Genomic DNA, 131,112 nt, shown 5'->3' with positions numbered 1-131,112 from the left:
AGAGGGAGCGAGGGCGAGAGAGGGTGACTCGGTTTCTTCACTACTACCGGAAGCAAAAAAAGACCTTTTAAACAAGTCGGCCTGCGGCCCCAGAAACCCGTCTTTCAAAAGTGAACCCTCACAAGAAGAAAAAGTGGAAAGGGAGGAACGAAGACCCTCGGTTTCTCGTCGTTATTCGGTGTGGTTTGCTTCACTTTCCGCACAAACCTGCATCCATTCCCAGCATGCGTTGGCCTAAGAAGTTCGGGAGACGATTGCGTAAATGTCCCGGTGCGTCCTTTAGCGCACTGTTAGCGAAGTTCTCACAACAAAAGACTGAGAGCCGAGCAGTCAAAGTGTCAATGAAATACCATGGACGGAGGTAAGCTTGAAAGTAAGTTGTTTATATTTCTGTTCCGTTTTATAACAGCTCCCGTTCTCCGACTGTGATAGTCCAAACGAATATCAGTCCTCTCTCTCCTTCTCCGTGCTCGTTCTGTTTTACCCTGTCACTCTCTCTCCCTCTTGATCCACATGCAATCGGGGACACCCCTGGTCCCTCGCCGCCTCCTCTCAAAGCAGATGAGATGAAAGACAAGCTTGCCTTCGTCTTCAAATCATAATTGCTTTACCGATATACCAGAATGCCTACACAGTCACCGACAAGTAGCACGTTATCGATATACGCTCACCAGAGTGCTGTCGAAGCCTGCATGTGCTCGCGTACAATGAAGGCTCTCCTGACGATTGGTTTTCAATACTGACACGATGACGTGCTATTCCCCAATATCAGCAACAAAAGAAGGTTAATGCCCTTTTTTTAAATGGAATAAGAATGAGCACAGTTGTTTACTGCATAGCGTCGAGGCCGGAGATTCAGCCGGTTGCGATCGGGGAAGCGTCGCGTTGGTGAATTATTAATAATGCGAGCGGTTCGCAGTCTGTCGCGCTCAGAGCGAGTGGCCAGGGTAGCAGCTGGGGGTTTAGGGAGCATTAGTCGGGCTCGGGCTAAATCACGGGCGGCGGGGATTATTGCTGCACTGGCTTGTATACCGGCTGGGGACGGGAGGAAGGAGAGAGAGTAGTCAGGGATAGAGGGCATGTGTATAGGCCTATAGGCCTGATTGGTCAAGTCAGGAGTTTAACTTGATCTTGAATTAGCTTTAGAGAAACACTATTTGTTACATACCCCATTTTCAATGGAAAGAGTCGGCCGATAACGTTCTAATAATGACAGAGCATGCACTTTTATCCAAAATGTAGCTTATTTTAACAGCCTAAAGGCTACAGTCCACTTGGAAGGGTGGCATTTGGCAGTGTCAGGTGTAGGCCGGCAGGCCTGCGATCGGGAGACCTTCCACTCCCTCAAATCATTACATGCGAGAAAAATAGCCCAAACAATCTGTCATTTAGACACAGTAAATACCTTTTGGACCACTGCGATTACCAATATGGAGGCCGTTTGGGGAAAATAAAATGCTTAACAAAATTATTATACGCACCCACATTTGGGTTTGACTCTATAGGCCTATGTTTGAAAGTCAGGGTTTGGGTTAAAGTTATCCATGTCACTAAACATACACATAAAGCAACAAAAAGTAAAAACTAATCATTTCACACTGAACCACCTTGTCAAGTAAACACACACACATCCACCGGATCTCAACAACACTGCTTGGACTCAAGTTTTATGTTTGTTTGTTGTTGTGCATGTTTTCTCTCCTTTCTGATGTCAATTCAGTCAAAAACCTAAATGACATTCCTCAAGCATCAGGAGTAACATAACGGCCTATGAATTATTTAATATTGACTCCTCATCGCATTTGGCATCGTCTATTATTGATGCATAATGAAATTATGAATTAGGTTATTATTTCAACCTAATTTAGATAATTCAATGTAACACGATAGATAAGTGAAAGGGGAGTGGGGGGGGGGGGGGGGGGCAGCTAGGCAAGTCTGTCACGCAGTTGTCCAGTCTAGGGCAGGCGTTGCAAAGTGCAAAGTTCTGATTAGCTGAGATCCATTTCTTTAAAAACAGGCCACACGTTACGAGGTCAAGCCCATTTCACAGAACTGTGGCCACGGAACATTTAGCAAAAAGCCTCGGGATAAATAATTTTCAAGTAGCTTTTTTTGTGTCCCTTATGATGTACCGTTAATACAATACTTTCAACATAATCAATTAGAACCGTTTAAACCAACTATTAGATCTAGGCCAAGCTATAAAGGCATGTCAATGCCACGAGGATTTCATGATTCAAGATAAAGCCATAATGAGACTATTGAAGGAAAATCCAAATCCTGACTCCAGCAAGTTGCTAATATGAACAATAAAATAACACAAATGCAACCTTAATGGCCAATAGACTATTTAAAACTTTACAAAACTGGCAACCTTTCCCATTCGCATCAAATAATTGACCTTTTTTGTGTGTCTCGGTAAAAAATATTTAATTGTCGGAATGTCTGGTGGACAATAATTTATTTTGAATACAATCTAATAAATCACAACTGTTTTCAACCTAGTCACGTTTGGGCATGTTATTCGTTGTTTATATTGGTTGATAAAAAATCTTCAACTTGATCATATTTGATCTAGGCCTATAATTCTGACAACTTCCTTTTTTTCAGGAGCGGATTTTGCAGTCTCTTCGTTGGACTAATATTTCACATTTGAAAACCCAGAGCAAACATTTTACTATTCTGTACCACCCCCCCCCCCCCCCCCCCTGTTGAATAGTATTCCACCTATCACCAACCTTTTGTCGTGAACCACAATAACCTGTGATCAAGAACCAGCCTACCTCATGTTTTCATGGATATAGCCACATTCCAGATTTTTTGCATTTGGTCTTTGAGAGTCACAATTAAATATCCATTAATCATAGTTGTATTTTAGGAAATATTACATTAACTCAGAGTTAAAAAAAAATTCAAAGTGAAAATAGTTGCTCTATTTTAATCATGTCGTTTTAGTGACCTTTACAAAAGTTTACATGTGATTGAAATTGGTATCTGGTCTTAACAATTTTCCAGTATGCCTAATACTAAATAGGCCTACAATTAAACGGAGGCTTTACTCAATGTGGTGAGAAAACTTTTTTATATCTTTCAAAATACTAAGCAACACAATTGCGCTTTAATGCCTACCAAAATTAAGTTTCATACTTCAAAACACCATTTCACGATGACATTTACTTTTCATAATGCTCTCATGCATGAAATATTGTTTGAAACAAACGAAATAATGATGGAATTAACGAATTGATCAATTATACATATCCTATGGTGATTCCACCAATGGAGGCCTTCCTGTGCATGACCATGCAAACTAAGAAAATACCACCAAAATATTGTCTATATTTGGTTTAAAAAACTAAGTATGATTAAATAAATGCAGTTCATATTTGCGTCTGACATTAAGCATACGAACTGGAGCTACAATCTAATATACAGTGTCCAGTGTACAGCGGCAGAGACTGAGACACAGGGACATTTAGATTTGGACGAGAGAGACGGTGAACGTCACCTAATCGAATAAAATATTACTCAGAAAGGGATTATGTTAGCCAAATTCGTACTTGACCCGTTTTGATTAATTGATGTATTGGTGGAAATATCTAAAGAATCATTAACTTTGTCAAAGCAATTAAAGCACAAACGTGGCAAACTATTGCTACAATTTCAATATTTGGGTAGACTAGTGGTAACAGAATATTTTATCCCAGTGACCAATTTTAGGTCACACAGTGCAATACAAAGCTAGGTAATGACTAAGAAGGCTTGTCAATGTTTGGGTGCGGTAGAGAAAAGGCATGTTAAATATCCGCACGTTTTAGAAGTGCAATTGAAGTCTAATGTGGTTTTTCTTTTGATGTGGTGTTGCATGCCATTGAACCACATTTTAGTGCTCTTAAATATAGAGAATAATAGGTTATAGTGTGTAGTCCCTCAAACCATCAATATTACCTTGAATGACTTAGGTAAGTAACTTGGAAGCCATTGACCCATATAATAGTTTGTTTACAATTTCAAATCAAAACATGTTTTTATGTTGCGTGCAGTATAGGCCAACGAGCAATTTTTTTTTTTGAGATAGCCTATTTGCTTAATTGTAGGTGTCCTGCTTTAACTATCAGAAAGTACAATCGTCAGCACCCCCACACGCCTGAGAAAATATTGTCGAGAGGTTCGTTTTCACTTGGAAAAGAACGTGGGACGAAACCTTTCTCTTAAAAATCGAAATAATACGTTCCAGAGAGTCAAAAAAACTAACAGTTGAACTTTTGTTGGCGCGCGTAATACGGCCTAATTGTGTTCACACGGCGCGGACTGAGAAGAGACCTTCCACGCATCAATTAGGAGAAGCTTTGGGCTAATGAACGCTTAGCACTGCAAGGTCTTACAGACCACAGCCCCGCTTAACGACCCCTTTAAACGGGACCGCAACGGCTCTGATACCACGCTGTTTAAAGACCAACCATTATGTGGGCAATGAGTTCTTAAAACCTCACTGTGAGCGGGTCTTAACGTGCAGGGATCAGGGAGGAGAGCTCAGGCCTGTATAAAGGGTTGGGGTTTAAAATGTGCTCTCTTTCTCTCTCTCCGCAATATGTTATGGAAAAATGATGCTGGAAAATGAGTTAGAGAAAATAATAAGGGCTATATGAGGTCAGAATGCAAGTCAATGTCCCTTAAGATTTTGGCATATAGGGCAGTTATTCATTATAAGAAAGCATAGCCCCTTTTTGAGGAATTGACTTGACAATGAGATTTGACAGGGAGGGAAACTGAGAACTGCTTCAAGACCTTCATTTCCAAACCATGACTGGATTCTTCTGTGTAAATATCATGGAGGAGGGCAAGCCGTTGGTGGCATGAATCAATTTGGGCCAGCACTGGGTTTCCAAAGTGAGGTAAATGTAAAGTGAATGACAGAAAATGACAACAAATAGACGTCCTGGGAAACAACAACTACCCAAAAAAACGTTTCACTCTGTGAACAGAAAGCCTGTCAACAAGCTTGCCTGATTTTAACGGACAAGCAGTCAAAACCTCGGCCTACAGCAGGGCACGGTTTACATTCAGAAATGGTGAAAAAACACCTCATGGCCAAAAAAAAGAAAGAAAAAAGAACTAAATCTTTTTCAAATTCAGACCGTGGCCTAGTGTTGGGCTCTGTGTTTTCTCCCCGTCTAATTGAAATGGCCCAGGCACAGCTCTCTGTGAGAGAAGTGCAATATCCCGGAGCCTGAAGAAAAACAAGGCTCTTTTTGTCTGTGGCTAGTGGTTTATCCTAGCATTGCCGAGTGTTGTCTAGCATTACAAATCTCAGCACTCTGCTGGCCTGGCTCCTACCCTCTCACTCGGTCTGTCTCTTGCGCTCTCTCTCTCTCTCTCTCTCTCTCTCTCTCTCTCTCTCTCTCTCTGTCTCTCTCTCTCTCTCTCTCTCTCTCGCTCGCTCTCTCGCTTTTTCTCTCTCTCTCTCAGAGACTACTGGGCGCAAGTAAACGAGATACAGAGATAGACAAGGAGAATTGCACAGAAGGAGGGGAGATATATAGTCAGAGAGATGGAGAGAGAATGACAATGCAGGAGGGAGAGAAAAGAGAGAGTTTGGGAGGGAAAAGAGATCGTTTGGGAGAGAAAGTAAGAGAAAGAGACAGAGAGAGAGAGAGAGAAGAGAGAGAGAAAACAAAGCGACCCAGGAGCACACTGGCCAACGGAGGGGTGAGGAATGCTCGGCCCTGGCACAGGCGCTGGGTACGTCGGGTGAAGTATGTTCACATCGCCGTGAGAGACCCCTTCCTCAATGCGTGGAGGCGGACTGGAACTCCACTCCCCCCCCCCCCCCCCCCCCCCCCCCCCCCCCCCCCCCACCCCCACCCCCACCACACCACCACACCCCTCCGACCCACCCACACCCCCACCCAACCAGCTCAGACTTGCTCTCCAGACTCCCCCTATCATGAATCGGCCCAACGTTCTGCCTGTTCAGCTTAAAAGGTAAGGGTCAACTCCGGGCCCCCGTGACAGAACAGCAGTTTGACCGACAGTGCTGGCGACGGTTGCAGGTCTATTTTACACGTCAACACAGTCCTAAGCTATTATTTTCCATTGAGTTGACTGGTTTTAGTGCACATAGATCATTGGTGCCCCTTCAAACAAGTACTTTAAACGACTTTAATGGAGCTGAGTTGAGTTTACTGATACACGTGTGTGGTGTCTCATCCTTCTGGGCTGAGGCGTGTCCTGTGGGCTGTAGTGCGGTATGGGTAGGGTGTGTGTGCGGTGAGTCCAGTTCTTATCAGCCCCTGGCATGAGGGGCCCTGAGGGCCTGATAATAGACTAGGCGCATCACGCTGGCACACGCGCACACCGCGCACACACGCACGCACACACACACGCACCAACCCACACACAAACACGAACAACCAAAAGGTTGACAATGGACGTTTCCGACCTTAACACACCCGGGCATAATAAACAAGCGTTCGGCGTCCGAGTAATTGACGACGGCCAGTGTGTACCACTCAAGCACGTGTGTGTGTGTGTGTGTGTCCACATCCCCACGGCTCCCTCCAATACGAACTCCTACTCCTCTGCTTTGTGTCCCAAACAGCTTGCAAACGTGACACGGGGCACTAAAGCAAAGTCTACGGCTGTAATTACACATCTTAAGTCCACAAGCAGAGTTACTGGCTAGGGGACAAAGACCGCTAGCGGTTTGTTCAGGGCGGGCAGGGTCCGAGTCAGCACACCAACCACTTCTAATCTTCTCCACCCTTGTTATTTGAGAAGTGGACAAGTGTCCACACAGCGCCGTGGGCGCGAGAATTCGTGTTTATTAGTGCACGCGTGCCCCGTGTTTGCCCATGCAAGTGAGTGTGCGTGTGTGTGTGTGCGTGTGCGTGCACTACCCCAACCCCCCCCCCTCCACACCCCGGCCCCCCAGGAGAAAAGAGGACCCCTAATCTGTTTTCCTGGCTCTTCTTAAAGAGAGAGCAAGACACACTGGAGGCTCCCTCTGATCTGCTGCCCATCCATCGCTTACTCTCCCTCTCCCTCCTCCATCGCTCCGTTTCTCGCTCCCCATCATCTGTCTCTCGCTCCCTCTGCTTTGACTCCATCTTTTCTACCAGTCTGCTGTGCCCCCCCTCTTCCCCCCCCCCTCCTCCCCCTCCTCGTCCCTGCGCTCTCTCTCTCATCTGGTGTTCTGGCCCTGGACTGCCTTTTGTATATCGCGACAGCCTATCTCCCGAATCGGTCGCCTACGTTTATGGATTCGACAAGCGAGCCCCTTTCTCAGTCACCCTCAACGCGACTTTTGGTTTTGTGCGCAGGTTACCTCGCCCTAACCTCTCTCCGTCTCCGCCGAACGACTCTGCGTGGTTTCCTGCTGAGGGTGTCACTGAGCGCGTCGGGTCAGAACAGGAAGTGAAGTGACGTGGTCAGCAGCCAGCGCTGCACGGGATCCTTTCTTTTGTTTTGCGAATGACTTTCATCATCTGTTCGTGTATTCTTTCACAAAGTGTCCAACTGCTTTATGTTGAATGGGAGGCTTATAATTCTGTATATACGAGCAGTTGGCATCTTTAAAGCCATGGTTGCTCTCTGAATAAAATATACAGGATATGTATATTGCATCACTACACCGGGAAACACAAAATCAGACGCCACGAGTGCAGAGCCAACATTTGGTCCCAAAATGGCCGCTCTCCCCTAAGTTCTGCACCTCCATTTTGTCTCGTCTGGATTCGGCACCAGGCAGCACCTCCAGCTTTTTTGGATGGATGCTCTCCCGCTACCCCTCTCTGTGTTCCTGTGCCCAAAATGCCTGGTGCCGTTGTCACTGGTTGCCACGCGTGTCTGTTAACCTGCTCGTCCAATAGGAACCTGCCTCTTGACTGATGCTCCCTCTGTTTCCAGGGCGTCCTGCGGCTGAGGGCGACACGGGGAAACCGGCCTTCACCTCCCTGGACCATGGAGAGAGAGAGAGAGAGAGACCAAAAGAAGAAGGGGAAAAAACGAGAGTTGAGGTGTGGTGCAGAAAGGCCGGACCCCTTCCATATTTTTCCTCTGTAGTCAGTGTTTAAAAATATGAATATTCACGACTCCGTGCCCCTCCTAGAGACCCCCCACCTCCCCACCCCTCCAACCTCCCTCTCCCTAACATTTGGGTGGCAACACTTGGTAGTGGCACATGGTGAGACAGCTGTTGCAGGCCAACATGGGCATCTGTGGCACCACGGAGCAGAGGGGGGAGTGGGGGGGGGGGAGGTGGCCACGGCTGGGGCAGGGGCAAGGAGAGAGGGGGGCGACCCTGTGACCCCCCCGGCTGGAGCAGAAGCGAGAGTGAGGGAGGGAGGGAGAAAGAAAGAGAGAGAGAGAAAGAGAGCGTGAGGGACAGACAGAGAGAGCAAGAACAGGAGAGGCAGCAAGAGAGATGGAGAGAGAGAAAGGGAGAGAGAGAGAGCGAGGGAGAGCGAGAGAGAGCGAGAGAGAGCGAGAGAGAGAGCGAGCGAGCATCAGGAGCCTCCTCTGCCAGTGTGTGGGTGAAGCTGCAGCACCTGCCCCGTGCGGTGAGGAGCCAGCGAGCGTCCGCACCCCCAAACACCCAGCAGCAGCACGGCTCCTACTGAGGTGTTGGCCGTCCTGAACCCCACCGTGTTACACACCCACCTATCCCCCTCTCCTCTCCCCCACCTCCTCTTCAGAGGGGTACGGGGGACCATTCCCAGGGTGATTACCCCATGCCAGGTGCCCCCCCCCCTCCCCCACATCTCTGCTCCGGCACACCGCACACTCACACACACCACACATACGCACCACACACACACACACACCCTTGCCATTTCTCCCTCCCCAAAGCAGCCAGCGCTCTCCCTAGTCGCGATGCCAACGTGGGCAGCCTCTGCTTTGGCGCTGCCCGGGCCTTCTGGTGCCCTAGATAGCTGCCTGGGTGTGTGTGTGTGTGTGTGCTCAGCCCAACTCTGTGTGACCACAGCCAGCCTTTTAAACTGTGTCAACACTCCAGATGCTGAGAGAGACCGGGATTAAAACAGGCGTCTGTGTGCGAACGCACCCCCGTGCTTTTATCCACGCGACGTCACACACACACACACACCAAACACACGCACGCTATCATACAGACATCGTTCTTTATCTGCCGGTGTCCCTGTGAAACATCTCAATATAGTACGTCGGCGCTTGGTGGAGCCACATCCGGTTCGGCAGGCTCAGCGAGCGGATGAGACGTATCGCGACACTGAAAGGACCGGAAAAAACCCACAGCATGGATGGAGGACTACAGCCGTGGCAAATTCATCGCAAGTCCAAAATGACTTTGGCAGTCTCACCTGACGGCTTGTGGGTGCCAATGAGGCACCTTTGAAAGTGGATTTGGAGCGAGCAGAGAGAGAGAGAGAGAGACGGAGAGGCGACGAGACCTTAGGGACCTGACATACACACCCCCCCCCGTGTCCGCGCTCCGGGCCTTGAGCTGCGTGCCACTACCCTGGGGCCATGCACGTAACCTGCGCACACACACGCACACACACCTAGTGTCCACCTACGGTTTCTTTAGTGGACTGCCACCACCCTGAGGGTATGGGGGTCCACACACACACATACATATACACACACATACACACATTCCATTGGTCATTCTGATGTCATTGTCCTATAGGTGAGAGAACATGGCTTGGGAAGTTGCTGTAGAACTAATGTAGAAGAAAGGGAACTTGAAAGCGAGGTAAATACTGTAACCAATATATTAGCTTAGGGATAAGTTCTAGTTCAATTCCAGTTTCATGTATGTGTGTGTGTGTGTGTGTATGTGTGTGTGTACGTTTGTGTGCGCTTGTTTCTTTTAATATGGCCATAATAGCAGAAGGATAAATTCCCGTTTCCAACGTACGTGTGTGTGTGTATGCCTGCTTACTCTTGTTAACAAGGGCCGGTAGGTAAAGCAGACCGGTCATTGTGTGTGTATGAATGTGAAAGTGTGTGCTCATACACTAGTGTGTGTGTGTGTGTGTCTGTGTGCATAAATGCTCATACATTACTGTGTGTGTGTGTGTGTGTGTAAGCGTGTGTGTGTGTCCCAACCTCTCTCTCCCTCTTGCTGAACAGTGGTTGTCGTGCCAGTTCTGGAGTGTTTGCCATAGCAGGAGCCTACCTTGGCACGGTGCCCTAATTTAGGGGAATTAAAAAGCACTAGACAGGCCCCTTTGTGCCACCGCGCGCCCGCTTTAATCTACCCACGCCTCAGCGGGCACCCACAGTGCCAGGAGTGGGCACCGTGCCCACACGACCCCGGGCAATATGGAAATCGCCACCAAAACCCCTAACTAAGCGCCCAGCCTGCCCCCTTGTACACAGGCAGCGCACACACAACGGTACACACACACACACACACACACCAGCACCACACCATCCCTCGTTCTCACAAGGTTCATGAAAATGTGATTCCCATACTTACACATATGATTAACAGCCCGGTTGCGTTCACACGCTAACACCATGGGCAGGTGTGTGTTCACACACACACACACACTAGGACTAACGTAGATTGGCACAAAAACAAGTAGATGCCACGAGAGCACTGCAGATGTCACCCATGATGCTGCCCCCTGTTGAAGCTCCCACCCTCACCCTCGACACACACACACACACTCTCTCTCACACACACACACTCTCTCTCTCACACACACACACACTCTCTCTCACACACACACTCTCTCTCACACACACACACTCTCTCTCTCACACACACACACACTCTCTCACACACACACACACACACTCTCTCTCACACACACACACACTCTCTCTCTCACACACACACACACTCTCTCTCACACACACACACACACACTCTCTCTCTCACACACACACACTCTCTCTCTCACACACACACTCTCTCTCACACACACACACACACAGGTCTTGATATGTCTTCTTACTAGGATGGAAACGCCTCAGATGTACCCTGCCTGCTTTTACGTGAAGAGATACGAAACCGCACGCACGCACACACACAGACACACACACACATACAAACACAGACTTTGGTGGATATTGGGGTTCTTCTCTTTTGAAGTGGAGGTAAGTGTCGAGCAGAGCGTTCACAAAACCCATTTCTCATGAGGTCATCCATTAGGGCTGATAGAACTGGCACAGTCTGACCCTGTCTCACTGGCACCTCCCTCAGCTCCTCGCAAACGCAACGAGAAATTGACTGATTTAATTACGCCCAGGGAAGAGAGGGATATGCACGCACACACACATAGTGTTCACACACTGTAGGGCCTCTTACTTTTAAATAGTGCTTATAGAGACACACCACTTGTGTGTTTGAGCTTGTTAGCTTGTTGTGAGGCTACCATGGGAAGCTAACTAAGTGGAGCAACTGACAATCAGAATGAGGGTGAAGGTAGCTAATCGATGTTAGCGTGAGTACGCTAGCGGCCCCACCCTCTTCCTTCCCCTAAAACAAAGACCCCCTTTGGCCCAGGGACAGGATACCCCATCTCTCCTCTCCTCTCCCTCCCTCTCTCCCTACCTCCCTCCTTCTATTTCTCTCAATCCGACTCGTTCTCCAGAACGTTCTCTCTCACCGTCCCACTTTCTTCCTCTCTGTGTCTCTCACTGTCCTCCTCCTCTCTCTCTTTCTCTGTTTCTCCCTCACTCTTTCATTCTTCTTTCTCTCTTCTCTCCTTTTTTCCCTCCATTTTTCTCTCCCCACTGGTTTCACTTAATAAGCTTCAAAGGTTTCTGGGCAACGTGGTGTAAAAAAAAAAAAAAGTAACCATGGCATTTTTTTGGCACACTGCGTCTTCCCTCTTGCTGAGGATATGGGGGTTGCCATGACATCGGTGGGCACCTTATAAAGCACACCATTGTTGCTGCCATGGGTTTGTCGGTGTTAATGTGTGTGTGTGTGTGTGTGTGTATGTCGGACATCTTGTGCCAGCTTCGTCTAAATGCTCAGACACTCATAGTAAACCCAGAACATTGCCTATGCCAGGGACAGAATACAATTATACCAGCCAACTCATGCTTACCAGACTAAACTCCCCCCTGCCACACACACACACACTCACTCACTCACACACACACACTCTCACTGCCTTTTGTCCCTTAAACACACTCGCATATTCAGCTTACCTGTAAATAAAGGAGCATTGTACAATGTGCACTGTGGTCAGAACATACAGAAAAGGCTAGAGGTCTGTATGTTGACAAGTTTAAAGGTTTTCGTCTTAGTGCCAGCTTACCCTTCTCTAACAATGGGCGCCTCCCACACCACCCACTCTCACAGTCCATGCCCAGAATTCCTTACTCAGCCACATTAGACCACAACCGAACAGACGCGGCGCGCACACACACACACACACACGCACACACACACACGCACTTATTAGATGCACGAACAAAGGAATACAGTTTCACAAGACTTTCTGTCGCATGCATTGCATAATGTTGACGGCGTTTGGCTCGACTAATCTCGCTGATCTGCTCGAAAGTAATCGGCGTCCATTAGTGTTTCGAAGATCCATGAAACCAAGATCTCCGAGTCATGAGCGGGGGTGAGCTCCTACTTCACCGCCATTTGCTCTGGGCCTCTGGCAGCCTCTTGTGGTCAAGACCCGTCATTGCACGCAATAAAAAAACAATAGAGCACTTGTTCCATACCACACCAAAACAATTGTCCTTATGAGATGAAAGCTGAATATGAACTCGGTGTGATTGTCAAAATTAAGCTGAGCCACGTTTGAACACTGGTTGCTGAGACTGATGCTAAGAGGGCAATCAGCTGACCATGGAGGAAGAATAGTCTGACTGGATATCCTCCTATGAAGGGCCGAGTCTACTCAGTCAAATTATACCCTCACACAAACCCATTCACATAAAATACCTCACTGACTCCTCCACTCTGAAACAGTTGAATTAGCTACTGCAGCTGCCGGTAGCTAGAATATAATTCAGCCACTTTTTGTTGACCTGTTTACGCTTTCCAGGGGCAAACTTTTACCGGCGACGGAGCCAAGAATCGAGAGCAACAGGGGAAAAAAACAACTTTTTTCCCTTTAAGCCAAAGTGGACTTATTATGTTACTGGTGGCAGGATTCCCAGTGTGGAATTAGGACTTTGAGATCCGATAACGTTCGTGAATACGACTCAGACAGTGCAGCATCGCTTTCACTGGTGGTCACACACACTGCTCTCTCTCTCTCTCTCTTTCTCTCTCTCCCTGTCTCTATCAGCATCTTGTTCTCCGTCTCTCTGTCTCTCTCCCTCCCTCCCTCCCTCCCTCTTTCGGACTCTCCCTCCCTCTTTCTGTTTCTCCCTTTCTCTTTCCGCTTCTCTCTCTTTCTCGGCCTCTAAGCCAGTCTAGCCAGGGATTTGGTCATTAATAGGGGGGTATGTTAAATTGAGCTACTGTGTCTTGCACTGAATGGCATGTGTCCGTTATCAACCCTTCTACACACTCAACACCGAGGGGAGGTGGAACTGAAGTAAAGGAACAGTGAGGGGGGGGGGGGGGGGGGTAGAGAGAGGAAGAGAGAGAGAGAAGGAGAAGAGTATGCATGTTTGATTGTGTGTGTGTGTCGCTCTATGAAGCCACCATAAACCCTCCCCTCCAGCTATCACGCCGACCGTCACAGACCCCAACCGCCAACTCGACCGGGACTTTCTCTCTCTCTCTCTCTCTCTCTCTCTCTATCTCTCTCTCTCTCTCTCTCTCCCTCTCTCTCTCTATCGAACTCAAACCCCTCTAACTACTTCCCTACCTGCTTGTCATTTCCACCCCACCCCCCTCCTGCTGCCATAAGAAAACAACAGAGCGTAAATCTCCCAATCTCCTTAATGTTCTATAATCTAATGGAGCGCGGTGGGGATATTAAGGAGATTGTTCGGCATTAAGTTCCTCCGGTCGGAGAACGGGCAGGGGGCACGGCGGCCATTTTCAGCACTGGAGGCCATATTTTCCCCTTTTCTCTCTCCTCAAAGACCCCAAATCTGATTTCTCCACTCTCTGGTCCAATCGCAGGGGCCCTGTCCGAGGGGCGGATTATAAACTGGCACGATATCGTCGAGTCGCTAAATCCCGGCTCAAGCTACCGCTGCGATGTGAAGAGGAGGGCGACGGGTTGGAGGAAATGACATGGTTCCCGTCATCGCCGTCGATGACGGACGCCATCGAGGAGACGGAGGAGAGGAACGCGGGCGGGAGGGAGGGATGGATGGATGTTTGCGACGTGGCGTTTTCGAGTGCCTCGGCGTCGCGGATGAGCGTGATACACCCTAAACGGCCTGCCGGTTTCCCACACGCACCGCACGCACCACACAGCGCGCACACTCATTCAAGTGGTGTCATTGCTAGCCCCTCGGGCACAGCCGTGACAGGTGTGGCTCCCACACAGCGCAGACACACACACACACACACACACACACACACACACACACAGGGCCTTGTAGGCTGCATGTCCCGTTCACAAAGGAGACTTTGTGTGCCTCTGCTAACCCCCGTCTCCCCTCTCTTGCTAACCACCCGCCGCCCTCCAGAACATCCCTTTTTAACAGGAGATTATGCTAATGAGCTCACACCACCTCGACACCCCATATATAGGAGGCGTGCATTCAGGGAGTCTATAGACTGTCTATGACTGGCTGTCTATGGGCGCCAGTGTGCGTGTGAGAGAGAATGTCTCCACGGCGACTGGGGTGAGGAGGAGGGGATTCACGAGAGATCCGACCCAGGTGCTAAAAGTCTGTGTGTGTGTGTGTGTGTGTGTGTGAACTTTACCCAAGGCTTAGTATTTATCTGTAGATGCAGTGTCTGGGGAAGACTAGGCCTATCTGTCACCTCTCTCTCACACACACACACAGTGTCTATATGGTGTACATCTATAAAGTATACTTCATGAGATGAGGCTCTTTAAATACATGGAAACTGTGTGTGTGTGTGTGTGTGTGTGTGTGTGTGTGTGTGTGTGTGTGTGTGTGTGTGTGTGTGTGTGTGTGTGTGTGTGTGTGTGTGGTGGAGCCGAGCACACAGTTCACAGAGGGCCCAGGCCCCAGGGTCAGCCAGGGTCAGCCTGGGATGCAGGTTACAACGGGGTTAAACCCCTCTACACATGACAGAAAAAAACAGCAGAAACAGATTTAAGAGAGAGACGGATGCCAACAGTGCCATCTGTTTTAGTTCCCCCCCTCCCCACTTCGTCTTTCTTTTCCATTTTGTTTCCCAGTCCCTACTCCTCCTTCTTATCCTTGCTCCCTTTCTCCCTCTGCCCATCTCCCATCACCTCCTAGTTTGATATCTATTTGCGTGTCAGTTAAAAAAGATACCATCATATATTGTTTGTTTTCCTGAGACTGTGTCGGTAATAATACCAGACAAAGATAGGCTTTTCGCTACAGAAGACAAGAGGGATAAGATAATCCAAACCTGGCAACCGCCTTAAGTGTAATGACACCTTCGTCTCTGCGGAAAACGACCATCCTTTGTCTTCGGCTGCATTGGAGCTTCTTTTTTCAAATTTTTTTGTTCCCAGAAAAAAATCCAAGGAACATTTGCCAATATTTTTTAAGAGCTGCGAAAAATTGGATTCTTTGTATGTGCGTGTGTGCGTGTGCGTCTGTTTCAAGTCGTCCACCTCGCAGGTGTTTCTTTTTAAGGCGTGCTCGACAATGCCAAGCTCATCTTGGCTCGTCTTGAATGCCGGAGGCCTCGAGGGGGAAAAAAACGTGGTTGGAGGAATCTTATTGATTAGCCGTCGTCGCTTCCCTTCACTTTATCTTTCTCTCTCTTTCTACTGCTCCCCCCTCTCTTCACTCGGTTTAAAAGTGTCGATGGGGGGATGAGGAGTCTTTGTGTGGCGGGCCAAAAAAAACAGGGGAGCAAGAAAAAGAGAAACCTTAACTAAAACTTAAACCTTTATGCTCTCCATAGAAAGTGGGTGTGCTTGAAGTGAAGGAGAACAAAGTGATGGCTTAAAATAAGACTTTTTTAATGATTGTGTCTCTGTATGATTGCATTTGGGTGTGTGTGTTTGTTGGAGTGTGTGTGTGTGTTTGATTCACATTTACATTTAGTCATTTAGCAGACGCTCTTATCCAGAGCAACTTTTTTTTTTTAAGTACAGGGACATTCCCCAGAGGCAAGTAGGGTGAAGTGCCTTGCCCAAGGACACAACGTCACCTGGCACGGCCGGGAATCGAACTGGCAACCTTCTGATTACAAGCCCACGTCCCTAACCGCTCTGCCACCTGATTCCACGTTAGTGAGCGTGTGTGTGTTTTATTTCATGTTTGTGTGTGTGTGTGTGTGTGTACATGCCTGTGTGTGAGAAGTTGACGTGGCAGGTACAACTTCTTTGCAGGGCCAGTTTGCTGGAGGGTGCTTATATTAAAACAGATCTCATTTCACTCAAACAGGCCTTGAGCAAAACACCTTTCAATTAAAGCGCTTTATGACACATACTTTCATGGTGCTCTCATGCTTCGACTGAATAGGGAGAATAATCAGTGATATCTCACTCAGACATTTGACCTGGGGTCTGTTTGGTACAAACCGAGTCAATGCACAAACTCCCAGCTGAATGTTGAATTACCGAAGTGCCCCGACGGCAAAGGCTTCTCCGCGGCCCCACCATGTGGTGGCCCTGGGGAACTACAGGCGAGGACTCGGTGCAGCAAGTGGGCTGGTGTTGGGTTTTTGAGTCACTGGGATGGTTGCGAATATTGGTGATGCGGCTCCTCCTCGAGTGAAGCTCAAAGCCTGATGGTTGACGCGCTGAGACAGATGGACTAAGCTCACACATGTAAATATAGATCTGCGTAGATACATCCGCCAACATAAGGCATCTGCAGGAAGATAAGATGTCGGAGAAATGGTGCAAGAGGGGAAAAATAACAGAAACAGTATGTATTTGTAAAGAAAAAGGGGGGGGGGGCATATGGGACAGAGAGGGAGAGAGAGAAGCAGACAGAGAAAGATAGAGAGAGAGAAACAGGTGGGCAGTCATTTAGGATCAGTCATACACCTGCTAGATGGAGAGAAAGACAGGATGTGAGGGAGAGAGAGGAGGGGGAGATAGAGAGGGGGATGAAAAGAGAGAGCGGGAGGGGGAAGAGGTGCCATCTGTTTTTTGGGAGGGGGGAGAGGGAGATACAATTGGAGAGAGAAGCCAGCGAGTGGCAGAGTGGTAGCTGGGACACAGGGGGTAGGGGGGTGGTGAGGGGGGGGGGGCACAGAGAGAATTCAGGATAGAGTGGGGAATGGAAGAGGGAATGGGCAGGGGAGAAGAGCACGTTCTTGAGGGAAAAGGCAAAGGGCAGAGAGAGAGAGAGAGAGAGAGAGAGAGAGGGAGGGAGTGAGAGAGGGTGAGAGAGAGAGGGAGAGAAAGAGACGCGGGGATGAGAGCGCGGAGGAGGAGAGGGGCAGCCTGGCAGCGGTGGGACCGCACTGGACACGCTCACATCAGGAGGGGACATGACTCGACATGCAGGCGCAGTCCAGCTGGGTCAACGCTTTGCACTGCCGTGTTGTTTTGGCTTCGGTTCGGTCACACACACACGCGCGCACGCGCACACACACGCGCAGTCCCTTGTCCCATGTGTTGTCCAGCTCTCTGAAGCCCCTTCCCCCCCCTCCACCTCCCATATCTACATACACTCTCTCCATCTCGCACCCCAAAATGCCATGGTTTTGGCTGCGCCGGGCTCTCGTCTAATGGAAACGCCAAACTCGTTACTCTAACGCTGGGTGACAAGGGCACCTTGGGCTGCAGATGTTCCCGCCTATGACAGATGGAGCTGGCACTGCCAGGGGACGCCAGGCCAGGCCCGCGCCAGCTCCGTGCCACCTGCACCCCCCTCTACACCCTCTCTGTAGCACACACACACAGACCCTTCCCAAAAAAAAACTCCCCTCTGCCCAAACCAAAGACGGTATGGTGCTGTTGTTGACAGATACTGAACATCGCATTCGGGTGACTGCGATGGGATTTGCGTTGGTTGTGGGAGGTGTGTTAGTATTTAGTAGATGTGGTGCTGTTATAACACTGGAGTTAGCCACACTGCTTAGTGCGAAACACAGTTTTTAAATGTTCAAAATATGGAACAGATGACAAAACTGGCACCCATATTGGCCGGTTTATGCCATCGGAAAGTCATATGACAACTACACATGAATCGCATCAAAATGTCCATACTGCTCACAGAATATGGATTCCAGGACGTTTAATCGATGACAGAGACTCTCTAATGATACCATTTATCTTCATGGACCTGCTGGTGACAGGATTCTGGAGTCGACTGCCCCCCCCCCAGCCTGGCGAGGATCAACGTCCACCAGGATAAATCACTCAGCGCTGCCGTTTGCCAGATTACCAAATCAGCTCCTCTCTGTTCAATCTCAATGATGCCTTTTACAGCGTAGCTGTCGTAAAAAAAAAAGGCCCTTCGCCAAAAAAAAAAAAAAAAAACTTCTAACTGTCATCGCTTCCCCGGTCACACGGGGAACGCCGAACTCATCCTGGAAGCCTCATGCCCTCGATCAGGTTCTCACCTCAGGCTGCAGGGCCTGGGGAACGTTCCGGAGGCACGGGCAGAGACAACGAGAGCCAGAGCCCAGGATGGATGGATGAGAAAAGCAGACAGACTTTACCGCGAGGCTCGTCAAAAAAAAGAAGCCGTTTCACAGACGTTGCGATTGGTTGCGATTGGAGACTTGGTGGCCATGCCAAAAGCATATCCAGCACTGTCTGCTGGATACCTGCTTGGTGAGAGAAACCAGGAAACAAGATATACATTTTTTTCTCCTTCTCACAGGCTTCTATAAATCACTTGTTCTCTTTTACCGGCCAATGTAATGTCCGTTCTCTTGGCGTGGTGGGGGCGTTTGTGACCACTATCGTGTTCTACACTCCTGTAGCCTACCACTCCGTGGGAAAGTAAGGCGTTTGTACATGTTAAATCCTTTTGATGGATCGTGAGAAAGGGACTAATGTGTGCGTGGCTGTGGTCAGGCTCGGATGGTCCGTGAGAAGTTGTGGGATAGTTAGATGGTTTGCCAGTTTTGGGGGGGGGAGTTTTGCAACCCCGAGAACATCTCAAATGAGGCGTGGGTCAATGGAAAAGAGATGTTCTTGGTTTGCTAGACCGTGACACAACCTCAACTATTGGTGTATTCCGGGAAATTGTATTCTGAGGTTGAAGTTGAATCAATGAATATTTGATCGATTTGATCCTCTAACTGGCTCCATTCCTTGCTTCCGTACCTTATTCCCCCCCCCCCCCCCCCCCCCCCCATCTTACACGTATTCACCCCCTCTTCCCCCTTCTCTCCCATTTCTCCTTCCCCCCATCGCCCACCCGCCTCCTCAGTCCAAAACCCATGAGTGGCATGTCACTCCCCAACTCCCTCAGCGGCTGGAAAGGGCCCCTAACAAAACAAAACAATTATCTCTGTCATCGTTAGGACCTGGCTGGCAACTCTCCCTCTTTCACTCTCTCCTTCCCTCCCTGGCTCCCTCGCCCTCCGTTTCTGAACGGCTCCTTCCTGTCGTTCTTCAACAACACGTGGAGTTGAGGGTCTCTTAAGTGCTTCTGAAGTGGACCGTTTAGACGCTTTCAAGCGGCATGTGTTTTTTTTTTTGGGGGGGGGGGGGGGGGGGGGGGCTTTGGGCGCTCGCGTTTTCTTTGACGGCGTTGCGAAGGCAGCGGTTGTTTTTTCTGAGCGTGGTGCCGGTCTTCCTGCCCCAGGAGCGGGAAGAGAGGAAGCAAGGGAGAGAGAGACATAGAGAGAGAGAGAGAGAGAGAGAGAGAGAGAGAAAGAGAGAGAAGAAACGGCGGCAGGGCGAGGAGGATGGCGCAGGAACGGCTGCCGCCGCCGCCGCCACGTGGCGATGAAAGCCTGCTGTGGAACAGAGGTGGAGGGGGGGGGGGGGGTTGGAGGTGCGGGCGGGCGGGCGGGAAACCAGGGCCGCGGCATGCCAGGTCTTAATTACCTTAATTGGAAGCATTAACGGGAGGGGAACGCTGGAGACGTCACCCGCTCCGCACGCAGGACTGCACCTGCCACGGCGACATCATTATCATCATCACGCACACCGGGAGGGGAGGGGCCCGGGGGAAGATGTCTGACAGCTCCTTCCACCCCCGCCTCCAAACACACACACTCACACACACTCACACTCCTGTCCAAGACGTCTTCTCCAAAGAGACGGCGGCGATGCCAGGTCAGCCGGACCGGTCGACACGCCACATACGATTCCTTTATTCGATCTGAGGAGGAGACGATATCGTAGCCGGGTGATTATCCGGCAAAGACGCGGCAGAAGCAGCCGGCAAACACAGAACAACATTCCAACGCTTAAAGCTGGATACCAAACACAGCCATTAAAGCTAGAAGGTTTTAGCGGTAAACTGCCCAGGAAGCACTATCCCAAAGCCCTCATAGAGACGTATCTTCCCCCGACAGACAGGGATAGTCATACGCCCCTTGTCAATGAGCCTCTGGATTATGTCCACCCCCCCCCCCCCCCCCCCAGCTATACCTATTACTGACACCCCCCTCTCACAGAACCATGCAGACTGGCACTTCCCCCGGGCACTCTCTCCAGGGGGGGGGTGGGTGCCAGCTGTGCCCATCTGGTCCTGAGTACCACCACACTGGGTTTGTCTGGACGGGACTGCTGTAGAGGAGCAGAGGCCAGGGGTTGGGCTGGTCTTCCAGAACCCCCCCCCCCACACACACACACACACACACACACACACCACCTTGGTGTGACCCTTATTGTTTTCCAAAGCCTCTACAAAAAGAGACACCGTGTGAGGAATCCATACACACAGAGCTGACATACAGGGAGAGAGATCACACAGGACAGATACACAACATCTATATTCGGACCTTCCTAGTTATATAAAGTGAACTGGGTTGGATCCTATAAACACTACACCATACATGATGTGGTTTTCCCAACAGCCATTTCCTGGATATACGATTGTTTGCTTTCCACTCTACCTAAGAGCCCCCTTACCACTCACTCTGTGCCTTTAAGCACTAACTAGGCCACTTAGCGACCCGCAACGCGATCTGCCCCCCCCCCCCCCCCCCCCGCCCGGCCCCCCGCCCCCCCTGCAATGAACTTGGCAGCGTTTTGCACCAATGTCCAAAAAGCCCTCCCGTCGCTCCTTCTAGCTCGCCAACCCCCCCACCCCCCCACCCCCCTTTACCATGGGAACCGTGGCATCCTTAACAACGCGGGAGTCCTCTGCTGTGCTCCCTCAATGCAAGAGGCCTGGCATCTGGCTGGCTAAGTGGTGCACTCTAGTGCACCTTGTTTGTTCAATCAAACCCTCCTCACACCTCCCCTGACTGAATCTCTCGCTCTCTTTCTCCATCGCTCTCTCTCTCTCTCTCTTTCTCTCTCTCGCTCTATCTCTCTCTCTCTCTCTCTCTCTCTCTCGCTCTAATGAGAACCGAGAGAGAATGGGAGAGGGCTTGTGGATTTTTTCTTCAAGATAGAATGACGCAGATATATAGCCTTGAGGCCTCACAGCAAGGATGAACACATATTAAGGTCACAGCAAGGGCCTGGATACCATCAGGTGTGGCAGCATTGTGACCGCATCAGCCCAGTCTCCCTAGATCCAAGGCATGATAAATAAAAGGCAAATATTGGAGAGAAAAAACTGTGATGACAGAGTGAAGCAGAATGAAGAGAAATTGAACCAAAGTAGCAAAAAGTGGGTACGACAAGCACTGCAAAAATGTGATAGGGATGAGAAACTATCTGCAGGAAAGCATGTAGCCTCTACAGTTCATGCATATGGAAAACAACCAACGGCCCTGGGCCCTCACCTCATTATAGCTCCTGATTATACCAAGCCCCTAATTCTATTTATCTAAGACCTGTGCAAATATTTTTCCATCAATCTCACTAAGATATAGCCATCAACACAAGATGCAAATGACATGCAAATGAACCCAGAGGGGGCTCAATGCGCCCCCATAGCGTCATGGCCCGAAACACTGAATGCAAATGGGCCGCATAAGCGGCCATTTTGTCAGCCTGCCAACAAGCCGACGTAAAGAGCCCTTCTTTATGCTCCTCTGGGAATGTATGGGGATGTATGGGATGCGTTCAGTTTACCAGCTCCAGGTGCCAAGAAATAAATGAATAATGCGTTTATGTGGCCCGGGCTGAAAAACACACTCAAGTGCATCTGTGGACAAGGATGTAAGAATTCCCACCACTCTGAATGGAGATTGGAGGAGAATGGGAGGCTAATACATAATTCAGTATTCATGCTGAAACAATTATGTCTGCTTACTCTTAAGCGCCCCTTGTTCAATAGCTCTCGTATACGCACAAGTTATTGGTGCTTTTAGCTGTAAGTGCAGTGTGTGTTGCACAAGTTCAGTCAAACAAAGGATTTTAATAAAATATGGGATCAGATAATGTACCAGAAGTGGAGAATTAGTGGATGAAAAACAAAATGTTTTTCATGCTCACAATAGGTCTTGCATGTCAACATAAATGTTTCAAATTGTGAAATCACAGAAAGGAGGGGAAAACAAGTGTAGAGCCAAGCCTTTAAAATAAAGTTTTAATAGTATACAAAAACAACACTATAATTGTGTTTAAATTATGCATTATGTTACATTACACCATCCAGAGTGGATTACTCAAACGTTAACAGAAAACTGCATGACTCCAGGTCACATGTCAATAATCGTTGGTGGCATTTGCCTCCAAATCGTTTCTCTCTGAACAAAACTATTCAGACTCATTAAGTAGACATACAAAACATACAAATGTTGAACTTGATATAGTATTTCAAGACCAGGCCTACTGGGCTTGCTCATCAGAAGGGAACAAGTGAGCATCAGTTACATATGCGAGGCCTCTACTTTCCCCTCTTCCCGGCCTGTCTCGCATTTGCACTCCTCCACCACCATCACACGCTTTTCCCGCACTTCTGTTCCACAGCGCAGTGGCACCACGACAGTGCGTGCCTTGGACGGAGCGCACCGGGAACAGGGCGCACGACGGCGTCCTGGTCCAGACAGGCCTACGAATTCCCCTTCTGACGGGACGAAGAGTGAACTGCACTGACCGAAGCACAGATTGTTGTGAACTGTCACAGAGTCGCATCCATCGTCTGTCACCCGCTGTTTAGGAAATATATTTTCGAGGTTAGGTGATTTCAATGCAAATTACCTTTCGCTTAATTACCATAATAAATATGTATAAGCACTTCGCATTTTCTGTTTTATACACCCACATCAAGGTAAGCTTTAAAATGATTATAGGTCTTACATGCGTAAAAGGCACCGCGGTGCAGGTCTGTTTGCCAGCGTCCTTCAGGGTGACGGGGAGAGGCATGGACATGGACATTTTACCATGGTCGCCTTTGTTCATAGCTTTCTGCCACATCGCCAAGCCTTGTTTCTTCTTCATATCCAACCCGGATTGGCTCTCACGACGCAGGTTTGGCAGCGGAGGGACAGCAAATTTAGCGGGAAGTGCAGGTCCCGGACGGCCCATGGCCAAGAAGGCCGGGAAGGGCACCCTCGAACTCGGTACGGTTCTTGGGACTAGTCCACGCCTAAAAACACCAGAGTGGGCTGAATTATGCGGGTCAAGTTTGACCACTTTTACAATTCCTCGACTAGGTTCGTCTGGGCCGTAACCGGATGATTCAAAGTCATGTGTCCTCTTGCCAAAAGGACGAAAGCCGTGGCGAGGAAATGGAAAAGCCAAAGCAGCCACAGCCGGTAAAAACACAAAAGTCATAAGTGCATTCATTTCCTCAAACGAAAATATTACGGATAAACTTTTAAAAAGTTAGAATATACGAAAATAATTTCTTGTCTATAGCTTGTTTTGTGGTTCAAGGTCCAAAATGGTAACCTTGCTGTCAGTTCTGTGAAACACTGAAGTAGATGCAAGCCTTTTTAAAGGCCACAGCTTCCAGACCCCTCAAAGACCATGAAAGGTGTCAGAATTCCCATCCTAAATCTTGCATCACACCTAGGTATCAGGACGAGAGGGACATTTGAAACATGAAAGGAAACGTTTTAGTGTTTAGTACAAACATTTTGTGTAAGTCTGTAGGATATCATCTGGTAGAATTCAAATTATGAAATTATTTTGTGTATGTAACCCTATAAAGCATGCAGAAAACTTGAGTGTTTCTATGCCAGACTGTGTCTCAATTGAGTGTTGACGTGTTGAAAATTTGACCTTTGAACAACCACATGGGTAACATTGTGCTTCATTGCAACATGTGTAACCAAGCCAATAATAAAAGGTTTGATAACCAATGAGAATCAGTTTCACCTCTCATCAAGGCACTAACCCCCTAATCATGGTTTTACGTTCAGTGGGTAAACAGCCATTTCACTCTGGATTCATCTCGACGAGCAGCCTGTGGTCTTCTGTGATTACCCTATCGTAATGCCATTAGGCTCTCCTGTGCTCGCTCACCCGTGGCCTGATCACTCACTGGCTGCCTGCCACGGCGGTAGTTCTCATGGGGAGGCTGGGTGTTAATTGGTCCGCTGACTTTCCCATTGCCACCCCTTCATCTCATTCCCAGGGGTCATTTTATTATTCTGCTTACAGATACTGATCTCAGTGAGGCCCTGACCAGCAATAATGTTCTGTTTCTCAGGCCTGAGGCTTCCATTGAGAGCACTGTCTGGGTGGCGATTCAGAACCATACCACATTTGGCCACAAGAGGGCACTCTTGTCTGATAAGATTACATTTTGTCTGCAGGCTTTTGATGATCTACAGTAGCCTAGGTCCTCCTATCAATGTTTGTAGTATGAAAGCAGGCCACATAGCATTCACTCCTCCAAACACAATATTCATTGAGGTTGTCACTTTGGCAGACATATATATTTTGGGGTTGTTTCTGCAATATTTTGTTTTCATTTTCTTAAGCAAAACCCCTCTCGTTTTAAACACACATCTCCCGCTTTGCCCTGTAGATATTCCATCTGGACATGACTGACGTATAAAAGTATTCCTAATGACCACATATGTTTGAGAGAGACTTTTCTGTGCAAGGTGCGTTTATTGGGATGACGGCTCGAGGACGTCCGAAGATGGTTGGAGTGCTGCTCTAGTAGTAGTCGTTGCCCAGCCTTACGAACAACACCACTGACACGATCATGGAAACTAACTGGAAAACGACATAACAGAGGCACATTTGACACACTACACCGACATAGGACCATATTGGTAATTCTGTACTTGATGGTGTACTGATGGTTCTTTTGCAAGTACAAGTGAAGTAAATTAGGTTGTCGAACTGGTTTCAAACAAAATGAAGTATTGATCAATTCCTGCTTTTAAACAAATCAACTGAACCACAAACGTAGATCAGGTGAAAGGAACAGAGAGCACTGGCACCAGTTCAGCAGCCATGACGGCTGTAATATAGATACTGTAGTCTATACCACTCATCTCAATGATACAGTGAGAGTCTATACCACTCATCTCAAAGTTACAGTGAGTCTATACCACTCACCTCCATGATACAAGGAGAGTCTAGACCACTCACCTCCGTGACACAGGGAGAGTCTATACCACTCACCTCCATGACACAGGTAGGGTCTATACCACTCACCTCCATGACACAGGGAGGGTCTATACCACTCACCTCCATGACACAGGGAGGGTCTATACCACTCACCTCCATGATACAGGGAGAGTCTATACCACTCACCTCCATGATACAGGGAGAGTCTATACCACTCACCTCCATGATACAGGGAGAGTCTGTACCACTCACCTCCATGATACAGGGAGAGTCTATACCACTCACCTCCATGATACAGGGAGAGTCTGTACCACTCACCTCCATGATACAGGGAGAGTCTGTACCACTCACCTCCATGATACAGTGAGAATCTATACCACCCATCTCAAAGGCACAGTCAGAGTATATACCACTCACCTCCATGATGCAGATGACAGCAGCTGTGGAGCCGATGATGACGCTCTGGTCCTTGATCACGGTGACAAGCTTGGAAAGGCAGCTCTGGGAAAGCGAGAGACAGGAAGAAGTCACGAGTGCTTACAGCTCAGTGAAATGTTATCAGTGATGCATTGTGGAACCTTCCAGATGTAGTACACAGGGCTTAGAGTTTAAAGCAGACCTTCTTTTTTTTTCTTCGACTCTGACTCGCCTGCTAAATACCAGGTTAATAAAGAAGAACTTTAAAACCCTGAAATGCTTCCCTGCTCTTTTGGTTGGGGTGTGTTTGGGTTGGTACCGCTTTGTGCAGTAGTCCCTCTTCTATGGTGAGGCCGTCGCAGATGGGATCCTTCATGTTCACACAGCAGGCTTTGGGGTACAGCAGGCCAGTGTTGGTGCTGAACACAGAGTTCTTGAAATCCTCCGTGGAGTTATCGAAGCCACAGCACTTGTTCTGCGCACACGACATTTCACACTCAGAAAGAGTTCAAGAGTTCATTGCCGTTCAATGGTACTTGCTTTTGTAAACGCTCACGGTTTGAGTATACAGCTGTTGTAGTCGAAAAGGCACAGTTGTTGCATGGTGTCGACTGGGGGTTGAGGTGATGTGACCATGCTTGTCTTTGGCTGCTTACCTTGATCATCACTGAGTTCCAGGCGCTTGATATGGGGTCAGTGGAGGCGGGGCCAATGTAGGCTGTCATGAGAGTCTTCTTACTGGCCTCACGAATTGTAAACTCCACCTGAAATACAGACATGATGTCGACCAATCCTAGTCCGCAAGGCTATACTGCCTAGAAATGGATTAGGTTACTTATAATAATTTAGGCCGTGGGTCATAATAATGTAGATGAGAAATAGATAAACTGCTTACTAGGTCTTTGTAAAACAAGACAGTGATGGTTCCCATGAGCTCAGCTATAAACAATGTTGTCACAACGGAGAAATACTGAAAAACAAACAGGGGCAAGTCATTATCCATCTCAGTTTGAAAGCTGTGGTCGGATCTTCGTTCCATGGATTTTCTATTGCCTATCTTTCAAAACCTTGTTTAGCACAAGTTCACGAGCTCAACTGTCTGATGATCTCACTTACCAGCAAGATGAGACAACGGTTCTCCTTCTTGGCCCCGAGGTAGCCCACGATGCCCAGGAGAGCCAGCACCCCTCCAACCCCTACGCAGATGTAGCTAAGGGTCACCAGATGGACGGAAAAGGAGCCCATGACCTGCACGAAGGTGGCCGCGCCATACATGATCCACACGCCCATGCCCAACAGCACCAACCCACTCAGCTGAGGGGAAGAGGGAAGAGGAGGGCACATAGTAAGATAGAAGCTACCGGAAAACATCCTATTATACTACTAACCCATTAGGTTAGTGTAAGTTATTTGCTCTAACACCCACACCGATTACTTTTATTAGCTATCACTAAGTTTGTTATGTAATTGGTGTGGTGTCTTGTCAATAAGCAGAATCGTAGGAAAGTGTAGGCCTACTTGAACTCACGATTAGGATGCTGCTAAGCAGTAACAGTAGGTTCCTCATTATGGCATACGTGTGGTGTAGTCTGGCCATGGTGGCAAAGTAATGGCATAAACCTCCTGGTTCACTCCAACTTGCTACAATATAAGGGGCCACACATATTTCTGTTGTTTTTCTTTACAGCTTCTCAAACGAGGCACTCAGTATTTGATGTCAAAAGTTCAAGTAGTTAATAACGTTTTTGCTGTCAGTTGGTATACCAAACCTCACTGAAGCTAACAATATTCACTTTTTGCGGGTAACTTGCTAGCTAGGTCGGCTAAGTTCGTAGACCGTTAGCTACAGTACAGTAGCACTAGCTCTGACAGTATTAGTATGTTACTGACCAGAGACAAAAATAATTTTATGGGTAAATACAAAATATCTCCCATTCAAATCACCTTGTTAACAACCGGCAGTAAATGTTACCGAGGCTAACTAAATGTATAGTACACTTTGCTAGCCAGTTACCGGTAAACAAATCCTGTTTGAGGAATTTAATTGCTTGATGGTGCAATTTAATGTCTCGTTTCCCAGGGCAACGCAGGTTTCGGGTCATCAAAGCATCATAAACATTTTGTAACGTTAGCTGATGATGACCTATCATGTCCTGTCTGTGTGTAGACATGTTGCATTAAAAATCTACAAATATAAACCGCTCGAATATATATTGTTTAACGAGCAGTATTTGAGATATATTAGATTAATAAAGAACAATTTTACTTTTGAGTTTATACATTTTGAATGCCAATTCAAAATGTCAAAAATAATTATTCTCGTGTATAGTAAATAGTTTCCTGTTGGGTGAAATCAAGTCAAAGGTTGTGAAATTTTTATTAGTTAAGCATACATTTTTATTTAAAAAAAATACATTCATTGAATAACATTGAAGTGATAAGAACATTTCACAAGAGTGTAGAATGATGCAATTTTTTATATTTTTTTAAACACAAAACATCATCACCCTTAAGTTAATAAAGTTTTCAGCTTGTGCAAAGAAAAGAAGTAGTCTAAATAAAAGACTTGTAGTCTTAGAATAAATAAAAACCAAACTGTGCTCAACTGCAATGTGCTCTGGTAGTGGTAGAAAACAATTACATAGATTTATCTTGTAATTTCCAGTATATAACATGTAATTTATATATCCTGAAAATATAATTTATGAATGAGTTATGAATGAGAAAATAGGTGCAGGGCCAGAACCAGGAAATTAATTTTATTTATTTCCAATGTCCTTATACAAGACCATCGATACCACCATGGCAGCAATCTGAAACAACAAAAGGCAAAGTCACTTACTCACACCAATAACTCAATGAAGAATTATTGTCCTGTGAGATTTAAAATTACGTTATCATCTACTATATTTAGCAAGAGGTTATATGAGGTGTGAATGTGTTTTGTTTAGTCCTTGTGAAGAACTCCAGTGAAGAAACATGTTTTCTACCTCCAGAGCAGCGATGCCCAGTGCCACGGCTCCGAGGACCACGGCGTTCTTCTCTATCAGATCCACCAGCTTCTCAAAGCAGCCGTCAATGTTCTGAAAGACAAGAGCCTTGTAAGACACCGAAAGACACACATTACGCAACCAGCCACACACACATACACTTACACAGACGTAGTATCCGTACTCCCGTACACCCGTTAACCCCCCCCCCCACACACACACACACACACATCTTTACCGACAAGGCTGCATTTCCTGGATTGCATGTTCTTGTTGAATTGCAACATGTGACTGGATAGATGTTTACGGAACTGATGAGGAAAGGAGATCCATCAAAATCTGTGTAATTGTGGTATCCACAACACTTCAGCTGCAAGGGAAGCACACATTAGTATTACACACTCAAAACGTTACATTTAAAGTTACATCAGACTCTACTGAGTGATTAACTTCAATGTACGAACTACCAAAAAAGTAAATAGGGATACAATGTTAGGATATTGGAGGTTAGTGTACCAGCTTAAAAGTGTGGGTATGTACCTCTGTCATTGTGCTGTTCCACAGGACAGTCAGGCTTTCCTCCTTTCCATAGTCATCTCTAATGCTGCTAATAACTTTGGTGCTCAGTTCATCTAGAATTTTCTGGAACTGGAGCACAGAGAGCAGAAGAAGATAAGCAAATACTCTTCAGCAGAAATAAACGAGTGTGCTTGCAGGTTCAAGACCATTTCAACTTGGGGTGGGGGTGGGGTGGGATAGTTGTACTGTTAGAGGGGCCAGTCACATAAAACATTATTGTTGCTAATCCTAACCCCCACTGTCCCCCTTTCTTTACATACCTGAGGCTGGAAAACCAGGATGATCACAGCTCCAGCCACCTCCGCAATGAAAATGATCAGCACGATGATGAAGAACTGGGAAAAGTAAGCAAAGGGCAATTGTCAAAAGGCCTCAAAAGCTAGTACACGGATTGGCCCTCTGCATTAAACCTACCAAAGTTCAAAAGCCAACTCACCATGAGCAGCATACACCTGCTCTCTCTGATGGCGCCGCAGCAACCCAGGAATCCCATGACCACTAACACGGCACCGATAGCGATAAGCAGGTAGCCCACGTTAGCCAGTTGCTGTAGCTCGGATGGAGCGTCCTTGATGTCGTTCAGGACACCCAGTAAGGAGCCGCTGTCCACTTTCACCCACACCCCCACGCCCAAAATGACAGCACCCGCGGCCTAAGTCAGACAGAGGAGACATCAGGGCAGGGAAAGAGTGGAGGAGGGGGGACAGAGTTTTAGATACGGGGGAGTGCGTAAAGGTACCTTTGTACGAAAATGTACCTTTGTTGATCTCCCATTGATTTGCAGATCATTAATCAACTATTTTGGCTAATGTAGGTATAGTAGAGTAATATTGTACTGTACTTGTATAGCTAAAATCGTTAAAAGAATGCATCACAGGCTATCAAACATTTGGTGTAGAATGTGGATGTAAAATGCATATAAAGACAGGTAAAATAAACCGCTTAAGAATTATCAATTGGTAACCATGAAGGTTTGTAGGGTGTGTGACGCAAAATTCCTTATAAAATGTATTTTACTGGTAGTCTCTTATCTTGCAGTTGTTAACCAACTAAACACTCTCATGTATAACTGAATGACATATGTATGAGGTCATTAGCACTAACTTTGGAGTTCAAGTTGTGAGTTGTGTGGATTACACTAAATGACTTCAACCAAGCAATGACTATATTAGTCCAAACTGATCTGTCCTTCCAATGTCACAGATAATCTTCTTTCAGTGAGCACTTCAAACTTCTTACAAATGTTTTCAGAACAAAAGCCTTTTACCTTTTCTTTGATTATTAGGTTCAGTGCACGGAAGGAAGAAATGGATAGGAAAAAAGGAACAAAGAAGATTTTTTTACTTACGAAGATGCAGAAATTGAAGATGAACATCATCACTTTGAGAAAGCCTTTGCAACACATCTTGGCTGCTGTGTGGTTTCACTGCTGAAAATAGCAAATGGACAATTGGTAGAGATGTGTCAGAACCTGGAAGTAATGTAATTGATTCCAGATGTAATTGATTCAAGATGTTGTTGATTGATTTCAATCGATTTCAGTTCTTCATACTCTAATTTTGAGAGACACAGATGACTAGTACCAGGTGTGTTCCCACACACAGGCATGTAAGGTCTTCGTTTGAGTTAAATATTAACCAGAGCGAACAAAATGTTAACGAGAAAAGTTTGGAACTGTCCAAACATAGTTGTATTGATTCTTAGTTTCTGTTGAAACGGCCTGTGAAGATGCGAGACTCCATTTTGAACAGCTTGTTTCTACCACAAGGGAACATCAACAGAAAACAGTTGCTGTGCTTCCCCCATTTTATCTAGCTTTTTTAGTGGAGTTGGTTAATTTGTGTGTACATTGATGATCAGTTTTAAGTTCAGAGGAGTTTTGTCTCAATGCTTTTAAATTGTCATGTAATAGACTGAGGGATGTATGTCTTCTTCAGGTTCAGTCAGGGTCTCTTATCTTAGCCTAGCAGTAATTAGGGTAACATTATAGCAAAGACTCCATGAAACACACTCTCTCTCTCACACTCTCTCATTCTCTCTCTCTCTCTCTCTCTCTCTCTCTCTCGCTCGTCTCTCTCTCTCTCTCTCTCTCTCTCTCTCTCTCTCTCTCTCTCTCTCTCTCTCTCTCTCTCTCTCTCTCTCTCTCTCTCTCTCTCCCTCTCCACACAGACACAGAGAGACACACAAACACATACACACACAATGGAATTGACTTTGCACCAGTAGCTCAGTTTCAAAGTAAGAGTTTGAGTCAGTGGGCCAAGCCTATGTTTTATGATTCTGTGGAAGTCACAATCTTTAGGGTGCTCTGTCACCTGGTTCACAAAGGACCATGAAAATGTTTCAATAAAAAACAGATGACAGGAAGACAATACATAGTCATATCACCTGACTGGATTTTGTTTATCAGGTCAGGTTTAGCTTTCAGGCATAAGCATCTGTAATTATATTATTCATAATTATTCATTTACGTGTGTGAAAAATATTAAAGTAATCAACCAACCAAAGATACTCTAATTTCAACAATAAACCGAATTTTCTTTTGTTTACTGTTCTCTAATGAGAAAAATTGTATGTTTTTAGGTGAATGTTTGACACCTATCAATTCAAAAATGTATATCCGAATGATGTCAGTATCCCTGAATAACCTATTTGTAACATTTAAAATATGACTGTATCTATGTTCAGTGTTACCAAAACTGTGCTTCAAAACTATCTATAGCTGTCAACACAAAAAACATGCAAATTCCATGTCCAAACACGATATGTAATGTAGCAGGTGCATTCAACCACAGTGACATGGGGGAAATTTGAACCAGCAACCTGTTATTTTGTAGTCAAATGTTTCAGCCACTGAACTGCACCCTCACTACTCACAATCAAGTTTTGGAGGAAATGATTAATTTACAGAGGAATTATGAATCCTTTCGGCCATATACTGTACATGTTATGAATGTGTATTTCTTTGATTTGTATCATTTGTAATATTCAAATATTGCTTTGCATTGTTCTTAAACTTGACATTAAACCATGGTAACCAGGCGACCGACGTAAACGGCTGGAGGTTCTTACCTGTGTTGAGGTGGTGGTGTCTGTTGAGGTCTGCTCAATGGAGTGTCTGCTCACAGAGGCATCACTCATGTCCCCTTTATCCTCAGCGTCACACCACACACACACACACACACACACACACACACACACAAGGGAGGAGCAGGAGGATTTAAAAGTACTTCCTGAAGTGCATAGTCCATGCTGGCTAATGTTCCAGTCATACAGGCAGCTCAAAACCAAGCTGCTGAAACAATGAACAAGTCCTTCATTTGACTTTTATCATTTTGATGACCAATGATTCAAATAGTAACAACTCTACAGTAGCTGTCATACATGTATTTGATAGTGTAGAGTAACCTAGTTTGATCCAGTCACACCAGAAAAAATACTACTTTGTAGTTGGATCAATCTGAAAAAAAAACTATATCGTAACATTAAAACAACCTCTTACAGTAAATCATTTGTGTGAAGTCCAGGAAAAAAAGTGAGACAGGAACCTTAGGAGTAACCTTGGCATCATTGAGGAAGTAGGCCATCGTACCGCGTTTATGATCTATAAATTATACTGATAAGTTGTAAAACGACATGTCTACTGTTTCATAACGGAAAAACTTTAGGAGACAAGGGCATTTTTTTGAGACACTTGGCTTTCAGTACAATAAAGATTACCAGCATCAACATTGTCAATGTCACTCAAAAGTACTTCTGGAGAAATACATTATTATGCCAGTAAACCAATTTGTGTTGCCATGATGAAATCGCAACAAAACCAGACATTTATGTGTTGAGATGTTAGTATTCTCCTTTTGCTACCAGAGGACAAACTCTGACTTGGCCTTGTAGTGTGCACGTGCAGTGCTGGGAGCAAGTTATTAAGGGAAGCAAAAGAAAATTAGGAAACCAAAACAGGTAGGGGCATACTTTTTGAAGATTGGACAAATCAACAGAAGACTGGCTTTCAGATTTCGAATAACAACTGCAAATCAGAGAATTGATAAAAAATACTTGCGTATGCATTCAGTTTACGTCACGTTTTATTTAATTTGTTTAAGGAAGTCAGAGAAAACATTCATAGATGACAAAGAAAAGCTTATTGAGACCAGAACTCTCAGACTGATGAGTCAGACTGGCTTTACTCATTATGCCAGATCCTGATACAAAGACATTACAGTTGCTCAAACAGACCCAGTGTAGCCAAACAGTGATTAGGAAAATATAGATGTTTTGGAAGGCTCATCATTACAGCTGGGCATTACACTGCAGGCCTGAGTAATAGTGGCACATTTAGTCAGTCAGGCGCAACTTTAACTGAAATCCTCCATGATTCAAAAAATGTCAGCCTGACTACACTGACTCGGTGTAGCCTGGCCAGACAAGTCTCAAAACTTGTTGAACAGGTTATAATTTATATAGACTGTGGACCAATAATTGCTGAAGTGCCATCTTTCCACATGGGGGCGTCAAAGTATCTCTTATCATTCCAGAATTAGCCTGCAAACATTCAAAAGGCTGAACAGCTAAAGCAGTGATATACAGCAGAAAGGTCATGTTTGGGTTATGGATAGCCTAGACTAAAGCCTCCCTTTATGCTACCAGTGTGTATTTGTACGTTAAACTTCCAAGCAGAGAGGACTAGAGGAGTGCAAAAGAGTCAAAGGGCCAACGGGACAGAGGTGTACAAGTATGTGTTTGTTCTATGTATGTGTATCTACGCACTGAGCCAGCTCGTTCCAGTCGCCAAGATCTACTCATTATCGCTGTACTTATAGGGCAGATTGGCACCGGGAGCTGGTTCAGTGTACAGTATTCCTAGAACAACACACAACATGTGTGAGAAGGTCCAGGGAACCTTCTTTACAACTGGTATTGAAACAGTTGACTGTTTGGGTGTGTAGTGGTGACTGTTGGTACCAGGGAAGGGAGAACAGAAGTTAGGGAGGCAGGCTGTGGGCACGAATGGTAGCAGCAATCATTTAACATACTTTCACAATGCAAATATTTTGGGCAATTGCTGTGTGTGCCTGTGGGAGTGCATACAGTACGTTTAAAAGAATAGGTGTGTATTTGTGTGTGTATGTGTGTGTGTGTGTGTGTGAATGTGTTCCGTGAGTTTAAGGCGTTATCAGCAGGAGCAGCCGCCCTGGCTTTCCGGGGGCGTGTCCTGTAGGCTAGGGGTCTTGTGATTGGCCACAGGGCTGGCGTCTCCGTTCACGCTCTCGTTCATCTTGTCACAGATGACGTCTACCAGGCGGTCAAACACCTGCTTCACATTGATGTTGTCTTTGGCACTGGTCTCGAAGAACTGGAAACCTGGATGGGGGGAGAGAGTGAGTGAGAGAGAGACAAAGAAAGATTGAGAGACAGAGAGAGAAAGAGAGAGAGTAATTAGTCTCTTAAAACAAGTGGTTTACAGTATACATGTGCATATGTTCTGGGTGTCTGTGAGGTTGTTTTTAAAGAGCATGAGCAGTTCTGTGTCATTGTGTGTGTTGCACCTACCCAAACATGAATGTGTGCTTACTTAGAGTACATGCCTTCTTAAAAAGTGTAATTGCATGTGTGCTCTTGGGTACGTGTGTGTGTGTTTGTGTGGGTGTGTTTGTGTGTGTGTGAGTAACCTAGATCCCCTGCCAGCCTCTGCCCGTCTTCCGTGGGGACCAGTCGGTCGTCTTCCAGGTCACATTTGTTCCCCACCAGGACCACCTGGGCATTGTCCCACGAGTACGTCTTGATCTGGGTCGCCCTGGGAAACGCACACCACAACTCAGCTTGATCGTTAGCGTAAACGTTGCTATCTCTTCCTCACTCAGCTATGGAGCTTTTTAGCCTTTCATTGCTAAACTCTAAGTCTTAGTACAACAGGCATGTAAATAGGGAATGTATATGTCTATAACATATATTCAGAACGAAGAATAAATGAATGAGGAATCTCATTTCAGCATCTGTTCAGACACTCCAGTGTGCCTACGAGGTCAAACTTAGCGAGGAACAGTGTGGTGCTACCTACCAGTCCTGCACGGCGTAGAAGGACTCCTGGCTGGTGATGTCATACATGAGCAGGAAGCCCATGGCGCCTCGGTAGTACGCCGTGGTGATGGTCCGATACCTCTCCTGACCCGCCGTGTCCTGTCGCCATGGAGACGGTAGGGGGAGAGTGTTAGCGATAGCTGTGGCACCTGTCTCCGAGTCCCATTCCCCCACTTAGGACGGCACACAAGTGAACGAGGGGAAAAATACTAAGTAGCCCAACTCCCCGGGAAGGACGAGTGACTGGCCACGAGAACAGCTCATTAGCGTGCCTCACAATGAACTAGCCAAAAAGCACATGAAAAAACACACACTGTAAAGACCGGGCCTTTATATTGAGGATAGTCATTTCACGATACAGCGAGGTCAGCCACAATGGCCGGTCTTGAAATTCTTCACACGCAGGGTCAGACGGGTGTGGACCGTTAAGCCTGCTCTCTCAAGCAAGAGTAGCAGTGAATCATTAACTGTGTCCGTCTCGCCAGACACAGGGATATCCCTGTCTCTCTCTTCCCTTCTGCCTCTCACGCCCTCCTACTGTGATTGATGTCCCCACACCCGGTAAGTACACCAGGATGTAGGACGATGGCTGCCAGGAAGACACACAGAAGGCCCGCTGCTGGCAATGACTCAGCTCAGCCTAAAACTACAGCCAAGGCTTGCTACCTGGCGTCCACCCTGACAACGTGGTCTTCGTTTATCCCGACCGTGTGACCAACTATGTATCCTGACCATGTGACCTGTTCGATGATGTTCTAAGGGCAGCATCTCCAATGAAACCTGTGTAATAGTCACACCATCTCAAGCAAAAGCGGCGTGTGCTCTAGTACTACTACAGAGGGACAAGCCGGTAGTTAACTTCATTTATTTCAAATGACTTGGACTAAATTAATGGAATATGCTGAAAAACGAAAGGGACGTTTATTTGATTGATGTGAGGCGACAGCTTCTGCTGTCGATGTTAATAAATATCGTATCGCCTGTCATAAAGATAGGAGAGAGAGAGGCAGCGTTCCAGGGCGTGTGTGAGGCTAACGCTACTGTAATTGAATCCTATCTGACAGACAGTAATAAATCCGTCTGCTGTGTGAGACTGCACGGTAAGCACATTACGACAGAAAAGCACGACTCATGCATCTTTCAGAAGTTTCATAAGGCCCGGCTACAGAGCGACAACATCCAATGCTGAGTTTCATTCGGCGCGAGGCGAATTTCAGCCACAGTTACCGCGCGGGCAGGTGGTGCTTTTCTAAGGGGCTTAGGACAGGTTCAGGCCCCGGAACTCTGTGTCGAAGTTTCCATTCGCTGTTGAACAAAGTGGGCTTGAAGAGTGCCATTGAAACTAACTGGAAAGGCACTTTGAAGCACGATTATTTTCAGTTCGTCGACATCCGTTTTACTCAAAGCACTGTTGAGTGAGTCTGAGATTTCTTTGGAAGGTTCTTGTTATCTACTCAGTTTCCTCTCCTTCCTCTCTCTTTCGAGCTGACGTCACATATCCGGTGTGATATGTTGCACTCACACGGGGTGGGAAAACATAGAGAAACACTCTCATAGGAACAACATTTAGCATGTTCTTCATGCACACACATGCGCTGCCTTTTGCCAGAGGTCTCCAAGTGGGGGTCTGAGTTTGGAGCAAAAATCTATGAGAAGGTGTCTCTCCAGACACAGGGTTGCAGACCCCTGCAGTAGGCCCGAACACACACACACCCACACCTTCCCCTCACCCAAATCTGCAGCTTGACCCTCTTGTTGTTGCGGTACACGGTCTTGACCTTGAAGTCGATGCCCACGGTGCTGACGAAGGCGGAGGTGAACGAGTCGTCCGCGTAGCGGAACAGGAAACTGGTCTTGCCCACGCTGCTGTTCCCAATGATCAGCAGTTTGAACATGTAGTCAAAGTTCTGGTCGGCCGCATCCTTCTGGGCCTGGTTCTGCTGAACTGGTTCGCTTGCTAGCGCCATCTAGAGGAAACATGACAGAGAGGGTAATGCAGGCAATTGAACAGGAACCAACAAGCATGGGTTTGTATGCTGCTATGTCACGTTTATAGAACATTAGGTATGAGCATCAAGAAACATCATATAATAGGTTGTAACAATGATAATACATACTAATGTGTCATCTCTATTCAGGAACTTATACATAAGCCTCTCATGTTGCCCACTGAATTTTTGAACGATGTAAATATTCACCCTACTCTCCATACCTCCCACTGTCCCTCTCCCTCCCCATCCATCTCTCTACTGGATCCTGCACCACAAATTAAAGCCAGTCCATTTTCTCCTTCTTTTATCCCTACATCTCTTCTGTGTCCCCCTCTCTCTCCATCTATCTCTCCACTGGCGGTTAGCTGCACCATGAATCAAAGCATGTACTGTACATTCTCCCTCTCCTCTTTCCATTTATCGTCCACCCCCCCCCCCCCCCCCTCCATCCCTTTCTCTTGCCGCTGGCCCAGACGAACCACATCAGGGACGCTGAACAGAGCTCTTCCCCTGATTACAGCGGTTTCCCTGGAGACCAGCTCAGCACAAACCCGCCAAGGCCATAAAGAGGCACTGGGCTGCCAGCACTACCTCAGCAAAACATACACATGAGAGAGACAGAGAGAGGAGAAAGATGGAGAGAGAGAGCAAGAGAGAGAGGAGAAAGATGGAGAGAGAGAGCAAGAGAGAGAGGAGAAAGATGGAGAGAGAGAGAGAACGAGAGAGAGGGGAAAGATGGAGGGAGAGAGAGAGAGAGGGGAAAGATGGAGGGAGAGAACAAGAGAGGAGAAAGATGGAGGGAGAGAACGAGAGAGAAAGAGGAGACAGATGGAGAGAGAGAAAGAGAGATGTAAAACTAATGTGGCTGCCAAAATCACCATTATGTCAACTCTAGTCTGTCCTGCACCAACAATAGCCTAGCAAGAAAAGTCTATCCTGCAGCAGAACAATAATTTTCAGGTGCCAAATTTCATTATGTTAGACCTAAAACCCAGGACGTTTGTAAACCATTAAAGAGTTTACCTGACATGAGCTCATAGAATTAACTTACTGTTCCTAAATGGAAGTTTTCACCTCTAGAAGATATTGGGAAGTATCTGAAATGCAGTTTTAAGCCAGTCGTCTAAGCATATCTTAAACGTAATTTGTGCAACTAACTCTTTGAGCTTGATCAAGAGAAACTGAAGCTGACAGTGGTGATGTTTAAGGTGTGTCAGTTGTAGGTGACTTAAGAACATTGTCATGAAGGAAACCACATTTAAGACATGTAGGCCTATTACCATAATACTGTATTAGAAGCAAATACTGCTAGGTCTACTTTTGACAGTGAGAATTAAAACTTCCACAAAAACCTCGTCAAAGGTTAAATAAAATGGTGTAGCATGGCTGTTTGCACGCAAACACCACACTGTCTCACATCCAAATAAATGTCTGTCTTTAATAGGCTCAAGAATATTTGCATTTGTGAAAAAAATATCCTGCTGATTTACATCTTTAGTATCATAGTAGACTAACGTCTGTTCATTAGTTCACGGTTGCCATATGGCCAGTCGATACATTATTTTCTCCACCTGTCGATCTAACGACTTTTGCTATAGTAAAGCATATTCATTTTTCGTTTCTTGATGACGCTGAAGTGTATAATTGGCAAGCTTTACCTCGTGTATTGCTGTATCCTTCAGTCGTTCTCTTATTTCCTGATTATCCTCGGGCTCTCAAGGCTTTTTACAGCGCAACTCACGGATCTCCCACTCGCCTCTCCGTTGGAACAGCTGGCAGCGGAAGTTTTCCTAGTGATGTGTAGCCTATCTAGCACGGGCAGCAACGACTAGGTTCACAGTCGGTTGATAGTGAAAAAAAAGAAAAAGAGGTAAACTTTCAAAATTGTGTAATGCACTCCGAATGAATCCCAACACTGACTTGCCTACGCACTGTTTAGTTTTTTTTTGTTGTTTCGGAGGGGGGGGGGGGGGGGAAGGGGGGGGTCCGCTCAGTCAACAAGTCTATTCCTAATTTGGCATACAACTGCATATAGCTCCCATGCATACAGAAGATTACCTTCTAATCTCATTAATTTATTTGCCAAAATGTTTAAAACTTACAAATAACATCTTTCCTAAATACATTTCAAAATGTGCACAATAAAAGGAACAACTCTGAGACAGATATTTAAAACATTCTTGATTAAATACCACTTCTGATTGTCCATTTAGAAAGTCCCCCATTCCGCGTTTTCATATTCTCCCAAACGAGATAGGCTTAGCAAAAAAAAGAACAAGGCAACCTTTCCCAATACTGAGCAATAAGGACTGGCAGGCCACCTGTGTAAATCATGTTCTAGCAAGGGGTTGTATTGCCCTTGGGCATCGAATTGCAGAAGGCCTGCCAAATTGCAGCTGAGTGGATGAAAGTGGGGAGTTTATTGGAGAATTGCGTGGCGTAAACTACTACAAATCATCTAAATCCCTGCTAACACATATTGCAGTCGTCTGAGGTTTTCATTTTTTTAAACATTGACTGATTTAAAATTAATTTCACTCTGAAAAACACAATTCTGAGACTTAGAAGACTTACTTAGTTCTTAGCGCCACAACAGAACAATAACTAACACAATCTAAAACGTTTTCATATGATAAACCTAGCAAATAAAATGAACAAAGTATCCTACGTCTACATCATTACCCCTTGGAAACATTTGAACAAAATCCATTACTAAATTACTATAGAACCAGAGTACAAAAACGACAATCAATTTCCTACTGTATGACTAGCCGGAATATGAAGGCTACAGATGAGTCAGCCATTTTAACCTAGACAAACAAGCTAGACGGTTTTTGTGAGATGGAGGCCGGGTGGCGGTGGGCCGGATCGTTGGTGTCCCACAGCCTCTCAAACTCTCTGAGATAGGGTCGGACCAGGTCGGGTTCTTCTGTTACCAGAATGTTCTCCTTGTTGCTCTGGATGGCGGTGAGGGTCCAGTTGAGGGAGCCCGTGATCAGACGCAGGCCGTTCACCACTGCAAACTTGTGGTGCATGTGCACAGAACCAGAGTCACACCGCACACAGATGCCTGAAAGGAAGTTTGAGAGACAGAGGAACGTGTTTATGATTGTGACCGTGTCTCGTTTACCAATGTGGTAGAGCTAGTGTGGATTTATTAAAATAGTTAATTAAAAGTGGCAAGAATTTGAGAGACTGTTACTGATGAGAGAGAGGGAGAGAGGGAGAGGGAAAGAGAGAGAGAGACAGAGAACCCTCCCGAGTATGCCAGTCGAAAGTTCTAACGGCGGCAGAGCGTTTCTCTGACTCATCCGCGGTGTCAGCTGGTGAGCCGAGCGGCTCTAATCATCCGCCTATTCTCTGACTCATCCTCGGAGCGTGTGGAATTCCAGGCAGTTCTAATCAACTACCTATTTATCACCAGGGCCACAGGTGAGGCTAAGTGAGTCCCTGTGCTTGCTACTGACAGGATAAACAGATCTGGAGGATGAGTAAGACGAGTGTCATCGTTTCCTGTATTGGGAGAAGGGATGCCATGTCATCCCCTTTGCAGTGGTTGGAAACAGATGTTTCACAGAATTTTGAAGAAACAATCATGTTTGTGGTGAGATCATGTCGGTGTAAAAGAAAGGAAGAAAAAAATAATACATATATATTAAATACATTTAAAAAATATCTGTAAAAAAAATGATTATCCACTTAAAAACGGCACCTTTCCCAGGCTTGAGCGCTTGTTTGATAGAGAGACGTCTACATGGCATGTCCCTGTACCTGCTCTGCGGAGGACACCTATCTGGGAGCCAGTGATGAGTGTGTAGTCCTTGTCGGTGAGGACGCGGATGGCCAAGCCTCTGCTGTGCAGGGTAAGGACCGCACGGCTGAGCTCCTGGTTAGAGAAGGCAAACACACACAGGTCCAGGGTTGTGGTGGCAGACAGGATGTGGCGGAGGAGGCGAGAGAGGGAGGTCTCCACGCCGTGGGCAAGGGGACAGGTGCAGGGGCTGGGGGGAAAGAGTTGAGACAAAACGAGAGAAGCATAGGAGAGACGAAAGAAAGGCATGAAATCGGAAGGTCTGTGAAATCTGTGTCATTCTCACAGAAAGTAAATAGCCATCAATTCAGGCAAATTTGGATTTGTGATAGAATTCTTACAACATGGAGGGTGTGAAGAGATGCTCCACGCAGGCCAATTCTGAAGGAAAGAAGATCACCTCTTTCAGGGGCCCCTGGGAGCCACGCCAGTGCCTGAGCCAACGGAGGCACCAGCCTAGCCACTCCACAGTCAGGGTGAAGACCATAGCCCCAAGTCCCACCATCTTGACCGCCCGTGCCACTGACTGGAGAGGTGGAAGAGACCAGAGTGAGTTAACGTAATAATTTGGCAGTGGGTAGTTTGAGGTTCGATTGACATGGTTTATTTTTTTTTAGACTTCATCTTTTTTTTTTTTTTACTAAGGGTTGGAATAAGCTCCAGGGCTATATTGGTAGTGAACAACTGCTAGGTTGCTGTCTGGACTAGCCTTCTAGCTGTTAATTAGCTACTACTAGCTAGTTTATGTAAACTAATGTGGACTTATCGGAGGGTCGCTGACTTCGAAAATGCAGCAACCAGTTTTTTTGTCATCGACTTCGCTCACTGATTTTATGGAAACTTTGTCGAGCAACATTTACAAGCACATACCTATTAGTAAAAGTAGCTTGCCAGCTAATGAATACCTACCATTCTTTCCAAATGTTCTTGCAGGCTGCGCAAGGTGCACGTATACAATCAACTCATGCTTATTCATCATTATCGGCCATTCATCCCAGACAGGAGGCAGTCGCACGTGCGTCTACATCAGTCGAAATATAAAATTTGTATTCAGTATGTTTCTTTTTTTATGGGAACACACTAGTGTTTTATATGAAACATCGCTTTTGTTCATAGCATGTCTATGGAAACATTTAAAAACAAGTCATAAATCGTCTATCTGGAGACCACCTCGTGGACAAGCACTCTGTGGGTGGTATTTGAGAACTGTCAATCACAATGACAGAGCTTTTTAAACCAATTGAACGCAGGGATCCGTCAACTTCCGGATCTTGTTGCAAAGTGAGTGAGACTTCCTCCTTTACTAAAGCCGAAACGTGTATCTTCTACTGAAAGGTAAACAAATATCAACGATATAGGCACTCTAAAATGTTTATATGCAGTTGATGGTGGTTCGTAACCCATCCATAAATATAATGTTTTTTAGCCTCATTCTGTTGACTTGATAATGCTTCTTCGGAAAAGTAACCTGTGGACACCCGGCTGGCTGGATTGACTTAAACTACGTTAGCCTGTGTAGCTAACGTTAGCTAGTTTAGCACGTTTTTAGCCAACTTGCTAGCTAGCGAATAAACACCTACCATTCAATCAACAATGTTCTTGCAGACTGCACTGCTAATTCCAGCCAGTTTACATTGTAGCTATACAGTATGCTAGTTTGCAGTATGTTGTTTATTATTCAGGTTATGTCATGCATACTTTTTCCTTTGCTGTATCCTGTAAGTCCCAGAATTTGCTTCACGTGACTGAAATGGGTCGCCGCAAGTCCAAGAGAAAGCCCCCTCCCAAGAAGAAGTTGACAGGAGATCTGGACTCCCAGTTCACGTGCCCATTCTGCAATCACGAAAAGTCATGTGATGTAAAAATGTATGTAGCAACAGCACAGAAACATTTATTGAAAAGTAATTTTTGGAATCAATATTTGAAGGCAGTTTACACTTAAATTGTATCCATTGCAGGGAACGAAGCAGAAACACAGGGATAATATCATGCACAGTTTGCTTGGAGGAATTCCAGACACCAATCACTTGTATCCTTTGCATAACAGTGGTTTCATTTACAAAAACAGTCCCATTCCATCATGTTCTGCTGTGTGGGTTGGGTGCCCTTAACTGTTTCTCCAAAGATCTGTCAGAGCCTGTGGACGTCTACAGTGATTGGATAGACGCTTGTGAAGCAGCCAACCAGTAGCCTTGATCAGGGCTGAAGTCCAATCAGAAAGGGAAGCGACCGAGTGGATACGCCATGGTCCGACTCCACTCATCGGTGTGTCTTCAGCCCTCGCTCTGAACTCTCACCCCCATAATCCTTCACTCTAGAGGCAGAGGCTGGTGTAGACCTGTACTCCGTAGTCCTAATCAGACCGCTACGTCTACCTTAGCGTAGGTTTAATTTATTCCAAACTGCTGCTGGGAATGCTAGTCCTGTGGTAGTTTACTCAATGCAAACACGCTGTTCACTTGTGTTAGAGTGTCACAGTTTTAGGTCATTCCAAGGGTTTGTGGGCTATGGCGTCTGCATAGGCCGATGTTTGGCTGCTAAAATGAACTGGAGCCTGGTCCTAACAGTATACGCCTATAGGCTTCCATCCTTTATATCTTCATCAGCGTGGTCTTTGTCAAATTACTTCTAAAGTGTGCTCAGGACTGTGGGTCTTAGGGGTCAAGGACAAGGGTTGATAAACATTTTATATACTTGATTTATTGACTGTTTGGGGTTAACATGAAATTTCAACAAACTAAGCATGGGGGTATTTTCATGCTGTTAACCATCAGTATTGAAATATTTCACTCATTCAAATTCAAAGTTTATCAGTATATTTTTTGTGAATAAATGATCTTGAATTTACCAGTATCATTTTTTGAATAAAGAGCAGTTGTTATATTGGATATAACAAAAAGCTGTTAGATTCTTCTAGTAATAATAGCCAATAATTTGGAATTGGTTGCCCTTTGTAAATTTGTTTTTCTTCCAAATGACAAATAAAGTGATGTATTTAGTTTACCTACAATGAGTATGTCTGTGTTTAGAATATCATTATTGTACACTATATCAATTTAGTTGGAAGCTCATGAACAGTTAAGCTGTGCCCAGACAACATAACAAACACTAACACAGTCACATACATTAAAGGTCCACTGAAAAGCTGAAGGCAACTTTAGTCATCTAATTTCCAAATATGATGGGGTGGTAAAATTACTTGGAAGGCCATGGTTACATTGACTGTTGAAAATTTAGCATGTTTATGCATCGTGTGACATTGCAATGTCGTAACCGGTGGGATTTTAGAAATACCTGAGGGGACATGGCACATTGTGTTACATTTAAAAAATTGAACGGCTACATTCATTTGCATTTGAATCATCTAACATAGAATCGGTTCTGAAGTAACATAGTGTATACAGGTTTTTCGAAAGTCGATGAAGGCTTCAATACCATGCAACTGGACCTAGACAACAAGCCTTAAGTGCCCCCATGTGGCTGGAGATGAAATGTATCAAATTATTGGATTACCCAAAAGTGATAGTGATTGCATTGGTAAATGATATGAATGGAGTTAACCCAGCAAAGATAAAAATATGTTTAAAATATAGATTTACATTGATTAGGGATATACCGTTAAACAGGTTTTTGGCATGGGAATGACCTATGGATAGGCTAGTTATGACACAGGTACACGCACACATTAGCACCATAAATGAAGTGTGGATTGCCTTAGGAGAAGTGGTGGATAAAGAGCTGGTGGAACAAAACAGGTTTTACACTGCACTTCTTAAAGGGAGAAATTCGACATGGTGTCTAATTATATCAAAACCGGTGAACGAAATGCAATAATGAAACCGAATCACATTCAAAGTTGGCATTAACCTCTAATACACTTCAACAGGTGCGGCCATAAGAACAGGTTTGAGTTATATTGGATCATTCCCTAGCCTGTTTCCCCCTCCTGCTCCATTCTCTCCCGGCCGACGGGAGTTATCCTCCGATCCAAAACACAGTGCTGCCGCCAAGGTAAGCGGCACAGAGAGCTCATAGATTCGATGTGGAGTGGCACAGCTTGCTTCTCTGCGAGTGCGTGTCCATGCATGTGTGTTACTGTGTAGAGTGCCTGGGCCTCAGCTGGAGGTATTGATGATGTCTTGCGAGAAGAGGGGTGGGGGGGGGGGGGCGATTATACAATGAAGAATTATTATCAGTTTCCCTTCATGTCTCCTTCTCGCTCGGTCTCTCCATGTCTCTCTCTGTCCATTCAGCACGTGAGGTCAAGTGTCATTCCATCTCTCCGTTGTCAAGGTTGCCAATCACCCACACGGCGAGTGCTCGGCAACCGTTTCCTAGGAAACAGAGGGATACGGTTGCTAGGCACCTGGAGCTGTGCTCACAAAAGTCATTTTGTTGCTTGTGTGCACGCGTACACACAAATCCGTACACACACAAACACAAGGGGGGGGGGGGGGGGGGGGAACGAAACCTTGCAATATCAACAGGTTTGCATTGCACATCAACATTTGTGTAATATATGCAGCGCTAATGAATAAAGGATTTGCTTACCCAATATCAAGACATTATAGAGTGGTTGGCTAGTGATACTGTGAGGAACTACTCCAGAAACAGTAAACCAATGCCAGGAAATTGCTAAATGTGCAAGAGGAGCTTATTACTTTGATTCATGGGACTTGTAGTAATAATGCTAATGTGGGCTACTAAAACCTAATTCAACACATTTTTTCCCGATACCTTTGCTGCCTCATTCATCAGAGAGCTTTGACATCAAAGTATTCCCCAGGCTCCTTCCTGAGGTTGATCAATCAAAGACATAAGCATTCATCATTTGGACTAAAAATAGCTCCCCATAAGATCAATCGATCGGGTCTGTCCCCTGCTAGTATATGGACCTGCTGAACCCAATCCTGTGTATGGGTGTGCGACAGAGAGAATTAGAGAGAGAGAGTGTGTGTGTATGTGTGTGTGTGTAAGATAGAGAGCATGGGAGAATGAGAGAGAAAATGTGTGTTACGAAGAGAGAGAAAGAGATTTGTGCTCGCGTGTCTGTCCACACTGTCAGCTGAGCCAAGTGCTGAAATGTCAGCCATTGGTGCAAGCCTCAACATGTCCTGTTAAGTTACTGTCTCAAGCTGGCGCTACAGGCGTCAAACCCACATTTTTGGCATGTGGAGTTATTAATAGTAGTCGGAGGGAAGGGGAAGGGGGTGGTGTGTTTGTGTGTGGGTGGGTGGGGGATGGGAGGGGCAAGCTGTGTTATCATCATAGGCCTCAGGACATCTTTGGCTTTTGTTCATAAAACATGGTTTGGTCACAGCTCACTTGTCATTGAACTGCCTTGAGACCAGAAACATATGTAAATCCTTCAACTTCAATCCTTCCAAAACTGTATCCGTGCTTGATTGAGTTTGCCTTGCACATGTACACCCGTCAAGTTCTCCCAAAAGTGTAAATTCTGCCCACATGGCACTCCAGGCTGGAGCTAATCAAACGCGCAAAGTACTCCAAAGGATTTTGTAGTATTTCCCCCGAGCATAATGGCAAACGTACACTTACAACCCGTGAAAAGAAAGTGTTGATTGGCTACGTGGATTTCCCCTAACTCCATTGTTGAACAGAGATGAAAGCGACCACACACGACTGTTTGGATCGATGATGGAGCGTCCACTCAACTACGCGTATTCTCAAGCAATAACATCGACATCCGTATTATCAACCCAAGAATACCCGTGGTCGAGATGGGAGCACGGTGCAGCCTCTTCCCCTGATCGTTCATCCCTCTCTCGCTCCATTCTCACTCTCCGTTCATCCCGCTCGTGTGATGGAGACAGGGGAAGAGGAGTGTGGTGGGAAGTATAGGAGACATACTGTAAGAGAAATCCCATTGGAGAACACACATACACCCCCTGGTTTTAGCTAGGCAGTCCTGTACTGCTGTTGGAGTGCACCCACATTTGAGGCCAGTTCAGTTTTGACTTCTGGTTTTCCGAGATGAAAAGAACGTGACAGAACATTCTAGAACATTCTGCAATTTGAAAAGCATAAGAAGAGGAGTATCTCTGAATCATTTAAAGAGCTCGTCAAGTGTTCAGCATTCACTGGAGCGGCCTGAGTGCGTGAGGACTAAGCGAGACAATATCAGCTTGCTTCATTTCATAAACATCTATTTACATATACAGTTCGTGCCTCCACATGTACACACACAAACTAGGCGCGAATCGATAGAATCGAGAAGTATTCCGCCCCCATTCCTCTCAGCTCCCCTGCCCCTGCATCAAACAAACATTTAACTAACCACTAAGGGAGAGGAGAAGGCCTGGTGCACCAATTACCAAATGGATGTCAGTGTGTATTACACAATACTGAGGGGAGCCCAATTATCAAACAGATGTTTTGTTTCCCTCCTCCTGCCTCCCTCTCTCCTTTATTTATATCTCTTTGTCTCTTACCCTCTCTCTCTCTACCTCCATTTAGGTTCTCTCTTAGGTATCTCTTTCTTGCCTGGTCTGTTTGTATATCAACCACTGTCTTTCTCTCTCTCTTTCTCTCTCTCGCTGCCTGTTCCATTGAGAATAAAACAGTCAGCCTGACTCACCCCATACTCACTTGCCAATTAGGGAGGCAGTGGATGTCAATCAACAGCTGAGAGGGGGAGGGAGGGAGTCGGCGGCACCATGCATCAGCACCACGGACAGCTCCTTATGGAGGACACATGGGCCGGTTTCCAAACATTACACTCAGGTTTCTCTCTCAGTCTCGGTGTGTGTGTGTGTCTCTCTCTCTCTCTCCTTCGTTTGGTCTATAAATCATTTGTTCTGTCCTCTAGCCTTGATCTGTGGCGTGGTATTACGTAACCAAATGTAACCCAAATGACGAGGGGTGCAGAAGCCAGTGAAGCACCCTACGCTAAGTGCTCCGAGACAGAGTAAGCCGTGCCCTGTGAAACCTGCCTCCCCTATCTCTCACTCCCTTCAGGCTCCTCTCTCCGTCGCCAGGAAGTGCTAAAACCAACTAGAACCATCGCCTCAACTATCCTGACACACTCTCGCTCATTACCCAGCCTGCCTCTCTCTCTCTCTCTCGCTACCTCTCCTCTCTCCCCTGTCCGACTGGCCGTGTCTAAGCTGATGATAATGACAGCTCAACCGGACATGTTCTGCTCCTCACACTCTGAACTGTGAGAGAGGACAGGCTAGGTGTCAGGGTGATGCTGGTGTAAAAATACTGGCTGGGATGGATACAGACAGGGAGTCCACACTAGTCTTGCAATGTCTCCCCACTCATCTGGAAATGTTGACGTTCCGAACACTGCTGTTCATCTGGTAATCCTGCTCTATGGTGGTTTGTGCAGCGGATGTGTGGAGTACGACTGGAGTATGAAATGTAGGATTGTTGGAAAATATGTAAAGGTAACTGTTGTATCCTACTTGAGAGACTCCTTGTTGGTGATAAAAGGTCTGACTCAATCTAATTATTTTATTTGAAGTTCCTCAGTAATAAATAACCGATTTCACGAATGCGGCCTCTTGTTCTGTAACCATATTGCCTCACTCCAGGGATGAAATGATGGCTAATGCTGGACACTGGCCTCCTGCATCGCTGCTTAATTACTCGTGAGTAAAACGCTGCTGTGATGATGTTTATGCTTTTGCCAGCAGCAGCAAAATCTTTCCAAGCATTGTGTGTGACAGGATCTAGGATTCCCTGCGTCTTGAGTCATTTGTAAAACAAATAGCTTTGTGAAAAACACTCAACGAAATGTGCCCGACAAACAAAATTCAGCCACACTTCCTCAAAGTTTTAAGGCATCCTTTTCAATGGATAAACGGGTTCACTCGCAGCCAGTTACTTTATACTCTTTCCCTATTCAGGTGTGGGCCTGAATGCATATAGTTGACCCACTATCCCAAATACCAGAGACCCCCCTGACCTCTGTAAATTGCAGATAGCCAGCACCTGTCTTGTACGTGACATGATTGGGTATTAAGCTTTCTTTGTTTGTAATTACATCCGGTTCCCCCGACAAGAAGAACCCAGTTCAGTTCTGTCCACCCCCCTCCTTTTCAGTGGTAAACGTGAATTGAATCTCTCATTCGTCTTCAATGTTTCATCCTCTTAATTAATTGTCCCTTTACGAATGTGAAAGGGACAAGGGTCTTTATCCTTTCGAGGATAAATACGTTGAAATAATGGAGAATTCAGGAGTGCTGGAGCCTTTCTTTACAGTTTAACAGACAGTTGATAGAGATGTACAGTACTTGGACGGGACCACGCATGTTTTGTTATGCATTCATACAGCACGCAATATTAACTTAGCATCAGTCCCACCGGAATTAACAATAGGTTAGGTGTGTCGTGAAGACAAACACGGATGTATTTACTTAAGGAATAAGACTAAAAAGACACACAACCTAACATACTAGGCTTTATGTAAGCGTGTTTTTCTTCCCAGTAAAATTATTTGAATGAGCTGCGGTTCGTGGTTAATTCTACACAATATCCCTTACGTTTGACATAAAATGTTGATAGAACTCACCCGTTTCTCCACTTCCACCTTTGTTCAGGTTTCTCGAGCAAGTCCATGCCTCACTGTACCCACGCTGATTGTAAAAAAATATCGCTGGGAAACGCCCCCAATTCCTTTCTCTTTCGCGCTCTCCTGGTTTTTATTCAACCACTCCTTTTTCTCCGTATGAGAGACGGATGTAAAGGCGCTACAGCATCTTCCTTGCTTCTGAACTGCAACCTCTCACCTCTCCTCCGACCCCCCTTCCCCATCCCTCCATCCCGAAGGAGCACGCCCTCTCGCTCGAGCTTCACAAACGCTCCTATTGAGAGATGACATAAAGGCGCAGTGCATTGACATCTGGAGGGGAAATACAGCAATTCTCAAGAGTGGGTTTACGGCTATAGCGTTTTTGGGTGTAATGTCAAGGACAGTATAGCAGGACCAAACGGAGACATTTTGTGCCTTATTGCTTCAGGTGGGTTGAAAAATAGGCTCGGCTAAATTCTTTGAACGAACACGCGTTTGAAGAACACCGATAAGTCATAACCCGTCAGCTTTATTGTTGAGTAAGTTATTATGAACTGCAAGCATTGCTTCTGTTTCATATGGGCAGGTAAAGAATGGGCAGGTAATGAAGAAGGGAAAGAGAATACGAGGGAGCTTGGAGGGGAAAAGAGAGAGAAAAAGAGAGCGAGTGTGTGTGTTCTTAATCCTGTTCCTCAAGGGATCCCTAGCCGGCCTTTGGCCATCTTTAACAGACATTCTGGATGGGATTGCCTGTAAGTCACCCCTTAATCCTCTGCTCATCTGGTGGTCTACAGAAGCCCCTAAAACTGAGCCCCTCCAGCCTTCTATCTTCTCCCCCCTCCCCTCTCTTTCTCACCCACATGCAAATACACACAAACACACACGTACACACTGTTAATGGCTCCATAATTGTCAGAGGCAGACTATTCACCGTAATCAGGAGACTGCAGCAAGGCAAAGACCAATATTTATAATTTACTATGACAGATAGTAAATTTTTATTACCCAGGGGCGGGTGGTTTGTATTGGGATGTGATAAACCACACACAGACACAGTTACACACACACACACTCATTAGTGAAACCCTGCATGCAGATGCACGCACACCCCCACACACACAGCTGGACTGGGTGGTCCAGACATATCGTGCACTCAGGATCATGGGCATTATGCCAGACAGACGGAGTTTGAGTCACAGGGCAGAGATCACTACTACACTCACATCTACACACACATACAGACATACAGACACACATCCACACACACAGACACACATGATAAGTGGACATGACTGGGGGGAGGTGTGGGATGGTTAGGCAGGGCCCCAGAGGCAGCGTGGAGGTTGTCCCGCAGGTAATCCAGGAAACGCCAGAACAGGAACTGGGGAGACACATTGCTAAAATGCTTTGTCACCCTCAACAACTTATCGCTGTGGAGAAAAACAATGATTTTCATCCAGTCAATGCCATTTTGTGTCACTTTTCGTTGTCATGTGGAGGGGGCCACGGTTGAAATGGGGAGACGGTGGAGAGAGAGGAATAGAGGAGGGGCCTAGACAGAGCAGCCTAGAAGGATGGAGCGACAATGGCAGAGAGAGAATGAGTGAGTGTGAAGCAGCGGTCGAGGAGAGGGAGTGGCTGTGGCTGAGAGACATCGATAGAGAATGAGTTGAGAGAGAGAGAGGGAAACATACACTGGGAGAGAAAGAGGTGGGGGACAGAAAGAGAGAGAGAAGCAGGTGCATTACTAATGGCTTTTTAAAAAGGTTACAGCATGGTGCTCCTCTTTTCTAATAGGGCTCCGGCTGTGCTTGAGAGGCAATTTCCGGAAAAGATAATGCTGCTGAGAGAGTGCTGAGTTCTCAGTGTGTGTGGTGCGCATGTGTGTGTGTGTGTGTGAGAGAGGTAGGAAATGTTGTGTTCTCGTCTGTATTTGAAGATTTTTCTTTTCTTTTTAGAAGCCTGATTGTTTGCATCAGTTCAGTGCATGGCTGATTCTCACAAGGAAAACATTTCATACTTCACATTGTTTGAGCAAAGCAATAATTCTTCCCAAAGGCACTTTTCTCAAGGCTAACAAACATGCCACCGTGAAGTGTTGGAGGAGTATTACACTTCAACATGCTAGTCAAAAACAATACAATCAATGAGTTCACTCAGTGTTTGTCCACATATATACAACTCTTTTTTATACCTCAAACAGTTTTTTTGGACATTTGTTGGAAACCCTCAGAAACAAGCTGTGTCCATAGAAGTATACTTGTGTGCCACTAGGGGGTAGCACTTACCCACAAGTATCAGAATCAGCTTTATTCACCGAGTAAGTTTACACAAACATGGAATTTATTGTGGCAGGAAGGTGGATACGATAAACATATAAGAATCTTAAATATAAAAAAGATGAAAATATACAACAGTCTAAATAATTGTTAACGATACTATACAATGTAAAATATGCACCTTCCTGCCACAGTAAATTCCTTGTTTGTGCAAACTTACTTGGCGAATAAAGCCGTTACTGATTTAGATCAAATATGAAATTAAAAGAGAAAAAAAATAATAGCGATATGAATTGTGTGCAACATGCAATTAAATGACAGATGGACTTTATAAATGTGTTAGTGACAGTTTGGAGTCCTTAGGCCTTGTTGATGAGGACAGCTGCGTATTGAAAGAAACTGGTCTTAAGGCGTGAGGTTCTGGTCCTGATGGAGCGCAGTGGCTGGAGCAGTGTGTGTCCAGGATGGAAGGGGTCGGCCACAATCTGTCCTGCTCGCCTCAGGGACCGACAGGAGAAGTATCCTATACTGGGTAAGTAAATTCACAATCATCGCAAAAGTAATTTAGGTAATACCCGTGCCATCATTGTATTCACTAGTGCACGGTGCCCATGATTAAAGTATCAGTGAAACACAAATACAGATGACTTGGAATACCAGCAGAGATCCGGCCATGCAGAGAGAGCTGCAAGAGCTTAGGGAGAGAGAGACCACCAGAGAGACCAGCAGAAGAAAGTCTGGGTGGAGAGGGAGACGCTTTAGAAGGAGGAGATGGAAGGAAAGGTGAAGGAGCTGGAAAACCTGGTGGAGGATCTGAGGCAAAACATCAAAGAGCTCCAAAGAAAAAAATCTTTCTTTAACCAACTGGATTGAGAAATTCCAGCGGGTGAAAACCAGGAAAAAGGCTGAGATTAAGAATTCTAAAATGGAGGTATGTCAATGCTATTCTCTCAGCACATTCTGTTAGATTGACTTGGCCTTTTTACACATGCAGGTGCAGACACTCAGGGAAGCAGCATGTGATCGAGGGACTGAGATCCAAAACAAGGATCAAGTTCACACAAAGATGCTGAGGAACATCGAACACTCTAGAATGTGTTGCCTTTGTCGCTAGATTGAGCGACTTTCTACCTTCCCTAGCGACAAAAGAATCCCATCTAGTGATTAGCAACGAATCTGACCGATTTCTGCTACTTTGGCAAGCTCAGTTTTTGTTGTTGAGCAGCAAGCAAAACAATTGAAATGAGATGACCTTTTCTTGTAACCTGATTAAAAAAAAATCCACTGCAGACTACATCCCCTGAGAAGTTCAATCCACTGCATGATTTATTTTTGCATTACTTACTTTACACTTAGAATCCCTTACATGAGTTGTTTGTGAGTATCTGGTGATCATGGCACCATTAGGGGTAATATTATATGAACGTAAATATATTATAAAGCAAACAATAATTATAGGAAATGTTTATTTTATAAGCCTATGTAACATACAGGTGGGTGACTGTCACAAGACTTTATTGAATTGGATGAATTCCAGGGTAGGATACACACAAGGGTTTGGGCGGCAAACTGTTTTTTGGAAATGTCAAAATGCTTATCCAAACAACATTCAAGTTAGCCTCTGCATGTGGCTTTCTCCCCTCTCCATCTCCCGTTTGTTGTCTAGCCTGCTGCATCTATATTTCTTCTGTCGTGTGCACTGTCGTGTTTTCCATCTTTGATTGTCTTTTCCCCTCCGTTTCTTACAAACTTGTAGCAGCCTCTCAATATCCTTCCTCATCTCTTCGATCTGTGTCTGCGTTGGTTCTAAAACCTTTCTCTGTCACTATCGGTCTCTCCGCCTCTCGTTTAGGCTTTGCAGCTGCTTCAGACTTCCCTCAAGTGATCGATTTTCCTCAGCATCTTTGTGTGAACTTGATCCATGTCTCTCAATCACATGCTGCTTCCCTGACTGTCAGCACAATGTGTAAAAAGTCAATGAAACACTATACACAAGGTGGCCTATGCTGTCCTCTATAAACATTGAACTCACATTCATTTTTTGTTCGATCTCTTTTTGTCTCTGCTCCTCTTTCTTATTTTTACTTTGGAGCTTTTCAATGTTTTGCCTCAGATCCTCCACAACAAACAAACCTTGTTCTCCATTTAAACTTGGGTACTAGATAATTTGGCCTTCTTAATGATTTTAACTGCTTATAACCTTTATTTTCCTTCTTTCTTTCTGTACTATCACGAACGTGCTCAGTCAGCAAATTGTACGTCTGATGCAATGCATCACCAATGCATGATCAATGTCTTGGTCAGCTGTACCGTACAAACCTAGCTAGCTCTAGCAGTAACTAACGCTAAAACTAACTTTTAACTACAATATAATCTAAAATCAACTACACTAAAAACACTAATAGAAAACGATTGATTTAACTACATATACAAAACACTACTGTAATATGAAACTATTCTAAGTTACACAAAAAATGCAAAAACAAGCTATATCTGAACACCATCTCTAAATAACAACTATCAAAAACAATTACTATATAAAAGATTAAATAATGACTGTAATAAAACTAAAAAATACTATTTCCAACTTTAATCTCTAGCTACTCTACGTCTTTAGCCTGACGTTGTCATACTCATAATTCTAGTCAGAATATGAATCTGATACCGCTCCGTTGGGCTGTGAGTATGGGGCGTGTTTCAACCGAACCCGGAAAAAAATGCCTCTTTGCTCAATTGGATAGACCTACAACCAATCAGAGCAAAGTAGTATGTGACGAATCCCGTGGGAAAGACGGCAAAAACATTTTCAATCGACAAATGCCTTGATCGCGTTCCTCTGTTCCTCTTTAAAATATGAATGCGCTGACGATGTCTTCTAAAACAAACTCAATGGCAGAATCTACACATCTCAGCTCTCCAGCGGCAGCCATGTTTGTTGAAAACTAATTCAACCCATATGGCAATAGGTTTGCAAAGGAAGAGCTGTCTCCTGAAATGTAACTCTTGGAACAATCACCTTGTAATGCCATTTACCACTTTCATAATGGACTGGAGCAGATATTTACATTGTGTGTGATTCTACAGTGAAAGCTTTGGTTTGCAATTCATAATTGTTTTTTTTAAACTCTGTCAAATGACTGTCAATGTTTCACCCATGCCAGTCTAATAGTTTTGACTCTGCCTCAGAAACACACCAGACTGCCAACGACTCCTGTGTTGTTCGTTTGTTTCTAACCCAAACTCCTTCCGTTTACCCATTAAACCTTGACAACGTATTTTTCAAATTAAAAGGCTATACAAAGGCCACTAACAAAACACAGCAATAAAAGCAAGCAAATAAAAGTCACAATAATATCAACCTCTCTTGAGGTCCTTTCCACCCAGACTTTCTTCTGCTGCTCTCTCTGGTGGTCTCTCTCCCTCAGCTCTCTCTGCACGGCCTCCTGCCTCATCTTTGCTGGTCTAGGTGGACTGGCATTGTTGGTGGTGACAGAATGAAGGTTTTAAATGGTAAAATAAGGAAGACTTCATGCTCCTGTTGGCCTGGAGGCTGAATGAGAACCATTACAATGTTCAATATCCTTGTAGTTCACTCTACATGTTAAGCAATCCTTCCCAACATTTAGCCAGGGACGTAGCTAGGAATCCTGGGTCCGTGACAAAGTATATCCTCCGAGTTTAATCGATCTACGTCGGTTACACATGCATGCTGTGCATGTTTCATAACGTATCCAGTATTTCATAACTGAATGTTTTTAGTTGAAACTCCACTTGAACTTTCTGAGTTTCAGAAAACGTGAGAAGTGCTAACTAGTAACGTGCGTGCCTGCAACTACAGTGCTACATTATGATAGCTTCCTACCAGTGTACTCTTGCGGCTCACCTCTCAAATCTTTTTCTGTTGTGGTGAAAACATTTGTTAAGAGAAATTTCCCAGCATTGACTCATTTTTTTCTGTCCTTTTTCTTCTTTTTTTGCACCTGATTGATGTTGTGACCACATTTACCTGCACTCGGCGTTGCTAACGTTATCCAACTGTCACACTGAATCGCACTGCACAATACTTGGGAATACACCACTGTGGAGACTAGCAGCACAGAAATACACTGCACTGTTGTCTAAAGTTTCTGGCATTTTCCCCAGATACTCCAGTTCTCTGGTGTTGGATTGCTTGTACCAGTAATGATTGTAACTCTGGATGTCATGTCTGCAACTCAGCTCAGCAGAATCTCCGAGGTTCTTAACCCTTTGATACCCAAGCAATGCTAACCCTTTCTAATGCTCATCATGGGTCTAAAATAACCCACATTAATTTCCTATGATATTTAATGTATGGCTGAGTGTTTCTTTGCTAAATCTTTTGAAATCAATTTATTTCATTATTTAATATTCTAATTATTTATTAAGTGTTTACTTAGAGACGAAGAGCTGCAGCAGCAAAAGGGAAAGATTGGAGAAGCATCGACAAACAGGAATTCTTGGCCTCTTTCAGTTTGACCTTCCTTGCAGGGGAGGTGAAGAGGATTTGGCCTTGCGCGAGCGTTTTTGGATCCAATTGCAAAATCCAATGTATAAAGCCACCAAGAGGCTAAAGAGATATTGTCCGGGTTTCCCAGATTCGTTAAGAAGCTCTTAACGCTAAGAGCTTCTTAGGAACGTTCTAAGAGCGCTCCTAAGCTCTTAGCGTTAACAGCTTCTTAACGAATCTGGGAAACCCGGCCATTATGATTTTACAAGCGTAATACTTTTGAGACAAGAGAACAAGGGCTTCGTGACAAGAAACAGGTCACATAGCAGCATTCAGGTATGTGTATGACTGTTTCCTGGCTAATTGCAGAAGACGGTTCATTCCCGGTAACTTTGTCAGCAGAGATGAGCGGTGTGTGCCATACATGCCCAGCAAGCCTGCAAAATGTGGAATTAAAATCTTCTGGATGTGCGATGTGCGATGTGAGGGTCCCATACGTGGTAGACTGGGTGGTCTACACCTCTTCACCAGTGTCCCTCTGACTGAGAAGCTTCTTGAGACAAAACTTGTCCCTTGTGGGGACTCTTCGCCAGAACAAGCTGAACATAGGAGTCACAAAGGCATCCAAATCAAAGGAGATGCATAGTTGAGAATTTTTCCATGGTCATGTTGCCATTCAATTTGGATTCAATGGCAATATGACCATGGTGAGGTATGTGCGGAAGAAGGGAAAGGCTGTTGTCCTTCTGAGCACCATGCATGATGACAAAGCAGCGGATGACAACAATGTTGTGATCCAGTACTGTAACATAAGAAAAGCAGGAGTGGACACAATGGATCAGATAGTTCGCACCTACTCATGTAAGTGGAAAACACAGAGGTGTCTGGCACAAAAAACATCGTTTTTTTTACATTACTTTGAAAATGTAAATGTTTTCATCCCAACAGTAGGGGGTGCAAATGCACCCCATGCACCCGCGGTAAAATCGCTTATGGATGTGATTGTAACTCTGGATGTCCTGTCTGCAACTGGGAGAATCTCCCAGGTTCTTAAAAAGGCGGGAGGACTCTCGTAAACTTGGTCAATGAGAGACAAACCTCCAGAAGTGGGGTGGAAATATATATTTTATATATATATATAACCTTTCCCTCTGTGTGCATTTCATCACTGTACATCTCTCTTTCTTCCCCTCTCTTGATCATTAGGTAAGGGTCATGGACTTGTTTTGGCCACTAGAGGTGGCAAGGAGATTGTTCGTTTCTTCATCTGTTATGATGTCATATTGTTTTCAGCTGTGACTTGTTTCCTGCTCCCTGCATGTGAACTTAAGTCACCATGTTCTTCAGCTCTTTGCTTTAGTGTTTCAAATGCCAGAACCAGCCTTGGTTGGTTCTGGCAATTAGGAAGTTTGTCTTGAGACCTTGTGTTGGGGTTTTCTGTATTTTGTTTTGGACCTGTACTGTTGGGAGGTACTTTTGGGAACTCTTGACATTTCCTTTAGTTTTACCTCTTATTGGAATGTTCTGGATTTATCTTCTAGGTTGATTTTGGCATCTTTGGATTTACCTGGTTAATGTACCTTTCCCTGCGCAGCATCACAGGCAGGTGGATAAGGGAAGGGACCAGGAACTAGCTGTTGTCCGTCAGGGAGACCGATGTCCACTTGAACCTTGAGCACCTTGTACAAACTTCGACCAACTGGCTTCAGTAAACACAAACTCCCTCACATGTGGGCAGACCTCACCCCAACTCCCTCACATGTGGGCAGACCTCACCCCAACTCCCTCACATGTGGGCAGACCTCAGCCCAACTCCCTCACATGTGAGCAGACCTCACCCCAACTCCCTCACATGTGGGCAGACCTCACCCCAACTCCCTCACATGTGAGCAGACCTCACCCCAACTCCCTCACATGTGAGCAGACCTCACCCCAACTCCCTCACATGTGAGCAGACCTCACCCCAACTCCCTCACATGTGGACAGACCTCACCCCAACTCCCTCACATGTGGGAAGACCTCACCCCAACTCCCTCACATGTGAGCAGACCTCACCCCAACTCCCTCACATGTGAGCAGACCTCACCCCAACTCCCTCACATGTGAGCAGACCTCACCCCAACTCCCTCACATGTGGGCAGACCTCACCCCAACTCCCTCACATGTGAGCAGACCTCACCCCAACTCCCTCACATGTGGGCAGACCTCACCCCAACTCCCTCTCTCCTTTCGTAGCACAGTTCATTTCTGATGAAATAGTTCTCAGCATCGTCTCCTGTGTGTGTTACATCCGACTCAGGGTTTGATGTGTAACACGATACACCAGAGACATCTACCTAACCCTCAGTCGCAGATGCATCATGTACAACTTCCGCTGCAGTCAGATCCTTCACACAAACAAATGTGTTTTTTGAAATAGAAGAAATAAATAGGATTTCTGAAGTCTAACCTTTAGTGCAAGTAATTTGTAAGAATAGATGGCAACTCCAACCATAAAATACATTTACCTTGGACAGCCTTAATTGTCAGGGTCATGGATTTGTTTTTGCCACTAGAGTCAGGTGGCTGAGCGGTTAAGGAATCGGGCTAGTAATCAGACGGTTGCTGGTTCGATCCCTGGCTCTGCAAAACGATGTTGTGTCCTTGGGCAAGGCACTTCACCCTACTTGCCTTAGGGGAATGTCCCTGTACTTACTGTAAGTCGCTCTGGATAAGAGTGTCTGCTAAATGTAAATGTAGAGGTCCCTGATTGTTAGTTTCTTCATCTGTTATGATGTCATATTGTTTTCAGCAGTGCCTTGTTTCCTGCTCCCTGCATGTGAACTTCAGTCACCATGTTCTTCAGTTCTTTGCTTTAGTGTTTCAAGTGCCAGGACCAGCCTTGGTTGGTTGTTCTTTCAGAGCCAATTAGGAAGTACTTTGTTTTGAGACTTTCTTTTCTGTATTTTGCCTTGGACCTTTTTTAGTTGCCTTTTGGAATTGGACTGTTGGGATTTACGTTTGGGAACTGTTGTCATTCCCCTTCGTGTTTTGCCTCTTATTGGAACATTCTGGATTGATCATTTTCCTCATTAAAGACTTGAAGAGATTCCCATTCCAAAAAGTCAAAAAGAGAATGTTAAAAGCTTGTATGGCAAAGACAATTTATTTCTCTTATCTGACAAAGCTATACAAAACAGAGGACACGTTACATAAAAACGTTTATCAAATGGACAATAACGGTCTAGTCTCTTTTCTGTTTCAAAACATGTTGTGATGCTGTGTTGAGCACCTACTGACAGTAACTGTCTGGACTCCTTTATGGGGGCTCTTAAGTTATTATGTCATGAGTTGAGGACCAATGAATTTAAAACCCATGCACACACACACTTTACAACCACACACACACACCTCACACATTTACCAATCTGAATCCAAATATTGAAAGAATTTCTTCTCATTTCAGCAACTTCTGTACCCATCACCAAGCCCTGTAATGTTACCATGAGCCAGAGTGAAGATAAATCATTGAACTGACTAACACAGTCTGGCTGTGTTAGTGTTGTCAGTCTTTTAAAGAACACCCTGTATCCTCTGACCGCTACATTCCTGCTGGTGTGAAATGTTTGCTACTTCCTGTTCTTACATGGCCCATGTCAGGTCGTTTGACTCCCCTTAACTTCGAGGAACGTATTGAACACAAAATAATACCTATTGTGTTTACTGTACAGCAGAAAAATCATCACACCCAGTGTTGGCTGACTAGGGAGTGAATGGGAGGATGAATGAGAGGATGAAAGGAAGGCGATGAAGGGAGAGATGGGAGGATGGTGGAAGGATGAACCTAAAGGAAGGAGTGGAGAGAAAGCACAGCACAGAAAAGAGGAGCACAGTTTAATATCAGCCAATGGGAAAGAGGGGGAGGAGGAGAAGGCAGGGTAGGGGCACAGGGAGGAGAAGTGTGGGGAGGAGGGAGACTTTAGTGCAAACAGAACACCAGCACAACTGCCATAACAAGTGAAAGAACAAGTATGGTTGGCCACACTGACAAACATCACCAAAACACAAATGTCCGGATATAAAGAGCCACACATTTAGGCCTACATTAAAAAAAAATCATAAACTTGACCAAAAGATGTTCTCAAAATGATCTCAAAAAGATCACAGAAGGTCGAATATACTGTATGTTTCACCAAATTATACCATGGTGAAAACTTCAAAAGATCACTTGACTTTTGACCTTGTGTAATTTCAGTCTCACCTCAGAGTCAGGGAATTGGTGTCCTTTCCCCAATAATCACAAAACAAAGGGTTCCTTAGAAAGTAATGGGAGCGGCCCATGACAGCAATAATGTGAAGGTGGGGAATTGTCCTCTTTCGCACCAATACAAAGAAAACAACAAAATAAAAAATCTCTACAGCACAGTAATACACAACGCACGCTAATACGCATCCAACATTTACAAAGGTGCTTCCACTCAGGTAGTCTGTGTTTGTATTATTTTGTCTTCGTTTTTTTTCCTGAGTTACACAAACAGGTCCTCCAAGCAATTAATCATCGTTGACCAAGTGTCTCATTTGATCATTGTCTTTAAATCACTGTTGACTCATCTCAATAAGAAAAGAAAGTGAGAGTAGACAAAGACAAAAAAGGCAAGGAAAAGTATTGCTTACACAGCTCTCAGAGTCTTTGCCTTAGTGAGTCATTTGCTGTGTTGTTGTGAATAAAAATGACAAAACAGAGAACAGGACAGAAGCAGTTGGGGGGCGGGGCTCCGTCTCCGATTGGCTCTCAAACAGGAACTGAGTGTCTCCGGGTGTCTCCGTGGCGACACTGCTGCTCGGGGTCGACCGCTGGGGGAGCTACACCTGGGTGGAGAATGCTCGTCGGAGAGGGGGCCGTCCCTCGGGGTGGGCGGGGCAGGGGGCGGGGCGCTCGGAGGGCAGGTCTAGACTGCGCTGGTGATGCAGCGCCGCGAGGGGAGGAGCACATCGGGAGGGGCGGGGCACTGGTATGGCTGATGGTCATGTGATCTCAGAGTACGGTAGTCCGGGAACCTGAGGGAGACAAGGGAGGGATGGAAGAGTTAGTGAGGAGGAAATGAAGACGGACAGGGAAGAGTTAATAAAGAAGAAGAACGAAAAAGAAATAGGAGAAGTCTCAGAATAACAGGAATAATAAGGGGCTATTTTAGATTGAAGAAAGAAAGAGGGGGAAAGTCGAAGAAGTAGAGAGCAAGACGGAGGGGGAGTGAGTGAGAGAAAAGATTGGAAACTCTGAGAGAGACGAAAAGAGAATTGGACCAAGCAGAGCGAGAAAAGAAAGAATAGTAAATCAGGAAAAACGATAGAGCTCTCGTTCTCTCTCTTTCTCTCTCACACACACAACCAAGACCAGAGAAAACAAAGTTCTAGAAAAAGCAGCTGTTCCCGTCAATCTCACACAACCTCTCCCCACCCCTTACCTGGGTGCCACTTAACTTTTCGAGTGGACCCTCCACGCGGGGCAAGGTGACCAGGGGCATACCCAGGGGGGGCACAGGTGGCTGGGGGGGCAAGGGGGGCAGTGCCATCTGGGTCTGCTGGAAGTTGTTGATCACACATGTCACCTGAGGGCGAGAGAGAGAGAGGGGAGAGAGAGAGAGAGAACATAATGAAAAAAAGACAGATTGTGTTGGAAGAAATAAGGAAAAAAACACCACACAGCAGCATTCAGTGTTTTATATTCATTTGCCTTCTATGACTTTCTAGTCCATGATTATCTGCTGCACTTACTATATGCAAAATGTGTAATTCGCTTTGGATAAAAGCGTCTGCTAAACTGAAAGTTATTTACCCATCACTTTGACCTTGACTGTCTGATTTCATCATACCACAAGCACGCCGTAAATATAGGACCAGAGAACTACAATACCCAAGGACTACAATTGCCCCATCTCCCCTCACCAGGAAGGCGGCGATGGCTCCTCCGGTCAGGTATCCAGCCAGGACGTCGGCCCAGTGATTTCTGTGCTCCGTCACTCTGACCACGCCCACCAGCACGGCCAGCGACAGCAGGGTCAGACACAAGGTCGGCTTGGTCAAACGTGTCCCCTTAGTTCGGAACACCAGCGTCACGTACATCTGGAACACACATGCACGTACAGTACATACAAACATGAATGCACAAGAATGCTCACAAATATAAATAAGAGCAGAAAACACACACACAACAAACCCCCAAACCCATCTGCAATCACTCCCTAATTACACTGTGTCACATTCAATCCCTTCCCCCTTTGTAAGTTAGTTCCTACCACAGTGTAGACAGCTGAGTAGAGGCTAAGAGCAGCGTCTTTTGAGGGGAAGGATTTGCGGGCGGACACAATCAGGTAGGGGTTTCCTGTGCAGGCGCGACGCTCCGTGATGTACTGCATGGTGGACTGACACCCCAGCGCCGTGTAGTTGGGCCGGCAGGCGGACAGGAAGTGAGGCGTCTGGTTTCCTGTCACCACCTGGCCGGCGTTTGCAAAAATGGTGGTGGTGAAGAGGCCAAAGGAGTAGACACCTGAGAGAGGCGAAGAGAACAAAAGAGAAGATGAGGAGAGGAAAAGGAAAGGAGATAGGAGAGGAGATAGGAGAGGAGGGGGAGAAAGAAGTATAAGAGGAATGACATTGAAAACACCAGGAAAAGTACAGATCTGCTGAAAACAGAATAGGAAAAAAAAGAACGAGGGGTAAGAAAGGAAATCAAAACACACACACGGCATAAAAAAGGAGGAAAGAGTAAGAGGGTAGAAAAGGTGCACCCTTACCTAGGAAGCGGACTATTCTGCGGAGGAGGGGGTTAAAGTAGCAGCAGTCTGCCGTCACAATGGTCTTCTCCTGAGCCCCCTCGGACTTCACAAAGAATATGGTCACCTCACCTATCAGGATCTGTACACCAGGCGAGGAGAGACAGAGGGTGGAGGCACAGAGCCCAAGGATAGAAACCAGTCATGGGTTACCAAATTGTATTCAGTTTCATTCATGTAGCAGTCCCCTTGGAAGACATTTAAGTGGCATAATTCCAGCATATTATTCTCGACGATTCTCTGATACATGAATCACAATCTGGTGCAATTCTGCATTCATACACGGCTGTCAATCAAATCAGGGGGGCAAACTGGCTGTAGGAAAGGTCAAACTGCTCCCACCAACCACTGCAATCATTTCCTGAAACTCCAGTCGTTTCGCCCACCCTTAATCACTGTCCGCACAGTGACGGTCCAGGTCATCAGTACAGCCTATACCGGCCTTCGATACTGACCTGCGCAGCTTAGCAACTCAACCTTGATGATCACAGGAGCTCCCTGACAGACGCACACAAGATGTAGGTTACAGAATCATGCAATATGCATGTCTGGGAGCGTACAGTAGGAGGATGCTGACGGTGGCAGGATACTATTTGTCGCTGATATGCTAACATTTTGCTAGCATCTGGGAACACTGTAGTGCACCAAAACAGCTAGGCATACACGTTAGGGGGAAACATGTACATGGGAAGAGAATACTTAAGAATGGGTGCTGTATTTTTTCAGGCTCTACAAAACATTTCGGGTGTTTCTTGCGTGATTTGTGGATTGGAAAATAGGCCTGCCTGTTAGTACTGGATGCTATCATTTGACCACCTAGGGACGTCAAAGGCAAAACGCATACTTTGCGATCGGCTTGAGAGCCAGAGTCGTGATTTTCTGTGTGTTAGCTCTGAATGCTAATACCCAAGCCATGCCTACGAGGCAGGCAGAGAACCAGAGGAGAGGAGACAGCCCAGGCCTGGGAGAGAGAGTTAGTCATAGCTACAGCCCAGAAACGACAGAAGGCGTGTATAAAAAAGCAAGGCAAGGGGGTCAACATTGGGCCTACATGGACTTTATGGAGGTCATGACCCGTAAACCATTGTAGATTTGCAGCCAATCTGGGCAAGACGCCAAGGTCGTGTCTGAGGTTCCTGACTGGCAACATGGATGATTCAACAGTTACAAAGGCACAGCAGGCGGGTAATTACTCACAGAGAACACAAAATATTAAATATAGTTTGCCTTGATGATGCAATTCAATTCTGTGCAATGTGCTGTGCACGCAGCTTTGTCTTATACAACATAGTTCTATAATCTCGAAGAACGTTCTTGCAGCCCTTTCACTACATGCACTACTATATTGGAAATTCCAAGAGGAGATTCATAAAAAACGATGCCCTTCTCTTCTATTTCATCCGGAGGATGTGAGCTGTCAGTGTCAACTGATGAACGTACGCTGTAGTGCGTGGACTGTGGAAAGCAGTCGGTTTTAACGTGTTGTCTCTAGCTCATTCGGTTCTCGTCTTGTCGCTGACAGGAGCATGACTGAATCTGTCTGACAGCGTTTCTCATCCCATCCCACTCGACACTCCAACAGGGATCATCAACCCTCAAATCAAGGCAACTCAAGGGTACACTGTATGAGATTTTGCTTTGAGTTTGCCAGGGCGTTGAATGAGAAGACATCCTGTTCAATCAAGCCCACCTCTTACAGGGAGATCGAAACAAACACACCTGAACCAACACTGTGTACGGATTGTAGCATGCTGTCAGGCCTCGTTGGTTTACACGAGTAAATGAAGTCAAACCTGGCAACGCTGATGGACTCAAAATGGAGGCCCAAACGTACCATTAGTGGTGTACAGTGAAAATGGCTGTGGTTCAACATTTGCCAAGTGACTGAGCATTCACATCGTTGGGGTGTTAGTGATGTGTGAGTAGCTTTTAACAAGACGGACAAGGAACCATGCATGTTCGACGGTACTTTAAAGAGGGCTACGACAAGGATTCATTATTCAGCTGAAACCCTCAACACAATTTATGCAAGCTTCTACATTATTGAAATGGACGCATGCACATTTTCAGATACACACACCTCTTTCACTATGATTCTTTCATGAGAGGGTTTCTTTGCACATTTCCATAATAGAACCCCCGTAACTAATAAACTCCCTTTTCGGGTTGTTAACCTCCACTTCCACCGACGACATTTATCGCAGCTGACCTAGTGACCATCAGCCACAGAAGTGAAGAGAAACCTTTTAAACACAGAGGCACCACAGGAAGACAAACTTAAAAGTTGTGCCTTAGACTCGCTGTGTGGCTCCCGATCGGCACTGACAGCGTTTGATAGCGAAAGATAAAACACAGGAATACTTGGAGGAGATCAAATGATTCATCTAATAGATGTGCCTGACCTGTTCCTGCTGGCTGTCAAAGAGGGAGAGAGAGAGAGAGAGAGAGAGAGAGAGAGAGAGAGAGAGAGAGAGAGAGAGAGAGAGAGAGAGAGAGAGAGAGAGAGAGAGAGAGAATGTGGGAGAAAATGTGGGAGAAAATGTGAGAGATAGCAAGAGAGAGTAGAGTGAAGATAAAAAGAGAGAGAAAGATGATTGCATAGACAGAGCAAAGTTCGGGGGAATTCAAAGAGCCGAGCGAAAAGAGGAAAAAAGGAGAGGGAGAGAGTGAAAGGAGAGGGAGAGAGTGAAAGGAGAGGGAGAGAGTGAAAGGCGGAGAGATAAAGAGGGTGACAACGATGACTGACAATGGCTGTCTTCTTCTCCCTGAGAGGAGATCACTTGCTTCAGCATCCCTTTGATGAGTGTGTGTGCTCAAGGTGTGTGTGTGTGTGTGTGTGTATGTGCGTGTGTATGTGTGCGTATGCATGCATGAGCTGAAATTGTGTGTGCTTGTGTGTGGGTCCTCATTTAGGGTCCGTGCGTTTGGCTGGCATGACTGCTGACAGCTCTGTCAAACCAAACCAGTTAAAGTGTTTAATGAAACAATTTCGTTTCTTTGAACGCAACCTTTACCAACTATTCACAGGTAATAGCCCACTGTACTGTATTGTCTGTGTACATTTCAAGCATAGTGACTGAATGAGGGAAGAGGCCAAGAGAGAAATACTGTCAGATGGAACGTGTTTTCATGTTTGGGTGCTCCATTTAATGGAATAGATTTTGAAGAGAGAGCATGAAACAAAAAAAACATGCATCACAAATTGGTGTGACTTGGCTCAAATTGAATGTGTGTGTGTGTGTGTGTGCACGTGTGTGTGCATGTGTGGGCTTGCAGAAGTGTGTGTGTGTCTGGGGGGTGCCTTTCTGATTGTGTGTGTCAAATATAGCAATAGACACACTGACTACAAGGACAAATACAACGATAGATAGAGGACATGAATGAAATGAGAAAAATCAAACATAAGATAATAAAACTAAGAACAATAGCAGCGTGAACAGAACAATGGGAAAGCAAATGTGTGTGTAATGATGGCTTTTAGAAAGGGCACTCCTGTGTAGCATGACAATCAAGGATGACTGGATGACTGTTAAACTGGAGGCTCAACCAAGCATTACATTCAATTGTAGGAACACACACTCACTAACACCAACCTTTTTTTATGCAAATGACGGAAAATGCCGTAACACAACAATAAAGATTCATCCTTTAAAGTGTCTCAAATTACTGCTTTAAAGTACGATTAGAAGGTCATTCTTAATTGAGTCATCAGGAAATTGAGTCTTCTTCTGTCCAATCACAATGGTTTGTTTGTAGTTCCTGCGATTACGTCATTTTAGATAATATAATTCTAAAAACAAACTGGGACAAACATCCGGCAGTAAATATTTTTAACATCCTTCTTCAAAAGTGCAGCTGTACTTCCTGAATGGATTCAGTTATTCAGAATATTCATTTGCTGTGGAGACACCAAAAATAGAACTACGTGCGTGCTTAATAATTCATATTTAGTTTTGATTTGTAATGTATGAAGGACAAAGTGGAGTGTGTGTGTGTGTTGGGGAGGGAGCTAGGGTTGAGGGAGGGGGGGTCTGTCTGTCTGTCTGGTTGTGCATGCATGTGCCTCATCAAATGTTACAATTCACTAAGCTTGTCATAAGTGCTTTATAATGCTTAGATAAACATCACATGGCGTTTGTTGACATTCCTAACCCTGCGTTCCAGTCACACACACACACACACACATACACACACACACACACATACACACATGCACCAGTTCCAGTAACCATGACAATTTAGCTTCTCTACCCACTCTCTCTCTCTCTCTCTCTCTCCATCCCCCCTCCCTCTCTCTCTCTCTCTCTCTCTCTCTCTCTCTCTCTCTCTCTCTCTCCCTCTCTCTCCATCCCCCCTCCCTCTCTCTCTCCATTCCCCCCCCCCTCTCTCTCTCTCTCCCCCTCTCTCGTCCCTCCTTTATTATCTCGTCCTCTCCTGCTCAGGCTGTCTTCCCGAGCCTTTGTGAAGAATCTGGGTTACCTAAGCATCTCTCCTCAGCTCCATTTCTCCACATCTATTTCCCTCTCTCCTTCCTTCTCTCTTTTTTTTCTTCCCTTTTTCACTTTTTCACTTTTCACTTTTCACTCTCACCAAATCCTGTTTAGGACTCACTATGGTGTTAAGCACGGTGTGTGGTGTACTGTGATACGTCATACGATTCTCCCTCTCTCTCTCTCTCTCTCTCTCTCTCTCTCTCTCTCTCTCTCTCTTTAATCTCTTTGCCTGCTCTCTGTACTACCTCTTCCTCAGCCCTTCTTCTCTGCTTACCTGCTGTTACATTTATTCTGACAGGGAAATCCCAACCTGTCCTCCTCTTCCCTTGTCATGTTTACATTTACATTTAGTCATTTAGCAGATGCTCTTATCCAGAGCGACTTACAGTAAGTACAGGGACATTCCCCCGAGGCAAGTAGGGTGAAGTGCCTTGCCCAAGGACACAACGTCATTTTGCACGGCCGGGAATCGAACTGGCAACCTTCAGATTACTAGCCCGATTCCCTAACCGTTTAGCCGTTTATCTTTGCTCCCTCTCTCTTTTCTCTCGTGGTTTAAGAGAGAACAAGTCCTTCTTTTTTTTCATAACAAGGTAGGCATGTAAAAAAAACGATCTTAAATCCTTAATCTGGGAGCTTGTTGGGATTATTGGGTTATCTGAAGAAACCCAGTTTGGATTTGTCACGTAGGCAGACACAGAGGGTGGAGAAGTAGGTGGGGGCATATCTGGCAATGTTAAAAATGAAATGTACTTCCTCCAACTCTTTTCTGTATGACTGACACTTACATGACTAAAGCCATGTTGATTCTCTCTCTCTCTCTCTCTCTCTCTCTCTCTCTCTCTCTCTCTCTCTCTCTCTCTCTCTCTCTCTCTCTCTCTCTCTCTCTCATTCTCTCTCATCTTTCTTTCTCTGTCCCGCTTTATTCCCTTTCCAAACTCTGTCTCTGTTTCCCACTCTCAAGCCTCCAAAAGGTCTACATCATGCATGTTTCAGAGTACAAGTCCATCGGAAGACAGAGCCTCAGAAAAAACACAAAACAAAAAAATGAGAGAAAGGGAAGGCGTGTGTGTGTGCACATTGCCCAGCTGCCAACATCTCAGTCTCTCTTAGGGTTTATTTCACCTGTCAGCTCTTTATCAGTGACATGTATCTGGGGGAGAAGGGAGGGGACCAGATACTGGTTCCATTGAGAGGGATTGAGGGAAGGGGGACGAATGTCCGCGTATCACAGCAACCCTCCTCCTCTTCTTCTTCTATGGACAGCTCACCCTGTCACAATCGCATCCAGAATTCATCAGTTGTGAGGAGGATGGCTCTTCCGAAGGCCTGACTGACAGAACAAACAAAATGGAGAAATCCGCCGTCTCTCTCTATCTGTTTCTCTCTCACTCTTTCTCTTTCCTTTTCTTTCTCTCTCTGCCTCTCCTTATTCCTCCCCCTGCCTCAATGCCATTCCATGTGCTTCATGCGTGTTTACGTCAGAGTTGTTGAAATAGCGGTTCAGAGAAAATTTACAATAATGAATTAAGGCATGGCTGTCTGTTTGTCTGTCACACTGGCTTTAGGTCTTTGGCTCGCTCTCTATATCTTTTTCTTTCTCTCATACCTCTTCTCTCCTACTCCCCCTCCCAATTTGGCTTCATAGGTTTAGTTTAAGTAGAAGAGGACAGTTCTGCAGGGCATTCAGTGTTAGGTGCATGTGTGCGAGTGTGTGGTTGTGTGTGACCCAGATACAAAGGTGCTAAAATAAACATATTCTTTAAACTCACAGTTCATTTTTTATTTATCTCAATGCTGAAACACCTGCTTTTTACAGCAGTTTGTCTGGCTAACTGCTAGCCAATTAAATGCTTAATTTGGCCTGTATACATTAGCCTGTTTGTAGCCTGTCGGCTAATTTTGCCACACACCTGGGCCACATGCCTCCATTCATCTTATGTTCATTCCTGATTAGCCTATAGGCTAACACACTAAAGACACTGAGCATATGCAATCGGCGTTCAAATGTTAAAGCGGTGATTGCTCTCAACTTAATTCCTCATTGTGTAGGCTCAAGGGTGGCTAGTCATTAGCATGCAGAAACACACACACATACAAACACAGGCTGCCCCTGCACACACCCTGCATTTACACACACACACACTTGTAATTTGCCACCATGCTATCGGAAATGGTTTAAGTAGTGCTTGCGACTGCTCTTTCAACTGCCGTGCTGCTACGTAGATGAGCAATTAGCACAGAGGATGCAGGAGGTTTGGAGGGTCCTGTGGGTTGCAGAAGGCTTTAGAAGGATACCGTTAGCTAGCGGTGGTTATACTGTACAGGCAGTCCTCTGGAGCCCTGTTCTCAGAGTGACTCCTCACCGATGCTCTACCACAAAAACACATTCGTATACACACGCACGCACACACACACAAACACACACACACACACAGTTACATGCACTCAAGCTACAGTACAGGCACACACACTGAACACTGCTGAGAGCTAGAGCCTCCTTCACACAACCACACACTGCTGTAAGGCAGAGTGTCCACCCACACAGAGATAGAGGAGGAGTGTGTGTGTGTATGTATGTGTGGGTGTGGGGGGGCGGGGTCTGTCTGACGAAGAGAGAAAGAGAGACACACACACACACTTGGGTGAAGTGGGAAATGAAGGATGTTTGTAATGTACACACACACACATACACACACACACACACACACTGTGCCGGTCGTTGCAACTTGGACTTGTTGTTTTCACTGTCAACTTATGGCTCCAGTCAGCAGTGGCCCACAGACCTGACCCTGTGCTGGAGTCTAACTGAGTTATTATCACAGTCCAGCACTTCTCTGACACTAGGCTCCCAGCTAGCTGGACCGCTAACCTCAGAATTAGCTTTACAACATACCGGGGGCACTGGATAGGCCTGCTGCAACCTGACGTGACTGGTAGTGTACAGCAAGAAAAAGGGGGACGTTACTTTCTGTCATCCAGAAACACACAAAAACACATTGATCTAGACTAGGAAAACAGAGAAGAGAGGTTTCACGTTCTGGGAACACTGTTATGAACTGGGAGTGTATGCTGTTCATCTGGTGTCGATATTTGGGATAATATGCCAACTAATAATAGTACTCATACACAGGCACATGAGCACTAAATGAAATGAACCATAAATGATGTGCGTATACGGTAGAGACGTCTATTGTCTTCTCCGGCTCGTTGCAAAGTTGAAGTGGGCTGACGCATTGGCTAAAAGATAACAAAACACACAGAACTGCCCCCCCCCCCCCAAAAAAAGCTTCAGCGCACGTCGAAAATGTCATATGCAAACACGTGGACACACACCCACACATCCCTCTCGCACAGATCTCAATCCACAACTACCACGTGAGTAAAGCTGGAGATTTGTATGTGTGTGTGTCCAGTATTCCCGGCTGACAGTACGTGAATGTGTGTGCGCGGGCTCTGTTTGTCAACATGTGCTCGTGTGAGTACACTCTCAGGTGCGTGTGTACATGTAGGCTTGAGAGTGTCTTTATGTATGCCTTTGTGTATGTGTGTGTTTGAGTCATCGCCGACGCTGTCTCTGTGTGTTTATCTGCCTAATGTGTGTTTATCTCTGTGTGTGTGTGTGTGTGCTCTAGAGGTATAATAAGTGAAGTTCTTACCGTAACGGTCGGTATAGCAGTGACCAGTGAGTAGACCAGCACTGGGGGTGCCTTGCTGTCATCCTCTGGTCCTGGGTACGGCTTGGAGAACGTCCTGTCGTAGCAGAAGAACCCCTGGATGTGAACGGGGAACGTGTCCGTGTACTCAAAGTAGTACGCCAGCAGAACCGTTCCTGCCAGGATCACCAGCTGGAAATAGAACATGGTCGTTGCAGATTTTAGGATGATAAAGAAAATCCGCTGGAGTCTGATATTATGTGTGTGTGTGTGTGGTTTAGAGAAGGGTGTTGAAAAAAAATGAGGCAAAAACGAGGGAGGGGAAAAGAGAAAGAGATCCCTTTTGAGCACAGTAACAGAGGCTTCCAGAGTGTGTGAAATGAGTCAAGTGTGCATGGAGAAAGATAGTGAGGGAGAGAGAGACAGAGAGAGAGAGAGAGAGACACAGAGAGACAGAGAGAGAGAGAGAGAGACAGAGAGAGACAGAGAGAGACAGAGAGAGAGACGGAGAGAGAGAGACGGAGAGAGAGAGACGGAGAGAGAGAGAGAGAGAGAGAGAGAGAGAGAGAGAGAGAGAGAGAGAGAGAGAGAGAGAGAGAGAGAGACGAGAGAGAGAGACAAGAGAGAGAGAGAGAGAGACAAGAGAGAGAGATTCCTCCAGCAGTGCTGCCGGAGGAGGAGCGGTAAAGAAACAAACGAAAAGCGATCAAAGATGCTGCTCTACTGTACACAGGAAAGAGGAGAAATGAAGCGAGCGAAAGAAACAAGAGAGACAGAGAGAAAGAGAGAGCGAGAGAGGGAGGGAGGGGGGGAGAGAGGAAGACAGATGGGGAGAGCTTGCACCTAGGCGAGCACCAGTACACATTTGAGAGAGAAGGAGGGAAGGAGGTTGGAAGGGTGAACTTGTAAAGTGTGTACGTGTGCCCTGTCAATCACACAACGCGTCCAAGTGTTTATAAGGGGCACAGTGTCGTGTATCACAACACACACGAATAGAGGCCATGTAGACAGAGTACCTCACGATGCATAAACCCAGCTTGTGTGCTGACATGTATGTGTTTGGTTGTGTATTACTTTGGGAATCAGCACGTATTTCTTCTTCAGGAACGAGTGTGTACGTTTGTATATAATGGAGAAAAGCAACGAGAGTGTCGTAGTATTGGGTGTTGGATTCACACAGTATCTTAACTATCGAAAGCATTAACAGAGGGGGGATATGATTGTGGAACTTCACAATCCACAGTCAAATGCTTTATTACTGAGTTACATCCATCCCTAGATAACTATGTATCTAGGAGGCTGAAGTCTGTGGACTGAGCCCCCAGAGAGTTGGAAGAGACTGGGGGGGGGGGGGGGGGGGGGGGGTACTTCTGCTTCAACCTCACAGTGCTTGGGGCTCAATCCATCGTGTCAGGAACAAAGTCATCCGGGACACAAACGCACTTCCACACACAGCCCAGTTTATTTATAGATCCAGTACATCAAACAACTCCTGTATACTGTTGCCTTGTTGGTCTCATTCCCTCAATACGTGCGTGTGTGTGTAATGTCTGTGTGTGTAGTGCGTGTGTGTGTGTAGTGTATGTGTGTGTGTGTGTGCGTCTCCCCCCGTACAACCCTCCTTTTCTGTAAGTAATTCTGACATGAATGTTATGTTCTCCATACTTCTCCTTCATCCATCCATCCATCCATCTCTCTCCTCCTCATTTGTAGACAGCCTGAGGGAGTGATGGAGTGATGGGGGAGTGATGGAGGGATGGGGGAGGAAGTGTAGTTTAGAAAAGCAGTCAAAGTTCAGACAAATAAAAACAGTATGTGGAACGTTACAGAAGAATAGCCCCCAGGAGAGATGCAGTCTGTCATTTCCAATATGAAACCAAACTGGGCAAAAGCATTCCTCTCCATACAGGATATCAAGATGAGTTAAAAGGAGCTTCTATAAGGTGAAAATAACGAGCAACCATCCATCGCCAATACACTCTAATATTCAGAAATGACCAATGAGACTGTCGGGGGTTTAATACTGGCCAAACAACCCAAACTATTCCCATTAGGTTTAAAGGAATAGGTGTAAACCGAAAAGTGTATTAACCTCAACCAAATATGCTGCAATTCATGATAGAACAAAATTCCTCTCTCGGTCCTTGTTAAATGCCAACTCCGATGAGTCTGTGTAACTTTTTTAAAACATACGTGTTTCCAACATTGCCTGAAATGTTTCCTTAGATTTTGCTCCTCAAACCAGATCTAACTAGCTATGTACTGTAACCTATTTTAAATAAGCTTCAAACTCATAAACACACGCTGATGGCAATCTTCATAATATATATCTTTGGCACCGGTCTGAAGGGCATAATTAACTTGGCGGTTTTTACTTTAAGAAATCTCTATCTCAAGCTAATTATGCTCATCCGAGTTGACCCCCAGCTAACTGTGGCACAATATGCCGACTCACATTAGCATAACACACTGTAATGGCAGCCATTTTGGCTGGCTGATGATTGTCTTATTTTCAACAAAACAGCAATGCCTCCACTTCCCTGACAAATGGAGGGTAAAGACCTCTCTTTGACTGTCCGAGTGAACTTCTCCGTTTTTCCTGACACATTCAGGTCATTTTTTTGTTTTTCTTTTCTTCACAGGAAATACAAATAGGTAAAAGGTTTACACAATGACATGTGGTCCAGAGAGACTGAAGAACCCAAGGACTAAAGAATTTGTGTCATATAAGCTGTTTTTGTTGAGCTTCAACATTGATACCAGTATACCCTGGGAACACAACAGTGAGGTTGCATTTTAGCGTTAGTCCTGAGCCACTGTGAAACACCAGATGGCATAGAAGTCACCCATAAAGTCAAGTGTGAGAAGTAGGTTGGGAGTGTGTGCGTGTGACCGGGACACGGGCGTCAGGACGACAGCAACCTTGTGATGAGCTGTCCCTGAGCGTTGCACACAGCTGAGGCACAAATTGGAGACTAAACTCAAGGGAGTTTTTGCATGCATAGCAGAGGGCCTGTAGCTCAGTTTCACTTCTCATCTTTGTGTATGTGTGTGTGTGTGTGTGTGGATATGCCTGTTTATGTGTGTGTGTGTGATCTGATTTCTTTGTTAACAGCCGGCTCACTTTGTCACTTTTTAGGTGAATATTTTCAAGGGCCAGCCCATCTCTGCCCAAACCTCCGGTTCACAGTCCCAACATATGATTAAAAGCTACGGTCTGATCTCAGAACACTGCCACTGCTGGACCTCCCCAGGCTACTGCTCACACACACGCACACAGACACACACACACACACACACACACACACACACACAAGGATACACATGTACAAGACACACTACTTCCAAAACAGTCACTACACACACAATGCACAGTTGTGTGCTAAGGCACACACTCCCTCAGAGTTAACATCAGCAAGCTTACATTCTCACTAATTGTCTGTCAGTGAGTGTGCGATTCTATGTACATGTTTGTGTGTGAACTTGAGTGTGTGTGTGTATCTGTTTGTGACAAAGACAGAGAGAGATACAAAGAGAGAGAGAGAGAGAGAGAGAGAGAGAGAGAGAGAGAGAGAGAGAGAGAGAGAGAGATGGAATGAACATCATACCAGATCAATATGTCTAGTCTGCCACCTGGTGCTCTGGGACTGCATTGCAGCAGGGTGGAAGATGGATGGCCCAATCGAAGCGGGATGGAAAGGGAGAACAGAACGAGAGGTGTGGGAGAGAACTGCAAAACAAACAACGCGAGGGAGGGATGGTGTAACATTTAATGAGTGCATGAGACACCATGGGAGCTGCATGGAGCTCGCCGCTGGGAGAGAAAACTAGGGAAGGACTGAACAAAGAAAACAAGGAGAATGTGAGCATATACGAGGCAAAGGGAGAACAAGATAGGAGAGGGGGAGAGAGAGATGGAAGACTGAGGGAGAGAGAGAGTTGGAAGGCTGAGGGAGAGAGAGAGAGATGGAAGGCTGAGGGAGGGAGAGAGAGATGGAAGGCTGAGGGGGAGAGAGAGAGATGGAAGGCTGAGGGGGAGAGAGAGAGATGGAAGGCTGAGGGGGAGAGAGAGAGATGGAAGGCTGAGGGAGAGAGAGAGAGATGGAAGACTGAGGGAGAGAGAGAGATGGAAGGCTGAGGGGGAGAGAGAGATGGAAGACTGAGGGGGAGAGAGAGAGATGGAAGACTGAGGGAGAGAGAGAGAGATGGAAGACTAAGGGAGAGAGAGAGATGGAAGGCTGAGGGAGAGAGAGAGATGGGAGGCTGAGGGAGAGAGAGAGATGGAAGACTGAGGGAGAGAGAGATGGAAGACTAAGGGAGAGAGAGAGATGGAAGGCTGAGGGAGAGAGAGAGATGGAAGGCTGAGGGAGAGAGAGATGGAAGACTGAGGGAGATTGAGAGAGATGGAAGGCTGAGGGAGAGAGAGAGATGGAAGGCTGAGGGGGAGAGAGAGGTTCCAAGGTTCCAAAGAGTCAACAGCTGTTAACTGTCAGCTGTCCAGTTTCCATACAGAAGAGATATCTTTATACCTAGTTATACAAGAAAAAAAGGTGGAGAACAGTATAGGAACAAATACTGAACAAGTTGGACAAGTTGGACATCTTTATAAGCAAAAGGACAGTAGAAAAATACAGTAATTTGAAGAACTCCACAGCAAGCTAGCAAGCTAACAGTTCACCTTCGTCTCCATGACAACGCAGTGAGTTGTTGTCAAACAAATCAGAGCTATCAAAACAGCTAGTTAGAATAGCTAACTGAAAAAAGTGAAATACAGACAATTGAATATCATCTTAAATGTACTAGAATATGGATTCCCTCCCCCCTGGTGTGGAGGCAATATCCATAGTATATCCAAAGGATATTACTAATGAGAATGGCCGAAAACAATACAAACAAAAGCTTCTAAAAAACAACCCAGAGACAATATATGCCGACTCCTACAAAAGTGGAGATGTCAGCAACCTAATCTTCTACAGTGACCAGCCCCTCGCCTGGCACAGTGCTATTAAAGCGCACTACCCCTCAACTAAAAAAGAAGGGATTTGCAATGGCTGGAAACTAAGAATAAGAGATGAGGAAGAACCAGAGAAAGACATAGCCCACATTAACCTGTACAAAACTGGAACAATAATAGTGCAAGGAAAAGACATCAAACAATTCCAACAAGACTTTTTAAATATTAAAGAGAAGGCACAACAGGAGAAGACTGAGAACATCCCCCTCATCCTGGCTGGGGTAGACTGTGCAGACGATGCCCCCCCTCCTGAAGGCCTTATAGAGACCACACAGACTCCTGTGGAAGTCGACGCCAGTGACGAGAGGATGTCTAAACTCTGCGCCTCTTTAATGGACATGAGAGAGAGATTCACAGGATTAGAAATTGATCTTGATGAAATGAGAGAACTCATCAACTCACTACAAACATCACAGACAAAAAACACTGAAAAACTGAGAAAAGTGCCTGTAAGCAATCATCAAGAAGCAGAGGAAAGAAGGGACGACCTCAAGAGAGAAGTGTCTGCACTAAGGATAGAAATGAAAGAACTACAGGAAGAAAGGTTGAGGTATCAGGCCCAGCTGACGGCAATGAGAGAAGAGATAAGAGAGCTGAGGCATGAAAAAGAGCCAAGAACAAACCAACCCACCTCTGACCTTGACAATAACCTCGACAATATGGGACAAATCAATCTGGACCAACTGAACTCCGCCCCTTGCATAGAACACAACAACCATACCGAGGCCACACCACCTACAGAGGACACACACATTCCAGAAATAGTGCTCCTAATCGACTCGAATGGGAAGTACATAGAAGAAAAAAAGCTCTTCCCGAAACACAAAGTTACAAAACTCTGGTGTCCAAACATCCAGGGTGCCCTTCACCTGCTGAATGAAGAAAAGATAGGATCCCCCAGTCACATAATTATTCATACGGGTACTAACGACTTAAGAGTACTGCAAGAAAAAGTGGCCACTGCACTTAAAGATGTGATAGAGAAAGCCACACACACTTTCCCTAACTCAAGAGTAGGGATCTCTACGCTGCTACCAAGAAAAGACTTCCACCCTGCCACCATCCAGAGGATTAATGCCAGCATATCCAGAGACTGTGTACTCAAGCCTAACGTCCAACTGGCCCACCACCCCACACTTGATCTTGACTGTCTGTATGACCAAGTACACCTTTACAAATCAGTAATCCCTACCTTCGCCAAGACACTCGAAGATGTAGCGCTCAATCGAAACCCCAACAACTCCCATAGGAGAAGCATAAGGCCACACAGCCCAACCAGAATAAGGAGAAGTCTTCCTGGAGCTACAACAAGAGGAGCTGCACACAGAGGACCTACGGCCAGAAACCCCCCCACAAGACTACAGCACCACCAGACAGACAGACAGACTCCATCAGGACCAGAATACCTACCGTCACAGAGTCCCCACCTCCCGATCCATTCTACCCAATCCAACCCTGGTCAGCCCCAATATCCTCCCCCTCTGAACCTACCTGATCCTCCCCAGTGCACCCTCCACAACCCATCCACAGAACGACAAGAGCCCAATCCTGGCCGCCATAGCTACGCTCAAGCTGTGAGTAGAGCAACACACCAAGCCCCATCATCCTGCGAGATGAGAAACATTCAACAGATGCTCAGCATGCTCTGCCAGCATCTTATAGCATAATAACAACAAAATATTAGAAATACTTTATGAATTACAAAGCTTTTACTATATCATGCTGGAATATACAAGGACTGAGGTCCTCTACTTTTGGCCTTAAGAGCAGAAACCCAGATTTTAGTAAAGAAGTAAAAAACATAGACATAATTATCCTACAGGAAACTTGGAGTAGAGGCGATGAACCTACTGGTTGCCCCCTAGGTTATAAAGAACTAATAATCCCATCCACTAAATTACCAAGAGTTAGACAGGGAAGGGACTCAGGAGGTATACTCATTTGGTATAAATCAGACCTAAGTCATGGCATTAAATTTATCAAAAAAGGAACATTTCACATTTGGATAGAAATAGATTGCAAAATACTTTCAAATGAGAGAAATGTCTTCTTATGTGCCATCTATATACCCCCAGTAGAATCCCCCTATTTTAAAGAAGAGAGCTTCTCCATATTAGAAGAAGAGATAAGCAACTTCCAAAGCCAGGGAAATGTAATGCTTTGTGGTGACCTAAACTCCAGAACTGGAGAACAACCAGACATCCTTTGCAACCAAGGGGATAAGCATCTACCTGGTGGAGACAGCCTCAGCTTCCCTAGGTGCCCAGTGAGACTCAACTACGACAAAATAACTAACAGAAACGGGTCTCAACTACTACAACTGTGTCGCACCCTTGGTCTCTATATAGTCAATGGTAGGCTAAGAGGGGACCCTTACGGAAGGTACACCTTCAGCTCATCTATTGGCAGTAGTACTGTGGACTACTGTATCACAGACCTCAGCCCAGAGTCTCTCAGAGCATTCACAGTAAGCCCATCCACCCCCCTATCAGACCACAGAAAAATCACACTGTATATGAACAAAGAATTAACTAATCAAGAATCATCTAAAACAAGCAATCTACATAGCATTAGTAATCGTTACCGATGGCGGAAAGATAGCCAAGAAACCTATCAGGATGCTATCCACTAGCCACAAGTACAATCTCTATTGGATAATTTCTTAAACAAAACATTCCCCTGTAATAGTGAAGGTGTCAATGTAGCAATAGAGAACATAAACAACATATTTGATATATCTGCCTCTCTATCTAATCTTAAAACCTCATACAAAACCCCCAAAAAGGCCAATAATTATAAAGAAAAATGGTTTGACGAGGAATGTAAAAGCATGAGGAAGATACTGAGAAATGTATCTAACCAGAAACACAGAGACCCAGATAACCAGGCACTACGCCATCACTATGGCATAACACTTAAAGAGTATAAAAACATACTAAGGAAAAAGAAGGAACAATGTATCACAGAACAGCTCAATGTAATTGAAGAATCTATTCAATCAAATGTTTTTTGGGAAAACTGGAACATACTATATAAACAACAACATGAAGAATTACCAATTCAAAATGGGGATATATGGATTAACCACTTCTCCAAGCTTTTCATGTACATAGATAAGAACCCAGAACAAAAACACATACACGATTAGCTCCAATTACTTGAATCTGCAATTAAGAATTACCAGAACCCTCTTGACTTTTCAATAACATTGAACGAACTACAAGATAAAATACAAAACCTAAAATCCAATAAAGCCTGCGGTGTTGATGGTATACTAAACGAAATGATCAAATTTACGGATGTAAATTTAAATTGGCCATACAAAAACTTTTTAACATCATCCTCAGTTCTGGTGTATTCCCTAAAGTCTGGAACCAAGGTCTGATCACCCCAATATTTAAAAATGGAGACAAATTCGATCCCAATAATTACCGTGGGATATGTGTCAACAGCAGACTGGGTAAAATCCTCTGTAGCATTATTAATAACAGACATGTGCACTTTCTCAGCGAAAACAATATACTGAGCAAATGTCAAATTGGCTTTCTACCAAATTTCCGTACATCGGATCATATATTCACTCTACAAACAATTGTCGACCAACAAATTAACCAAAACAAGAATAAAATCTTCTCTTGCTTTGTTGATTTCCAAAAAGCATTTGACTCAATCTGGCATGAAGGCCTTTTATATAAACTGATAGAGAGCGGAGTCGGGGGGAAAACATATGACCTCATAAAATCAATGTACACAAATACCAAGTGTGCAGTCAAAATTGGACAAAGGCGTACAGACTTCTTTGTCCAAGGTCGAGGAGTAAGACAGGGATGCAGTCTGAGTCCCACCCTCTTTAATATCTACATAAATGGTCTGGCGAGGGAACTAGAACAGTCTGCAGCACCTGGAATCCCTCTCCTGGACACAGAGGTCAAATGCCTCCTCTTTGCAGACGACCTTGTGCTTCTGTCCCCAACCAAGGAGGGACTACAGCAACATCTAGACCTGCTGCACAGATTCTGTCAAAATTGGGCCCTAACAGTCAATCTAAAAAAGACTAAAATTCTTGTTTTCCAAACAAGAACCAGAAATCAGGATCCCAAATATCGATTCCTCCTGGGAACTAACCAATTACAATACACCAAAAATTATACTTACCTTGGTCTAAACATCAGCACCACAGGCCACTTCCAAAAAGCTGCAAATGACCTGAGAGACAAGGCACGAAGGGCTTTTTACGCCATCAAAAGAAATTTTAAAATTGACATCCCAATCAAAATCTGGCTTAAAATTATTGAATCCATTATAGAACCCATTGCGATATATGGCTGTGAAATCTGGGGCCCACCTGCAAACCAAGAATTTGCCAAGTGGGACAAACACCCCATAGAAAGCCTGCACGCAGAATTCTGTAAAAACATATTAAGAGTTCAACGCAAAACCCCAAACAATGCCTGCAGAGCTGAATTAGGAGTGTATCCTTTAATCATTAAAATACAAAAAAGAGCAACTAAATTCTACCTACACCTTAGCCAAAGTGATGGAAATACCTTCCACCACAAAGCCCTTCTATGCCAAAAAAATGAAGCCAGATAAGAGTCCTCTCATCCAGCTAGTCCAGAGGCTCTGCTCACCAAACCCCACAGAGCCTCAAGACAGCAGCCACCTTATTAATCCAAAACAAATAGCAAAACAGCAAAAAGAAAAGTACATTGTTTATTGGAAAGAAGTTACACTAAAGCAAAATAAATTAGAATGCTATTTGAATCTAAAAAGACAGTACACAATGGCAGAATGCCTGATCACTGTGTCTGAACCAAAAATAAGGAAGACATTAACTAAATACAGACTCAGTGAGCACAGCCTGGCCATAGACGGGCCGTCACAGGCAGACATGGCTGCCCAGAGAGGAGAGGCTGTGCTCTGTCTGCTCACAGGGAGAAGTGGAGACAGAGCTACACTTCCTAACAGAATGTGACCACTATAAAGACATTCGAACCAAATACTTCCCCAAAATTACCAGCATATACAAGGAATTTGAAAATGTAACAAATAGAGAGAGACTGGTTTATTTATTGGGAGAAAAACCTAACTGCTGTATTTTAGCAGCAAAGTATGTATCAGCCTGTCATGGCCTTAGAGACAGCCACAATGAGGAAAATGTATAATATGGCAAACATAACATGTTTTCATTTTTGTTTTAATATTTTGTCTAAATTTTACTGTAATTTTTCAGAATTTCAAATTTAGTATTTTATTTTTACTATTATTATTATTATTATCATTATATAACCTGTATGTGCGTATGTATGTGTATGTATGGGTATATGCGTGTGTATATATACGTGTGGGTGTGTATACATGTGTGTATGCGTATACATATATATATGTATATATACATATGTGTGTGTGCATCTATTTACTTATTTATGTATTTATTTATACAGATTATTTGGCAACATTAATAATATACCAACTTGAATAATAATAACATGGATACAAGTTGTACACCTGTGTGGTGTAGCTACACGTATGTATATGTTACGTAAACTTCCGTGTGTGTCTCTGTATGTGAGTGTGTGAAATATAAGTATATATAAGGCCATGATTTACATTGATTAATATTTCTGTAATTCTACCGTTGCTTTGGCAATATGAACAATTGTTGTTTTCATGCCAATAAAGCCCTTTGAACTGAACTGAACTGAGAGATGGAAGACTGAGGGAGAGAGAGAGATGGAAGGCTGAGAGGGAGAGAGAGAGATGGAAGACTGAGGGAGAGAGAGAGAGAGATGGAAGACTGAGGGAGAGAGAGAGATGGCAGGCTGAGGAGGAGAGAGAGAGATGGAAGACTGAGGGAGAGAGAGATGGCAGGCTGAGGGGGGGAGAGAGAGAGATGGAAGGCTGAGGGAGAGAGAGAGAGAGATGGAAGACTGAGGGAGAGAGAGAGATGGAAGGCTGAGGGGGAGAGAGAGAGATGGAAGACTGAGGGAGAGAGAGAGATGGAAGACTGAGGGAGAGAGAGAGATGGAAGGCTGAGGGAGAGAGAGAGAGATGGAAGACTGAGGGAGAGAGAGAGAGAGAGAGATGGAAGACTGAGGGAGAGAGAGAGATGGCAGGCTGAGGGGGAGAGAGATGGAAGGCTGAGGGAGAGAGAGAGAGAGAGAGAGAGAGAGAAAGAGAGAGAGAGAGAGAGAGAGAGAGATGGAAGACTGAGGGAGAGAGAGATGGAAGACTAAGGGAGAGAGAGAGATGGAAGGCTGAGGGGGAGAGAGAGATATGGAAGACTGAGGGAGAGAGATGGAAGGCTGAGGGAGAGAGAGAGAGATGGAAGGCTGAGGGAGAGAGAGAGATGGAAGACTGAGGGAGAGAGAGAGATGGAAGACTGAGGGAGAGAGAGAGATGGAAGACTGATGGAGAGAGAGAAAGATGGAAGACTGAGGGAGAGAGAGAGATGGAAGACTGAGGGAGAGAGAGGGAGACTGTACGAAGAGGCAGAGAGCTAGAGGACGGAAAGAGAAAGACCATGGGAATAGTAGCAGATCAAAGACTGACTACATCTTTTGGCGCCCACACACTCTATCGCCCTTCCTCCCCTCCCCTCTCCTCTCTTTTGTCTCTCTCATTACTGGGTGTATTTTTCATCCTTATCTCCTAATCCTTGTTTTTTTGCTTCGGTATGTCTGCTGGAGGAATCATCTGTTAAATCCATCTTTATCCTGCACTGTTTCTGTGTCTCTGTGTCCCTCTCTCCCCACTCTCTCTTTCCCCGCCTCACATTCCATTTATCTGGAGTGTTTGTCTCGGGGTACTGTTTCCCTCTCTCAAAAGAAGAAGAAGAAGAAGAATGAAGATCGATTAGGACAAGCTTTATCTATGCTTGACATGGCCTCCCAATCGTGAAAAGCACATTTCAGGAGCCACAGACATCAAAGGAAACAGGCAATTTACACACCCATTGAAATATCTCAAGGAACATTCCAGCGCTCGAGTGCCCCTACAAACAGGCAGCCAGACATTTGACAGAGCCGCACATCCCCAGCTTGAGCCAATCCCTTCTCTTGACGCGATGACAGTCAGAAATGACTGTGACTGAAAGAGTGCGCGCGGCTGAGACTGTGAGTGGTGCCAGGGTTGCTCTACCCCTCCTTTCAAGAAACTCTGAGAGGAAACAGGTGGGAGCGAGCGAACAAGTGTTCTCACTGCACAATGAAAAAATCCCATTGCGGCGAAGGGGCTATTTATAGACGCATGGAGATAATGAGCGCGAAACTGTGGCGAATGCCGTGCGAGGGCTGGTAATGTGTCTCTGTGTTGTAGCGAGGGAGATGGAAGTGTGCGTGCGTGTGGAGGTGCTTGTGTGTATGTGGGGAGAACAGATGCATATATGCACCCAGTTCAGCGATGCACTTTGTGGCCAGGTCCATGTTATGATGATTCATTGGTTTGTTTTTAACTTTAACATTTTTTTAGAAATGTGACAACTTATATTAGTGTAAACGCACAGAATAACACTGTGAAAATCAAAAACGGTTGCCCATCAAATGCTGAAAAAACAGCTTGAAATTTGACTGTGGTGAAATTCCACTGAAAATTCACATTTTCCAAGCACGCCTCTCCAATCCCTTCTTTCGACGAAGTCAGCCAACAATCTGTTGATCAAAATTACTTTTTAATCGTCTGTCTTTTGAAGTGGATTCTGAGTTACCCTTGAGTCCAGACACTTCTGAACCCCTTTTTCTCAGCAAGACGGTCACGTTCAAACCGTCAAAAAGTGGGGAGAGATGGGATTTGCGATTGGCCAGCCACAAGAGTGGGACTCGGCTTAAAAGTTCTCAATTGCTCTGACCGATCCCTGTAGGATTTAGAAGATTTGTCGACTCGTACTGCTTTTCGAAAGGACTGATAAACGTCTGTTTCTCACGTTTGTGAAAAGATGAGGACGGGAAACAGAAATGAGAGAAAGAATGAAGAAATTGAGGTGGGGAGGTTGGGAGAGAGAGAGACCAACTGAGGAGCATATAACCAGAGAGATATACCTGGTTTACAATAGGTTTAAAATGAGTCTTAGGCAAACGGAAGTGGCGGTGCCAAATACAAGTGTAAACAACCACCGAGACGCTTTGTGATCCAACCACTCCAACCACCTGCTGAGTTAGTCTGCTCATTCGACCAGTGGCGGCTGCTGGTCTTTCAAACAGGGGAAGCTCATTTTCGGCCTACATCATATACATTTTCAGTTCACTGGCTAGTTCACCCCTACGACACTAGCCTAGCCTACTGTATGAATGAATGAACGAACGATCTAACCAAAAACTATTTAAACCCGAAGAAAATATGGGAATTAGGTTCAACTGAAACAAGGAATGTGATGCATAATTGTATGAAATGTATGATGAAAATTGGCTAGCAATTTCGCCAAGCAAATACCAAGAAATAGGTTGCAGCCGTTTGTCTTTCAACTACAGTTGCAAAATCCGTGATGGGACTCAGCTTGAATAGCTTCGGCGACTTTTTATAGTACAAAATCGCTGTCAATCAAAAGGAGATGCAGTCTTTCGACAGACCCTCCAATCATCACGCGGAAGCCCAGCGTCCAGGCCAGCCCACTCCTCCATTCACCCCCAGAGACGCTGAGAGTCCAGGGCGGGACATAATCGCAGCATTTATCCAATGACCGTATAGTTTCGAAGCACTGAAAAAAACTGTTCAACGCAGCCCCATTGAAGTCCATGGAAGCTGAGTTTCAGCAGGGAAATGCACTGTGGCGCTACGGGAATGTATGAGAAGGAAATCAGTCAGTCGACCTGCTAATATATGTAGCTGATTCTGAACGAACTCGTCTTCGATATGAACGTGTTCTAACGCATTTGAAATGTTAACACAATAGTAAATATTTGACCATGAAGAGCTTCCGTTGCAGTCTTAAAGAAATCGCCACTGCATTCGACCACACATCTTCAGTAGTTTACGCCAATGGGGCCCGATGTGTCCCAACTAGGACGTCACAGGAAAGAACGTCATAGAAAGTCTTTGCTTTTCTAACATTCAAACTTTTTCATCTCTTTTTCATGTCCGGAGCTCTTTTAACAAGTCGCAAATGACTTTTTCCTGCTGATTTTTGTGCTACGGTAGGAAACCAACAGACACCCATAGAACGAGAGAGAGACCTACACACTTGCAGAGAGCAAGAGAAATACTGAAAGAGAGAAAGAATAACACAGGGGGCCTGTCGGTGTGGAAAGACAGGGATGATGAGTGACTCATGTAGCCTAACAACAAAAACCAAACTGCCCTCAGGGGGGAGCTGTGAGGCTGCTGGTCGTGATGCGAGAGAGCAGTGAAGAGAGCAGAAGAGGAGAGGACACATTAAGAATGGAGAGGAGAGACTCCAGAAGAGAGATGGTGAGAATCAACAAGGGAACTGAAGATATGAGTGTTTAGAGGAAGAGAAAGGGTGATAATTGCACTTGAGAGGGCCATTCTAAAACAAAGGGCAGTCCTGAAGAAGAGCGAAAGCAAAAAGGAATCCAGCTAGTGTGAGGTTTTCGAGTGCACTTGGGAGCATGTGCACTAGAGGAGAGATGGAGAGGAGGAGCTCTGAAATGTGCAATGGGTGACTGGGCGGTGCGCTAGAGACGGTCAAAGAGAATTGTTTAAGTGGAGGACTCCCCTGGAAGGCTGGAGATGGGAAAGAGTTTTTGCAAGAGTAAGTGTTGCAAAAGAAACTCAATGGCAGAGTGAAACATGGCAGGGAAATATATATAGAGGAGACAAAGTCTCTTTGGATTGTGGGAAATGTAGGCGATGGTGTGAATTGTGAGGTAGTACAAAGAGTGTTTGTGGGGAGGTTTGGTATTCTGTTGGGTAATCTGTAATGTGAGGAGGAAGCATTCTCTTGAGAATCCTTGTTTACCATGGTTTCCCTTAATAATGTGACAATTATTTTTTACATTTAAGTACACTCCAGTTCTCATGACAACCACAGATGTACAATGTTTGCTTAGTAGCAACTCAGCAGATTTTAAGTGCTGAAATAAATGCCTCGTCTATTTCTATGCAATCTCTATTAGCAAACAAGTGCAAATGTCAACACATATCTTAATACACTTCAGCTCTCATGGCATGAGAGGGGCGAAGCCACCACATAACTGGTTTCTAGGGCAAACTAGAATGGCGAACATTTACCAAATGCTAATGCTAAAACTCCTAACCACTCTAACCATGCTAGCCCCACGGGCTTCTTAGGCACGGCGTATACCCAGAGTCGTAGCAAGCGCGTGAGCGGCGCCGGAGTGGGCTAATTGGGTTTCTCGCGTTAATTAGGCCAATTCATTAGCAAACACGTCTGAAGGGTATGAACGCTCTACTGAGTCATTTAGGGATTAGAGAGAAGCCGTCGCGGGAAGAGAAACAGGGGAGAGAGGCAGAGAGAGGGAGAGAGGGGCAGAGAGGGGCAAAGAGGGGCAGAGAGGGGCAGAGAGAGGCAGAGAGGGGCAGAGAGAGGCAGAGAGGGGCAGAGAGAGGCAGAGAGGGGCAGAGAGGGGCAGAGAGAGGCAGAAAGGGGCAGAGAGAGGCAGAGAGGGGCAGAGAGAGGCAGAGAGGGGCAGAGAGAGGCAGAAAGGGGCAGAAAGAGGTAGAGAGGGGCAGAGAGAGGCAGAGAGAGGCAGAAAGTGGCAGAGAGAGGTAGAGAGGGGCAGAGAGGGGCGTCCGAAAAAACAAAGAGGTCCCCCATGCCTAGTCCCAACACTCCTCACACTGGCACCTCTTCTCCCCACTGACTTCTCTCCCCGACCTTGTGGGCGACTGGATTAGAAGGAGAAGTACCCCGTGGCTTTCAACCTACCAATCAATCGGGCCCCCCGCTTTTAATTCATTTGCATAACACTTCAAGCCCCTCCCTCCCACTCACCTCCACCATCAGGAAGCATGGCACAAGGTAGGTGCTGGTTTTCTGAAGTGCCCTCCAGTCTCCCACCATGTTCATCTTCTCTCCTCCGGCTTCAACAGGCACCTGCCGAATCGAAAAAGACCTTTACCAAAGGCACGAGCAGACTCTGACTACGTCACTGCTGGTTCCCTGGTTCCACGCGTTTTCTTCATTTTTATAGACCGTAATCCGGTGCAGATGATTCATGCTGATTGAGATTAGAATTATAATTTGATTCCCAGTCATTTTTCACTCACACTGGATCCGACTCATCGTGGATGAGCAAGCAGTGGAAGAATTAATCCTTTTATTCTCCTCTCCTCCCTTCTATTGCACCTCATGTCCCCAGTTGGCGCACACACACTGCCACAAAAAACAAAAAAACACATACTGTACACACCCACAGATGGCACAGTACACAACCAGACAATGGAGGTTGAAAGGCAAAGAAGGAGAAGAGACAGAGGAGGATGATCAAAAACAAAAGGATGACAAAGAGATAAGGAGGACAGACAGAGTCGTGACGCACATGGTTGTGAAAGCTCAGCTTGGGGGAATCAGGAGAAAAAAAAGAGGATGTCAGAAAGAAGAAAGAGAGAAACAATCCCAAACGGAGCTCAACTGGTCGACCCCCAAGAGGGAAAAAGACTGGCGCCTTGTTGTGATAGGAGCGCGCAAACTCAGTGCAATGCCCACTGGGCATTCGGAGGGCTATGGGCATTGTTCACTCGAACGCTTTGCTGCTTTCCGGATGTCTGAGAAACATGTGAGGCGCGTTGTTCCAACACCGCAAGAACGGCAGTTTGGGTTGAAACTGAGTTTTGCTGTTTTAATTCAAACAAACTTCTGGTGAGTATGTGAAGCAATTTTTTTTTTTTTTGGAAGACAACTTGCTTTTTCTCCAGATTGATTTCCCTCAAGATCTTTTAAAGCCTATACATGGAAGAGGAAAACAACATGTGCTCTCTCTCTCTCTCTCTCTCTCTCTCTTTCTCTCTCTCTCTCTCTCCCTCTCCCTCTGTCTCTGTCTGTCTCACACACACACATACACCATATATCTGCCCATTCTGTACAAAGGCAGCTGTGGCTTGATCTTTGGACACATTTAATGGGCTTCCCATGTGTATTAGGACACTAGCATTGGAAAGCTTGCTCAGACATGAATAATTACACACATCACAGAGGATACAGCGTCTGTGTTTAAATCCATCCATTATTAAGACTCTCATCCTCTTGCTCCCACAATGCAACAGTTCTCTGTGGGTCCATTAACCACGTTTTGATGTGTCTGTTGTGTGTATAATCCTACTCACACACATTCACACCTATGAAGGCACGGACACACACACGTATGCACACGTATAACAGCCACATGGATTGCGCAACAACACAAACTAGGAAGATCGAGCAAGCATGAAAGCCCCGCTCTTAAGCACTGTCCATTTCATCACTATGTGTGGAAGCCGGAAGCTTCTAATGCCTCCTGCATCTCCCAGACAGCATGAAACCCTTCATGACACCTTCTCTCATAGCCTTCCCCTCTCTCTCAACCGCCCACTCGCTCACACACATACATTTTCACACACACACACATGTTTTCACACACACACACACACACACACACACACACACACACACACACACACACACACACACACACACACACACGTACACACACACACACGCTGCTGACATGCCACTTTCTACTCCCCCATGCCAATCCACCCGTCAATCCCACAAGTGTTTGACACACAGGTACTTGCGTAAGTGTGAGTGCGCGTTTGTGTGTACACCACAGCAAGACAGATCCGCTGCACTGCTACAAGACAGGTTCCACAATGTGGGTCAGATAGACAGGAGCTGAGAGATCTCTCTTCCCATGCACTCATCCCTCGATCCCCCCTTACTCTTTCTCTCTGACATACACACACACACACACACACACACACACACCTACTCACACAGCTTGACAGACAAAACAGTAATTGATGAAAGCTTCATTGAAACCACAACCCCTACATCCATCGTGGGGGACATCCCCTTACACGCACACGCAATGACCAAACAGCGAGAGAAGAAAAACAATGAAAGGAATGCAAATCGAAGGTCTTACCTCAAATTCTGTACGGACAACTCGTGATGCTACAGATGTGCCATCGTCTACACTGAGAATGCGGTTGTAGAGAGTGTGTGAATGTGCGCGTGTGTGTGTGAGAGGGAGAGAGAGCCTTCAGGAGCTCCAGCAGACTCCCATTCTGTGTCTTGTCCCTCTTGTGTCCGGTTGCTCGTTCTCTCTCTCTCCAGTCCGAGCCGCCCGCCCAGTGCTTCCGCTGCTCTCCCGGGCGTGCGGGCACAGAGAGACAGAGAGAGAGACAGAGAGAGAAACAGAGAGAGACAGAGAGAGACAGAGAGAGAGACAGAGAGAGAGACAGAGAGAGACAGAGAGAGACAGAGAGAGAGACAGAGAGAGAGAGAGACAGAGAGAGAGAGTGGATAAAAGAGTGAGTGTAGCGCAGCCAGTCAGCCCCTATCCACACTGCATGGGAAACGCGCTAGATCACTAAGCTAATCAGCTAATCGGCACTGCCTGTGCACCGGGGCTAATTAACGAAGTGTCGGATTCCGCAGGCTTCAAGGGATGCTCAGTGTCTCCGTTGAGGACGCGGAGAGGGAGAGTTACGAGAAGCAAGAGAGAATAAGTGAGAGAGAGGGAGAGGGAGGAGAGTGGGAAGAAGCAATGAGAGCACGAGACAGCGGAGAAAGTGAGCGGAGTAGAGTGAGAGAGAGTGAGAGAGACAGAGAGAGAGAGAGGGAGAGAGAGAGAGGGAGAGAGAGAGAGAAGGAGGGAGCGTGGATGTGTGTGGAAGGAAGAGGAACAACAGTGGCTGAAAGCTAGGCACAGCGTTCTCCAGCTGGAAACCACTTTCATACATGAGAGCACAAAGCCTGTGTGCGTGTGTGTGTGTGTGCGTGTGGGTGTGTGCGTGCATGTGAAATAGTGAGACAGCCTGGGCTCAGGTGAACAGTGAGTTCGGCCAATCTGCCCTAGCCCTGCAGACGCAAATTTGGCTGACAGAGGGTTAATGACGCATCGCCAAGCGGAAAAGTGGAGCACGACAGACACCGGCCCTATGTGGGTCAGGGCCCAATTGGTACTGGCCACTTTCAGCCTCAGCTTAGGTGTGTCTGTGTGTGTGTGTGTGTGTACCTGTATGTACAGTACAGAATGCGTAAACTAGGTTTGTGTGTGGGTGTACAGTGCAGTATCTCTGGGATGGTTTGGAGATGGTTTGCCTATACTTGCATGCGTTTGAGTGAGAGTGTGTGTACACGTTTGCATGTGTCCCTGACAATTGATGTACACGGAGCTTCTGGCTTCAGTTGTGTGTTCACACGAATGCGTGTGTGTGTGTGTAATGCCTCCAGCAACACAGGCCAGCGATAACTGGGAATGAATCTTCAGGGCACGTAACACGAGTATTCGATGCACGGAACCTGGTCTGCTTGTAGCCTACTGCTTCAACAGCCCTGGTGGATTGATTTGCGTAATTTATACACGTGCAACGTTAGCCGTTAGCTTCAAATATAATGTTGTAGGCCGAAACAGTGAGCAAGAGGCTAGTCTGCTAATCATTTGGAAGTGGCATTAAATATATCACAGGGATGTTGCTTTCCCCCAAGGATAGCCTATACTTATCCACCGCTCAAACAAAGCCTTTATCGTACGGCACATACCAAAACAATTAGTCAATAAGGAAAACGTTGTGGATCTTGGGCTCACAAGTACGTAATTTCTGCGGTACGTGGTCGCGAGTGTTCACGTTATGGGTTATTGACCCAGAGGGCAGGGGGTTCCTCTGACTGATCGTTAAATCGGCAGGCGGATATGTTGTTCCCATGGAAACCAGGCAGCCATGGCATGGATTGACGGCGTGAAGCTGAGCCAGACAAACACACAGTATGCAAGACCACTTAAAATCATTCAGCAAAATTACAAACATCTCACCCACTCTGAAAAATACAGCACAGATGACACATAGACATACCTAACTTTTTTGACAGATTAATAACAAGCACTTGATCGATGCTTACGTGAGCGTCCCGGATAAACACACACGAGTATGATATCAAACATCAAAGCCATTCAGGAAGCTACGAGCAAGAGCCTCGACAAAACGCCACCTGGCCTTGGTGAAAGTAGGGGAAACTGTGGCTATTAATAACCACCAAGCCACCTCGGGGGACAAATATGGAACGCTTCTCGTCACATTAGTTCATTGCTTTAGAGATGTGCATTTTTTTTCGTCCGAACATCCATTAGAGCAATAGCCTGTTTACTTGTCTAGATCTGGAAAATAACATGAAGGTTGAGTCGGCTTTCACAGTCATGCATATTATTAGGAGATTAGACGAGAAAGAATTGGTGAAAGTCAAGTGCAAGGACAGAACTGGGACAGGAAGCGACCTCGGCGAGCTCGTATACTCCAAGTAGAGCCACACAGAGACACGCACAAACACACACACACAGTATCACACCCAACTCACACTCACTCTCTTTCTCCCTCTCTTTTGTCAGACTTTCTCTCGCAAAAATACCCAAGATCACGCACATACACACACTCACACAAACACTCCCTCGAAATGGTTCAGCTTATGAGAAGAAATGTGAGGGACTGTGTGACTGCCATGTCTATAGCTCCAGATCTGAGGGCTCCTACAGTTCTCCTTTCTTTGGGAATCAGAAGTGGGCCGAATCTGTATGTGCTCATTTGAGTCCAATAACGAATGTAACAACGGAAGACTGCCAAGAATACTCTCTTAAAGACTGCTAAGGAGTTTCTGGCATAAAAAAATGTATCACTCTTCTAGAGCAAATGCATGCCAACTGTAATTGATGGGGGCAATGATACTATCCACATCTCATAATAAATGTCAATATTTCTCTTTAGAGACTTGTAGCCTACTTTAGCAAAGTAATTCATAAGTAGGTCTTCTAAACATGAAGCAAACAATGATCCACATGCATAAAACATTTGCTGAAGGAGTCTTTTCTCAATGGTCAACAGACTTGTTGCATGAGGCAAGGCCAGGTCCCTCTAGATTCAGAACGCACGAACAACACAGGAAACTTGATGTCTGCAAAAGAGGGTTGGTCCCATGGCAAGTGTTACTGAGTGAGTGAGTGAGTCAGGTAACTACACGGAGCCTCGGCTGCTGTAAATTTGGTTCTTGAATCGAACGGGGAAGTGTTGAACAGAAACCAAATATTTTAGCGTTGAATTTAGGTGGTTTCCTCCTCCGTGGGTTGCTGTTTATAAAAACCTGACCGAACTCGTCTTTTTTAACGGCTCCGTGTTTGAACTAATGTGACGAAGTTTGCATTTCAAGGGCGGTGAGTGTTCAGGTGTTCGTCTGCTATATACTCTCCTGGCGCTGCCTAGGTTGATGTTTTCTGCCACTTCGTTTCACAGCGCAAGCAGAGACATTTTCTGGGACGTTAAATTTGATTTAGGACGGTGAACCGTCTAACGCCACACCATTTTCTTTTATTGAATTGGACCAACATTCAAGTGGCTTTTCTAAGACAGGTAAGTTTCTGCAAAGTTTAAAGTTAAGCATTTTTGTTTTGTACAGAATTTGTCACTTTCTTCTATGCACAAATATATGACGTCCTTCGGTTGACACCTTTTGAGCATTTGCCAACTCATGGCAAAATGTGATACTCAACCTGGCGACAGCAATGCAAGCTGTCGGTTAGCTTGCGTGACCTCTGTAAAGCATTGTCAGAAACCCTGCCCAATTATTTAACCAGGACGTAAATGTTCACCCAAGTCGCAAACTGTATGGTGGGTGGTAGCCTATTGCAGTTTGTGGTGGAGAAAGTGTTTGAGAGGTTGAAGAAATAAACAGCATTAGAAACTTTAATTTAGTCATAGTCATGCATATCTTATATTTACACTCAAACATACAGCGGGCATGGTAGCCTATACAGAGCTGCTGCTGCCACCAAGAACTGCAATACTTCAAACCCACTTATGGCTGAGGTCAGAGCAGATTTAGCTTTGAGAAGCTTGGGGCTTTTGCAGAACTCATCGAAAAACCACAGAGAACTGCTTAGCACACAGAAACACACACACACGCATACGCATGCATGGTGGTTTTCAAGGAGGAAGCACCACATGTGTTCACAACCTTGCCCTTGAAAGCCTTTCAGAAACCTAAAGGGCACCAGAGACCAAGGAGGGAATGCTCTTTATAACAGCCACAAACACATTTTTATTTCTGAAAAGTAGTAATGTACACACTCTTTAGGATCCTAATCCAACGTTTATCAAAGACCAGCCTGAGACCAAACTCACGAAGACCAAACCGTGTAGCAAAGATCTCATCTGTGATTTGACTGTGCTTTGTCCCTCACAGTTGCCTGTGAAATGTATCATGGCATATTGTTAGAAAGAAGTTACGTCTGGTAGTCATTTGCATGAAAGTTTGATTTTGATATGCCTGTGCTGAAATATACGTGAGCGTGTCGGGGAGAGGCACAGAATGTTGGAAGCTCGCTAGAAACGCAAAACTGTAGGGAATTGATGAGTTGTGCAGTTTGATTTTTATCCTGCACTTATCACAGATTCGAGTGTCAAACTGACAACACACGGGGAAGACAAAAAAAGGGAGAGAATGAGGGAGCTACAGAGAAAAATGAAGGAGTGATGATATCTCTCACGGCTGGGTGATGGATGTGCATTCTGCTTGAGGGAAATTCCTCACTGTCACATTGCCCCCAGCACTCTCTCTCTCTCTCTCTCTCTCTCTCTCCTGTACCCTCTCTCTCTCTATCCTGTACCCTCTCTCTCTTTCTGTTTTGGTTTGGTGGGAAACTGACGACGCATATCTGACATTCTCTTTCTGCTTATTTCAACTGCTGACATGCCTCGTAATAGAGATGTAATTGTACAATCCATTTTTTTTCCTCCGCAAGCTACGATTTAGTCCGTGTCAGTGTGTCTGTCACCCCTAATCCTCAGACCACGCCCAGGCCTCAAGGGGTTAAATCCGTCTCGCAGTAGGTAAACTGTCTCCCCCCAGGTCTCCCAGGTGTTTTCCACTGAATCTTTGCGTTATGAGTTTTTACAGGATGCCAGTGTGAAACGCAGATGCTACAGCGGACATGGTGTTTGTGTGTGTGTCCAACACTGGCTGGATGATAGAATCACACATGAAAAGCATGCCAGGGAAATAAAAGTGTCTTCATACACCTTGTCTACAACAAAGAATATCGCAGAGGTATAAATCAAAAGGACCATATTAGACACATAAATAATGGATTATTGGTGTGAAGGTAATGGCCTGGAGAGAGAGAGTGTAAACAAGGAAATAGGCCTATTTACTCAACCCTGCAGCATATATTGCCATTTCACCCAGGTCGTGCCAAGGAAGCTATTGCCTGGAAATGAGCGTTGTCTGCCATAAATCAACGTTGTAACAATGTTGATCTAACCTTAGGTGTCTTTTGTTATCTCACAGCGATAGTGGTTCACGGGAGTGCTCTTTTACCTCTCGTGCAGACTGGAGCCTGCTTCATGAATGAGCTTCTGATCAATTGACATTCCCGTCTTCCCACTGGTTACCATGGTGCCAAACGTTGCCATGGTACTTAGGGCCGGCATGGCGACTTGTCTCAGCCCAACTCTGACTGGTTGAGTTACTGCAGCCGTTCTTTACAAACAATTTCCAGTCGGATCGCGCTGCCCAGAGCATACAAAGTGGATTAGACAGTTTGTCATGACACGACACTGGAGGTAGTTTGACTAGGGTTTGCACTGGGTAACCCTTCATTGCTGCAAGATGCACTCCTAGTGCATGCAGCTGGTGTGAAGTACAAAATCAAAGTCATTTCTTTCAAGGATTGCAGTCTGTGTTTATCACTATTTGCTTGTGTTAACACTTTGTATCCAACCATTCACCTTATGTCCATCCATTCCAAGGTTGAGTTTGAAACATATTGAGCCAGCATTGGCCCACCCACAGCAGTAATTGGTTTTTATTCACCCTTCATTAACTTTTAATTTGTATCCACCTTCAGTTCACCATGGTTGAAATGTGACAGACCTTGGTATGAAGGTCTGATAACCTTCACTTAACATACCGTTACAATCTTGCTCACCCCAGGTAGTATTTGGGACAATTGATCCCAATGATCCTTGTAGGTTGAGATGACCCCTAACTGTCAGAACGACGTTAGCGTTGCTTAAGGGACTAAGGTATCCCATTAAGAACCACCTCATGACCCTGGTCCTACCCTGGTGATGTGATAGGTCTGTTGACCCAGTTCACACTGGATCCCACAGTGATGCACCATGGGAACTATTGGTGCCCTATGACCTGGCCTGAATTAAAGGATCTTGAAATGAGTCAGGCAAATCCCAAACGTATCTGTCCTGCAGACCAGTGACAAAGGTTGTCGGGTAGCTCTACAAGTTAGCATTGAGGCTAACATCTGCTATACTTGTCACCATTGCAGTTCCAGCCTTTTAATAGAATCCCAAAGACAAACAGGGGTGTGCTTCAGTGTATTATCTCATTGTTTCCTCTTCAGTGAGCTGGAATATGAGTGTTTGGCCACTTTGATAATGAGGAATTGGGGAAGGTCAACATTTAGAACATTAGTCTGTTGGAGCTGCAAGGTGACAAGGCATCTCTAGAGATAAGACCACCAAAGTGTTAGCGGTCTTGTATGCATCTTATCTTCTTTCCAATTTGGTTTGAGTTTAGTTTGTAATTTGCTCCTGATAAATCATAATCGGCTATCTGTACGGAATTGTCAATCTGTGCTATCTTAATTGTGACTACAACAAAGTTTACCCAGTGCTATCTTAGCTTTGTGTTAGCAGCATAGCTGCATGCTAGCTTAGCTTAGCGCTATACCCCAAAGCACACCAGCTCCTGGTCTTAACTCAGTGACAGCAGTGAAAATGAACCAAGACCGGATTACACCAGTCCTGCATTCCTCTCCAAACCTGTTTCAGACAGACACACAAACACACTAATCCCTTACACAAACAGATACAGGGAAACGACTGAAGCAAGCCTTTACATGTCACACACATAGAGCAGTGGTTTAACTGCAGCACCCAGACAGTTAGAGTAGAGGTGACTCAGAAAAACTCATTAGAGAAAAGCCGAAAATAGTTTCTAGCCAAAGGAGGTCAATTGACAGAGAAATACAGTATAATGTTTAGGTAGACTTGGTTCCCCCTTAGTGTCTCTGTGGACTGAAACTGATGTATTTTTTTGTATTTCAATACTCAAAATATCTGTCAACTCCAGACAGTGACAAATAGTCTTACTGTATGTTTATGTCAGGAGTAAAAAATGCCTGTGAAAGTCTCCTCTCACAAAGACTTTTTGAACTTTTGACAATTTCAAGTGTGCATTGGAAGTAATATGTGTGTGAGTTTGTGTGAAAGGGAAAGAGTGGGAGAGGGCTGTGTTGGAAGATTTGACAGTGACAGAATGTTTACGCCATGAGACAGCTCACGGAGTCCTGTCAGGACTCGTCAGAACAGGTGTCTCAACCTGGGCCCCTTTCCTAAGATCTTCTCTCTTTGTCTCTCTGGCTTTGTCTTTCTCTTCCTCCAACATTCTTTTTCTCGGCTGTTCACTCCCTCTTTTCTACCTGTTTGCCTGGTCCTTTCTCCAACAATACTCCTTTACTGTCTCTCTCTGTCAGTACTTTGACATCGGAGTTGTCAGTGCATGTTACCTCATGAACTGTGCTTTAACAAGCTCAAGATCTTAACCTTTGACCTTCCCCCCCCCCCCTCTCTCTCTCCTCCCATCCCGCATCTCTTACTAACCCACACCCTAATGGAATTCCTCACACACTCTGAACTCCAGCTCATTGTTTAACACCAGTAAAAATATTAAAATGACCTGATCCTATAGACACACACACACGCCACATGCAGGGGCGGATACACGTACGTTTCCTGAAGAGATAAAAGCCTCAGATCAGATCTGACGGCTCATGCAAGCAAATACCCACGCTAGATACACTAGACAAACAGTCTGCTGACACCCCGACTGTGCCTTGCCCCCTCTAAGACCGTTCCCCAGCATAGATACACTCAGCATCACAAGCTATGCTCGAATGGTTTAGCCCGCTAACTCCCCTTAGGAGTCTACATTGGTACAGGCCAAGTGCAGCCCCCAGGGGTGAGGGATCAGGTAAGCAGTTGGGGGGGAGGAGGGGGGGGGGGGGGGGGCTAACAGAGGGGTGCGTGAACAAGGTGGGTAAAGTGTGTGTGTTAGAGCCGGTCCACCTCAGTATTCCATGACTGCACCAGGGGAGGAAATTGCGGGCAAAGCTGGGTGGAGGCTGAGAAGAGCCCGCCCCTAGTTGAACAGAGCCGCTATTGTGTGCGTGCGCGCGTGCGTGCGCGAGCGTGTGTTTTATGTGCATAGAGAGCACATTGATCTACCTCTTCATACATCTCCAGAATATAGAGAAGAATGAGTAATATAGTCCGATTGGTATAGCCCCCTGGCTGACCCTTTCATTAAAGGGCTTATCATCAGCATAACTTAAAAGCTGGATATACAGTCTGAAGTCTGGGAGCAGCAGCTGATATGTCTGCATTTTGACATATTGTTCAGTGTGCGTGCGTGTGTGTGTGTGTGTGAAAGTCTGCATGTGTGTTCGTCATGTATCAATGTGGTAAGGTAGTGACAAATAAGTGTGGTTATAATGATGGGTGGTTTACTTAAAATATCCCTCCACACACTTCCTGTCTGTGAAGCAGTGATGGTGGAATTACACACACACACAAACACACGCGCACGATGTTCATAGGATTGCTGTGTTTTCATTCCCTTGACCTGCACTGTCGCTCAAAAGAGACTTGGCTGTGTGCTGTTGAACCACCAGCCAAACACCACAAATTCCTCCCCCACAAGCGCATGCTTTACATACACTATACACACGGGTGCCCACTGTGTGTACCCACGTGCACCTCAACACGTACACACTTGTGTCACCTACACACACACACCTTACGGTACTGTAACTCACATATGTGTACACACACATTTACCACTGTGCCTTTTTTCGATTTTTTTTGCTGTATCTAACCCAACAGCACAATCGTCTCTTATAGTTGACTGTGACTGTTTTTGCGTAGAGAAAGTGAAAATCAATGGCTGTAAAAGGAAGGGAAAAAAAGAATTGCTCCTCAAGGCTACAGCGATAACCTATCCCAACGTCCTTTACACACTGAGCTCTTTCCAGGAGTGCCTTTTTTTTTACGATTGGTGGGCTGCCAATTCCCGGTCACTGCTTCCTTATCAGCAGCCAATGACGACAACCTGGGGCATGTGAGGTCAGAGGCCAGGGTCGTTGTGATTGGCCGTCTGGCCTGCGAGCGTCTGGACAGCCGAGTGTGCTGTCATCCTGTTCCCTGGTTTGTTGTGGACCTTGGGACACTGCCACTGTGTCGTACTGGGGGCTTCCTTTAAGTCTCTCTGACTTCCTCTGGTGTTGATGCAGTAAAGGCTTTTATGCAGATTATCTTCCACACACATACTCTCACTAACTCTTTCACGCACTCACTCGCTCAGACACACACACACCATATAATTGCCCCCCCCCCCCAGACTTCCAAGACTCATTCTAAAAGATCAGTCGCTATGACAACCAGCCCAAATCTCGACTCTGAAGTAAATTCATTGTCCAACCAAAGATGAAGCCTACTGCATCACCGTGGATGTGGCTACTCCTGGGTTAGCCTAACCTCTCTATGCACTGCCGTTGCTTGTGTAACTCTCGTTTACAAAGCATAGGTTAGGTTGTTGATAAGAGAGCTGGGGTCAGCAGACAACCTTGGTGCCAGTCTCTGCATAGTTCCTTGTAATCTTCCATGTAAATGGCAGTTCAGTGGCCACTTCAGGTGCACACAGGCTAGCGAACTAGTGTGTGTGTGTGTGTGTGGGTGGGGTCACTGCATATTTGTCATGTGCAGTACATGTCTGTATAAATGATGTGTATATTCAATGCGTGGGTGTGCGTTTCATTGTGGAGAAGACAGAATCCGACTGGTCTCATCCGCCTGAGCGAAGACAAACGGAGCTGAAACATCCGAAGAGCTGTGAAGTCGTGTTGCCGTCGGCCATGGCGGGTTCACTGCGTCAGGGTGTGCACGGCTGACCGGCACAGTGTCAACCTGGAAAAAACACCGGAAAGACAAAAGCCTTTTAAGAGGCATTCTGATGTCCCTGTGTGGACCTAATCACCTCCAGGTCTGAGGTCTTGGCTGTTCATTGATTTTCACAAGACTTGATACTGGCGTGGGTTAAGCTTGGACATCCAGCATTGTAGAGCCGTTGTGTGTATGTCTTTGAGAGTTTTTATTGGATTTTTTACACACATTACACTGTTTCTGTAACTTTGGTGTTCTTTGTGAGAGCCTCATAATGACTTTGTTTGTGTGTGTAAGCACAGCACACCTGGGCTTCTGATTAGTCATGTCCCTGGTGTGTGTGTGTTTGTTTTTATGGGACAGTCATTGGCGGCAGCTCTTCATCAATATTTCCAAACTGTCATACATAATGAAACATGTTATATTTCAAATGCCCCTCCCCTCACTCGATATCCCCTTGCTAGAATTCTTCCATCTGTTCTAACGCTAGGCTAGCAGAAACCATACAGCCTGCAGGACTCCCCACAGGGCAAATATACATTCTTTCGCACCAAGGCGCTAGCAGTGTTTACTCTGAAGTCGTGCCAACTGTTAGCTACCTAGAGCTAGCCACCGTGGGGCCATGGTGGGGGAGTAAGAGAAACACCATCGCCTAACCATGATGTGGGAAAGTACGTGCTGTCCCTACATTACACACACACACATACTTTGTCACATCATCCATTCCCCCCACGCACAAACACCTACGCAGAAAGTGCGCTTACAATTTACACAAACAGCCATTGCCTCAGTGAATCCTTTTCTATCCTGTCGTCAGACTAGCGATGGTACTGTCTGTGAGCGAGTCCTCATGTGTAATTAGGAACTTGAACCAAACTGAGAAGCTCCCATGAAAATAAACTCTAGTGAGAGTGTAGGTTGTTAGTTGGGCAACATGGCCTGCTGTGTGAGGGTCAAAGAGTGGTTACCGTGGTGACAGACGTGGGGGGGGGGGGGGTGGGGGGGAGGCGTTGAGGTCTCGGGTGTCCAGTGAAAGGGGGGGGCGGAACGTGAACACATGACTGGTCATAGTCCTAGACAACGCTGTCTGTTTCCCCAGACCGTAGATCTCTCTGTCATCCTCATTCTTTTTGTGTCTCCCTTCCCTTTCTCTCTCTCTCTCTGATTCTCTCTCTCCGATTCTCTCCTTCTTTCTTTGACTCGACTAACTCGCTCTGACTTTCTGACTCTCACGTCTGACTCTTCCCATCTCCCTCTTGTGTCCCTCCCCCCCCCCCCTTTTTTCCTTCATTCACTCCATTATCAGTATCTCCTGTGCATCCTGTCTAATTATCGGGGGATATGTGTGAGTATGTGTATCTTCGGGGACCTCTACAATGCTCCTGATCAAAGCTTGTTTGTTTATTTCCACCCTGCTATTTTGGGCCTCATCACCCCAGCAAGCCAACTCCCCACAGAACCTTATAAGCTCACATAACACCCTATTAACTGTGATTGCTCCATATTCTTAAGAATGGCCCTTATGAGCTACCATAGGCTCTGAGAAGCTACCATACTCCCGATAAACATCCAAAGATAAAAGACATCACCGTTCTTTATCAACTACCATAGTTCTCTCTAAGCTTATATATCCCCTCTATAAGCTCCCATGGTTCCATATAGCCTAGCTCTCTATAAACTAACGTAGCTTTCCCAGTCCTTGGAAAGTACTCGATCTCTACACTGGTCTCAGGTTGTCGAGGTCTTCACTTGTCAGAGATCTAAGAAGGTGCACTTTGAAGAAAGACTTGGTTAGTGGGGGGGGGGGGGGGGGGGGGGGGTTGTTACAATGAGCAGTAGTTTTCCATATTCTTTCCCTCTGTCTTCGAGACTACAATATTCTCTTTCTTCCGTCGCTGGTCTCTCCGTGGTCCATCTCTCTAGGGAAAAGGAAAGCATCAGGTGCCTCTTTCCAGAAAGTTACCCTCAGGGTCTAGGGAGACCCATGGATATAACGGAGCTTTTGACTGTCTAGATCCTTTCCCTTAAATTGTTGCCTAACTGACGGGAAGGTCCTTTTAACTCATGAGGGGAATGAACTTTTAAAAGGAACTAGTGTCGAGAATAGATGTGGTGTTACTCTCCTAATTAACTGTCCCCAGTTCAAACCTCAAACTTCAACTGACTAGGAGGTTTTTGTGTGAGACCGTTTCCCCATCTGTCCAAGACAAACTCATGGTTAACACAGAGCACACATCTGAGCATGGTCGAGGCTCTGTCGAGGTTGTTTGTTCAGAATGTCGCGTGTTTCACTCCCTCGGGTGTGCGCATACACACACACACACACACACACACACAAGCAAATATAGTCCCAAGTGTCAGCTATGAGGGAAAACAAATATTTCAGTTCTGTAATGTGTGTGGGGATGCCTGGGGAAGTGTCACAAGGGAAGCCAATGAACAAATACGGCATCTAACTACAAAGGCAGAAATCTTTGTGTGACTGGCTCAATTATCTCTAAATTTGCCAGGTGTGTTGTTCCCAACAACGTGCTATGTAGCGTGTGATGTTCTTGAGATGATTGGTTTTTAAGATAGAAATGTAAATGCGTTTGCCCACCATGTTTAGCTGCACCAAGCTATGGAGCACTCCAGTACGGTATCCTTCCTCGCGAAAAGGATACTGTCCGAGGCCCGTTCCGTTTGTCAGTAACCAAAGTATTTCATTCACACCAGCACTGCGCTCGTGAAATGAAAACGGTCATTTGATGGGACTGTCGGGGTGAAAGGAATAAGAAACATTTACATTTAACGACCGTGCGCAGATGAATCTTGGCTTTGTGGCTGTGACCTCTCAAGACGACCTCCTCACCTCTGACCTTTAACCTTTGTTGCTTTTGTCACAGACCGAGGATGGATGAGACGGACAAGTACCAACAGAGGCTGCAGGCGATTGCTGTGAGTTTAACACAGACACGCACACACGCACACACCATGAAAAGGAAGCTCTGCACCCTGTCCGGTCTACGGCTGCTGAATAATTTACCCAGGGTGCAGTGTGGCGAGCAGCCAGGGCCTCCCTCAGCCCAGTAAAACAACACCGCTCCGTTCCCATGGAGACCGGTGACTCAGGACCTAGTGTGGCGTAGCTCCTCGTGTCCATGGCGATATTGCCCTGTGGCAGGTGTGTGACCGGGTGTTCCTTTTTCCTCTTGTCTCTCTCCTTATTTCTCCCTCCTACCTCTCCTCGCCTCTCTCGCTACCTCTCTCTCTCTCGCTACCTCTCTCTCTTGCTACCCCTCTCTCTCTCTCTCTCTTTCTCCTTTCTCCTCTCTCTCTTTCTGGCTCTCAGGAGAAGCGACGTCTGCAAGAGGAGGAGGAGAGGGCTAAGAGGGAGATGGAGGAAGAAAAATTGAGGCTGCAGCAACTCAAGGTCTGACCTACACACACACACACACCAACACACGCGTACGCACACACGCGCATGCACGTTACATAAACTCCCTCACCAAGTCTCGATCACACGTCGAAGTGAAGAACATTCACACGTTCTCTGTTCTCTGCCCAAATGAACTCACGTCTATCGTAATAGGCCGCCGAGGAGCCAGGAGCTAACTTCCAAATTGCATGCCAAGTAACACAAAAAACTCTCTCACACACACACACACACACCCTTCCTGGATCTGTCAGTGCCTCTGGCAGGGTTGAAGGCGGGCCTTCCTGAGCCGAGATCAGTTTTATGTGTGTGTTTACGTGCGTGTGCCCCTGCGCTGGACTGAGCTATTGTTCACACTCACTTCCCTGCCTGGCCTTCCCGCCTTCCTCCTCTACCTTGGAACTGTGGCCCAGGGCACATTCCTGGAGAGAGGGAACGAGGGAGAGCGTGTGTGTGCGCGCGCGTGCGTGCGCATTCCCCCGCCAACTTTGTGTGTTTGCATCCACACTTGTACAGTGAGTGACTGTGTGACCCATCTCGTACCTAGTGTACACATCCGTTCTCCCTCTCTCTCTCTCCCCCCCTGCAGATAATGTCCCAATAAACACTTTCAGATGCGCTCTGCTCAAGGCTAACCCACTGTACATGCTACATACCACAGATTCCATACTGAGCAAACCAGCGCCAACCGCTAGCCGCTAACGTGAAAAAAAAACAACAACCTCCCTCTCCCCTAAAACGCCTCCATCTTCCCCTCTCTCTCCACCAGCCCTGGACAATTCCTGCTCTGTCTGCCTCTCTGAATGTTTACCTCCCCCTCTCTCACTCTGCCTCTCACCGACTCGCTCTAAACTTCCTAGGAGGTCAAGAGAAGTATACTTGTCCATATAAACTCTTTCTGTCTAAGCGCTGGCTGAAGTGCTGCACCACCAATGCTGAGAGGCTTCGAGCCCTCAGTCGACGCAAGCTTAATTAGACAAGCTTCTAATGAGGCCAGAGCAGTGTCTCTTGTTTATGTCTTCATTCAAACCATTCTAGATGTCGGTCTGCTGCTGTCTGAGGGGTGCTCTTCGAGTGCACTTGAGAGATCTTTCTCTGCCCCCGGTATCCCTCTGCGACACGCACGCACGCACCAACACGAGGACGCACGCACACACATGCTCACCTTTTGAAGCCCCTCTCTCCGATCACGGCTGTGTGATACTTAGTTTGGGGTAGGGGGGGTTTCGACGCGCTAAGCGTTCCAGGAAGGAAGTGCTCGCTGCAGACTTCCTGTCAGGGCGGGCTCATCACCTCCAGCTGGGGGGGGGGGAAGAGAGAGGGAGACAAAGGGAGAGAGAGTTTAAGTGGGAGAAGGAGCGGAGGAAGGAGAGAGGAAGGGGAGACAGGTGGTGAAATACTCAGACAGACAGAGAGAGAGACACAGAGAGACACAGAGAGAGACACAGAGAGAGACACAGAGAGAGACACAGAGAGAGACACAGAGAGAGACACAGAGAGACACAGAGAGACACAGAGAGACACAGAGAGACACAGAGAGACACAGAGAGACAGACAGACAGAGAGACAGACAGAGAGACAGAGAGAGAGACAGAGAGAGAGACAGAGAGAGAGACAGAGAGAGAGACAGAGAGAGAGACAGAGAGAGAGACAGAGAGAGAGACAGAGAGAGAGACAGAGAGAGAGACAGAGAGAGAGACAGAGACAGAGACAGAGACAGAGAGAGAGACAGAGACAGAGAGAGAGACAGACACAGAGAGAGAGACAGACACAGAGAGAGAGACAGACACAGAGAGAGAGACAGACACAGAGAGAGAGACAGACACAGAGAGAGAGACAGACACAGAGAGAGAGACAGACACAGAGAGAGAGACACAGAGAGAGAGACACACAGAGAGAGACACACAGAGAGAGACAGACACAGAGAGAGAGACAGACACAGAGAGAGAGACAGACACAGAGAGAGAGACAGACACAGAGAGAGAGACAGACACAGAGAGAGAGACAGACACAGAGAGAGAGACAGACACAGAGAGAGAGACAGACACAGAGAGAGAGACAGACACAGAGAGAGAGACACAGAGAGAGAGACAGACACAGAGAGAGAGACAGACACAGAGAGAGAGACAGACACAGAGAGAGAGACAGACACAGAGAGAGAGACAGACACAGAGAGAGAGACAGACACAGAGAGAGAGACACACAGAGAGAGACAGACACAGAGAGAGAGACAGACACAGAGAGAGAGACAGACACAGAGAGAGAGACAGACACAGAGAGAGAGACAGACACAGAGAGAGAGACAGACACAGAGAGAGAGACAGACACAGAGAGAGAGACAGACACAGAGAGAGAGACAGACACAGAGAGAGAGAGACAGACACAGAGAGAGAGAGACAGACACAGAGAGAGAGACAGACACAGAGAGAGAGACAGACACAGAGAGAGAGACAGACACAGAGAGAGAGACAGACACAGAGAGAGAGACAGACACAGAGAGAGAGACAGACACAGAGAGAGAGACAGACACAGAGAGAGAGACAGACACAGAGAGAGAGACAGACACAGAGAGAGAGACAGACACAGAGAGAGAGACAGACACAGAGAGAGAGACTGGGCTGAAGGGATGAAGGGTTTTCATTGAAAGTGCCAGCGTGGGAGGATGAGACCCTTGTTAGCCCTGGGTAGGAGGAAGCCCTGGGTAGGAGGAAGCCCTGGGTAGGAGGAAGCCCTGGGTAGGATGAAGCCCTGGGTAGGATGAAGCCCTGGGTAGGAGGAAGCCCTGGGTAGGAGGAAGCCCTGGGTAGGAGGAAGCCCTGGGTAGGAGGAAGCCCTGGGTAGGAGGAAGCCCTGGGTAGGATGAAGCCCTGGGTAGGATGAAGCCCTGGGTAGGATGAAGCCCTGGGTAGGAGGAAGCCCTGGGTAGGAGGAAGCCCTGGGTAGGAGGAAGCCCTGGGTAGGAGGAAGCCCTGGGTAGGAGGAAGCCCTGGGTAGGAGGAAGCCCTGGGTAGGAGGAAGCCCTGGGTAGGAGGAAGCCCTGGGTAGGAGGAAGCCCTGGGTAGGAGGAAGCCCTGGGTAGGAGGAAGCCCTGGGTAGGAGGAAGCCCTGGGTAGGAGGAAGCCCTGGGTAGGAGGAAGCCCTGGGTAGGAGGAAGCCCTGGGTAGGAGGAAGCCCTGGGTAGGAGGAAGCCCTGGGTAGGAGGAAGCCCTGGGTAGGTAGTGATGAAGTGATATTTAAAGGTGTATGGGGTTTGTGAAGAGCGAAGAAACAAAGGGCAACAGTTGTGCTAGCTGATTGGACGGGGAGCCGAAAAGGTCACGCCCACCCGCTGGCACATAATAGAATGTGAGATTGCGCACACGTCTGTCATTACCTCCGTTTGTCTGCCTCTGTCTCCCTGTGCTCTTCTAGGGGTTGTGACTCATGACAGGATGATTCACATTCACATTTTTTTGGGTTGCATTCTCCAACTATGTCTCTCTCTCTCATGTTCTCCCTATTTCTCCTTGTATATCCATTCATTCATCTTTCCTTCCTTCCTCCCCCCCCTCCCCCCAACTCCAGAGGAAGTCTCTCAGGGACCAGTGGCTGATGGAGGGACCCCCCCAGTCCCCCACCTCCCCAGACAGCCAGGCCCCCCTCTCCCCCCTCTGGGGCTCCCAGGCCAAGGAGATAGAGCAACGCATAGACAAGTAGGAACACGCACACACACACTGTCTGCCTCACACGACAGAATTGTCGTCATACTTACTTATTTGTGTTCCTACATAGACCAGAGACGCAGTGATACTCCAGATTCATTGTAATGATAGATCATAATATGTGCTTGCATTTGTGCCTGTGTGTGTATCAGGTTGCAGACAGAGAGTCAGCGGCTGGCAGAGAAGGAAGAGAAGATCAAGGAGCAGATGGAGGATGGCCAAACGGTGTGTGAGACCCCCCCACACACACACATACACACACACACACACACACACGCCACACATTCAGAGGAGTCGCAGCACAAGTGCAACAAGCAGGTCCATCATGTTCCATTAAGCTAATTTCTCCCACAAGTCATGAGTCATGAATAATGTATCATCTCCTTAATGTAGCTTTGATGTAGCCTCTCTCCTTCAAACGGAGGGAAGTTTCCTCCAAAGAATCCTGCGAGCCGCTCACCAAAACAATGTGCATCACCTCACATACTCTCAAGTTATTGTTCAACCTCGAGGCGCCTTTAGAGTTTTCCACTAAACAAGGACGAATCCTTTTTGAGGCTGGCGCTGTGATATTCCTTCGTTTTTCTTCATCGTACCCTTGTTTTTGGAGGTTGTTGTTACATTACATTACATACATTTAGTCATTTAGCAGACGCTCTTATCCAGAGCGACTTACAGCAAGTACAGGGACGTTCCCCCCCGAGGCAAATAGGGTGAAGTGCCTTAACAAAGGTCACAACGTAATTTTCACGGCCGGCAATCGAACCGGCAAACTTCTAATTAATAGCCCGACTCCCTAACCGCTCAGCCATCTGACCCCCCATTTGTTGGAGCCTCTCTGATCACGAGAGCCCAGAGCCTTGGAGAAAGAGAAGCGAGGGTTGGGATAGTCTACGCTGCAGTGATGGAGCGCATTTGCTTGGTTCTGTTGACAGTAGTTAGTGCCACTTTATAGGCACACGCTAGGCATCTTTAGATATTTGGTTCTAAATACTAAATACGGAATTGTTGCCGACAGTGGTGCAATTGAATGGATCAGTTGTCTTTGTCATGAACTGAGGTGTGTTTGATTTGCCTCCCAGCTGGCCCCTATAGGACTAGTCCAGTGTTTTGGCTGCATTGTATGACCCAAGTCAGGTGCACCCATTCATTGACAGTTTTAGCAGATGGCCACGGTCAGCCTCCAGGTGTTGTGGCTTCAGCTCACCTGCGCCACCTTGTGGGCTGTAGAAAAAGCCTCGACGCAAGTCAACGTAACCTCAAGTCTTTCTAATCCTTCTCCTGTGAACTGCTCTGTGAATCATTTTCTATATGTAAAAAAATATATTACTATTCTTAAAAGAACTTCTTGGAGTGGGTATGGACTTGGTATGGAACCAGACTGAGGAACTCTGGGAATGTGGGAGGAGTTTGTTGTGTCTGGGTGCAGTTCAGTCTAACCCCTCCCCTTTCTCTCCCCTCCTCCAATAGGAAGCAGCGGCTGTAGCGGAGTGCGTTGCAGGTGGGTGCCACCTGTCCTTCCTTAGTAACGGGGGTTGTCGGCTGGCATCGACCACCTGTTGGCAACAGCTGCCTCCCAGCAGTGCTGCATTTAGTTAATTGGGACATCTGTGTGTGTGTTGGTGTTATTAGTTTGACTCTTTGATCGGGGCCGAGTTCATCTGTGTTCTACTGGGTAAATGTTCTTTTTCTGTGGTTTTCTGGTGTAGGCTTGGTTGACAATGTGTTCTCCACTTGCCCCTGACTTGAGAAAGATCTGTCTCTTTTTTCATGCTGTTTCTCTCTCTCTTGTTCTGTCTCTTTCATACTCCTCCTCTCTCTCTACATACAGTATTTCAGTTTGGGAAGGTCTTGTTGTACAAAGTTGCATTAAGGGGAAGTCTTTAGGTATTCAGTATTAAAATATTTTCTCTCTCTGCTGCCACTCTATACAGAGGCAGTCCAGGTGACGGTTGTGGAGAACGGGCAGGTGCAAGTCGAGGCAGCATCAGTCGAGGCAGCATCAGTCGAGGCAGCATCAGGCGAGGCAGCATCAGGCGAGGCAGCATCAGGCGAGGCAGCATCAGGCGAGGCAGCATCAGGCGAGGCAGCATCAGGCGAGGCAGCATCAGGCGAGGCAGCATCAGGCGAGGCAGCATCAAGCGAGGCAGCATCAGGTGAGCAAACATGCCCCACCTCATTTCAGTATTCATATTCCCTCTGCAGTACTCCTCAAAGAACCGTTGATTATTGGTTTTGTATTCTCTGTGCACAAAAACACTGTGTTTAAGACGTCCCATTAGCACTTGAAAGGAGAGCAGCAGGCTCCGTGTCACTGAAGGTTCATACATGCTCTGGTGAATATTCATACCTGCTAATTAGACAGCGTGCATATGCATTTATGCTAATAGTCTAAGGGCCCATACTTTAACATGAATTGCTTCTTTGGAGGGCAAAGAGTGCATAAGACGAGGTAAGGTGAAGCTATTCATGAGGTCATAGCTGAGGTTATCGAGACTCAAGTTTGTATCTTAAGAGAGCCGTCAGTCGAGCAACACTTTGTCCATGACTAAGTGTGTCATCTTTTTCAAGAGAATCATAGATTTTTTGCCCCCTGCAGATTTGTGTACACTATCTTTAAAAACAAAATATTTTCTTGCTGTCCAGATTTTTTTAAACCATAATATAAAGTAATATAACTGTTACCATTACTGTTATCAGTGTTGGAGGTGGCGGAGGAGGGCGTGGTAAAGAATCCAGGCCCGCTATTGGAGGGAGCGACTGCCTTGACCAATGGCAGAGGGGAGGGGGAGGGCCAAGCAGCCCTCAACCCCTCGGGCGAGGAGGGGAGTCCCAGCACCAATGGTCTGGTCGCCAACGGTGCAGACGGCGCCGTCACCATGACGTTCCTGGGCTACTCGGAGGCGGAACCTGAACAGGATCCTCTGAACGGCGGGGAGGAGGACGAGGGGATAATTATGATGCGGGCGGAACGAGTGATCGTTACGGATGAGAGCGACGAGGCGCCAGAAGGCCTTTCACCCCCCGACGGGGCGCCGCAGAGCAGCTCCCAATCCGCAGAGGAAGGAGCTGGAGAGACTGAGGTGGTGGAACCCGAGTCTGTTCCGGAACCTTCCGCAGAGCGAGAGAAAGTAGAGGAAGAGAAGGAAGGGGGGGCGGAAGAAGGAGGGACTACTGTAGAGGCAGAAACGCCTGAGGCGGCTGACGGAGAAGTAGAAATGGGTGGAGAGGGAGAGGCGAAAGAAGTGCAGAAATCGATGGATGCGGCGGCCACACCTGAGCTGCAGTCCCCCGCCAACGCCCTAGATGGCGCTGTAGCTGATATTCCTGTCTCCTCTGATACCCAGCCTGCTCTTGCCCACACCTCTAGTCCCGATGCCGAAGAAGTGGCTGCCAAGACGGAGGGAGAGAACCAGGGGGACCAGGGGGGAGAGGCAGTCCCAGCTGCCCAGGCTGAGGTCACCCTCACGGGGCAGGAGTTCCAGGAGGTGTCCCTTGCAGAGCCCCGGACTGAGGCCGGGTCTGTGGAGCAGGAGCCCTTGCTGTCTGCCTCCAAGGCCCCCCAGACCCAGGCGGGGGCCCAGGCGGCCATGGCATCCCCTCCAGAGACTCTTGCCTTGAGCAGGGCGCAGGAAGGGGAATCCCCGAAACGCAAAACCTGCCAGTGTTGCTCCGTTATGTAAATGTGATTTATTTCTCCGTCTCTTTCTCTTTCTTTCCCCCTCCCTCTCGAGTCTCTATATCACTCTTTTACTTTTGTGCTTTCACTCGGTCTCCCTTCTTCCCCCCCCCCCCCTTTTTAAACACGTGCGAATTGTTTGTTTCCTTTCTCGACCTTCCTCCACCCCTCCTCTAACCCGTCGTGTGTTATTAAAACCGTGCGAGAAAAGGGCCGCGTCTCTAACACTGTGAAGGGTGAAGGATGGAGGAGTACTAATGTGCCTTCCAAGCTCCACACCCAAAACTCCATCTTCCCCCCCCGCCCTCAGACACCTGTCCTGCCCCCCCCCCCCACACACACACACACACACACACACACACACACACACACACACACACACACACACACACACACACACACACACACACACACACACACCCACAAACCCTACACAGCATTTTACCAGGCCGCTTACAATGCTGTTCTCCACCGAGAGTGACCAAAGATATCTGTGGCCTTCTTACTGTACACAAGGAATGTGTTGAACCAGCTTCTGTTCTCATGCTCTTTCCTAATTCCGAAATCGAATCTAATGGAGTGCTATACATGCAAACTTGTCTGTCAACAGGTTACTATGATACGGGCGGCTTCAGTTTAATGTTAATCAAGTTGTTCAGTTGTATCGTTTTGATATGAATTCATGTAGGTCCATGCACTAAACATTTTTATCCAATTGTTCTGCTCATTTTGTGGCGAAAAGTACCATGGTGGACATAACCAAGGAAGAAATGCCTGTTTTATTTTTTGATGTATTTGCTTGGCCTTTTGCTCTACTTGAATAATACCCACCATTCTACCATATTGCGTTTTGTCCATTCTAACTTTAAAGATGACGTTTATTTTTAACAGCTAATGGCTAGATTCAAGCTGTGTTTTTCTTTTATCAAATGTATTTTCCCATAGTTTTAAGGATATGCACAGCTCTTTTGAGATTGCTGTGGGCATGTATGTATATAGCCATCATGAATTTGGGGGGAAGGGAGGGGGGGATTGTATAGAAGGTATTTTTCAAATGTGTTGACATGAGTCATATGGTTTAATGATTAAACTGGAACCTTATTTGCTGTTGTACGAATGTTCTTTTGAGCTGAAAAGGACGCTTTAGTATTACCACACTCGTACACTCCTCCACATGTTCAAACACATCTGTGTGCTCTGGTGGAACTAAACAGTCGGTGAAATGTGTGTTTTTTCTACCCCAAAATCAAAGTAATAAAGTAATAAGTAGTAAACCAAATCAATACTTTCCCTCACGTACTTTTGATTCTGAAACAGCAACACCCAGAATGCGTTATGAAGCTCAGGTAAGTCAAGTAAAATCCCTTTACTCACCCTCTCTTTATGTCTGGCCGCGCCTCTCACTATGGAACCGGCAGGAATCAAGCGCGTCTCCCCTGGAGTTCTTAGTCGAGCCTACCACTTTAGGGGCCACCCAATCAAAAAAAAAAAGAAAGGGTCTACACAATAGCTAATCAGAAAATAGCACTATTGTATCTGGGTAAGATTTAACGCAACAACCGATGGGGAAAAAAAGCATATCCTGGAATTGTTCACGTGATTCTGCTACAACGTCTTGCGAAAGTTTCGTTCACCTACAGAGGAAACCACTGGAGCTCGAGCATCACTTTTAGTAAGTCATGATCTCCTGTTTTAATGTTACAACTAATTCACAACTTGTTTGACACAAACGATGACAACTTAAAAACTGTTTCCCAGATAATTAGCATCAGTTTTTCATGAGTGTCTGTAACTTAACCAACAGTTTTACAGCCTGTTCACTGACAACACCTGCTCAGAACAAGTAGTCTAGGCAGTGGCGATTTTAGACCCTTTTTTAGGGGTGGCAAAGCACCCCTAAATTTAATCTCAGCACCCCTAAAAATAATAATAATTAAAAAGTTCATGAAGAAAGGGACATCCTTAGTTTTTTCATTCATTCAATATTTTGCATAATAATACATAAACGTATGAATTGTTATCCAGTGAAATTAGGGATTTATTTACAGGCATGCAAACTCCTCACCCTTTTGAAACCAAAATGGGTAACCTACGTGCTTCGTGGCCGTGGCCAACACAGTATTTTACCCGTGCTTCCCAACTTTACAACTGTCTGGAACCAATGCTATACAAAAAATGTCTTTATGGTTAAAATAACATGAATTTGTTTACAAGAGCACAGATTCTACATAGATCTAGCCTCTTAATTTTGCTCTGCACCAGATTCATGCATTTAACTTTAAAATGTAATACATTTTCTTCCGGGGGAGCATGCCAAACCGAACAACCAGCACCACCCAATGATCTCAGGCCTCCTGTCTCTCTGCCTCCCCCCCAGTCTGAGGGGCTTCGGTTGGGCTCGTCTCTGGACAGAGCTCCTTCTCTGGGTCCATCACCACCGGAGCAGGGAGACCCAGGCACCGCAGTTGGGCCTTGTACTTCTCCATCACCTCCGCCCCCACCTCCCGCTTCCGACTCAGCAGGTACATGCCCAGAGAGACCCTCCTGCTGGACACCACATCCCGACTCATCACCACGCAGTCCGGACAGGAAGCCACGCCCAGGAAGTCCCCGGTGAGGTTGAAGCGTCCCCCCGTCAAGAACGTGAAGGCGCCTCTGGTCGCTATGGAGATGTTAAACGGAAAGTAGTCGCACATGTTCATGAAGCGTTCTATTTGGGTGTAGGAAGCTGTGTTGTTGGTGGTGGAGGTGTCGTTTTGGGCGGAGGGGGTGAAGGACATGGTGATGCTTTCCACGGTCTTGAGGGCTTGTTGGTTCGATTCCCGGCTGTGTCAAATGACGTTGTGTCCTTGGGCAAGGCACTTCACCCTACTTGCCTCAGGGGGAATGTCCCTGTACTTACTGTAAGTCGCTCTGGATAAGAGCGTCTGCTAAATGACTAAAATGTAAAATGTAAATGTAAATCCACCCACCAAAAAAAAGTGCAGTTTGTCTCTGGAGCCTCTCTTATCTGGGAAATAATAATCATTCAGGAGTCGAAGAAGCCATTTGACGTAGATACCTTTTCATCTTCCTCCACATCCAACATAACGAGAGAGGGTGAGTAAAGGGATTCGACTTGACTTACCTGAGCTTCTTAACGCATTCTGGGTGTTGCTGTTTCAGAAGCAAAAGTATGTCAGGGAAAGTAGAGATTTGGTTTACTGTTGGGGCAGTGAGTGTGGTAATACTGTAGTGTCCTTTTCACAACAGCAAATAAGGTTCCAGTTTAATCATTAAACCATATGACTCATGTAAACACATTTGAAAAATTACTTCTATACAATCCCCCCAAATTCATGATGGCTATATACATACATGCCCACAGCAATCTCAAAAGAGCTGTGCATATCCTTAAAACTATGGGAAAATACATTTGATCAAAGAAAAACAGCTTCTATTATGCTTTAAATTAGGTTTATCAAATAGTTTATAAGTAGCCTAATACAGGTGGAGAGCTCCTTGGCTGCATGCTTTCAGTTTTAAAATGATGTTTTGTCATTTTTTTTCGGTATAAGATTCTTATTCTTATTTCTAAATTAATGCAGGGTCAAATGCAGACATATGTACAAGGAGGAGCACGTGGCCAAGAGGAAGATACAGACGACGAGCAACCATCTCCAAGCAGTTCAGGCACACGTCAGCCCCAGCTAGCCAGCAGCTCTGTAGACTCCACAACAGTACCAAGCCCTGATCAACCAGCAGAAACAAGGACAGAAACACAGCAGAGAACCACCACCTCTGAATAAGTGTTACATTTTAATGCTGCTATTGTGTTATAGGTAATGAGTTATATGTTTGGTAATAAAAAGTGAAACCGGCAGAACAAACGTTTTTTTTTCGTGGGGTGGGTGGGACATCATAAAGGAATTATGCTTAGGGCACCAAAATGGCTAGCAGTGGCACTGCTCGCAAGGAACAATGCTTTCAGACTAACCGAACCACACACATACCAACAGTTCCAAAATTTGAAATGGACACAATATGTAACCGTTTCTAACTTCGAAGAAACGTTAACCAATGGACAAGGTGAGAAAGGACCTTTCAACCCAGAGGGTTATGAAAGATTAAGTTTAAGCTATAAAAGAAAGCCCTTTGAAACACCTTCCTCAAATATTCTCATATTGGATATTTCTCTGTATTCATCCTCTGCAGCCAGTATTAGAAATCTAATTTCCTGTGCCTTTAAATACGATTCTAAATACGACCCTGCACCTCCCTGCTGTTTATTTTTTTACAGTTTTTTATAGTTTTAAGGATACGCACAGCCCTTTTGAGATTGCTGTGGGCATGTATGTATATAGCCATCATGAATTTGGGTGGATTGTATCAAAGGTATTTTTTCAAATGTGTTGACATGAGTCATATGGTTTAATGATTAAACTGGAACCTTATTTGCTGTTGTACGAATGTTCTTTTGAGCTGAAAAGGACACTTCAGTATTACCACACTCAATGCCCCAACAGTAAACCAAATCTATACTTTTACATTTACATTTACATTTAGTCATTTAGCAGACGCTCTTATCCAGAGCGACTTACATTAAGTACAGGGACATTCCCCCGAGGCAAGTAGGGTGAAGTGCCTTGCCCAAGGACACAACGTCATTTGGCTTGACCGGGAATCGAACTGGCAACCTTCAGATTACTAGCCCGACTCCCTCACCGCTCAGCCACCTGACTCCCCACTTTTGCTTCTGAAACAGCAACACCCAGAATGCTTTAAGAAGCTCAGGGAAATCAAGTAAAATCCCTTTACTCACCCTCTCTTTATGTTGGATCCGGAAGATAAAAAGGTCTCCACGTCAAATGGCTTCTTCGACTCCTGAATGATTATTATTTCCCAGATAAGAGGAGCTCCAGAGACAAACTGCAAAATAATGGCAACTGTTTCAGAACTGTTTCAAACTTTTTTGTTTTTCTTTTTTTGTGGGTGGATGTCGCAATGACGGAATGTACTGTAGGAAAACTGAGAGGGCTTTTACAGGTACTGTGTTTCGCAAATGTGGAACTTTAGAGTCCTTGCATTGAACAACACCTGGGGGTGTGGGGTGGGGGGGTGAAAGTATAAGAGGGAGGAATCCTCCATCCTAGTGCCAGTGTTAGCTCCAGACCCAGGTAGTGAGACTGACTAGACAAGAGCTGGACAAGATCACTGACTGATATGATTGGACAGATAGATTCATAAATCCAGATATACCAACGCAGCAACAACAACAAAAAATGTTTGCTTTGAGCGCCACCCTTCTCCTTTGCTTCCTGTCTCTGAGCCAATCAGCCCCTCTTTCCTGCGAAGATCTCCTCCGGCCCCTGGACCCACATGGCTCAGGCCAGCTGTGGGGGAGGTGGGCTCTGGTCGCCGGCAGCCTGGATCACCCCAGCTCCCTGGAGGCCCTCAAGACCCGGGACAGCATCACCATGTCCTTCACCCCCTCCGCCCAAAACGACACCACCAACAACACAGCTTCCTACACCCAAATCAACCGCTTCGTGGACCAATGTCAGTACTTGCCGTATAACATCTCCATAGCGACCAGAGGCGCCTTCACGTTCTTGACGGGGGGACGCTTCAACCTCACCGGGGACTTCCTGGGCGTGGCTTCCTGTCCGGACTGCGTGGTGATGAGGTGGGATGTGGTGTCAAGCAGGAGGGTCTCTCTGGACGTGTACCTGCTGAGTCGGAAGCGGGAGGTGGGGGTGGAGGTGATGGAGAAGTACAAGGCCCAGCTGCAGTGCCTGGGTCTCCCTGCTCCGGTGGTGATGGACCCAGAGAAGGAGCTCTGTCCAGAGACGAGCCCAACCGAAGCCCCTCAGACTGGGGGGGAGGCAGAGAGACAGGAGGCCTGAGATCATTGGGTGGTGCTGGTTGTTCGGTTTGGGACAACTTGTGGGTTTCCAGACACTTCAAATTATGAGTAAAAGCTTGAAATGCTCTCTGTTATCTCGACATTGAGTTCACACCAGCAAATAAGGTTCCAGTTTAATCAGTTTTCTTAATTATTTACGCAGACTGGTTAGGATGGATAGAGAGACAGACTGACAAAGAAGAGAGGGATTCTTTTCAGGGATGTTTTTCTGCAATGTTACCTCCACAACTATGTTTTAACCATGTCATTGTATCGTTCAGCATGTTATACTTACAAGTTAATCAATAAAATGCCAATGAAAAAGAGAAACATTATTTTGGTTATTCCAGACGGTGATTCTGTTTCATTGTGCACTCACGTTCATGCTTGAGCAGTACAAGAGCACGAAAGGAACCAAGACTGCTGGGAGACGCACGGCGTGGCCGTGTTCACGGTGTTGGAATGTCATCACGTCATTAGCACGGCTTCCATCACAGTACATCGAAAGTGAGGAATGCTAATTGGTACACCTGTGCTGTGTGTGTGTGTGAGAGAGAGAGAGAGAGAGAGAGAGAGAGAGAGGGAGAGAGAGAGAGAGAGAGAGAGAGGGAGAGAGAGAGAGAGAGAGAGAGAGAGAGAGAGAGAGGGAGAGGGAGAGGGATAGAGAGAGAGGGAGACAGACAGTGTAAGAATGCGGGTGTGAGAGGGGCGGTGCATCCAGGCGCGTTTGAAAATGTGGGTGTAAGTGTGTGACCAGAGGGAGAGCACTGTGTGTGTGTGAGGGGGCTTAGCAGTATTGGGCCATTAGCTGCGCAACAGTCCAGTAAGCTTCATCTTCCTCCAGGATTTCATTGGCTGTCAGGAGTGTGGGATAGTGTGTGTGAGTTCCTTATAACAACTTTTTCCACATCACATTGCAACCAGCACAAGATTTGTAGCTCTCGGTTCTGGCTGCTTATCACCCACCGCACCAAATCCACAGGTAAGTGCTGGGAAACTATTTCATCCTTCAGGACTTCTATTTGACAAAGTCACTGTGATGCTGTTATGTGGATCCATTTTTGATTGCTCTCTGCACTGCATACTGATGCGATATCACAGTCACGGTCATATTAGGCTTGAAGGTCACTCATTTGAAACATGTCACCATGTACTAGTCCTCACAACCAACACCTAAAGTATGGCAAAACTTTGACCTCCATGTTTGTTGAAGTTAGTCTGGAAGAGGCAATGGAGCCTGTAGCACATGTACATGGAAAAGTTGATTTGCTGTAGCCCCGCTAGAAATGTTTTTTTTTAATGATGATTGCAATTTCAAAAGCTTCTTTGATAGCCTTAGCCCCATCGTCGCTAATAAGGAGGAATGTAATCCCTTTATGTAATGGCCTTTTTAATCCAACTCTACTTGGCCAATGGGAATACTGTAATTTCTCATGGGGGAAGTACCCAAAGTTTGCTCCATGGACAGTGAAAGTGTTGTATGTGGGACAACAAACTAGCAAAATAAAATTAAAACTGTCTCACTTGCAATATCGAAATTGATTTTTAATGCTGGCTGCTGTGGATCAATGCAGATAAATATCCAATATGAGAAGATTTGAGGAAAAAAAGGTGTTTCAAAGGGCGTTCTTTTATAACTAAAACTTAATCTTTCGTAACCCTCTGGGTTGAAAAGTCCTTTCTCACCTTGTCCATTGGTTAACGTTTCTTTGAAGTTAGAAACGGTTACATATTATGTCCATTTGAAATTGATGAACTGTTGGTACTTGTGTACCAACCAATGGGAATGTGGGGCCGAGGTTTACAGTATGACCCTCAAATATGAAAAGCAAACTCTCATTCTTTTCACAATGCCTTGTGTCCACAAAGGCAGAGCCGGGTTATCAAGACAGGTCTTGGATCATGGTGGTGGTTTGCCCACTCATACCTCCAGGAGAATGAAAGAGCACCCCCCACCCTTCCCCTTCCGAGTCCCTGAGAGAGAGAGAGGTGAAAAGGTCACTGATAACCCATTTGACAGACGGAAGAAAAATCGTTTCCGAAATCATTCCACAACTGAGAAAGAAACAAGAGGAACACTTGACGCCCCCCAATCTTTCCTCGGTTCGCGGCGCCTCGTTGGAAGCCCGACGTTCTGCTCCGAAAAGCCGCCCGTTTTGGAGGCCTCTGCGTGTCCTTGTGAGCGCACAGAGACGAGGTTGTGTGAGCGCACAGAGACGAGGTTGTGTGAGGGGGCAGAGACGAGGTTGTGTGAGGGGGCAGGGACGAGGTTGTGTGAGAGGGCAGAGACGAGGTTGTGAGAGGGGGCAGAGACGAGGTTGTGAGAGGGGGCAGAGACGAGGTTGTGTGAGGGGGCAGAGACGAGGTTGTGTGAGGGGGCAGAGACGAGGTTGTGTGAGGGGGCAGAGACGAGGTTGTGTGAGGGGGCAGAGACGAGGTTGTGTGAGGGGGCAGAGACGAGGTTGAGTGAGGGGGCAGGGACGAGGTTGTGTGAGGGGGCAGGGACGAGGTTGTGTGAGGGGGCAGAGACGAGGTTGTGTGAGGGGGCAGGGACGAGGTTGTGTGAGGGGGCAGAGACGAGGTTGTGTGAGGGGGCAGAGACGAGGTTGTGTGAGGGGGCAGAGACGAGGTTGGGTGAGGGGGCAGGGACGAGGTTGTGTGAGGGGGCAGAGACGAGGTTGAGTGAGGGGGCAGAGATGGGATGTCCTGCGTGTGTGTGCTTCTTTGTTGCTCATCCCCCGGTTCCTTTTGTATTCCAAAACTCATTCATCTGTTAATGATTCATAGCTGTGCCCGCCAACATCCCTGGGCAGTTTGAATGGTACTCGCTGGGCAGGATGGGGCGCAGTAGGGCCAGTTGGTTCAGGGCAATTGGTTGGCATGGAGGCCGGGGGGGGGTTGGCTCTGTAAGGTTGCATGGGAGTGGGAGTGGGGGAGGGGGTTGCTAGAGAAACAGATAGAGAACAGGGAGGTAGAGAAAAGAGTCGAAAGTCGCACCGAACGTGAGGAAGAGCGTGAGTTAAAGATAAGGGGGATGAGGTCTGAACGACAGGTAAAAGAGAGAGAGGAGGAACATGAAGAGGGAAGATAAAGATAAGGAGAAAGAGAGATACTGCAGGTAAAGAGAGAGAGGGAGGGCCAGCGGTCGATGTGCCCTGAGGATTTTCCCATTTGTTTCTCGGATGGTGCTAATGTGCGTGCGTGTGGGAGGGAGAGAGAAAAGTATATGGTTAGAAATCATGAGAGTGTACGGGTGCTCTCCTGCATACGAGAGTGTGTGTGTGTGTGCACTTGCGTGGATGTGTGTGAAAGAGAACCTCACTGAGCAGCTCTTAGTAATATAAGCTGATTACACAATGGCTGACTCAGCTGAAACCTTTGCAGGTTGCAGAGCAGAGAACAAGGGTAGGAGAAGCTCCACACTGATGGCCCACTCAATACTACACAACAAACTCCAGAAGCCTCTTGTTAGTAATGACAGTTTCTGTCTGTTTACAACTCACACTGTCTGTGAAAACAAAAGCTAGACGCTGTGAAAATCTGTCGCCTGCACTTCTAAACAACTGTTCTGCTACACAAAACATAACGTGCACCCTGCAGCACTGGTGTAATACATTCACTGCCATTGCATTGCAATGAGTCTTAAATGCAGTAAATATCATGTTATCTTGAATTTATTGTGTTCTGTCGATCTGCCTGCAGGAAATAGAATACAGAATATCTAAATGGGTTGCCAGGTTTGTTTTTTCAGCTAATTCTTTCATTTTCCTGTGCACCCTCTTTTCTTCATATTTACTGGCTGAAGGACAAACAGCCCAGACTGTTCCAGACTGTGTCAAAGTGTTCCAGGTCAACAGAAACAAGCCGGTCTCATCTCACCATGGCAACAGAGCCTGTGGCCAACAGAAGGAGCTCTGCAGATTCTCTAGATGAATGGGGCAACGAGGTCTGGGCCGAGGGTGAAATGGATGTTAATGTTGTGAACAACCCGCTTCTAATAAGCAAAATAGCCCCCAAGGCAGAGCCAGAGGATATAGGTCTGGAAGCGCCTGACTCTGAAGTGACTACACATGAGATCAATGTTGACTCAGTCAACAAAATGGCCGAACTAGCCAAAATGGAGATGTGTCAAGAAGTGAACCAGATTCCAAGTGAGTCAGAAGAAGGTGAAGTAGAGAACCACCCCAAAGTGATTAATGAATCTGCTCATGTGGCAGAGGAGGGAACCCCCTCCTCTTCTCCCTGCAATGCCCTGCCCTCACCAGCAGAGGGTGGTGCAGCCCCACCACCACAGAGCGACTCCACCAGAGATGTTGGGGTCCTCTCCAACCCCAAAGAGGATGACTTATCATCCGATAGCCAGGACAGTCAAGAATGGCAACCGACACCTTACCTCAGTGACCACGTGACAAGGGTAGCAGTGCCGCCGGTTGAGATAGAGGAAGACCGTGTCCGGAATAATGAGACAACCGGAAAGCTAGCAGAGCAGGTACAAAAGATCCCAGAGGGTCAGCATCACAGGAAACCCGAGGAGATTTCTCCGGAGGCTCTTGAAATCAGCACCCACACAATCCACCGGCGACTATCGAGAAACAGCTCAGATGACGTATTCACCATCGAATCCCCGGAAGGGGACCGCCCCTGCGAGGCGGAGGACGACAACCGGACCGTGGACTGCAAGCCTCTGGACATCCCCTCGGCCAGGAGACAGTGGGTGACACTGGACAGCGCCAGCATCAAAACCCCCCAACCTCGCTCCTCCAGAAGTTCATTCAGCAGCCCCATGGCAGAGGACATGGCCCAGCCTGCAGTTCCCCCAGAGAGTCAGCAGGGAGAGCAGCAGCTGCCTTCGAGCCAGTCTTCCCGGGAGCACGACAACCAGGAAGCAGCACAACAGGTGTTCAGCCAGGGATCTCTGCCCCCAGCGACGGTCGCCACGGCGCCTGCCAATCAGGGCGAGGCTGGTTCCCAGGGCTGTGCTTGTGTTGTAATGACAGAAAGGCAGAAAGGGGAGGAGGAAAGTGGGGAGGGAGCCGGTGGAGAACAAACGGGTGAAGAGAAAGGTCAGAAAGTGAGTGGAGTCGACGAGGGCAAGGCGGAGGAAGAGACAGAGGAACAACAAAAGGTGAGCGACACCGAGCAAGTAGAAATAGAGACGCAGAAGGCGGATCGACCAATCCCTGGGTTGAACTCCAAGGACAACACGGCCTCCGGAATGGATACAGACTTGTACGATGACAGCCAGAGCGACAGCGGCGTGTCTGCAGACTTCTCTCCGAACACCACCATGGAGCTCAACTACGTTCCCGGCTCTTCGGCGAGTGAGACGCCCATCGACAGGGAGATCCGTCGGGCGGTCCAGCGTGAGCAGAGCCTCAGGAGATCCAGAGGGCTCCAGCATCAAACCGCCCCGGAGTACGTCGATATTCCCCTCCGGAAGTCCATCCTGACCCAGCCCCTGCCCTCCAAGTTTGAGAATAGCCAAACGAAGGACAGGCACTTTGCCGGGAAGAAGATGCAGAAGGAAATTCGCGTCGAGACCCAGAGAGAGCAGGTTCTAGTCCAGCTGGGGAAAGTTCCGGGCTTCTACGACAAAGGCACGGTACGCCAGCTTAAAGAGAGGAAGAAACTATTCGAAGCCTTCCAGGAGCCCAAGGACGACTCCTCTAATCTGTCCCTCCTTAGCAATGCGCCCTCCTGGGTCTCTGCCAGCGACCTCTCCACCCTGGAGCTCCCAGGGGACGATTCCTCAGACGGCTCCACAATCGGAGGCTCCTTCGTAGAGAGGAGAAGGAGCCTGGATCTGTTGAGCCGGACCCAAAGCCCCAGCCCCGTCGCGGCCAGGGATGGGGGCTTCACCTACATCCCTCACGGAGGACCAGGCCTTACCGAGGGGACTAAGAGGCAGGTAATCATCCTGGACAACCCCCTGGAGCTCCCTGTCCCGACCCTCCACCATGCCAAGCTCCTGAGACCCTCTGAAAGCTCCGAGTCCCTCACGGAGCCGCCGGCCCAGACCGTGGTCGACTCGGCGGCTCTCTGCGCCTCTTCGACGGACAAAGAGGCGAGCTGGAGGAGGAGCGACAGCCAAAGGAATGTGGAGGAGGACGAGGAGGAGGAGGATGTGCCCAGAGAGAATCCCTTCTTCAAGCTGCGCTCCTCCGTTGCTCTGGATGTTGTGGGGCAGGACATCCGGGAGGCCAGGGAGAGGGAGAGGGAGCTGCGCAGGCAGAGGAGCCGCACATACGGGGGGGCGGCCGCGGCCGCTGGGGCCGGGGTCGGGGGAGGGGAGAGGGCGGCGCCGAGCCCCACGCCCCCCCCACCCGTGATGAACGGCCTGGCTACTCCCAATCCACCTGTAACACCCCTGCGGATGTCATCTGGAACCCCAACAGGTTGGTGCCGTGTGTGTGTGTGTGTGTGTGTGTGTGGCCTGTGTTTGTGTGCACACCCATGCCCTGAAATCTCCAGAGATGCCTATGAAATAGCTTAGCAAGCGCATTGTTTCATTTTATTGTGGACAATGACACATCCTGGGTCAACCATTGCAATAAATTCCATCTACAACAATAATTCCGCTCTAAAGCACCATTAACTAGACTGTGGCATGTATATAAAGTACATGACCATAACGGAGACAAGGCAGCAGCTGCTGTGTTGAATTAACTGCCTGAAGCAAAGTGTACAAAAACACGTAAAAATCCCTGACTCATATCTTGACCCGTCATTGTGTCAGCAAGAAAGGAGAAAAGTTTCTAAAAATCCATATTAGGATGAATTCCAAAACCAGGCCAGAAATGACCAACTTTGTTTCTTTCTAGAATGCTTATCCTGATAGACAACGTAATCTGGCACACCAGATAATGCAGTATCAGGGAAAGTTCAATATGATTTTAAGGCTTAATCATTCATTTAACTTAGACTGTGTCCAGTTAAGAAAGTGGCTGGAATTCACAGATCTGAAACCTTTTAACCCTTGTGCTGCCTTCGGGTCACATGACCCAAAGGTTCATAACGAACCATCGTTGTGTTTACCCAATTTTACCCAATACAAAAACAAAGAAAATGAAAAAAGAAAATGCTTCACTTTGTTTTTGTATGGGGTAAAGTTGTCGCAATACGACGGTGGGCCACAATGACTGATGGGACAGAATGACCCAAAGATAACACAAGGGTTAGTTATCCTTATCTTCACCTTCCAATGAAGGAACCCAATATGGGTCCAATATGCATGCATGCTTCTCATTGGACATTTCGTGTCCAATGATCATCTCGTGTCCAATTGTCGGTGGCAGGAAATGTGGGCTTTGTGTTTGTTTGTGTGTGTGTGTGTGTGTGTGACAAAAAGAGCATTGTTTTCCAACATGGGAGCTCTTTGACTCACAGAACCTGCAAGGTTCTTATAGTTACATAGATTATGTCTCATTGCATAACCCTCATTTTCTGAACGTCTTCATCTCTGGACTTTGTATTATATTAATCTCGCTCTCTCCCCTCTCTTCCGTGAACTGTCCGAGTCGGTTTCATGGAATTGTCATGGAAACTCATTACAGTACACTGAAAAAGCATAGACAACAATCCTCTTCCTCTCTGTCCTTCCAGTGCGAAAGTCCTTGGGAAAGCTTGGCATGTGGCCACCACCCCAGGCTAACGAGGAGGAGCTTAACCAACTAGAGGTAAGCCTCACCATGTTGCTTTACCCAGGGATGTGGACTTTTCCTGGTAATGGTAAGACAAATGGTGTGGGTTAAAATCCCCTCTGGACATCCAGTTCCAGTGTTTTCTGCACGAGATATCTCCTCTAGGGATCTCTTTGTCAGCACAGCTCCATTCTGAGGCAACAACCTCCTGGATGATGTCACACCATGTGTACGGTTTTATGATGCCATTTATGGCCTTGCACAGTCTCACTGAAACCTATCTTGTTGGTGCAATTGCTCTGAAATAATCTACAGTACCACTCCCTACAGATACAACATCCACTGAAAATGGGAGGATGTTGTAAGGAGCTTATCTGAGGAGATAGATAGAGAGAGAGAGAGAGAGAGAGAGAGAGAGAGAGAGAGGTAGAGAGAGAAATAAAGAGCAATCGATGAAGAATGAGAAAGATGGAAAGAAAGTCTGGAGAAAACTTCTTTCCATCGTTCTCCTTGTGGAGTCTGTATCTCCTTGCAACTCGCATGTCTCAGATTAGCAGAGCAGCATTGATTCAGCCCGCTCCGTAAACCAGGCAAAGATTCTGTTTATTTTTCATATCTCTTTATCTCTCTCTCTCTGTCTCTTTCGGCATTAGCATTAGCAGCCCCTGCTCCCTGGTCTCTCCGCGATTGTTAATCATCCACACAGACAAGCCCGAGATAAGAGTGCTGTAATGAACAGAGGGATAGGCTGGGGAGTAGGAGATATGTAGATTCCACACAGAGCTGTGAGAACAAATACAGTCTATGAATCACTATCATGCTGACCCCTCCTGACCTCAGTGTTAATGATGTTTACCTGATCGATCACCGCTAGGGGGGGGGCTGGGCCTTGCAATTCTGTCTGTCTGTTCTGCTGTTCTGTCTGTCCGTCAATCATTAAGTTTTCTGTCTGTCTGTCTGTCCGTCCGTCTGCCTTACCGTTCTATCTGTCTGTCTGTCTGTCTCCCATACCCATTCAACTATGAAGAACCATGCCCTTCTGATGCTTGAATTTCTGCTGAACATGCACATCGCTCTGCATAAAAGCGTCTGCTGAATGTATAAAATGTAAATGATCTACTTAGTTCTCTCCCTCTCTTCACTTCTCTTCTACGGTATACTGATCCCACACCCCTCCCCCCCTCCTCCCCTCCCCCCCTCCCCCCCTCCCCCCCACCCCCCTCTTCCTCCGCCCCAGGTGATCCAGAGCCCCCAGACCCCCAGACAGAAGACCCCCTTGCTGCAGCGCTGGGAGTCAGGACTGGTGAATGGACACAGGGAGGGGGAGGAGGACTGAGACCCTCCCTACACACACACACACTCCTACCCACCCAAGGACCTTTAACCCCAGGGCAGGCTAACTCTCTGGTTCTGCAAGCCAAGGGGTCATTCACGTCAAAACCACCGTAAGGACTACCCACACTGTACAAGTCTGACCAACTCAGATACTGACGTGAAACAGTGGATGCTGGAGTTGTGGAATACGGGAATGCTGGGACTTCAGAATGGCTGAATATTCAAGTTGATGATGTCAAAATATCAGGGCAAGAGGATATGGGACCATGCAGAAAGTCTGGTGGAAGATTCTAGAGCCTGACTGGCAAAATCAAGCGTGGATTCTATTTTGATGATGATTGAACAAACCTTTTAAACCTAGTTGTGTTTATCAAGCCTATATCCAAGCATATATTTCCTATGAGTGTGTAGGCCTACCTGTAAATACAATTTGTGACAAATCGAATCTTTTGAACGAGAATCATACCTTCCCGTAGTTTCTACCCCACAGGCAATTAAAGCAATGTGAAGGTTAACAGGCGTTGCCATCATGTGATGTTGTAAATACAATGACAGTTGGCATGACAACTGTGCGTCATTACTAGTTTGACTTAAAATGTTGTTGGATCACCTTTTTTTTTATATTCAAAGTGACTTCTTAGAATTCTGACATACAGCACATCCAATTATACATGATATACCTTTCATAATAGCCAATGAATGTTTCTAACCATGAATGAACAGAGCCTGTATTGAAACACAGACACTGTTAAATGACCTTTGATTGCATTTATCGGCGGATATGCAGTATAGTCATGCAAAACATCATGTGTCAGGAATTTACATGAACTAGTCAAGTTACAATACACAGGGACTTTAATCCCCAAACCCAACGGCTGGTAGACTTCATTGAATTCATTTGTGTTTGGGAACACACCTAGTACATGTCTGAAGCAGAATGGCATTGTTGTCAGGTCATGGGTGGATGCCTCATTGTCAGTCTGCCATATCTGTGGTGCTCAGAGAATTGAATGTTCCATGGTTGATGTTGCCCCTCCCAATTACCTGGGCCTTTGGTCAGGAATGTTAACCATCTGTGCCTTTGATAGGACTTGGGCTGAAACTGGGACTAGACGTGATTGTGACTTATGGTTACAGCCCGTAAAAGTGACTCAGTGGTATCTCCATAGATCGATACTCCCCTCCTGTTTCAAGCACTTTGCCCTGTTTTGGATGAACAGGGGGTGTCAGCCGTAATGTATGAATTGTCTGTCTCTATGGAAACGGTGAGGTGGATGGTTGTTGTCGATAGCTGCAGATCTCCACCCTGCTTTCACAACAGTGCACATTAGCTATCAAAGTCTGGCACGATAATATAGGTAGGCCTAGGTAGTTAATGGTTTAATCCCAACTAGCTTTAGCATACTTTCATCTGCGTTTGTGTGGCCAGATTACTATCTGTTTAAGATAAGATAACACTTTATTAATCACCACTTGGGAAAATGTGAGTTTTACAACAGCAGAGACAGACGGAAAAAAGATAAGAAAAATAATGGTTGGAAATAATATGTAATGGACAACTAATAACATGTAACAACAGCAATGTACATTTAGCGGGGCAATTAATGCTATTTCAAATGTATAAGTTTAGGAATTGTATAGTGTCCAAAGAAAGAAGATAGACACATTAAGTTAAACAGTGTAAGGGTGAAGTATGAAAGTAAAATGTATTGTAAAGTGTGTAGTGCTGCGTGGCTAATCAGTTGTAGCTTCATAGCTAGCATTTCAAATAGAGGATTACATTTACATTTAGTCATTTAGCAGACGCTCTTATCCAGAGCGAATTACAGTAAGTACAGGGACATTCCCCCCGAGGCAAGTGGGGTGAAGTGCCTTGCCCAAGGACACAACGTCAGTTGGCATGACCGGGAATCGAACTGGCAACCTTCTGATTACCAGCCCGACTCCCTCACCGCTCAGCCACCTGACTCGGATTACATTTAAACAGAAAGTTATGCAACCCGGCCACCACTTTTCCTCGAAGGAAAGAAGAGTATGTCTTGCTCCGATCACCAGACCATGCTTTTATGACATTCCAATCTCCTCTCAATAATTCAACAGTTCATTTTGACTAGACGCAGTCCAGCGCTGCCGCCAAACATTGAAATTATATGGGCTGTCCGCTCGGGTGCTACCATGGCAACATAAGAGCTCAAAATTAATAATACACCAAATGACTGTTCTTGTTGGGCCAAGTGATTGGGCACATCACCAAAACCGTTTGATGTTTGAACTAATAATGTATGACCTGTCACAATGTACTGTCCCCAAATAAATCAAAGGGGCCACAGAACCACTGAAACCACAGAGGAACTAACTTCTGACCATGATAAACCTCAGACAGCTGTAACATCACAAACGTCCAACGAAAACAGCCTAGTGTTCAAAGTCAGTGACAAACAGTTGTTTTTTTAATTTTCTTCATTATTTTTATATTGTAGGCTACTTCAAAATGAATACTTCTACAGTTGGTTCTGAAAAGGTGTGCGGTGAGACGAGCCGTGTAGCGTGAGAGCGTTTAACGGATTAGCAGCTCCTATTGTAAATAAGGTCTTTGTGCAGCGGACAGCATTCGGAGTAGGTGGGGTGTAGAGTGCGTGCGCGGGCGGGCGCGTGTTCACGTTTTCTCTCCACGAACCGCGATGTAACCTAACACGGGGGAACAAGCACTCCTGGACACAGAGGAGCGTGTCGATCTTGCCGAGGGTCAAGGATTCAAGATCGTTTAGTGTCGTTTCCAAGAAGGCGTATCACATCTTTTGTAACATCTTTGTCTGCAGGCCTGCCGATTGGACCTAGTCCTGTCATCACTCTGTAAGAACGACAGGGAGGGCTGAAGGACAGGAAGAAGACTTGGATTCATCAATTGACTTGTCTGCTACCGCCTCTTTTCTAGCAATGACCTGGGTGACTGGTATAGGTGACTCATACTGGTGTCGGTGTCTGTGTGCGTGTGTGTGTAATCACTCTGTGGTTCGTGTGTGTGTGTGTGTGTGTAGTTCATATTGTGTGCATGTGTGTATGTATGTGCGTATGCCCGTTTGCCCCAATCTGTCATGAACATTTACATTTGCCTGACTAAATCTGAAAGTGAATAGGGTTGTCATCGTTGGCCTATGTCTGTGCCTAGGCCCATTGTGGGAATAATGTACACTTTGCATAATCCCTGTGTGTGGGCGGGGATACTGTTCCTCCAACAGAGTGTCAAGGGAACAGTGACACACCTGAGTCAGTCACTGTCAGAGCTAGCCTTTGATCCTGGAAGTGAAAGGTAATGTCCCCTTGTTCTACTTAGAGGGAGGTAAAGATCCACATGAGTCCCCATGTGACTCTATTAACCAATAAACAATGAAGAGTTCTGACAAACGCCCTTCAACCTGAGCTGGATCCAGCCAATGGGCAATTCTGGAAATGCCATTGATGGAAAATCTCAAGTTACAGCACATAAAAGGGACTTCATTGTCACTGAAGTGCTCTGATGATGTACTGGTGACGTGAATAAGACCTCATGATGTTTCCATTTACAATTCGACTGCACGGAAGTGTAATCATTACCTTGTGATTTTTGACCTAAGTTGATGACTCGAGATTAAGGACGAGCATTTGCGGGTCCAAAGGGCTTTTACATATTTAATGTTCTGTCAGGAAGTAGATAGATGGCTCGCTAGTAGTTAGCAAGTAGTTAGAGAGGAACAATGCTGGTGTTGTGCCTGTTACATCAGTAGCCTGTCTTGAGGGAGGGAGCAAAAAAGAAAGAGAAGGAGGGAGAGAATGAAAGAGAGAGAGAAAGAGGCCAAAAATGAGATAGAGGGAGAGATTTAAAATGACATTATCCAGAACGGAAACTTACTTTTGTGTGTGTGTGTGCGTCTGTCTGTCTGTTTATTATGGGTATGGGTGTCTGTGGGTGTATGTTTATGCGTGGTTGTCACCTACACAGAAGAAGATATGCGGGCTCGACCCAGCTTTGAAAACCAGCATAAAGTAATAAACCCACGCCAACAGTCTGAGTTTCCTGGCTCTCTGCTAAAGGTACAGGGGAGAAATCTCAGTCACATGATTGACCTTCTGCGATAAACATCCACAAACAGAATTCTCCTCTCCTCCAGTATTTCGCTCTCTCAGGCTCAGAAAACAGTGGCTTTTGTTGCCCCCGGCCACCATTTGGGATTTGTGATGTAGTCTTACTTTTTGAGTACAAAAACATGAAAACCTATGTCGTCTTCACTGGCCCTTGACAATATTTAACTAGTTTTTTTTTCCTTGTAACGCTTTTTTACTCTGCCTGTGTGGACAAGTCTGAACCTTGGTTCATTCAAATTGTATTATTGTGTGTTATCTGTTGTCTTGAAGCTTGTTTAAAAATATTGATAGACAGTACCCTCTATTGTCATATTTGAGTAACTACAACTAAGACATTTAGGTAGATGTTGAAAATACATTATATGTCTTCACAGAAAAATGGTCAATAGCAGCAACAACATTAAATTAAAGAATATTCTTTTTGGTTTTACTTTTATTTTTAAATCGTTTTTATGTACAGGGGAATAGACAACATGGATGCTAATTGATTCGTCTTGATTCAGTGAATTGGACTTCTTGTACAAGAGTGTTCATTTACTGAAGATCAATTACATACCAACATCCTCTGACTTACTTCATACTCATTGCTACATTTGCAGTTGTGAGAGAGATGAGTAAAATAAGACAGAAGCAGTTAAATAAACAAGAAGAGAGAGAGAGAGAGAGAGAGAGATAGGGGGGGAGAGAGAGGGGGAGAGAGAGAGAGATGTTATGTCATTAAGTTGGTGGGCTGTGAAACGATGACATGTCTTGCCAATGATAGGGCCGGGAGAGTGACTCTGGGGTATTTTCACTGTTGGCCCAGTCCTGCACACACACACACACACACACACACACACACACACACGCACACACACACACACACACACACATACACACCCACACGAGGAAACATTTTACATTTCAATAGAAATTTGCAAACTTCCCCTTTAAATATAAAGCAGAATGAAAACCTTTCACAGGAAAGGAACTTCTCACTGTGGTGTCTTTCCCTTCCCTTCCCTCCCTCCCTTCATGCACACTAAACAGGAATAACAGCACGCCAACCAGAAAAAACAGAGCAGTCCAAACAAACCCACAGCGGATCTGCGACGTGTAAGTGGAGGTGTTGTGAAAGTCAATGAACAAATCCTGTTCTTGTTGTGAACAAAAACATCAAAACAATAACCAACTAACAAATCCCCGTCCACACACACTAATCTGAGACGCAAAGGCTGTAAATACCCTGGAAGAGTCTCATAAGGATGACAGCGTGGGGTCAAATGATGACGCGAGCGTTCTGCTGACTGAACCTTCCAGAAGCTGGTCTGGGCTTAGGGGGGGGGGGGGGGGTTAGCTTAATGAGGCCTCTTCATAAAGCTAATTAATGAGAGTCATTAAAGCTAACGAGCAGCCGGCCATGGGCCCAGCTCTAAGAAACAAGGCGTGTGCGTGGATGGTCATGGGAAAATGTGGACGGGTATGCAGATGTGTGTGAACGGTTCTAAGGATTGTGGAAACAGACAAACTGAGAGTCCACTAATCTGTTCAAT

The 131,112-nt window shown here is 46.2% G+C and overlaps 10 protein-coding genes across 13 annotated transcripts in view; 3 read left to right on the top strand and 7 right to left on the bottom strand.

Moving 5' to 3' along the window:
• Nucleotides 1–22,894: 22,894 nt before the first annotated feature.
• Nucleotides 22,895–23,813, bottom strand: dand5 (DAN domain family, member 5). Its single transcript, XM_067259829.1, has 2 exons — nt 23,325–23,813; nt 22,895–23,176 (listed from the first exon to the last, which is right to left on the bottom strand). Exons 1-2 carry the CDS (start codon nt 23,811–23,813, stop codon nt 22,895–22,897), a joined length of 771 nt encoding a protein of 256 aa, XP_067115930.1.
• A 1,323-nt stretch (nt 23,814–25,136) lies between these two features.
• LOC136965701 (tetraspanin-16-like) lies at nt 25,137–27,570 on the bottom strand. The gene is made up of 7 exons (XM_067259894.1): nt 27,502–27,570; nt 27,090–27,287; nt 26,869–26,943; nt 26,630–26,737; nt 26,293–26,448; nt 25,974–26,057; nt 25,137–25,196 (listed from the first exon to the last, which is right to left on the bottom strand). The coding sequence occupies exons 1-7, from the start codon at nt 27,568–27,570 to the stop codon at nt 25,137–25,139; spliced, it is 750 nt and encodes a 249-aa protein (XP_067115995.1).
• Nucleotides 27,571–28,355: 785 nt separating this feature from the next.
• LOC136965381 (tetraspanin-1-like) lies at nt 28,356–32,667 on the bottom strand. Its single transcript, XM_067259514.1, has 8 exons — nt 32,615–32,667; nt 30,891–30,971; nt 29,979–30,194; nt 29,803–29,877; nt 29,504–29,611; nt 29,202–29,333; nt 28,964–29,056; nt 28,356–28,786 (listed from the first exon to the last, which is right to left on the bottom strand). The coding sequence occupies exons 2-8, from the start codon at nt 30,945–30,947 to the stop codon at nt 28,733–28,735; spliced, it is 735 nt and encodes a 244-aa protein (XP_067115615.1). The 5' UTR covers nt 30,948–30,971; nt 32,615–32,667; the 3' UTR covers nt 28,356–28,732.
• A 958-nt stretch (nt 32,668–33,625) lies between these two features.
• On the bottom strand, nt 33,626–39,402 carry rab3da (RAB3D, member RAS oncogene family, a). Its single transcript, XM_067258898.1, has 5 exons — nt 39,270–39,402; nt 37,351–37,587; nt 35,601–35,719; nt 35,212–35,336; nt 33,626–34,903 (listed from the first exon to the last, which is right to left on the bottom strand). The coding sequence occupies exons 2-5, from the start codon at nt 37,585–37,587 to the stop codon at nt 34,716–34,718; spliced, it is 669 nt and encodes a 222-aa protein (XP_067114999.1). The 5' UTR covers nt 39,270–39,402; the 3' UTR covers nt 33,626–34,715.
• A 1,019-nt stretch (nt 39,403–40,421) lies between these two features.
• On the bottom strand, nt 40,422–41,927 carry pld6 (phospholipase D family, member 6). Its single transcript, XM_067259828.1, has 3 exons — nt 41,764–41,927; nt 41,383–41,612; nt 40,422–40,681 (listed from the first exon to the last, which is right to left on the bottom strand). The coding sequence occupies exons 1-3, from the start codon at nt 41,925–41,927 to the stop codon at nt 40,422–40,424; spliced, it is 654 nt and encodes a 217-aa protein (XP_067115929.1).
• A 768-nt stretch (nt 41,928–42,695) lies between these two features.
• Nucleotides 42,696–44,425, top strand: LOC136965372 (transcription elongation factor 1 homolog). Its single transcript, XM_067259503.1, has 4 exons — nt 42,696–42,757; nt 43,146–43,288; nt 43,381–43,451; nt 43,548–44,425. Exons 2-4 carry the CDS (start codon nt 43,173–43,175, stop codon nt 43,610–43,612), a joined length of 252 nt encoding a protein of 83 aa, XP_067115604.1. The 5' UTR covers nt 42,696–42,757; nt 43,146–43,172; the 3' UTR covers nt 43,613–44,425.
• Nucleotides 44,426–61,636: 17,211 nt separating this feature from the next.
• On the bottom strand, nt 61,637–71,876 carry plppr2b (phospholipid phosphatase related 2b). Of its 2 annotated transcripts, none has more exons than XM_067259609.1 (6): nt 71,673–71,876; nt 63,482–63,602; nt 62,984–63,234; nt 62,634–62,810; nt 62,160–62,296; nt 61,637–61,739 (listed from the first exon to the last, which is right to left on the bottom strand). In XM_067259609.1, the coding sequence occupies exons 1-6, from the start codon at nt 71,874–71,876 to the stop codon at nt 61,637–61,639; spliced, it is 993 nt and encodes a 330-aa protein (XP_067115710.1). The 2 variants fall into 2 exon arrangements, with proteins under 2 accessions (XP_067115710.1, XP_067115711.1); XM_067259610.1 differs by having other exon boundaries at nt 61,637–61,748; nt 62,169–62,296.
• A 20,938-nt stretch (nt 71,877–92,814) lies between these two features.
• Nucleotides 92,815–110,946, top strand: palm3 (paralemmin 3). 3 transcript variants are annotated; one of them, XM_067259560.1, is made up of 9 exons: nt 92,815–93,002; nt 93,082–93,198; nt 102,690–102,741; nt 103,136–103,216; nt 106,784–106,911; nt 107,073–107,145; nt 108,391–108,421; nt 108,855–109,046; nt 109,621–110,946. In XM_067259560.1, exons 3-9 carry the CDS (start codon nt 102,697–102,699, stop codon nt 110,601–110,603), a joined length of 1,533 nt encoding a protein of 510 aa, XP_067115661.1. In that variant the 5' UTR covers nt 92,815–93,002; nt 93,082–93,198; nt 102,690–102,696; the 3' UTR covers nt 110,604–110,946. The 3 variants fall into 3 exon arrangements, with proteins under 3 accessions (XP_067115661.1, XP_067115662.1, XP_067115660.1); XM_067259561.1 differs by having other exon boundaries at nt 92,815–93,198; nt 108,855–108,901; nt 108,947–109,046; XM_067259559.1 differs by having other exon boundaries at nt 92,815–93,198.
• A 9,417-nt stretch (nt 110,947–120,363) lies between these two features.
• On the top strand, nt 120,364–126,330 carry LOC136965638 (nucleolar and coiled-body phosphoprotein 1-like). Its single transcript, XM_067259821.1, has 3 exons — nt 120,364–122,878; nt 124,086–124,159; nt 125,361–126,330. Exons 1-3 carry the CDS (start codon nt 120,364–120,366, stop codon nt 125,457–125,459), a joined length of 2,688 nt encoding a protein of 895 aa, XP_067115922.1. The 3' UTR covers nt 125,460–126,330.
• A 3,684-nt stretch (nt 126,331–130,014) lies between these two features.
• The window catches only part of LOC136965239 (osteoclast-associated immunoglobulin-like receptor), a 5,354-nt gene continuing 4,256 nt past the window's right edge, over nt 130,015–131,112 (bottom strand). Inside the window, exon 9 of the mRNA XM_067259309.1 lies at nt 130,015–130,387. Within this exon, the coding sequence (XP_067115410.1) occupies nt 130,298–130,387 (90 nt within the window). The 3' untranslated portion in view covers nt 130,015–130,297. The remainder of the gene's footprint in view (nt 130,388–131,112) is intronic.

The sequence above is a fragment of the Osmerus mordax genome, chromosome 21 (assembly GCF_038355195.1).
Source record: "Osmerus mordax isolate fOsmMor3 chromosome 21, fOsmMor3.pri, whole genome shotgun sequence".
Lineage (NCBI taxonomy): Eukaryota > Metazoa > Chordata > Actinopteri > Osmeriformes > Osmeridae > Osmerus > Osmerus mordax.
Note: the sequence above shows the minus strand (reverse complement) of the source record. Positions and strands in the feature narration are given on the sequence as shown.

Excerpts from the sequence above, each read along its gene's own strand:
- dand5 (XM_067259829.1), bottom strand. The coding sequence starts at position 23,813 with ATGAATGCACTTATGACTTTTGTGTTTTTACCGGCTGTGGCTGCTTTG. Across the intron at positions 23,177-23,324 it reads CCGCGGTGCCTTTTACGCAT|CGGGTGACAGACGATGGATG; the intron begins GTAAGACCTATA and ends TTTCCTAAACAG.
- LOC136965701 (XM_067259894.1), bottom strand. The coding sequence starts at position 27,570 with ATGGCCAGACTACACCACACGTATGCCATAATGAGGAACCTACTGTTA. Across the intron at positions 26,738-26,868 it reads TCTTGTTTTACAAAGACCTA|GTGGAGTTTACAATTCGTGA; the intron begins GTAAGCAGTTTA and ends TCTGTATTTCAG. Across the intron at positions 26,449-26,629 it reads GGAACTCAGTGATGATCAAG|AACAAGTGCTGTGGCTTCGA; the intron begins GTAAGCAGCCAA and ends TCGTGTGCGCAG.
- LOC136965381 (XM_067259514.1), bottom strand. The coding sequence starts at position 30,947 with ATGTGTTGCAAAGGCTTTCTCAAAGTGATGATGTTCATCTTCAATTTC. Across the intron at positions 29,057-29,201 it reads CAGGAAATGCAGCCTTGTCG|AACATTGACGGCTGCTTTGA; the intron begins GTAAAGATGTGT and ends CTTGTCTTTCAG. Across the intron at positions 28,787-28,963 it reads TGGGCATCGCTGCTCTGGAG|ATTGCTGCCATGGTGGTATC; the intron begins GTAGAAAACATG and ends TTGTTGTTTCAG.
- rab3da (XM_067258898.1), bottom strand. The coding sequence starts at position 37,587 with ATGGCGCTAGCAAGCGAACCAGTTCAGCAGAACCAGGCCCAGAAGGAT. Across the intron at positions 35,720-37,350 it reads GGGTCAAGCTGCAGATTTGG|GACACGGCGGGTCAGGAGAG; the intron begins GTGAGGGGAAGG and ends CCATGGCGACAG. Across the intron at positions 35,337-35,600 it reads TTCTACGCCGTGCAGGACTG|GGCGACCCAGATCAAGACGT; the intron begins GTAGGTAGCACC and ends TGCGTTTCCCAG.
- pld6 (XM_067259828.1), bottom strand. The coding sequence starts at position 41,927 with ATGGTGGGACTTGGGGCTATGGTCTTCACCCTGACTGTGGAGTGGCTA. Across the intron at positions 41,613-41,763 it reads CTCTTCACACCCTCCATGTT|CCCCTGCACCTGTCCCCTTG; the intron begins GTAAGAATTCTA and ends CTTTCCCCCCAG. Across the intron at positions 40,682-41,382 it reads AGGTGTCCTCCGCAGAGCAG|GCATCTGTGTGCGGTGTGAC; the intron begins GTACAGGGACAT and ends ACTTCCTTTCAG.
- LOC136965372 (XM_067259503.1), top strand. The coding sequence starts at position 43,173 with ATGGGTCGCCGCAAGTCCAAGAGAAAGCCCCCTCCCAAGAAGAAGTTG. Across the intron at positions 43,289-43,380 it reads AAGTCATGTGATGTAAAAAT|GGAACGAAGCAGAAACACAG; the intron begins GTATGTAGCAAC and ends TATCCATTGCAG. Across the intron at positions 43,452-43,547 it reads ATTCCAGACACCAATCACTT|ATCTGTCAGAGCCTGTGGAC; the intron begins GTATCCTTTGCA and ends GTTTCTCCAAAG.
- plppr2b (XM_067259609.1), bottom strand. The coding sequence starts at position 71,876 with ATGTTCTATTTCCAGCTGGTGATCCTGGCAGGAACGGTTCTGCTGGCG. Across the intron at positions 63,235-63,481 it reads CAGAATAGTCCGCTTCCTAG|GTGTCTACTCCTTTGGCCTC; the intron begins GTAAGGGTGCAC and ends CGCCTCTCTCAG. Across the intron at positions 62,297-62,633 it reads GAGCCATCGCCGCCTTCCTG|GTGACATGTGTGATCAACAA; the intron begins GTGAGGGGAGAT and ends TCTCGCCCTCAG.
- palm3 (XM_067259560.1), top strand. The coding sequence starts at position 102,697 with ATGGATGAGACGGACAAGTACCAACAGAGGCTGCAGGCGATTGCT. Across the intron at positions 107,146-108,390 it reads AGATGGAGGATGGCCAAACG|GAAGCAGCGGCTGTAGCGGA; the intron begins GTGTGTGAGACC and ends CTCCTCCAATAG. Across the intron at positions 108,422-108,854 it reads TGTAGCGGAGTGCGTTGCAG|AGGCAGTCCAGGTGACGGTT; the intron begins GTGGGTGCCACC and ends CACTCTATACAG.
- LOC136965638 (XM_067259821.1), top strand. The coding sequence starts at position 120,364 with ATGGCAACAGAGCCTGTGGCCAACAGAAGGAGCTCTGCAGATTCTCTA. Across the intron at positions 122,879-124,085 it reads GTCATCTGGAACCCCAACAG|TGCGAAAGTCCTTGGGAAAG; the intron begins GTTGGTGCCGTG and ends CTGTCCTTCCAG. Across the intron at positions 124,160-125,360 it reads AGGAGCTTAACCAACTAGAG|GTGATCCAGAGCCCCCAGAC; the intron begins GTAAGCCTCACC and ends CCTCCGCCCCAG.